At 32.5% G+C, this 120,205-nt stretch overlaps 1 protein-coding gene across 4 annotated transcripts; it reads left to right on the top strand.

Annotated features, from left to right (window-relative positions):
* The first annotated feature begins 20,638 nt into the window (after nucleotides 1–20,638).
* Nucleotides 20,639–101,164, top strand: LOC106721671. Of its 4 annotated transcripts, none has more exons than XM_045681758.1 (27): nucleotides 20,639–20,818; nucleotides 50,974–51,037; nucleotides 74,051–74,112; nucleotides 86,738–87,095; nucleotides 87,955–88,154; nucleotides 88,386–88,490; nucleotides 88,660–88,742; nucleotides 89,600–89,677; nucleotides 89,784–89,860; nucleotides 90,266–90,330; nucleotides 90,606–90,783; nucleotides 91,061–91,197; nucleotides 92,390–92,594; nucleotides 92,840–93,004; nucleotides 93,146–93,339; nucleotides 93,413–93,509; nucleotides 93,653–93,901; nucleotides 94,326–94,597; nucleotides 95,065–95,210; nucleotides 95,483–95,637; nucleotides 95,903–96,103; nucleotides 96,224–96,368; nucleotides 96,890–97,091; nucleotides 97,187–97,322; nucleotides 98,979–99,105; nucleotides 99,439–99,571; nucleotides 100,323–101,164. In XM_045681758.1, the coding sequence occupies exons 3-27, from the start codon at nucleotides 74,087–74,089 to the stop codon at nucleotides 100,915–100,917; spliced, it is 4,329 nt and encodes a 1,442-aa protein (XP_045537714.1). In that variant the 5' UTR covers nucleotides 20,639–20,818; nucleotides 50,974–51,037; nucleotides 74,051–74,086; the 3' UTR covers nucleotides 100,918–101,164. The 4 variants fall into 4 exon arrangements, with proteins under 4 accessions (XP_045537714.1, XP_045537716.1, XP_014372174.2 ...); XM_045681760.1 differs by having other exon boundaries at nucleotides 99,439–99,585; nucleotides 100,323–100,398; XM_014516688.2 differs by lacking the exon at nucleotides 50,974–51,037.
* The last annotated feature ends 19,041 nt before the right edge of the window (nucleotides 101,165–120,205 follow it).

Below are 120,205 nucleotides of genomic sequence, written 5' to 3'. Positions count from 1 at the left end.
ATTATCGCTGCCGCCAAGTGCGAAATTCAAAAGATTTTCAGACTTAACACATTATCTTTTATTAAAAGGATAAAAGCCGATACGAAGGCGCGTGGATAAGATTATAATGATATTAACGTGCATGTAACCGTGCGTTTCCATTGTTTAAACAAAACTTCAGAAACATATTGTAATCTCTCTTATTCACCTTAAATAAAAACATGTTTTTGTACTGTTAATACTGCAGTGAAAATTAGAAATGGTAATAATGAAACATTTATATAGCAACTAGTGGTCGCTTGTGATTTCGTTATCGCTGAATTAAAAAATAGCCTAAGTTACTCCCGCTCAAATAAGCTACCTTTCAATCCAATCCCCATCAAAATCGGTCCAGCTGTTTCGAAGAATACCCGGAACAAACGCGGATTTGTAGACAGTCACGTACTCAAAATTAAAAATTTTGAAAAAATATTTCTTTGGGAAGTTGAAATAAAATGGATTAAAGACGGTGTTATATACCGGATTGAATACGGATTTGCTGCTTATTATGTCATTTGACTCTGTAATATCTATATAAAATTTAAATAAAATTAAGTTATTAAAAACACCGCAATGGATTGCGTGACTAAAATTTTCCATACAAAAACAGGAAAAAATCCACTTTTTGTTGTCATTAATTTTATTTTGAGACTTGATTCATATATATGAATAGAATGTATAAAGGCATAGAAATCAACAAAGTTTTTGCTATCTTTTTTATGTACCGTAGTGTAAGAGATTTACAAAGCGTATGCCACACGCCACACAATGAATAAATGAAAAGTCGTTTCATTTTTCACGTGGTAGAGAGCAGTATATAAAAATATAATGGCACCAAAAGATCACATGTGCTTTCTTATTTCATGTCAAGTTATGAACAGAACAATACATAATCTTACTAATATCATAAATGCGAATGTTTAGATGGATGGATGAATGGATGGTTGTTAGAACGGAACGGATCTTGATGGTCTGGAAGATAGTCTGGAAAAACAAATAGTTTTTTTTTAATTCCACGCGAATGCAGTCACAGGCCACAGCTAGTACTTTACATTTAGCTAAAAATAACTGACTGTGGAATTTGCCCGTTGTTCTTAGAGTGTTTATGGGTGTTAAAAGTTTTAAGTATGCTCACTAGAGATGATTCAGATAATGTCTTTTGGTAACGACGCAATGAAAGTATCGTAAATAGAAAAAATCAAGATTTGTAATACCTTATTTCGAAAATCACTTGAAATTATAACGTTGACTCATGTAATGGATTTTTCCTGAAGTTCTTTATATATCTTTGTTATAAATTTAATAATATAGTTTTTATCTAGTAAAAGTTTCAATTAAAACTTATGATAGGCTGTAGATATTGCTATTTGTTGCAGACATGCGCTAAACGCTTGTTCAGTACTATAAATAGAGACATTTATGTTTTTTTTAATTATAAGGTGGCAAAAGAGCGTGCGGCCATTTGAATTCGTTATTTCAGCAGTATCTTGAATTAGAGTTGCCATACATCAAAACTTATTTAAAACACATTAAATATAAAAAGAAAACCAAATAGTAAAATGCCACATCCACAAAAAAATATATAAATTAAAATAACTGAAATAATCAATACGTGATAGGTCACATAAAAGTATCACGTGTTAAGTACACGTAGTCTACTACGTGATCTGTCTTCATCTGGTATTTGTATCATTTTCGGAGATTAATACTAATTACAGATTTAATGACAATAATAAGAGTGACTGTCATGTTAAGAACTATTGCTTTAACCTGTAAAAAATACGTACAAGATAGACTGGTTTTTATATATATTTTAAGGCTAGCTTTTGCTTATGAATAAAAAAAACTTTATAAGTAGCCTATGTGTTCTTCCGGAATATGTTCTACATCTGTGTCAGATTTCATCAAGATCCGTTGAGCCGTTCTGGAGATACTATCAAAAAATATCCATCCATTCATCTAAACATTTGCATTTATAACATTGAAGATTTTTGAGTAACATTGAAATAAAAATTATAAAGTGTGTAATTTTAACAGCAAAAATATTGGATGTAATTTAGAGTACTCCGACTGTTTAAAGGGTGGCTAAGATATTTTACGTCAAATGTCGACGTAATTAGCTCTTATAAAAGCTACAAAATCTGTTAAAATCTTTTATATCATACATTTATATGTAATTATATATTTTAGCAAAGATAAAAAAAATCGCTTTTGTAATCATGATTTTCACTTGCAATTTTGTAATTCTAATGATTCCATATAAATTGCTTAAATACAAGGTGTCCTCGATATTTATTTAAAGATCAGCAGAAACAGTAATTTTTATGTATAAATAAAAAAAACACAACATATTATTTTTGTACTGGTGACAACAATTATTAGTAGCAAAATGAAGCAATATAGTGTAACCTTGAATGATGATTCAATTGAGGAATTGCGAGCTATGAAATGTGTTGTCATTCACTTTAACATCAATTTGTATTAATCTCGCGGAATCAATTGCTAGCAATCAAATGTAATTTTGAAATAAAGGCGTCTGTCATTTTGTGGCAACCCTAACAACTGTCAAATCTTTACCGGCCAAAAGGACTAGTATCCAGGCCAGAAAATATTAATAAAAAAAATCAAATCTTTAACTGGCATCAAATTTTATGGTCTATGGTTAAGTATGATTTATTTGTTTAATATCCACAGCATATTCCAAAGATTAAAAATATTAATCCTGGACAGGTTCGGAGCCAAGCTTCTCAAAGAAAAAGTTGATTTGGGTTTTCCAAAGCACAAGGTCATGCGGTGTTGCCAAAAACATGATAAACACTTTGTTCTATTTATTTAACTAACTTGAGTGTTGGTACATTTGAAAGCCACTCAACAAATTGGATATAATTGTCCTTAAAGTAGCAACAGACAAGACTTTCAACCAATACTTAAGTAAGTAAAAGAAATTTAATTTTTGTTTCTTCGTTTTAATTACATTCTTACTGGAATAATAACAATAATATACTCGTAGAAAAAACATTTTGGTGACGATATTTTTTTAAATATTTATATTACAAATAGAATATTGGATCCGGTACACAATGTCCTGTCAAAAAATGCCTTCCATGTCCTTTGTCGTTTAGCCTCTGCTTTCAAAAAGGTAAGAAAAGTAAACCTTTTTCCTTAAAGCCGATTTTATGATATATATTATTTTATAAAATTTTATTTAAATTTCTGTATTTTATTTTAGTTTCCAATTAAAGAAAAATTCCATTTTTATAAATTAGTTTAACGGTTCTGTCTATCATAATAGGTACACTAGATTCGAAAAGATAATTTATTTCGAATTGTTTCTAGAAATATTTTTTAAGTCACAAATCATCATTTAATTGAGAGTGATGAAGCAGATAATCTGTTAAATCATTTATTCTTTAAATAGAGAAAAGATTATTTGCGAAAGCAGAGACAACACGAGCTGCAAAAAGTCCGAAGAATTGTAACTAACGAGCTGAGAACGTTTTGCGTTTGATGAGTTCGCATTACTTTTGTAGAAAATAGAAATGTGAATTGAATACGGTTACAAATCGGTTGTTTCGTCTACTGAATTTCGTAACCGCTTTTCCTCGCTGAAGGATAATAATTTACGTTGGTACTTATAAACATAGGGATGTACTAGACCGTTCTTTGTAACATGCTGTACTCAAAAAACTAAGTTTATCACAATGTCTTCATCATTGATAAATACGTAGAGTGCGTTAAAACGTCAAAAGATGTGGGTGCCTGCAAGAGTAGGGTGAATAGGCATTTAATAAGCGAGTGCGTACCATTCTTCGACCACATCACCACTTACCATCAGGTGGGTTTGTGAGAAAGAAAAAAAAGGAGATATTTTGTTTATGTTTATGTAAAATCAATTACACACATAATAGACATACATCAATACAAATCATTAAAACCTGTTAAAATAGTATAACATAAACCACAATTAATTACAATACAATAGCAGCATAATATGTCAATATGAATTAAGACGATAATCATTGAAGCATGAACAATAGCATCGTTTGTTAGCGATGTAAAGTTAATCAAATCGATACTATAATTATACTATTATAAATGAGCTTCAAAACGGGCTTTCAATATATTGACATCAGACTGTTTGCTGTTGACTCCCCATCCCACTAACACTGTCTGCGACCCGCGCTTGTGTGACTTTTTTATTTTTTCTCGTGATCCCTTGAAATGTGTAAATCGGTCTTTTATTCTTTATTTAAAAAAAATTACAATTTTATATTATATTGTTAGGACTGTTGAGGGTAGCCACACAAAAAAAAGGTTTTATAAGGAAGCGTGCGCTGCTGCTCGAGGCAGTCTCTCTCCATCCGTCATTGCGGAACGTCTGACATTCTTCTTACATTTTTGTTTACTTACGTTCGGTTAAAGTTTATACTACAGCGAGGATTATTATGAAGTAGAGTTAAATTCACTGTTTCGCTGTTAGTTTAATTCTTTTAAAATACTTTTGCATCAAATATCTTACATCAGAAGTGGGATAGGATCCACGTGATTCTATCCACTTTGTTCACTCTGTGTTTGTGTTTGCATTTTCGTGAAAATAAATGCAAAATGAAAAATGTCAGATCGTTACCGTGATAATTGTTGTAGTCGCAGTAAGTTGAGTCGATATCAAAATCGTACCAGTGTTCGCGAAACATGGGTAGCGTGGACCAAGCCGTGTATTCTGTATGGGAATATGTGAGTAGTGAGGCTCACGCGCTGTCTGTGTATTTCACAGCAGACAGGATTGTGGACACGATTTTTTCAATTTGTACTGCGGTAAGATCGAACCAATGTTTTTATATTTCAAGTTTTGATGCCAAATAAGTCAACAATAGACTTTTCAATTAATTTAAAGATGTGTTCTTTACTAAAGACTGAAATTGAATACCTCGATCAGTTTATTAGTGAGGGTCAGGTAAGGCCGAGTCGTGGCAAGATTTAACACGTTACATGCCAACATGATTTTTTTCATTTTAAAGTAAACTTGTAAGGCTAGTCGGTTGCGCTGAGCGTGTTAAGTCCTACCTGAGTCAGACGTATGTCATAATAGTCATTGATGCCCTTTATTAGTTCAGTTTGCTTTGTCCATGTATTTTCGGGATGGTCTGCGTTGCGTGGACTGCGGGATACCCAACTGCAGAAGTGAGATAGTAAACGAACTGTGAGAAGTTTTGTATCAGGAGATGATGCTTCTAGGGTATCTTCAGGACTGACAAACTGCGGGTTGCCATTAATATCATTTAGAGGACGGACTGCGGGACGCTCCTATCGGCAACGTACTGCGGGACGCTTGTCCTACATGGTGCCACGGTGAGGGGAGTGGACTCCCGAGGCATGCTCTGCTTTTTTTTTTTAACGGTGAGACATCTTATGTTCGTATGACACGCAAACGTCGTGCCTATGTTATACGAACGATTGTGTGATACTACTTGCGTATAATAAGCGAACGTCGTGCCTATGTTATACGAGTAGTTATGTATTTGACATGTGTGTAATAAGCGAACGTCGTGCCTATGTTATGCACATGTAGATGACACATGATATGCGAACGTCGTGCCTATGTCATGTGCTGAAGTCATTTGTGTAGATGAACTATGCAAACGTCGTGCCTATGGTTCACTATGTTGTTGTAAACGAACTATGCAAACGTCGTGCCTATGGTTCACTATGTTGTTGTAAACGAACTATGCAAACGTCGTGCCTATGGTTCACTATGTTGTTGTAAACGAACTATGCAAACGTCGTGCCTATGGTTCGCAAAGTTGCAAAGAAGTACAGGAGGACGAGGACGTCCTCCAGTCAGGAGAGGCCGTGTTAGGACTGTTGAGGGTAGCCACACAAAAAAAAGGTTTTATAAGGAAGCGTGCGCTGCTGCTCGAGGCAGTCTCTCTCCATCCGTCATTGCGGAACGTCTGACATTCTTCTTACATTTTTGTTTACTTACGTTCGGTTAAAGTTTATACTACAGCGAGGATTATTATGAAGTAGAGTTAAATTCACTGTTTCGCTGTTAGTTTAATTCTTTTAAAATACTTTTGCATCAAATATCTTACAATATATTGTATTTATATATAAATAGCTTTTACCCGCGACTCCGTCCGCGTGGAATAAAAAAAATGCACACAAGATAAAAAAAGTTACTATGTCCGTCTCCTAGTTCTAAGCTACCTCCCCATCAATTTTTAACTAAATCAGTTCGACCGATCTTGAGTTATAAATAGTGTAACTAACACGACTTTCTTTTATATATAGATAGATTTAATGCTATGTAATGGTGCCAGCAGTATGTCATAAACAAAGTGCGGCATTCTCTCTGTGTATGCTTTACACAGAAGGAAACCGCACAAAGGCATAGCCTATCGTAAATTATTAGCCACCGCGCTCGTCTGTTTAGCACCGTCTTACTCGCTTTAAATATCTTTGCACATATTATATTGTTCTTAAATTAAAATGGCAATTTATTTTCTTGAGGGTTAAATAAAGATACTAGTAACGAAAGCATAGGTATAGACTATAGACCGTCGATAGTATAGTGGGTTTAGCACTGGTGTATCGATAGGTTCTGGGTTCAATTGATTATCGATGTGTTTTACGGTGTTTGATTTTAATAAGTAAACTCATGTAACGTGTTTACGAAGAAATAAATCGTCGTGATGCAACCAGCATCACCATCTTCCTGGTTTAATCCCACTCACGTGGACTCGACGCAAGAGGTTTTGTAAGGTTTTGTTTTAACCTAATTTATAAGGCCGGCCGCATGTATTCTTACTTCAATCATTCTCACATCAATACTTAGAAATAAAAATTAAAAAAGTAAACAGCATTTTAAACTAAATAATTGTACCTAAACATGTACTTAATTATTACTTTTAAAAATACAACTACAACAAAAGTTCTTGCAGATATTTGCGAAGAAATTCAAAGTTGTGAACAAAACAAATCGGCAGGGCCAGTATGGTTGAATAAGACTTAGCCAACCCTAAAATACTTAGAGTAAGCTTTAGACCCTCGTGGGGATGTTTATGAGTGGACGACGATTGGAATAAGTCAGTAGTCTAAAGAGACACATTCTAACCATAAAGGTATAGTTGAAACCTAACTTAGAGTCTCGAATAACTTATAATCTAAAATCTAATTTAATATTTTTTTCCGCCAGAGAGCGCAGTGGTCCCTTCTCGTGTAATGCAGTCACGTTCCAAAGTTCTCAACTCATTAGTTATAACTTTTAGTTTGCGGTCGCGCTGTTAGTTGCAGGACTGAGTTATATATTTTTTATTAAAAATACACAAAATAAACATAAACACGTATACTTTTGATGTTTGGCCAACTATGAAAGAAATATAATTCATGTGTGTTCAATTTTGTTACGTTTCTTTGAAGATGTTAATTGTATTTGTGTTTCAATCGTATTTTAAAACGATGCAAAGTATGTAACAATCAAAGAATTAAATTCGCTAACCACTTATAATCGGATATCGAACAAAAAACTGTAACAGTAAAAGTTGTTTTTCAACACGTATCTATGTTGCTAAGTCAGCTCACTAGCTTTCTCTGTCAATGTCAAAAGATCCTTATTGTATTTTTTTATTAGTAGGTCTTTTTGCTAGTGAGAAGCGCCTCAGTCACCGGGTCAGATATCCTTGTTTGACTATACATTGTTTGCGTCATATGCCATTTCTTCGAAGTGGGTAGGTAGTAAACGTCCTCGACTGTGAAAATGCAAATCTTTGTCAAATGTTTTACAAGATAGCACCACATGACAAATCTTTCACTAAAATATCAAACTAATAATCTCTATTTATAAAAGCAACAGTTGTTAATCTAGGTGTAAATAAACTGTCATCCAAAAAGGCATAAAACAGGAAAAAAATATTGATTACTTGTACAGATTAAAAACGTTATTTTTATTGTTCAATTATATCAAAAACTTTGTGATTTATCCAGAAACTCGGTGACTGAACAAACGTCCCTTGTTAATTTTATGACATTAAAAAGCACTTCAACAGTAATGGAGTTGCCATTACTCAAAGGACTTTTTTAATTTTCGGGAAACGCGTAGGTAACAAAAATCAATCAAACGGTCCACAAAAACATAATGGCGGTTAGTGTCGCAATTCTATTTTTAAATTGTACAAAAGAGACACGTGGGAGACATACGCGGATAAATACCGTGGAATTCTACTGCTGTTACAATTGAGGAGCGTCGGAACAAAAAACGATAAATCAGATTGTAAAGTGAAAGTGTAAAAATATGGCCAAGTTCATGGTTCACAACCAATTAGCATCATAAATTAAATATCGAAATGTGATTTATCGCTTTTTGTTACAACGCTCCTCAATTGTATTTCTTTTTTTCAAAAGGAATCTTAGGAATGACAATATGTTTTTGATACGAAAGTTTCGGCAGTAGAATCCCATGGTTATACTAGCTAATATCGCCTTTAAAGACAACAGTCTATATTGATATGTTATTATAATTTAATAGTGTTTCAATTCAAGTATTATAAACGTGACCTTGACTTACTTTAGCACTGCGAGAATAAAGTGTCTCGCGTTGTAAAACAATAGGATTAGATAACGACAGACATTTTCAGACGGCAAACAATTTATCCATTGTCATTATTCTAAACACACTTACTTTGAGTATCAACTACTGAAACAGATGTGAAAAACATACTGTTACACAATGGATGTAAACTATAGATGTTTTTTAATATATACTGTTTGGTTTTGCTTGCAAATTTACAACCATCTAAACATGAAATGTTTGTTACCTTAATAATTTTGTTACCTTGTAATTTTTATCTTTTAACATTTTTATTAGTTTGATGTGTGTGTAAATATGCTTGTGGATTTATCTATCACTGTACGAAATCTTTTAAAATGAAACATATTTTATGACAGATGATTTATTTTTATATATTAATAAAATTTGAGTGTCTGTATGTCATATCGAAAAAAGTCATATCGTGTACACATTTTGCTTTTGTGTCGCTGATAACGAAAATGCAATTTTTTTAATTTTTGTCTGTTTGTCTGTCCGCGTTTATTCCGGGTAATCTCCGGAACAGCTGGATCAATTTTTACGGAAATTTGACGGGAAGTTAACTGATGCACGCAAGCATATTACGTGCTACTTTATAAACCTGCACTGACGAAGTCGCGGGCTATCGCTAGACCGAAAATATAATTTTAGTACCAAGAATTCAAACATGAATGAATTAACAAATTTATTTTAAAATTTAAAATAGCGCGATACAGTTTAAGTATTTATAGATTTTATAGATCTCGTTAGAAATAAAAAGATATGCGTGTTTGTACCACAGTTGTACCATTTGGCAGTAAAAGGTGTTTAAATGTCAGATTTAAATTACAGAAGGGTGAATGGCATCATTTGGATAGGTGCCCGTCACCTCGAACTGTTGAACATGTAATTACTGCAATATCTAATTGCACCTGCCAAGTATCTAAGCGGCCATCTTTAATTCAATACATTAACAAATATGTGATGGAAGAAATTATCACTTGTGTAAATTTACACAATTTGTGAACATGATTTACAATAGCTGGTTATTTGGCAGAATAGTGGCTCGTTAGAAATACCTGAATAGAAAATTTACACTATTTGTGGTAAAGATTTTTACATTTGTTCATCTATATTATCATATCACAGATTTTAATGTTTCTCGTAATAAATCTCTCGGCTAAACTTTCGAAGTCATTTGATATTCCGAGGGCCCATTATTATTAACGTATAAGAAACGATGAAAGAAGAAATATTGATCCCTTAAATAGTAAGTAATAAATCGTGAATTTAAGCAATGGATAAGTAAGAAAAAGTTTCGTCTATACTCATTCTTCTTCTTTAGGTGCCTCTTCCACTAGCGAAGGTTGGCGGTCAGTTCTCTATATTTCTGTTTATTCCTTGCGATTCGAAACAGTTGAGCGGCACTCGCAATTCCAGTTCACTCTCTAATTTTGCGCAACCACGATTTCTTCCAACGGCCAATACTCCTTTTCCCTTCAGGATGAGTTGGAGGAGATCATACTTATCCTCATCATCTATACTCATTACGACGAGCTATTTCTTTGTTATTTTACATAATGATGATATTATGTATTGTAAAGAATAATTTAAACGCAACAAACGAAAGAGTATTCTTACGTTATGTTCGAGTAATTTCCTCGAGACAATGTTTATTATGGCTCCCGTCGGTGGTATTTTAGGGCTCTTTTCATACTCTTAGCGTGTACTTGATATTAGTAAACAAAGCCAAGGCGCAGACTGTGGGGGATGGGAATAAGGGTGCGTCACATGTCGTATCATATGTATCTTCAACTACACTCTAGGTTTTTAACCAGAGTGTAGTCGTGTTGAAGACAATCGAAACTGAGAGGATTTTTCTCAATTACTTTTTAATTTAGATACCAATCTATACAAGCTGTCTTACTCTACTAATCACTATTCACAAACATAGTTATCAAGACCCTGTTGCCACTTATGTGGGGGCAGAGCATCAGATTTAATGTTTTGACTCAATTTTTACAGCTCAAAATAAATACGTGATTATAAATGCAATTATGCACTTAAATAACGACTGTCGAATATCTTTTAATTTGATAGCAAAGGTACTAGTTACTTGTGATGTTGCATTTCTTAACTAGCTGTCGCCCGCGACTCCGTCCGCGCGGAATTAAAAAAAATCTTAATAAGTATAATATGTGTTCTTCCAGACTATGTTCTACATCAGTGCAAAATTTCATAAAGATCCGTTGATCCGTTCCGGAGCTACCTTCAAACAAACATCCATTCATCCATCCATCCAAACATCCGCATTTATAATATTAGTAAGATGATAATAGAGTTGTCATTAGTCACGTTATTCATCATTCAAATATTCTTTCTATAGATCTTTTTATATGTTTTTTTTTCTTTGCTGTTAAAAATAATGTTCAATATTATTCAAAGTGCTGGTTGGTAGTTAATAATAGTTTTTTTTTAACTGATTATACCCTTTTTGAATATAATTTCATTTCTTTATTATTTCTTTCATTGCCTTCGATTTTATTAGAAAACAAACTTGTAATACCGGCCTGTATGTGTACAACTAACATGGCTTTCAATGTTAATAAAGTGAGCTTTCATGTCCGTGTAATGGTACGGTCGGAGCAATACGATTTCCAACAAAGCTTTTTAAGATCATAATATATATTTTATCAATCATAAAATGTCTCTTAATGGGTCAATTTAATTTTTATTGGTTAAATAATATTTAGTTACTGTAATAGTTTCTGAACAATGAATTTTTATAAAACGATTTTTTTAATACTATAATTTGCCAACGGAGCAAACTTAAATTCGCCGAAACAGCGAAGCGAACGCTGCCCATAGACATTTGCAATTGAAGATGCGTGGCTTACCTTTAATCAACGGAGGAGGGGATGCACATAAAGAGGATATTTCTTCTTCCTATGCGTCCCCTCCACTGACAAATCCACTTACCCCTCCCATCATTTCTTTGTGAGAAGAGGGTGGGAAGGGAACGTGGACTAAAATTAGGCCTCTGACACAAACTCATCAAATGAAACGCAGAATTGCTTTCATTTCACGCCTGTCTTCTGTGTGGTATGATATTTAATTTTAATATGTTTCACCATAATATAAGATTTTCTTTTGATGTTTTTTTTTTAATTTAATTTTTTCTTTTAATAACGGGTAGTTCACATATTAACTTTCATGTTATACTATAACTGTAGCGTATCACCACCTTTATCCAAAATTTATAACAAAAAAAAACGACAAGCCTACATGAATATTCTGCTCGCTAAGCTTAGCTCATCGTTGACACCCTGTCACTTCTGTCCCGCACGTGACCGTGATCCGTGCCGATAGTCACTGGCAGCGAGAAGAATTTACGTGACACCTTATGAATTACATAACACACATGACATGAAATCTGTAAAATCAGTATTAATTTTCCAATATCTAAATTATCCATCCATCAACGATCCATAAAAAGTTAGTAACATTTTAATCTAATAGCTGCGGGTCTTGATTAATATTTAAAGAAGTTTCCTTAAAAAGTTATAATTGAAGATTTAATAGCAATTAGGATTAAAAATGGAAAATTACATTTTAAATATGCCTAATGAAGGGTAGGGACATCAATTATTCTTTTTGATCCGATTAATGGATTTAACAAAGACTTTGGATAGAATCGACAGACCTCTCGATAAAGTAAAGAATGAGAGGAACGATTTATTTAAGGCTCACGGACTCGACAACGGAATTAAAAGACGAGATCTTATTTTTATAATTCTCTTCCTAAGAAAATGCAATAGGCCGTAATTAGTTTTTTAATAATTTTTTTGTGTTTTTCAAACTTTGCCAAAAAAGATTTATGTTCCTGTAATTAATTTATTAAGATTTAAACTAGATGTTTTAAATTTTCATGAAAAACTACTTACTACGTAGATATTCAAATTGGAATCTGCCCAAAAAATGCCATCACCGTGTCATGTAATGGTCTACGAATTCGAATAATTAACTTACAGAATTGCTAACAATCAATTAGATAGTTAATTTGGGCATAGAGAGAACCTTGTAGCGACTGTTGAACTGTATTAGAGAAAAAGCTTATTTAAAATTATATATTTTTTTATAGCTGCATTTCCAATTTTTGATGTGAAACATCTATAGGATCACTTGTAAACCGAATCGTTGGGTTGGCGACGCTTGCCGTGGCGACGGGTCGCCAAGCTATACTGAGGTATACATATATATATTTTATGTGTTAAGTTTAATAATATTGAATATTGAATATTATTTTTATTATTATTATTATTATCATTATTATCATTAATATCTAATATCATTATTATCATTAATATCATTAATATCTTTAATATAATTAATAACATTAACATAATTAATGTCATTATTATCATTAATTTCATTATTATCATTATTTTCATTAATATCATTAATGACATTTTTATCATTATTTTCACTATTTTCATTATTATAATTTTTATCACTATTATCATTTTTATCATTATTATCATTTTTATCATTAATGTCATTTTTATTATTTTTATCATTATTATAATTTTTATCATTAATGTCATTTTTATCATTTTTATCATTATTATAATTTTTATCATTAATGTCATTTTTATCATTTTTATCATTCATGTCATTTTTATCATTATTATCATTTTTATAATTTTTATCATTAATGTCATTTTTAACATTATTATCATTTTTATAATTTTTATCATTAATGTCATTTTTATCAATATTATCATTTTTATCATTAATGCCATTTTTATCATTATTATCATTTTTATCATTAATGTAATTTTTATCACTATTATCATTTTTATCATTATTTTCATTATTATCATTTTTATCATTACTGTAATTTTTATCATTATTATCATTTTTATCATTAATGTCATTATTTTCATTTTTATCATTGTCATTTTTATCATTATTATCATTTTTATCACTATTATCATTTTTATCATTATTATCATTTTTATCATTATTTTCATTATCATTTTTATCATTTTTACCATTATTATCATTTTTATCATTAATGTCATTTTTATCATTTTTATCATTAATGTCATTTTTATCATTATTATCATTTTTATCATTAATGTAATTTTTATCACTATTATAATTTTTATCATTAATGTCATTTTTATCATTTTTATCACTTATCATTTTTACCATTATTATCATTTTTATCATTAATGTAATTTTTATCATTATTATAATTTTTATCATTAATGTCATTTTTGTCATTATTATCATTTTTATCATTATTTTCAATATTATCATTATCATTTTTATCATTATTATCATTTTTACCATTATTGTCATTTTTATCATTATTTTCAATATTATCATTATCATTATTATCATTTTTATCATTAATGTCATTTTTATCATTTTTATCACTTATCATTTTTACCATTATTATCATTTTTATCATTAATGTAATTTTTATCATTATTATCATTTTTATCATTTTTATCATTATTATAATTTTTATCATTAATGTCATTTTTATCATTATTATCATTAACGTCATTTTTATCATTGTTTTCATTATTTTCATTATTATCATTTTTATCATTAATGTCATTTTTATAATTATTATCATTTTTTATTTTCTTATTCATTTATTATCTTATTATTTATATAATACATTTTATAAAAAAAAAAAAACGTGAGCCGTCACGGGACGCCTGGCAGATGTGAAACATCGTGTGTGTACAAGTAATATGCATAAAATATTAAATAAATAAATAAATTACAAATGAATGAATGAATGAAGGAATGAAGAAATAAATGAATGCAGGAATGAGTGAATGAATGAATGAATGAATGAATGAAGGAATGAAGGAATAAATGAATGCAGGAATGAGTGAATGAATGAATGAATGAATGAAGGAAGGAATGAAGGAATGAATGAATGCAGGAATGAATGAATGAATGAATGAATGAATAATAATAATAATAATTAATAATATTAAATATAAGGTATATATAGGTATATATATATATATATATATATATACCTATATATACCTATATATATATATAGGTATATATAGGTATATATATATATATATATATATACCTATATATACCTTCATTCATTCATGAATTATAAAAAATAATTAATTGAAGATAATATTAATATAATTTATATAATTATTAATCTTAATATAATTTATATAATTACTAATATGATTAATATGGATGTAATTAATTAATAAATATAATATAAAAATTTTCACATCAAAATTTAAATAAAACGCAGGTTATGTGTACCGTAGTAATCAACAACGTCGAACTGAGTGAGAAGCTACACCGTTCACTCAACTATTCATAAAATATATACATGTATACCTTAGTCACGGCCAGTACTTAAAATAATAAACATTAAACCAAAAAGTTGTATATATCACACATCAATATTTTCGAGGTTTTTACATGTGTAATTAAGGTTTTGATGCGTCTTGAGAAACGGAGATATGCTAAAAGGCAATTGCTACTCATTTTATAACCTTAATTAATTAAATATAATATCTGATTATAATCTGTGGAATGAGGTTGTGTGTAAAATAACAGGCCATTTAGAATTATAAAAAGTTGTATAGTTACAGTTGTAGAAAAAAACATCGTGTACAAGTAATATGCATAAAATATTAAATAAATAATAATAATAATATATTTATATAGTTTATATTTTACCATTATTTATTTACTTTATCTTTCATATAAAAACCAGCCAGGCGGAGACAGAATTAATATAAAAGAAATAATAATGATGATAATGATAATGATAACGATGACGATGATGATGACGATGACGATGACGATGACGATGACGATGAAGATGAGGATAATGATAATGATAATGATAATAACCTGCATAACCGCGAGGTGCACAATCTTAGGGAATATTTCCTTAAGGTGAACGTGGGAATGTATCAAGATGTTGTAGCAATGGACAAAGGAGTCACGCCGCTTTCCTTGGCTACCACGAATTGGCGAAGGTTACCGGTACTAAGTGTCTCAGACCGCATTAGTGTATGGAAGAGCAAGGAGTTACACGGTAGGTTCCATCGCGCCTTAACAGGGCCTGATGTGGACCAATTATCCTCCGTGGCTTGGCTGCGCTTCAGCAACCTCTTTGGGGAAACTGAAGGTTTTGTCTTTGCAATCATGGACGAAGTCATCGTAACGAACAACTACCGAAAACATATTCTAAAGGATGGTACGATTGACATTTGTCGGGCATGTCGTCGTCCCGGTGAGTCTATTAGACATATCGTTTCCGGTTGTTCTCGACTTGCGGACGGTGCATACTTGCATAGACACAACCAAGTGGCCAAGATTATCCATCAGCAACTTGCCCTTAAATATGCTCTTGTGGATACTGAGGTACCTTATTACCAATACCAACCTTCTCCTGTTCTGGAAAATAGCTATATCACGCTCTACTGGGATCGATCTATTATTACAGATAGGACTATTACTGCCAATAGACCCGATATAGTAATAATAGACCGGTCTGAGGGTTGTGTAATGTTAGTCGATGTCACTATTCCACATGACGAGAATCTCGTGAAAGCTGAAAAAGAAAAATTACTAAAATACTTAGACTTGGCTCACGAGATTACCGCCATGTGGCGTATGAAATCGACTACCATTATTCCGATAGTCGTATCGGTGAATGGACTGATAGCGAAGAGCTTCGACCAACATCTTAAGAAGCTCTCGCTAAACAGTTGGATTAAGGGCCTGATACAAAAGGCAGTTATTTTAGAAACCGCACGCATAGTTAGGAGGTTCCTGTCTCTGTAGCCCTGACCACTGGTTGTTTGAGTAATGGGATTCCGCAGCCGGTGGTATACTATTTTTTATATAATATATTTTGTTATTTTTTTTTTATAAAATGTATTATATAAATAATAAGATAATAAATGAATAAGAAAATAAAAAATGATAATAATTATAAAAATGACATTAATGATAAAAATGATAATAATGAAAATAATGAAAACAATGATAAAAATGACGTTAATGATAATAATGATAAAAATGACATTAATGATAAAAATTATAATAATGATAAAAATGATAAAAATGATAATAATGATAAAAATTACATTAATGATAAAAATGATAATAATGGTAAAAATGATAAGTGATAAAAATGATAAAAATGACATTAATGATAAAAATGATAATGATAATATTGAAAATAATGATAAAAATGACAATAATGGTAAAAATGATAATAATGATAAAAATGATAATGATAATATTGAAAATAATGATAAAAATGATAACAATGACAAAAATGACATTAATGATAAAAATTATAATAATGATAAAAATTACATTAATGATAAAAATGATAATAATGGTAAAAATGATAAGTGATAAAAATGATAAAAATGACATTAATGATAAAAATTATAATAGTGATAAAAATTACATTAATGATAAAAATGATAATAATGATAAAAATGACATTAATGATAAAAATGATAAAAATGACATTAATGATAAAAATGATAATAATGGTAAAAATGATAAAAATGATAATGAAAATAATGATAAAAATGATAATAATGATAAAAATGATAATAGTGATAAAAATGATAATAATGATAAAAATGACAATGATAAAAATGAAAATAATGACATTAATGATAAAAATGATAATAATGATAAAAATTACAGTAATGATAAAAATGATAATAATGAAAATAATGATAAAAATGATAATAGTGATAAAAATTACATTAATGATAAAAATGATAATAATGATAAAAATGGCATTAATGATAAAAATGATAATATTGATAAAAATGACATTAATGATAAAAATTATAAAAATGATAATAATGTTAAAAATGACATTAATGATAAAAATTATAAAAATGATAATAATGATAAAAATGACATGAATGATAAAAATGATAAAAATGACATTAATGATAAAAATTATAATAATGATAAAAATGATAAAAATGACATTAATGATAAAAATTATAATAATGATAAAAATAATAAAAATGACATTAATGATAAAAATGATAATAATGATAAAAATGATAATAGTGATAAAAATTATAATAATGAAAATAGTGAAAATAATGATAAAAATGACATTAATGATATTAATGAAAATAATGATAATAATGAAATTAATGATAATAATGACATTAATTATGTTAATGTTATTAATTATATTAAAGATATTAATGATATTAATGATAATAATGATATTAGATATTAATGATAATAATGATAATAATAATAATAATAAAAATAATATTCAATATTCAATATTATTAAACTTAACACATAAAATATATATATGTATACCTCAGTATAGCTTGGCGACCCGTCGCCACGGCAAGCGTCGCCAACCCAACGATTCGGTTTACAAGTGATCCTATAGATGTTTCACATCAAAAATAACAAAATATATTATATAAAAAATAGTATACCACCGGCTGCGGAATCCCATTACTCAAACAACCAGTGGTCAGGGCTACAGAGACAGGAACCTCCTAACTATGCGTGCGGTTTCTAAAATAACTGCCTTTTGTATCAGGCCCTTAATCCAACTGTTTAGCGAGAGCTTCTTAAGATGTTGGTCGAAGCTCTTCGCTATCAGTCCATTCACCGATACGACTATCGGAATAATGGTAGTCGATTTCATACGCCACATGGCGGTAATCTCGTGAGCCAAGTCTAAGTATTTTAGTAATTTTTCTTTTTCAGCTTTCACGAGATTCTCGTCATGTGGAATAGTGACATCGACTAACATTACACAACCCTCAGACCGGTCTATTATTACTATATCGGGTCTATTGGCAGTAATAGTCCTATCTGTAATAATAGATCGATCCCAGTAGAGCGTGATATAGCTATTTTCCAGAACAGGAGAAGGTTGGTATTGGTAATAAGGTACCTCAGTATCCACAAGAGCATATTTAAGGGCAAGTTGCTGATGGATAATCTTGGCCACTTGGTTGTGTCTATGCAAGTATGCACCGTCCGCAAGTCGAGAACAACCGGAAACGATATGTCTAATAGACTCACCGGGACGACGACATGCCCGACAAATGTCAATCGTACCATCCTTTAGAATATGTTTTCGGTAGTTGTTCGTTACGATGACTTCGTCCATGATTGCAAAGACAAAACCTTCAGTTTCCCCAAAGAGGTTGCTGAAGCGCAGCCAAGCCACGGAGGATAATTGGTCCACATCAGGCCCTGTTAAGGCGCGATGGAACCTACCGTGTAACTCCTTGCTCTTCCATACACTAATGCGGTCTGAGACACTTAGTACCGGTAACCTTCGCCAATTCGTGGTAGCCAAGGAAAGCGGCGTGACTCCTTTGTCCATTGCTACAACATCTTGATACATTCCCACGTTCACCTTAAGGAAATATTCCCTAAGATTGTGCACCTCGCGGTTATGCAGGTTATTATCATTATCATTATCATTATCCTCATCTTCATCGTCATCGTCATCGTCATCGTCATCGTCATCATCATCGTCATCGTTATCATTATCATTATCATCATTATTATTTCTTTTATATTAATTCTGTCTCCGCCTGGCTGGTTTTTATATGAAAGATAAAGTAAATAAATAATGGTAAAATATAAACTATATAAATATATTATTATTATTATTTATTTAATATTTTATGCATATTACTTGTACACGATGTTTTTTTCTACAACTGTAACTATACAACTTTTTATAATTCTAAATGGCCTGTTATTTTACACACAACCTCATTCCACAGATTATAATCAGATATTATATTTAATTAATTAAGGTTATAAAATGAGTAGCAATTGCCTTTTAGCATATCTCCGTTTCTCAAGACGCATCAAAACCTTAATTACACATGTAAAAACCTCGAAAATATTGATGTGTGATATATACAACTTTTTGGTTTAATGTTTATTATTTTAAGTACTGGCCGTGACTAAGGTATACATGTATATATTTTATGAATAGTTGAGTGAACGGTGTAGCTTCTCACTCAGTTCGACGTTGTTGATTACTACGGTACACATAACCTGCGTTTTATTTAAATTTTGATGTGAAAATTTTTATATTATATTTATTAATTAATTACATCCATATTAATCATATTAGTAATTATATAAATTATATTAAGATTAATAATTATATAAATTATATTAATATTATCTTCAATTAATTATTTTTTATAATTCATGAATGAATGAAGGTATATATAGGTATATATATATATATATATATATATATATATATATATATATATATATATATATATATATATATATATATATATACCTATATATACCTATATATATATATAGGTATATATAGGTATATATATATATATATATACCTATATATACCTTATATTTAATATTATTAATTATTATTATTATTATTCATTCATTCATTCATTCATTCATTCCTGCATTCATTCATTCCTTCATTCCTTCCTTCATTCATTCATTCATTCATTCACTCATTCCTGAATTCATTTATTCCTTCATTCCTTCATTCATTCATTCATTCATTCATTCACTCATTCCTGCATTCATTTATTTCTTCATTCCTTCATTCATTCATTCATTTGTAATTTATTTATTTATTTAATATTTTATGCATATTACTTGTACACACACGATGTTTCACATCTGCCAGGCGTCCCGTGACGGCTCACGTTTTTTTTTTTGTCTACATTTGTTTGTGTGTATGTGACCTTTTGTAAACTCCCAGGTCACAATCGAATGAAAATACTCTAAAACAATTCAGTTGGAGATCAGTTACGTGCTCAGTTAAAAATCAAAGTAAAAAAAACTTTCTTCGATTGCTACTGTGTCATCACGAATAGTAACGAAAAGTCTAAACGAGAAAAACGTGAAGATTGCTGTCCTTTGGTCTCTCGCATATACTTTATAGCTCTGTGGAATGGAATGAGTGTGGTGTAGCTCTTGCACAGCTTCAGTGCCCCGCCAACGGTCGTCGATGGTGGACGTATTGCGGTTTCCTGTATCTGTGTTTGCGAGTGAAGCGACATTACGATGTTCTGTGTCGTGATTAATTTTGTGATTGTTTTGTGAATTTTGAAACTAGTGTAACTAATTTAGTGTTGGAATCCAAGAATCTAATCCAGTCGGGTTTCTGGCGCTTCTCCAAATAACGTAAGGTTTGCTTTTTCTTTTATACTTTAGGAAATTGTTGTGCATTATCTGTGAACTTTGTTTCCATCCTTTTATAGGTGAATGAACAAACTCGTTCGAGAAGTGTTCGGATTGTTGGATTTATTTTGCTTGTTGCAGGTATTTAAAAAAAATGTCTTTTAAGAAAAGAAAAGTACCACTGAAAAAAGGGTAACGTTGTTTTATAGCAAGTCATTTTAAATCAGATTAATTCTTAGCAAAATAAAATAACTAAAGTTGTGTCTGACTAAAATGTGTTTTAGTATAATTAAGTATAGATAAATTTATTAATTTTTTTATTATATAAATATACTAGTTAAGATAACGGTGGTTTAATATTTTTTTAATTAACAGCTTAATCCAAAGTTTAATTATTTATGTCGATATTTAAAAGAAAATTAATGAAAATGTACGTCATTGAAACTGAACGGTAAATTGAAAATTGAAAACATAAATGATTTTGTGATTTATTTAATTTGATTTGAAATGTAATTAAAATAAAATTAATTAACTTTCTTTCCTTATTTATTTGTTGTACAGTTCCTAGGTCAGTGAATTAAATAAATACAAGAATTTATTTTTTGACATGTTTTACCTAACTTCATAGAATATTATATTTAATTAATAGTACCTAGATCGAGAGATTTAAAGAATGAACGTTACAAATAAAAATAAGAACTGTTAATTTGTTGTTGATCGGATGTGAAAAAAGTAAGGATTGTGGTATACGAAAATCCATTGCCACTGTCATAGACTTCACTTTTATTTGGTGTAAAGTTTTACTATCTTATGATTTATGCCTTTGTTTTTAATTTTAACTTGTTCATGGTAATCTGATATAGATTAAAAAGTGAACAACCTCCTATCGTTAGATCTGTTGTGTGCGTTTTAGTTGGTACTTAGTTGCACATATGCTTTTGTGACGTCAAATGCATTGTCAATATCGATAATAAATGTCGGTATACGTAAGTGGTTAGATATGCGCATTATTAAACAGTTACGTTTTAGAGTTTTTCCACTAGCGCGACTAGCTGTGCGAGACGATGTTTATTCTTTAGTGCGACCGTGACTTTAATGCCACTATTCTTTCTTTCCATCCGAAGCATTTATAATAACACATTTGCATGAGTGGAATTGTTTGGAACGATTCCTGCCGTCGAGTTTCGTTGTTGGACGACACGACAGACCGCCAGGAACGTGGCTGGTTCGTTCGGCTTGATGGCTGGCACAACAGTCCGGTTTTCCCGTAACTTTCTGCCACGGCTGTATTTCCAAACTAATTAGACTTAGGGTCCTTCTTATTCTTACCATCTGCTTAAAAAGCATAAATTAAGTAAAGAAAGGTCTTTTAATTCAAGGTGGCCATTACGGTATTAAATTTGTTAGGTATTTTTAATATTGTGAGATATATTAAAGTGACATTATAACATAAGAATAGCTAATGTTACATAGTTATGTGAGAAAAAGTGTTTCACAGAGTATGCAGTTTGGCTATGGTCGATTTGGAAGCCGATTTAGTCGCGCGCGGTCAGTCTCACGTTTGATCACGCTAGTGGAAAAGAGGTCTAAACATAACTGTTTAGAAATACGCAGTATCTTATTAAATGCGCTAATTGTTAAACGCATAACATTAAAAGGGATTAAACAATAAGTAACTAATCTATTGTAAAGCCTTGAGGCTACAATGTAACAATTATTAAATGTTGGTCAATTCCGACTTCCTTATTGGCTGTAGTCTACAATGCACGTTACGTTTTGACTAAAATACAACTGCAAACGAATATTATTATTCGTATGTATGTGTGTTTGGCACGCGTAAGTTGCAGCAACAAAATATGCAATAGTTTCATTTAAAAACAACGTATTGTGCAGTAACTGTGACTTATTTTGATACCCCCGTGGCGTATTAAAAATAAAACAAGGGACACAAGCGGAAGTTGCAATCGACTTTGATTAGGGCTGGCTGATTTTAATACTAATGTTATGTTGCAATTAATAAATCGAAACTCGTACACTCACTGCCTTATTTTTATTTAGAAGTGTATAATATATATATTTTTCATTAAAATAAATGAATTTTAGGAGGAATTTTATCGAGGATATTTTTTTATCACAATCTTAATGGTGGTACCACAACGAAGTAAATAGCCAGTTCTTAATATTCTTTTCTTCATTTTCTTAACCATGTACAAAACTGTTTTAAAATCAATACATTAGATGTTATTTTGGTTTTGATGATATTAAATCAATTATTTGATAAACATTTTGATGTCTGTAATTCGTAGTTTCATTATCTTTTTCCTTAAAAACCGACTTCAAAACCGGTTCCTAAGGAGCATAGTGTCGGTATAAAAAAATCGGAATTAAGCTAACCTAACCCAACCTTCTATTTGGAAGATGGTTAAGAACTGATTTGAGAGCAATTTAAACATTTGCCCTTTCGACTTTCGTAGTACTTTTTTAACGGTAATCGTGACAAAAAAGTCGCGCTGCTCCAGCCCGACATTCTCTCTTTGTGGATCTCTCGAATTCGAACAAAGCGATTTGCTTTTACAATTGAAGCGCGCAACAAAAGACTGTCATAATTAGTACGTTAGTGCTACTGTCCGATTACAATTTAAATGAGAAAAACTATTAGGTATTTTATTACTAAAATAAAATTTATATTTACTAATAAATAATAATTTCGACTCACCTACACAGATAGGAATATGTGAATACTAAATATATTATTTTTATTGGAACGAAGTTCCTTATCGCGCGTTGTAAAAGGGGGCTAGACGGAAAAAATTCTTACGAAAAGTTGTCACGACACTTTTTGCTATAGTAAGTATGTTAACGACGAATGAGCGCTACTTCACCATGGCAACGACGTGACAATATATAACGAAAATTCATAGAAATAAAATGTACTTCTTGTGAAGACTTAAGTTTTTTATTCATAGAATAAACATTGGTTCCTTCACTAATTAATCGAAAGGAACTTCGTTCCATCCGGGTGTCCCTTGACACCTCTCAAGTTTTTTTAAATTTTTATTTGTAATTTTTTGGTATATGCATGAATTTTATGCAAAACATTTTATTTCTATTGAAAAAAAGTACAACTAAAATATAATATCTATATTATATATATTTCTAAAACCATTATATTGCTAAATACAGAAGTAACATTCACTATTTCGATAATATACGATGTTTTATTCATCCAAGGATCAGAAATATAATTTTCCTGGGCGCAGCTGCTAGAGATAGCTAGTGTAGAATATATCAACATAACTACATATATTCCGATAGACAGGGTGCATAAATAAAACAAATCAGGTCATGTAAAGGTTCATGCTAATGTTAAATCTATTTACGCCTCTGAACTTTGTCGGTGTTCACGCTATTCTTGTTACATGTCTACTTTATTGCACAAACCGTTGATGTGCTATAAAACCTTTTTATATTGAAAACATGCTTGTCTAACACGTGTAAAAACGAAAATCATATATATAAAACTAGCTGTCGCCCGCGACTCCGTCCGCGCGCAATTGAAGAAAACTAAATGGGGGGGGGGGGTTTATGAAAAATAGATGTTGGCCGATTCTCAGACCTACTGAATATGCTCACAAAATTTCATGAGAATCGGTCAAGCCGTTTCGGAGGAGTACGGGAACGAAAACTGTGACACGAGAATTTTGTATATTAGATTCTCGTGTTCACAATGTTATTTACCATAGTCCTCCAAAACGGCTTGATCGATTTTTATGAAATTTTATATACATGTTCAGTAGATCTGAGAATCGGCTACTGTCTATTTTTCATATATTAAGTGTTTTTGACTATGCGCGGACAGATTCGCGGGCGACAGCTAGTATTGCTTGAAATAGTTTTTATTTCAAAATTAGTGCACTTGATGAATAATTCGATTGTTGGTTCCCAAGTATTGAGAGTTGGTAATAAAGAGACAAATTTAGTAATCTTTTTTCAATATTTACAATTTTTCTTATCTTACATCAACTCTACAGGTTCTTGTCTATATTTATAAAAGAGATAACTTTTATTTAACACCATAGATTGTTGAAGACATTAATTGGTTCATGATTAACATTTATGGTAAAAAGAATGTTGATTTTCGTTCCAATACTCAATACTGTTGTTGTCATTTCTGTACCTGATATTTAGCGAATCTTATTACAGTTCAAATAAGGCGTCGGATCGCGAACGTGTTTGTTATAGATGCCAACGCTTGAGATAATTAATAACGAATACTTTTGTAGCTATTTAAAACACTTTATGATTTTTGTATCTTTGTCATTTATCTTGAATATAACAAGGGTTCCCATACTTTCTTCTCACAGACTCTCTTACGTTAGGTTTGGTGAACTCCATGCTTCTATTCTACTTGTGAACCCCCAATTTCTTATCACGACATCATATACCACCGGATCTCCCCGGACTTCATATCTTGAAACTAATATCTTGAAATTATAACAATAATTTCATTAATGGGAAGATAAAATAATTTCACTGATATGTTACCGCGAATTTTTTTTGCCGAAACGCCTGTGCCTGTTCTTGTTCGTTTAATATTTTTTTACAATGTATGTATAATTTTAGTTGGTAAAAAAAACTTAGGCTACTTGATCAACCGTAAAAAAATGTTGATTTATTTCATTGATTTAATTCATCAATTAGAACATTTTAATCAAATATTTTATCTTTCGTGAAAATTGTTCCAAAATGTTTCTTTTTCCTTAAAAGGAACCAATTGTAATTAAGTTCCCACCTTACACAGGAATAATATTTTTTTATAGAACGAAATCCTCGAATCTTCTCGCCTTTATGAATAATTCCAATCTTCACATACCATCCAAAACAGGACTAATTTCATATTTTTACCCGACTGACAGCGGCGGGTTATTATTTCGTTTGTATATAAGTTCTTATGTACGTGGGTTTGTATGTACATACCCTCGGGAGAGTAAACGACTGAACCGATTTTGCTAAGTACATTTTATTTTTATTTTGAGTGTCAGTCGGTTTTTTTATTATTGACGAATAGCGTTATTTTGTCTTGCAATGTATCTTTTTCTAAATCATTTTGAAAAAGAGAAATTAACGCATTATAAATATCAATTTTGTTTTTTTAATAAATTGAAAAAGTACTAAACTGATCTTAAATCTATGTAGATAACTAATAGAACACTCTTTTATTACCGAGTAGTTGACTATCGTTTTTAATTTTAATAATTGTAACATACATTTCAACAGTGGTAGACGCCAACGCCAAATACCTGTTGTACGAATGGGAGTGCTCGCCCGGTGCAATACCACGACCACACAGAAAACAGACGTGAAATGGAAGGAATTTCGCTTTTCGTCTGATGATTGCTTGCCAGAGGTGTAATTTTAGTCTTCTTCCCCTTCCTACCCTTTTTTATAAAGGAAAGGACGGGGATTTGTGGGAGAAGGGGACGCATAGTAAGGGGAAATATTCCGTTTCTGTACGTCCCCCCAACCCCTCCGTGCATTAAAGGTACGCAGTGCATCTGCAATTGCGATCTATTGGCAGTGGTCGCTTCGCTATTTTAGCGAATCAAGTGTTCGTTTATACTTTTGAAACCTTATGATATAAAAAAAAATACAGATAAGGGATCAATTACTTAAATTGTTTTATTTGCTCTTGCGAAGTATCTTTAATGAGCTATTTATTAAACACTAGAATGTAGTTCCCTGGCTTGCAATCATTATTTATTAAATCATTGAGTGGCTTGTGTGGCTCGCCAAGTTGCATTAACCGCATACCCCACTATTAGTACGATAAATTTATCTGCCCCCGTGAGAGGCGCTGCTATGGCGGTTATCTCCTTCAAAAATATGTACTTAGGCATAGAAAATGACACAATACAAGATATGCCAAGACAGCTAAAGTCTGACAAGGTTCTTGTGATGCTTTCTTAACATTGACAGTAAAGCTTATGTAATTTAATGGTACTTTTGCCAACCGGGTCAGATAAGGTTGTCGATCTATACATTGTAAACTGGTTTTGGAGAGATCATTGACTAGTGTGTGGTATTATTTATAGGCTGGAGTTTCATCAATTGCGTCTCAAAGTTGTAAAGTGCGTCTTATTTATTTTGATACGACACGTGATTTGGAACGTTTGAATCATCAGACGCTTTTTTTCGTGATTATTTTGGCGCATCAAATTCATCGTGTGTGCAATGTTCGTTCGTCATGAAAAATAATTAAACATTTTTGTGCATCGAAAAAATGTAGTGTAAAACTTAAACAGCAACATCAGTGACGCTTCGGTATCAAACTCGACGCCGGCGCACACTGCGCCCCCCTCTCCCTCGAACCGTGCCCTGAGAGCGCAGGTGCAGGTGCTCCGCGAAATAATACCGGTCCCTCTCACGCTGATGAAGGGCCCCCGATGGGATCGAAACTAGTCGGAATAATTGCGTGAGTATTTAGCCGTTCATAATAATGTCTCATAAATGTTTAAATAATGAAATGTATTATTTTCCATCATTAGCATGGTATGGACATGTTATGAGGAGGGAAGAATCACATGTGGCAAGGAGAACGTTAAGTATGAGTGTGGAGGGGTTAGGTAGTGGTAGGCTTAGGAAGAGATAGATGGATTGCGTGAAAGGTGACATGATTAAGAAGAGGTTGACAATGGAGATGACGTCAGAGAGATTGATTTGAAGGACGGAAACCTGGTGCACTGACCCTACATAAGTGGAAGGTCAGGGAGATGATGAGTGCTTTTCATAATTGGCCAGTTAATAGAAAAGTAATCAATTTAATCTTTAGGTTTTACGTTGTTTAACATAATATTGGGATGCTGTACTTTTTGTTAATACTTCAATATTGATATAATTTTGCGCACAAATTGGCACGAATGTTGAATATCAGGTTGACAGTCTTTTTAGCCGACTTCAAAAAGAAGGAGGTTATCAATTCGACTGAATTTTTTTTTTTTTTTTTTATGTGTGTTACCGCGAATCTCCGTCCCTGGTGGTCCGATTTTGATAAAAATTATTTTAATCGAAAGGAAGTGCTTGCAGGTGGGTCCCATTTTTTTGTTTTTTTTTTAAATAACTAGAAGACTAGTAGATTTTGAATATAGCTTCAAAATTTGTTGCGAAAATTAGGGACATTTTTGCTTTCAGCGCTTACGTAGGCTAAACTATAAGACCTACATCAAAATGATGTATGGCGAATTGTAGCTCTTTAAATGTGCTAAATAAAAGTCCGCGATAGCATATATCTATCTTTTATAGTTTTCTCACAATAACCATTTTTTTCTTTACGAAACATTAATTCAATTCATGCCCTATTTCTGACGCTATTATTCAAGTTCAGTATTAACCCTTATGTAAATAAACATGTTCATTATCAAGAGAATTTAATGTAGATTATATTTGCAATTAAAACTATATCATTCTGTCTAATAGTTTAGGAGATATCGTAAGAATAAAATTACGCGGAAACGAAAAATGCTACATCGCGTTACAATGAATAGCACAAATTTGCTTTCTGGGCTTACGTAGGTCAAACTATATGACCTAATTAAAATGATGTATGGAGTAATTATAGATCCTTAAATTTGCTAAACAAAAGTCTTAGGTGGCATATATCTATCATCTATGGATGTCTCACAAAAACCATGTTATTGTGAACAAACTTCGATTAAAATGCACACGAAAAACAGCGTCGTAAGCTTACGGCGCTATTATATTATATTCGATATGAATCCTTATCCAAATAAATATGTTTGATGGCTAGAGTATTAAATGCAGATTACATTAGCCTTTAAACTATGTAATTCTGATCAATAGTTTGGAAGATATTAAATTATTAAAAACTACGCGCATTCGAAAAATTCTACGGCGGCGCGCGGCTGGACTAAATTAAAGGCACGCTACGATGTATTAGTTCGTTAATTTTCAATTTGTATACCGATTTTGATAATTATTTCACTGTTTAAAGGATAAGTGGTTATCTGCTGCATTCTAAATTAGTTTTTGAATTGAAGTACACACATATCAAATAGGATAGTCCTTTTCTTTATTTGTCTTATTTATGTCTTTATATGTATATAAAGAGAATCTTCAATTAAAAACGTATATGCGTTGCTGATAACAAAAAGAATTTATTTAAAACAATATTTACATTTGCATTATAAAATGAACGAAAAATTTCTACGTACCTGATAACAAAAAGAAACAACATAAAACGTTTTTACTTTAACTAAAAATCAAAAATTAAAAATACAATATTAATACAATGTCTTAAATTTATAAAATTAAATCTGTCATTCTGACAAGGCAAATCAAATCATAAAAAAGTATTTAATATGGACTTAAAGAAAAGAGGTCCTCTTTTCTTTACATCTCCCCCCCCCCCCTTTTGGAAGGAATCAATTACAAATATTATGATAATATAATGGTTCATCGGACAACAATCACCGGGGTTAGTTTTGTGATGTGATAGAAATTCGATTCCACTTTGTTGTGTCCTGTATCTACCTCATAAATTGTATTTGAAATCTTCTTTAAAATTTTGTACGGTCCAACTCTTAATTCATCTAATTTCTTTCTATTTAGACGATTTCCATTTTCGACGTAAACTGTGTCTCCAATTTCTAATTTATAATATTCTCTGTGGGAATCAAATATTCTCTTATTGTAATTATGAGATTTTAAAGTATTTTCCAATGCTAGTTTTCTATCGTTTTCCAGATGCTGTTCCGTAAATTTTGATTTTAGTTCTATTGGTAGAATACTCACATTTTCTCCCTCTAATAAATATTTCGGAGCAAATTTAGTTACAGTGTGTTCAGTTTCATTATACTTATCTACACATATTCGTGCTATGGTAGTCCATGCTGTTTTTCTCTCTTTCTCATTTATTTTGCATCTTATCTTATTTACTAAAGTTTGATTTAGCCTCTCATTAAGCCCATTTGAAAATGGGGAATCTACAGCTGTAAAAATCAAACTTATATTTTCCTTCTTCAGAAATTCTTTAAATTCTTTAGAGTTTATCCCAGGATACTGATCCGTCAGTACTATATCAATCTTATAATTATCTGTGACATTTCTTAGCAATTTTATAAAATCAGTAGAACATTGATTCCTAGAGGTTAAAATATAAGCATATCTTGTAAAATGATCTACTAAAAGATGTAAATATTTTTTTGTTGATCGAGATCCTCCGAAACCTCCAATAGTGTCGATGGATACTATTTCAAATGGTCGGGTTGCTGGACCTAAATGTGACATCAAACCGTACTTCGGTTTTCTTCTGGATTTGTTTTTAATACAAACTTCACATTCATTACAAATTTGTTTAATGTTTGCTATAATGTTCTTTGCTGTGTAAAATGGTGTTATTTTATTCATTAATTGAGTTCTTCCGATATGGCAATAAATATTGTGGACATCTTTTATTAGAGTCTTGCTAAGTTCTTCCGATAGTATAATTTTTTTCTTTCCTTTAGATTTCTTGTAGTAAATCTCCTTTTCCAATATATGTTTTTCATTTTTTAAATCTAAATTTGTATATTGATCATTCTTAATATCTTCTAATGTGATTATATTTACTACTTTTAAGAAATCTTCGGAATTTTCATCAGGTTCTAGAACCGGATTCCTGCTTAAACAATCTGCTTCTTGATTCAAATTTCCTGGGTTATATTTAATTTTGAAATTATATTGCGACAAATAATAAGTTAGATCACCTAGTTCCTCATCAGTTCTAGCCTTTATGTTCATATTTTCTAACGGCTTGTGATCCGTGAACACTGTGAATTCTTTTCCCATAAGCCAGTGCTGCCAATATTTCACCGCTTCCTTTATTGCTAAACATTCTAAATATACTGCCTTTTTCTTCTTTTGAGCTTCTGTTAATTTTTTTGAAAAGTAAGCAATTGTTTTATTAACTCCATTTTCATCTGTCTGCTTCAATACCGCTCCAATTCCTTTGGCAGAAGCATCCGTGTAAATGATTATAGGTAGTTCCGAGTCAAAAATATTTAGAATTGGTTTCGAACATAGTAATCTTTTGATTCTATCAAATGATTCTTGACATTTTTCAGACCATATAAACTTCACATCTTTCCGCAGTAAATTATGCAACGGATCTAGAATAATTGCACTGTATGGTATAAATTTATGGTGAAAGTTAACTTTTCCAAGAAATTGTCGCACCTGTTTTCTTGTTTCTGGTATAGGAAAATCTCTTACTGCTGTTAAATAATCTTTCAGTGGTCTCACTGTATTGTTCTCAATAATATGACCTAAATACTTAGCTTGATTATTTGCAAAGGTACATTTAGAAAATTTCAGTCTAAAGCCTTCCGCTAATATTGCTTCGAGTAGTCTTGATACATGCAATATGTGTTCTTCAAAAGTTTTAGAGAAAACTAAAATATCATCTATGAAATTAACTGCAAAATTAGACAGTCCGTGTTTTCTAATAATGTTGCTTAATATTCTTTGGAAAATAGCTGGAGCTGTTTTTAATCCAAATGGAAGACAGGTCCATTGATAATGGCCTTCTTGTGTGACAAATGCAGTTTTATATCTATCTTGAATTTTTAAAGGAATTGACCAAAACGCTGAATTTACATCAAAAGTAGAAAAATACTTACAGTTTACTGTTTTTACCACTAAATCCTCTATCAAGGGAAAAGGTTGTGATTGAGGGACTACAATTTTGTTTAGTTCCCGAAAGTCTATGCATAGCCTAGTTTTCCTCCCATCTTCTTTTTTATACGCTAAAGTTACTGGTGCAGCAAAAGGGCTATAGGATTCTTCAATCAAGTTCTTTTCTAGGAGTTTCGATATTTGGTTTTCTATTTCACTCCTATCTTCATTTGTACATCTATATGGTCGTTTGCTGCAATATTTATCTGACATCAAATCAATGTGAGCTTCATATTCCCTCACAGTACCAATGTCATATTTATCCTTTGCAAAAACTGCTTTGTATTTTTCTATCAATTTGTGAATTTCTGATTGTTGATCTATGTTTAGATGGTTCATGAATATTTTAAATTCATCTGTTTTTATATGTTCGTTGAAATTAATTTCATGTTTTATCTTAATTTCTTCTTCTGTTACTCTTTTTTTATTAATGTCGTTGGTTGGATCGATATATTGTAAGATCTCTAATTCTTCATTTTGAACTAGTCTAAAACTCTTTATACAATCCAAACCAATGAGAAAATCATAATTGAAGTTTATATTATCTACTACAAAAACATTCATATTTTTTTCAATATCCATGATCTTTATTTTTAATGTTACCATTCCTTTTGTTTTTTTCTCACCATTAATAGTCTTCAAGTTCACCGTGTGTATATCATGTCTAGTTTTATTTTTCCGTATTTTTAATAATTTTGCATTTATCAACGAGACATTTGAACCTGAATCATAAATTCCGGTAACTTCTAAGATATCATTCAACAGTAACTTTACTTTTATTAATGGTGACACTTCTAGTTTTTTGGATTGTTTTCGTTTAGTTCGATTTCGAGTTCAGAGTTGTTAACAGTTTTTACAACTTTATAATTGTGTTCTTTAAACCAGCATTTTTCTTCTGGATGGTATCTTTTTCCTCTTTTATCATTGAAACAAATTTGACACGGCCTTTTTTCATCATAAGTTTTTGATCTGTTACTAGGGTATATTACTTTTTTAGCATAGTTATTTCTTTGAACAAGATGTTCTAATTTTCCAATTTCTCTGTATAGGTTATGTGTTTCCTTTACTGCTTCTCTATCAATATTATCTGCTATAAAAGTAGGTAAACCATGTACGATAAGATCTACAAGTGTTCCAGTATCTATTGATTTCCTTACTTCAAGTAACAATCTCTCTTTTTTTAATGCATATTCAAGTAAAGAACCTGTTTGATATCTAAAAGCGAGAGCATATCTTATAGGCGACCATCCTTTGTTAACAAATGTTTCACAAAAATGTTTCTCCCATTTGTCCCAGTCCGAGTCCACAGTAAGATTGATCAAGGTATTGTTGTACCAATCAAGACTGGCGGATTCCAGAAAGTTTTTCAACATCTCAATTTTCTGTTTGTCCTGAATTATTTGAAATCGGTGACATTCTTTAGTAAAATCTTGAATCCACTGACATGCGTTGGAATTTCTGCCAGTAAATTTATCGATTAAAAAATTTTTTGCCAAATTAACTAAATTCTGACTTTCCTGAGTTTTTTGTTTTTCTTCGAAAAAATTTTCTAGCAATCTATGTACTGTTTGGTCTGAGCTATTGCTACATAAAGTCCGGCCATCGTTGGTATTTTCTAATATCTCTTCCAAATAAAAATCATTAAATTGTAAATTTTGTTCTTCATCTAAATATATTTTTGCTATTTTATCTGTTAATGTTATCCAAATTCTTCTCGATTGATGTCGTTTAGTTAATGATTTTTTTACCTTAGCATAATTTGAAGTTTCCATTATCTGTTTGTGTAATTGAATAGGCTGATGTTCTAGAGGTATTTCAAATATATGCCCATCGGTTGTTGTAATAGAAGTTATACAAATAATATTTGATTTTTCATCTTCCGCTGGCTTCACGGTGAATTCAAATTTTAATTTTTCCATCATTAAGTTGAATCGAAGTAAAAAGTTATGTTGTTTTATAAAGAGAATCTTCAATTAAAAACGTATATGCGTTGCTGATAACAAAAAGAATTTATTTAAAACAATATTTACATTTGCATTATAAAATGAACGAAAAATTTCTACGTACCTGATAACAAAAAGAAACAACATAAAACGTTTTTACTTTAACTAAAAATCAAAAATTAAAAATACAATATTAATACAATGTCTTAAATTTATAAAATTAAATCTGTCATTCTGACAAGGCAAATCAAATCATAAAAAAGTATTTAATATGGACTTAAAGAAAAGAGGTCCTCTTTTCTTTACATGTATTAAGGAAATTTGTAATTGAACTTCAAATTCACTAAAAATTGTGAAATAAAACAAAAATTTTAAGAAAAAAAAATAGCCGACTTCAAAAAAAACAATATCAAACAAAATGCACTCAAAAGTAACATAAAAAAACAATTTCAAACAAAATGCATTCAAAAGTACCATAAAAAAACAATCTCAAACAAAATGCACTCAAAAGTAACATAAAAAAACAATTTCAAACAAAATGCATTCAAAAGTACCATAAAAAACAATCTCAAACAAAATACACTAAAAAGAAACAAAATAATGTCATGAAAACTTCTTTCTTTCTTTCTTCTCTCTTTCAAAAACCCTCTAAACTCTAAAGAAAGTTCTCTTCTTTCTTGTAACATGTCTATATTGTATAATTATTGTTATTTTGGAGTCGGTTTCGGCCTAAGTAGGGACATAAACGTAAGTATGTCTCATACATCTCAAATATAAAATGTATAATATTATATTTACTTTGGCCGACACCGACTGCGAAATAACAATAATTATACAATATAGACATGTTACAAGAAAGAAGAGAACTTTCTTTAGAGTTTAGAGGGTTTTTGAAAGAGAGAAGAAAGAAAGAAAGAAGTTTTCATGACATTATTTTGTTTCTTTTTAGTGTATTTTGTTTGAGATTGTTTTTTATAGTACTTTTGAATGCATTTTGTTTGAAATTGTTTTTTTATGTTACTTTTGAGTGCATTTTGTTTGAGATTGTTTTTTTATGGTACTTTTGAATGCATTTTGTTTGAAATTGTTTTTTTATGTTACTTTTGAGTGCATTTTGTTTGATATTGTTTTTTTTGAAGTCGGCTATTTTTTTGTTAAATTAGTAACTCAGGTATTTTAATGTATTGTTTTAAATTACGTCGAATCAATTATGATTCACTTTGCTGTGATTACACTTTGCTGACGGTTTTGGAATTAGTAGATTAAAGCTCATTTCCACTAGTTACCTTGATGCATAAGACGGTACGTCCTACTAACCTACTAATTTAATTAGACAGCGCCCTTCAGATCAGAATAATGTTTGATGGATCTAGTTAGTAGACGTTACGATACTTTTAGAATGGAACAATCCGAGCGGTATTTATCATTGATTTTCATTTTATATAAACTTTTGGGTTAGTACACTAAATTGTCTTGAAGAAATAGCGAAAAAGTTGAAGTACTTTTTGGCTATTGAATTGCCTAAATATGTATTAGCTTTCACTAAATTGAAAGGTAAGTAGTTGTGGGTAAGGTTTGTTCAGAATTCTAATGCGACGAGATCCTTTTGATATAAAGTAAATGCCGGTGGTCATTATCACCGCCTACGGCATCTACCGGCTCAATACATAAGCTCTATGTATCACATGGGCTTTATGTATAAAGTACGTGGGATACATGCATTAGGTGATTCGTCAACGTCTGAAGGTGGTCGTGTGTGAACATGAAGACACATTTTCTTAATAATGGGTATGTTATTTAAGGATAATATTATTTTGAGTTTTATGTTTCCTTGTTCATCTGCTTATTGTTAATCGACCTTGTAACTTGTAATCTGGTAATTCTTTGAGAAAAAATTTGCTTAATACTTATTTTTTGTTACTAATCGCTTCGACGACTTGAATATTCAAAATGACTGTGTGTGATGTTTGTGAGTGTTCTTTAAGTTTACTTTTAATAAATCCATATGGAAATGATTTAAGTGTTTGTTTCCAATAAACTTATAATCAATATCAAAATAAACCTTTATCTTCAGACCGTAGTTTTGTAGAATAAAAACTTTTTGGAATCTTTTAAGCATCAATCTACCCTTGCATCAGCGTGCATCAGCACATGGAACTTTAGTCGATGCACGATCTAAAACATGTTTTGGCTGCATATAACAAACATTCACAAAGGTAAAGGTATAAAATGGTAGATATATTTTCTGACTGAAGCAATGGGTCAGAAAAGTTTGTCGCACTATTACAGCTGTCAAAATGCACCGTTGACAGTTTGAACATACCTATTAATATTGAATGTGACGATCTGACGATAATAAGAAGTATTACAAAGTGAGGAGCACGTGTTTTGTTGACCTTGAGCTCCTTATCGTTAAATACAATTTAGCTGTGAGTGCGGATTTACCACGTGCCAGACGCTGACAATGAACATTCTTAGAAACAGCCAAGACTCGATTCGTAGTTTCAAGTTTATTTTTGATTAATATTATACTATTAATAAGTTCTGGATGAAGGCTTTTGTTGTTTCAAAGTAATTTCGTGCATGACTCAAAGGAACTTACAACTTGACATTTAGTTAAATTTTATCCACAATCCTAGAGGTGATGCTGCCTATAACTGCTTTTAAGATTCCTCCTACAAGTAAGTATATTCATAAACTTTATTTTTTAAACAGCTAAGAGATGACGCTACCTTGGTCCTATTTGAGCAGTGTTGCATTCGCTATTAAATCAAAGCGGAGAAACATCGGCCATTGCCCTCTTTGTAGATCGGTGACTCACTACTTTCCCAAGCAGCCGCTGTATCGGTTAGTTCTATAGGTTTTATAGACACCTGTAGGGGTTTGTGCATCTTAGATAAATGCCGCACGGACAGTGCGGCGACGCGACGGTACCAAGGATTTGCAGCGATTATTTGAATTTTCACCTACTCGTATGATGAGTGGCAGAAAATGTAACAAGTATTTTGTTTCTCGTTCATCTTTCTTCATAAAAGGTAATTATTTAAATAAACACAAATTGTAAAGTGATAGTATCACGTTGTAATTTGGCGTTAATTTAGAATACAAGATTTCAAACCGAAGCATAGCTTTTGGTATATTTTTTTAACGCGTCAATAAAATGAGAGTGGCTAGCCTCTTGGTTTTGTATAGGTTGCACTTTGGCAAGTGTGTGCAGGAATTACACCAACTTCTTTCCCCATCCCATTTTTACCATCGGAAGTTTACACGTATGCTGCTGCTTTCCATCCTTTCATAGTTGATGTACCGCGGGTTCTATAACAAAGCGATTTGAGTCATAGTTCCTCGTGCGCACAGCAAAGGGTTGGAATAAGTCGCCGGCGTCAGTGTTTCCGTCATCTATAATGTGGGTGACTTTAAGAATAGGGTGAGTTGGCACTTACCACCTCACAACATCACCACTTACCATAAAAATAAAATAATATTTAAACAATTGATAACTAAAACACAAAGTAAAAAACTTTTCTAATTTAATTTTAATTTAGTTATAACGAGTAATATAAGGTCAAAAACAAATATAGGTACAATACCAAATTCTACGAAACACTTGTAAAGACCACGTTGAAAATAAATTAAATGGCGAATTTTAATAAATCAAATCAAATACTATCGAATTCAATTAAAACTAAAACATTGACCCCACTTTATTTAGTTCTGAACAAACATAATTATCACTCTTTTATGTTAATTAGCATATTAAGTAAAATGACGACATTTTTAAATCGTACAGGGTTGTAAAACGTTATTAAAATTTAAAAAAAATGCGAAACATTTATCATGTCAAGTTAGAGGCTGTGAGATCTTCCCAATCTTTTTATAACGTTAAAATTTTTCCAATAAGTTTTTCTTTGTAATGCAAATTTCCTCAATGTTTGGCTCATTTTTAGTATGTTACAATATTAAATAGCGCTTGCTACGTAGATAAGTTTAACAGTAGCGAGTTTTAGTAAAATGAAGGCGGCTTTTCGACAAAGTTTTCGCTCGTACTTCCTATAATTCTACGTTATCTATGAACAGTAGCGTACTATGCCAACCGACGGAGCGGCGACTTGCTGCCATAAACTGGCGAAAGCAATTCCTTTATGTGTCACCGCGGTCCTCGACGAAAATTTATTAGTCGCAACAACAGAAAAAAGACAGCTGCAGTGACCATGAGTAATACAACTTTTGGGATTTTCTTCTAAAAGTTTATACACACACGACATTTCGCCGTTGTTCTTCGACTAACCGATAAGGCTATCTAACCAACCGTTGGTTTTCGAGACCAAAATCCCTGTATGAAATAAATCGTCACCCATCGTCTTTGACAAAGAGAGATAACAATACTCGTATGTTTTAAACTGGGATTTTGGTCTAAAAAGCACGAATTGTGGATATCTATATATATAAAAGAAAGTCGTGTTAGTTACACTATTTATAACTCAAGAACGGCTGAATCGATTTGACTGAAAATTGGTGGGCAGATAGCTTAGAACCAGGAAACGGACATAGGATAATTTTTACCCCGTTTTATATTTTTTATTCCGCGCGGACGGAGTCGCGGGTAAAAGCTAGTAAGTCAATATAATTATGATAGCACACTAGCGCCCCCATGTCAACGTCAAAAAAGTGTCACAAGATTCTTTTCGGACTGTAGTTGTCATGTCATATTTTTTCTTTTATGCCATTTTCTATGCCTTTGTAAATTTTACATTTTTTGTGACAGAGCTAACCCCGACAACTGTGCCTCTTTCACCGGCTCAGATATCCTTGTTTCACTATAATTAAGCGTGAGTTCACTGAAACATCACATAAAGAATATAATGGAATATTAGTTCAGAGATTTACAAAAAATTTAAAAATATTTGCTGAATACTTATGCAATGCGATATGTATTTCTTTATAGATGCGAATGTCTATCCATATGGAGAGATGGATGTTTGTTAGAAGGTATCTCCAGAACGGCGTAATGGATTTCTATGAAATTTAGTATAGATATAGAAAAAAGTCTAATAAAACACATAGGCTACCAATTAGTTTTTTTTTAATTCCGCGTAGACGAAGTCGCGGGCGACAGCTAGTACTCTATATTTTAATGTTTTCGACCTTCGTTACTCACTAAGTTAATGCAATTTACGTAATTGTAGTGTGCTCATTTAAGCATTATACTAATGTAATGAGGTTAACCTACATATTTCGCGTTACTTCAAAATAACAATGAAGGCCACACGATCTTTTTACATGTTTCTCATTCGAACTCGTTTTTTTTTTTCTCAATAATTAATGCATTTGCTTAAACAGCTAGTAAACATCGTCAAAAAATTTATATAATTTACCTCCGTAATGTTGTTGATGAAAAAAATTCCTAAAGTCCTTTTATTTGTGCTTGTTTATAAATGTGAAAGAGGTAATTAGAAGTTTAAACAGTGGTAGACGTCAACAACAACAACATCTGTTGCACGAATTGGCCAGCTGGGCCGATGAAATACCACGATTACACAGATGATAAGTGTGGAGTGGAAGTAATTCCGTAAGTTTTGTCAGGTGAGTGTGCGTGCCGGATGCTTAATTATAGTATTTTTCCTTTCCCATCCTTATAAGAGATAAGACTAGGATGGGAGGCGAACTGGAAAGAGGGTTTGACGGACGAGGGGACGCGAAGGAAAGGGAAATATTGTCTTTCTGTGAATATTTTCCCTTCCGCGGCGGTACGCAGCGGTTCCTTCGCTATCACGGCAAATTCAGATGTCCACTTGCTCTTAACACCTAATAAAAAAGATAAGAAATTTTTGAAATACCTTAGGATCCAACTAAGTAAAAAAAGGCTATTATTGTTTTTGTCATCGTTATTAAACATATGCTAAAGTGGGTTGGCCGATTATAAAATGTATAACCTTTTAAAGACCATTAATGAATGTGATTATTTGTTTTTCATTTCAAAGTTACTCAAATGTAGTTTTTATTGCTTCTTTTTTTTGTATCGTGTCCGTTAAAAGTCAATAATATGGTTGCCGCAGAGGCGTAATGTTTTTCGGAGGACATTTTGGTATTTACGGTGTTGACAACATCAAAATTGTTTACTTTGAACTTAGGATTTTTGTTTTTATTTATCAAAATTGATTTGTGTCCTTGTCAGGTTATAACAATGTTCAAGAATTGAACTTTTAAATTGCAATTAAAAACATTCAACTGCCTAAAAACAGTAAAAATGAACTTACATTTTAATTACATATAATTAGATTGGAGTGTCTGTATATGGGTGAAAAAGTTTCATATTTACTCATGATGTATTTGGACTACTGATAACGTAAAAATATTTTTTTTTTTAATTTTTGTCTGTCTGTAACATCGCATTTATTCCGGTTGGATCGATTTTGAAGAAATTTTGACGGGAATATTTGGACGGCTGCTGTTTTTTTTTTATTTTTTTATTCTGTGCTGACGAAGTTGCTGTTGACCGCAAGTTGATAATAATTTTACAGCAACGACAATTCGGTATCCAGATCTATTAAAAAATATATACATTTGTTATGACCACATTGGCGTACTGTGCTAGTGTAACTGCTATCTACTCGTATAATAATCGCAACAGGACATATCTTGCTACCCTACGCTACTCTTAATAACAAATTGTTATTTTATACAATGAAATACTTTTTTTATAAAAGAAGGGGGCAAACGAGCGGGATCACCAAGGTGTTCATCCACTACCATGGACATCTGCAATACCAGAGGAATCGCAGATGCGTTGCCGGCCTTATTTTAGATATGGAAATAAAAAAGGCTTTGTTATTGCAGTGAACTAGCACAGTAAATACAAGAGAACGAAATGAAGTAAACTAACAAAATTTATTTTAATCACTTCTTAAATATATTCAGTTATTACAAATAGCCGTTACGATGTATTGTTTTCGCATTTGAGTATGCAAGTAACATTTGTTGTACCGTGTGTAAGTTGTATGCAAATTGTTGCACGTCTCGGTAAACATAAAATATATGACTCATATACAAAGTAGTTTTTATTTTTGTTGCTCGTAATAATTGAAAGAAACTGTTGTTGTTTGTTAATATTTTATTGAGAGACATCTGTCTATATAAATATCAATGTTTGTCCTTTTGTCATCTATGTGTTTAATATTATTGCTGGTAAGTTATGTGAAAGGCAGTATAATAATATTACATACGAAATTGAATGTATATTTACTCATAAAGTAAATAATTAACTTCTTACTATGAGATTCTTTATTGCTTACTTTGCTTTGATGTGAAAATATGATGCCAAGCTGATGCCAAGTGTCTCGACCTCCCACTAGACAGATATATTAAGATTTGCGGGAGGTCGATGGAAGTGAATGACTTATATTTATGCTAATTAATATACCATTAGTGACAATAAATATCTACACACTTATATTTCTGACTTTAACTAATGAATGTCTCCCGACTTATCTTACTATATGTTTCCAGTGTCAAATTACTCCAGAACGTTTAATGATCTCTGTCATTTACTTTGAAAAAAAAACCAGAATTATTACTAATTCTGTTTTTTTTTTTGTCCTGAACCGGTTTTACGACAGAGAAAACCCATGTTAAATCTAAATCATGTTAGTGAATACAATTAGGAACGAAGATTTATTTAGTTAAATATATACAGATTTAAACTGACGTCTGGTCTTAAAACTTGTCTTTACTTGCTAAAATTTTTCCAAGATAGATCAATTTGAAGTGATAATAGTTTTTTTTTTATGAAAGTGGTATACTTTTTATAACCTTTTCAAGTCTCAACAGCGTAATAAGTTACACTTGAAAAATTACAAAGGCCTGGAACGCTTATTGTGGCGCTGTAAAAAGGTTGTGTGTTGCAAATATTCCTCGTTTCTGCGAAGGGGTTGTAAAAGAATATAAAAGGGTATACATTTCTTTTATATTCGAAACGTTGCTTTGGCGGCTCGGCGGCGAAAGTAGAATGTTCTATGTTAAAAAAGATACGCAACGATTTAAATAAAAAGAAAATTCTTATATTAATGGCTCTTTTAAATAAATGTTTCCTACATTTTAGACGATTAAATTACTCACTTTTGTGACTGAAAAGTGTGCATTTGGAGAATTAAATTTGATTCTAGAATCTAACACAGGTACTAATGCAATAATTTGAATTTAAAAATGTACTTAACATACTTGACTATAATTTATAATCATAACGCAATAGAACCATTTGCGAAAGTGGTGTTGTTTACTTGTCAGGAATCCAAGTGTGTCACATTGCTATGGACATGTGCTCATGTAAACAAAGTCAATAAAGCAACCGTATTCATTGGTTATTCTACAATAACCAAGCATTTTAGGTACACAGGAAATGAGGGCAACAACGATTCCTACTAAGACTACTATTGTACAGCAAATTGTCACTATAAGATTTTCGACCTAATTGTGTTTTGAGTGCTAAATCACATTTTGTCGAATAGGTAGGAAATAAACGTTCTCGACTGTACGCAGATGTTTCCATAGCTTCAGCTAATATAATATCGAATATTAACTAATAATCTTAAGGAGGTGATCACGCGATATGTCCGATGTCACACGAATTCGCTTATGTGAAGGCATCCTTATGTTCCCGAGACAACACTTGATAAAACATAGACAATGATCAACTTTTTTTTACTTATGGTAGACAGATGACATTATTTAATAATTATTTGCGTGTCTGTAAATTTATCTGACAAATTTTTAATGTAACATTTTATTCAATGTTGTCGTTAACATAGTTATTATTCATCGCTTTAAAACTGTCCGAATAATTGCCTTTTTTGACGCTAACTAATAGTCTTTAAAAAATACCAGTTTCTTTCGATTAGTATTAAATCATTAATAGTATTTTAATGAAGAGCACGAATATAAAACGAAATTTATTTATGGAATACTATATCCTGGCGAGCGTTGAATGCCAAAGACAAAAGCAAAAATTAAAATGTCAAAAATGTTTAAGTGTGAGCAAAAAGTTTCATTGAAAATCAAAAATAAAATGCTTTTAGGCTAAAGACCTTTGGTGTTCTTAGAACTAGGTATCAAAGTTTCATCAAAATGTTATATTTATAAAGTTATACCATCTAATATTAATGTGCAGTATTATAAATTTCACGACATTTTTTAATCTTTTTTTTTCCCGACGATATAAAGTTAACATAACACACAAAATTTATGTGCTTTGATAAAACGTGTTTAAGAATAATTTTTCTCTAAACCATTCCTAGGTTTAATATTTAGTTCCACTTACTTAATCAAATATATTAACTCATCCGTGATGTTATCAAGTCCTTTTTAAATCCTTTACTATATTGATAAGTGATCTTAGTTTTTTTTTTCATTGTACGTGTACAACGTGTACAAAAAACGTTTTAACATATTCAAAATGGCAACCAACTTATTGAATTGTACGCCTTCCGCTTAGATTGATTATTATCTGTTTACGTAACAACCGCCAGGTTTTTCGAGTCTTGTGACATACAAATGCTATTGCGGTCTTAATAAACAGCTTGTCATTGCCCTTTGTGTTACGAATACATTATGCAAAATAGTATAAGTACTTATAACATTTTAGTTGTTAATTTTTAATATACAAGCGCAGAAAGACAAGAAAAGCTAATTTTCGTGAATATTTTCCAATTGAAGGACTTAAATCCAAAAAATGTAAGGTCTTTAAGGTCTGTTCATTATAATACTTTTGTATTGTAGTTTTTTTTTTAATTTTTAGACAACAGTTTTGTTTTTTTTTAATAAGACTTACCATAACACCTTAATAACTATAACAACTAAAGAGATTCAAATATAATATTAAATGTAGAGCGGACATTACGAACAGTTTTCTTCAATTATTTTAAGCATAGTCATCGGTGCCGCTATCTATTACAAGTATCAAACTAGCTGTTTTGAGTATGTTTTGGTACGTTCCTGTCTACTCGTATATGTATACATATATGTATAATTTAAATATCTATTATATAAACCATCTACTTATTGTTCCTATAATTGCCAACCTTTCAATTAATTACCTGACTGACTCTGGAGGGTAATTTTTTATAATTTTGTTTGTAAATTACTGAGGTAGTAGTTATTATGTAAATAAACGAGGAAATAATAACAATAGGCAGCCATGCGTGAAATGTATTTGCGTGTTTAACATATTATCAGAGTACTTACTAGAAGTATGCGTCAGTAGGTTTTTATTCACATGTTTTAGTGCATACAACCTATGTTATTAAATTAAACATGTTTGCTTATTTGATATGACCTCTTCGTCACTTATAGTGGAATATTAAAAGTCTGTTTCGATATACCGATAAACAAAATGACACCCGCGTGCACTAGGTTTTTTTGTCGTGAAAATTTATTGTGAATTTTTGGGATTGGGCTAATGGTACAAAAAAATTCTACATTTTAATATTATACAATAAATAGTGCGTTTTACTCCTTAACCTATAAAATCAACGCTACTAAACTACACTATTAATATAAACAAAAACGTTTCAAGCAGTTAAACGTTAACTGTTTATGTCGAAATTGTGAATTCGTAAATCATTGTTATCTTCCCTCGATCACGAATTTCAAATCGTAGAGAATACAGTATGAGAATACAAATTAACCATTACATTAGTTCACACGAAATTAACACAACGTTGGAAATGTTTTGTTTTACAAATTTTGTTTAACGACAAGTTTAATTGTAAATTCAGCTATATTCTATTAAATTTTGTTTAGAGATATTACTTCACAAATAAAGAAATATAGATTAAATAAAAAAATACCTGATTAACACAAGAGGGTTATGTTTTTTACGCTTGTATGCTATCGATAATATTAATAACGGAATTAATTTACAAAAGTTTTTAACGTGGTTAATAAGGAAAGCGTGTAGAGTTAAAAAAGCTAGTTTTTACACTCGATGTTAAAAATAATTGCTACAATATGATTGTGTTTTTTTCAACTATAGATGAGGTCGTTAAACGGCGTTATCGGTATACGTGAACACGTTATTTGATTTCGTTGTGTAATAAATAACCTTACTGGCACGTGTTGCAAGTAAGGCCTTCAGTTGAAAAAATGTACCACACGCTGTAATAGATAAGATAAAAGTATTTATGGTAGTACATAAGACTAAAATTGTATAATTCCTGTCACTTCAGGATACGAAACATAATGACGCATCACTCTCCAAAATAGGTCGAGACATTTAGGCTATTGGAGGTTATGAAAAGGCCGGCAACGCATCTGCGGTTCCTCTGGTGTTGCGGATGTCTATTAACGTCGCTGACTTTTTTCTATTAAGGATCCCACTGCTCATTTTCCCTCTATCCATAAAAAAGACTTATGAATTTGATGTTAAGGAAAAATACTTTTTATACTTTGTAACAATAACAGTTTTCTATTTATATTACGTGTTATCGTCATGCAGAAGTAGGTACTTTATTTTCCTGTTATTTTTTCTAAGAATGCAACTCTGGATGGGTTAAACGTTTGAGTGTTTATTTATTTATAGTATTGTTATTTAATCTGTACTGATACCGATACGATACGAGTATATTAGTTTAGATCACTGACCCCTATAGATGTCTTCTGGACAGGTAATGAAAAACAATGTTCCGACTTTAAGTTACTGTCGGATAATTATATTTCAATTATTAATTCGTGTTTCCAAAACCGCTACCAACAGCTAACTTCAAAGCCAAAATAGCGAAATTCAAATAGGCACAAAATACCACGGCTTATAGCCTGTCTGCTGAAATATAGAGGTCAGTGGTTTCGACGTATTTTATTTGTTTACATTGACATTACTGTTTCGTGTTTATAGACGCGTTACGCACACCACACTGTGTAATCGCATTTTGAAATGGCCGCAACGCAATATGATTTATTTATAAGCTGGGAACTACCACTACTACTCAATCTATTTTCTGCACATTAGTTCGCCGGGAACATCAATGCAAAGATTATTTCGAGTCTTTGTTTAAAAAAAGAAATGTTTAAAATTTAGATTAGTTAATGTTGAAGTAAATGGAATAGTCGTAGAATGTTAATTTAAAAATTCCTGGGATATATATGATTCGAGATTGAATATTGATTTCGGCCTATGTCTGTCACTGGGGTAATAACAATCTTTGATTAAATTATCGAGAAGCTCTTAAGCTGTATAGTTTACCTCAACTTTGAAGTACACTTAATCAATCTAGATGAACAGAAGTGTTTGAAATAGTATGCATCGTAGAATTTCTACGAAGTTTGCGGAACCTGTTGATTAAGCTATTGCAAACTGCATCGCTTAAATAACATAGTTAAGATTTTGCTTTGTAAATAATTGAAAGTATGTATAACAATTATTCTTTACAAAGTTAATAAAAGAAGTGAGATTAATGTGCATTAAGAAATGGTGTAAAGTAATGTTTGACACACGCCTTTTAATTTAATTTGAGCGAATAAAGTACTATAATCGAATATTTTTACTGATCACCATCGGCTAACTATACGTCCCCCCTGAGGGGCTCGGAGTCTATCCTAAGTTTGGGGTGACTAGGCCATAGTCAACGCTGGCCCAATGCGGGTTGGTTGACATCACACATTTCTTTCTTCACAATTATGTACAGGTTGCATTACAATGTTTTCCTTTACCGTAAGAACGTTGGATAATTGAACATATGTAAATCAAATTTGAAAAACACATTGGTAAATGATTCGAACCCAGGACCCGAAGAATACAAATCAAAAGCTTTATCCCCGAGCCACCAACGCTCTGATTTTTTCTGATATTTTTGATATTTAAACTTGAATAATATTCTCCGAATAGATACCAACACCGAATCATAACAACAAAACGCATCATAACAATATAAATATCTTCCAATTCTGAGAACGTCAGATTTGTATCACCTTCAATGAGCCGGACGGAACTTTCTGAAACGGCCCGTCTGGATGGCTCAGTAGCTACTTAATGTATTTTTAGAAAGGTACTATGATCTTATTAAACGTAATAATTAGATGCAGTTTGTATCAAATTATTAATGCATTCAAATAATCAACAAGCAACTTGAAGCGTACTCACTGTACCTGTACGCTTCAAGTGGCTGGCATGATCAAATTTATTGACTATTTGATCGATCAAACATTTTAAATTGGGTCAAAATCGTCAAATTTAGTCGCAAATTATTAAATTATAATACAAAGAGATACAAGCTTCAGATAATCCACAGAATAACACACCGACACAGATTGACACCTTTAAATTCGGTCAAGCCCTTTTATGTTATAGGCCGTTCGCTAAAACAGTGTCACACGTGTATTGGTTAGTCATTCGTCTGTTAGCAGCGAGTAGAGCATCTAACAAGTTTGTTAGCTAATATTGGTAAATATAGGAAGCTTTTCTTATGCGTAACAATATTACAATACATTTAAACAAAAACATTTGGAAGTTAGCGCTATAGGAAATTCGTTTCGACGTTGTAAAAGCCCTTTACTTCACAAAATGTGTTTCGCCTTTTTTAATTACGTCGTTTTTACATTTTTTCGAGTTTTTTTCTGTTCGGTTTAACTGCTGGCGAAATGAATGCTTTTACTTCTTTTACTTTCGTTGAATTCAAAATACCGCTCGTTTAAAATAATATTTTTAGAGAAATGTTTTCAGAATATTGTAGAAGTAAAGTTTTATTCCAATAGTTTTATTTCGTGTTTTCATTACGTTTAATTACTTATAAATCGCTTGTTAAATTCTTTACTTGTATTTTCGTGGAGGGTTTTTTATAGAATATTTATTCTTTTGATCATGTCTCCTTTTAAACTGTTGTTATGTAAATGTTCTCTAAAAGAATAGAAGATAATTTATTAACAATAATATTATTAGTACTATTATAATTATAATGTTTTGTTCATATTTTTATTACGATAAATAACATCTTTAAAACATGAAAAGCTCGTTGGCGTAGAAGCGGTTCGTTCGTTCGAAAAAGTATTTTGATTCGAATCGTTAATTGAATGAAGCTCGGTTAGAGTTATAATTTATTATAATTATAAATTTTATAACCAGAACTTTTTTTCAGTTACATTTGAAAATTTATTTTTATGTTTTTAGACTTTTTCGTATTTATTTTCAATTACATTCTGAGTCAGATTTTTGGATGCGATTTGGATCAAATTGGACTAAAATATAACAACAACATAATAACTCACGCTTTTAGTCCAAAGGGTTATGTAGAGACCACGGGCCTCCATTTTGCGCGGTCCTGACACATCTCTCGCTTTCTTCTACATCCATACATTTACGTATAATGTACTCGTACGTCAGTTTCAAGTGACTGCCTCTTGAATATTTCATTAACCAGGACGGTAAAAAATTTCTGCCAAATTTTACGTGTTTGTTGATTTATTCGATAGCGTGCGATTTTGTCGCTTTTGTCCTTAGTTCAAATGTTTGATGAAAAATCTAACCGTGGGTTTCTGAGATCCAAATCTCCGTTAAAGCATATTGATATCTCTGTTTTGTCAAAGATAATGATAGGGATGAAGATATGTTTTATATAGAGTTTCTCAGAAACCCACGGTAGATCAAATAAATTTGATAATTTGCCGCCTGTCGTAAATACCGCGTGTCTCTCAAATATGTTTAACCTAGATGTCGAATAAAAATTACCTGTCACTAAATTCTCTTTCAAATAGTTTTTAGTTTCCAAATTCAATCTATCACTGCTAAGACTCCGGACCGACAAAGTGTTCTCACTGTCCAGATAACGCCGGTTGAGTAATATTTCACCGCCGCGCCGTTTACATTGGAAGCATGTCGCTTAGAAATATTACAAAATTTCTTGGCAACAGCCCATATGAGTGACTACTTTTCTGTTTCAGTAAGCATATGAGATATCTAATACCAGCCAAAAGTAATATCTGAATATAAATTGCCTTCAATTTCGTTACATTTATGATGTAAAATGACTTATCGTAAAAGTAATTTTTCATTTATTTTGCATAAGAGAGAAAAAAGAAAATGATTTTAAACGGAAGTAAGTATAAAATATTAAAATAATCATTAATATTTTATTTATTTATTTCATGTTATTTTATTTAATTTATATTATTATTTATTATTAATCATTATTAATTAGCCTTTATTGTAATGACACGATACATTAATTGTTTACGTTAAAGATAATAAATGTGCCTTCTCCATTTCTTCGTATCTGCTTTTAACCAGGCTTTTCCCGCTATTTTTATTAGTATCAAAACAATAAAGTATTCTAATAAATATTAAACTTAAAAATTTGAGTGAGATAATTAGATAAAGATATATGAAGCCATACTATAAATATTTTTCGGTAAAACCTTGAGAAACAAGGAAGCGTGTAGCTAAGCCTCCGCTAATCCAAATACCTTTATGACGCAACCTTCTATATAGTTCATTCTAACCTAAAAACAAAAAATAGTAAAAACAAACGTCACTTACTACGTCCATCGTAATTTCTTTACAGCATAAAATGCTTTTCCCTAAATGTACGACTAACATCTTTGTATGCCCGAATTATTATTTAGTTGACTTGAGTTTTCTCGTTGGATAGTCATAGTTGTACAAGAATATCATATGTAGGAACTGAGTCGAATGTATTGTGAGCTATCTACAAGCTTATACTTAGACTTATATAAGTAGATGTAGGTTATTTGGTATACTTATGACGGGTTAATATATCATACTATCAAAAGTTACAATCAATCTTGATATATTTACAAAAAAAAAAAACTTGAGAGGTGTCAAGGGACACCCGGATGGAACGAAGTTCCTTTCGATTAATTAGTGAAGGAATTGTAATAAAATTTTATTTTTTTTAAGTTATAATAATATTTTTTTTATTATTAATAATCGTCGCGACACCACATTGTTCAATGCGAAATAGAAATGAAAATATCTGGCTTGCTTTCTATACGAGAGAGAGAGAGAGAGACAGACAGAGAAACATGCGACGCCCTTACTATAGCAAAAAGTGTCGTGACAACTTTTCGTAAGAATTTTTTCTGTCTAGCCCCCTTTCACAACGCGCGATAAGGAACTTCGTTCCAAAAACTAGAATAATATTTATTAGATGGGAATGTAGACAAAATTAACAACGTAAAGTATAGTTAAAAGTGAACATGAATAAATCATATAAGTTAGCATTTCCTTAATCAAACTAGCGGTCGAACGCGACATCGTCAGCGCAGAAAAAAAGTAGCCTTGTGCTCGTATGCATTAGCTACCTTCACGTCAAATTCCTGTCACAATCGGTCAAGTCGTTCCGAAGATTTCCTAGTATGAAAACGAACTTGCGGACAGACAAACAAACAAAAATTTCAAAAATTGGTCTTTCGTTACAAGCAACCAAATTCATTATATTCGCGATACGTACAGACACTACAATTTTATTTTTTGAATATATAAATAGATATAAATAAATGCCTAAATTATGTAAACAGAGGAACGCCATAATGCTATTTGTTAAGTGGTTAAGTAATATGCATATAATTCATGAGTTTAAGCGGAATATGTCAAAGGTAAAACTATTTAGGTCTTGGATTGTAACAAGATATATCAGGTTAAAGAATTTTAAATTGAATATAGTATACATTTCTTTTCAATAGAAGGATTAAATTTCAAGATAAATACAATTGGTAGTAATACAAGAGCGAGAAGCACGTCTGTGTCATTATTGTTCTAGGCAAGTTTTAATGAAATTCTCACGTAGCTCGCAACATAGCTTCAGGTCTGCGAAGACACTTACAAACTATTGCCATTGTTTTAAATTTAATTGATTTGAAACTGTTTATAATTTTGGAAAATGAGTTCACTTTTTTACCTTTAATGAGTATTGTTTTTACAGGTTTTATTAATAGTTTTTTTTATGTGAGTCAAAGTGAGGAAGCAACGATTTTAAATGTTTTTACATAGACTAATGGTTATAAAATTTTAAACGGTATCTCCGGAAGTGTTATTAAGCCATTGATTTCTGTGGCCAAAATCTCTGTATAAAACATATTATTATCCCTGTCATTATCTTTGACAAAACAGAGATAACAATATAATTTTTTGGTTTCAGAAACCAACGGTTGTTTAGGAATCATGAAAATAATAATTGTGAAACTGAAAGGTATAAAATAACAAATTTTCTATGTCACAGCATGTCCTAAACAATAAATTTAATTAAAACTTAAATGGTCTAACTGCATGTCTTAATGTATCCAAAGTTCCAAGCTGTATCCATCCAAGTTTTAATGAATTCTTAACAAAGTTTATGAAGTATCATGGCGTCCATAATTTGATTAAATTTTGGATTCAGTATGTTTTTCTTTCGAAATGTCACTTGGATTAGAAAAGTCGTTTAAGTATTAAGTGTATTTTTTTTTGTTAATGTTTCTTTATTTATAAATTGTTTTTTTTTTTCAAAGGTATTCGTCACCTGTACGGCTTGTACGGTAACGTGGGACGTTGTTGGTCTTCATTTTGATAGTGGTAAGTTAAAATAAATTTCAAATCTTCATCCCCTTTGTGATGATATATCCTTCGTTATTAGGAAAAAATCTTTTAATTGAGAACCTTAAAAGTTTATCCCATATAAGTACGAAACTTTACATAAATACGAACCAGTTGTGTTCAAAGTTGAGAACTGATTGCCATAAATAATTTATTGCGATGTAAACTCTACGCCCACTTAACCACTAGACTTGAACAGACCTTTATGATTTATGAACAAACAAAATGTTTGTTATAGGTTACGCCAACTCTTTTAAATTGAAACCTGAATATTTCTGCGAAAATAGACAACCAGTAATGTTGAAAGACATGGCAATATTATTTGACAGCGCTAAAATGCTATGTAAATTATCAAACTTTTCCTAAAATGTTGTTTGTCTATGGCTTTGTTTGACGCGAACTGCTTGATTAAACAGATTTGTCGAGCAGGTTGGATTACACCAAGAGAATTGAAAGAGCTTACAATTTGGAATGATGTAACTGAGCATCTTTTTTGGCATTTTCATAGTCGTAGTCCTCCAATCTTATGGGTTGCCTAATTTACAACTTATTAACGGTCCGCGACCGAATTCGTCAGCGCAGAATAAAAAAAAGAATAAAGTAGTAGTAACTATAATATGCCCGCGTGCATCAGCTACCTTCCTGCCCAAGTCTCGTCAAAATCGGTCCAGCCGTTCCCGAGATTACCCAGAACAAACGCGGCATTGCGAACAGACTTACAGAATTTTAAAACTTGGTTATTCGTAACAGCTACGCAAATACATCATGTGTACGAAATATATTTTTTTCGATATTATATACGGACGGACAAACGAGATATATTGTACTATTTAGATGAGATTACATCTGCGAAATATTTCGAATATAATATGCATTCGTAAGTATAAAGGCCATCACTGAGTCACTTACTCGTCTTCGCTCCCTGAATCCGGTATAACTTCATCACGATAAGATCGGGCTTCGGGAATCGGGCAATCATTTCTCACGAACGTTGGCAACATTTCATCGCTGAATTGTACGCTTAATGTTATTTATAGATTGCAAGCCAAATGTCTATATTCTTTTGATTTCTTTTGTAAAAATTGCATTTAGCGCCTAATCTATAAGAATAAATTTAATCTTAAGCGTCAGATAAACGATCAAATTCGTTTAAACAAACTATTCGTCAAAAATCTCAAATATGAAGCGTCGACAAAAGTAAGTATACTATCCAGGAATTTGACAAACGCGTAAATTTTACCAGGCGACCAACATATACATACCCCCTGTTCCTCAACCGATCTCATAAAAATCTCAAATAAAAAAGTAAAAAAGCGAGTCGGCTACTACCAAAGTATAGGAGAGAAGAGGCAGTTGTTACTACGTCTTAAATCCGGAATGATGAAATATTCATGTTCTCCTTAAGCCCTACCGGCTGCTTCGGATAGTATTAAATAATGCATGCCCGCTTCTTACAACGGACCTACGTTGATTGGTAACTTGCTGGCAGCTTATTCAAATTAGATACCTTCAAAGACGTAATTACAATTGCGCGACTTGGCATTTATATGTTGGTATGAATTCTTTCGTGAGTGCCGGTGGCTCAGGGGTTGAGCATTTGACTTGTAGGCTGTCCCGCCATGTGTTTTTAGATTTTCGATTTAGAATTCAAAGACATCTGTGAAGTCAAACAATACGCACTGGGCCAGCGTGGTTGACTATGGCCTAGTTACCCCTAACTTAGGGTAGGCTTCGAGCCCTTCGGTTGGGACGTAGGATGCAATAAATTCGGCTTTAAGTCATTTACGTAAGACTATTACCTAGTCTTACGTAAATGACTTAATGGTAGATGTTCCATATTTAATATTTGTCTTTGATATATAGCAAGTTAACTGGAAAATTGAGCGATCTAACTTGCAATAACCATAATTTCTAATTACTAATTCCTAACTTTTCATCTTATGAACGTAAAGTTTGCGTTCGAGCTTTGCCTGAAAGGATACTTTGGCTGAGTCTCTGTCGAATTTCTAATTTTAAGTTATTTCCTTTGGTGAGTAAAATGTATTAGGTCATATATATGTTCAGTCTTATCTGTTATCGAACGTTGAAGCGAAATATTTCTATTGGTTTATATTCAATTCAATATGCTACTAACTGAACTGACTCGGTAGGTAAAAGTTAAATACAAAGTCACATATCCCTGACAATGAAGCGTCTCCTAGTCTGACTGTATCTGTCTCGTCGTGATACATTGTCGTACACATTGGGTGTAATTTTTTTTTTCCTAAGGAGGTTTTATATAGTTTCTAACAAAACTTACCGATATACTACAACAATATTTTAGTTTTCTTCAGACAAAGTGTAAATACTAAATTTATAAATACAAGACCGAAATAACCATCTATGGCATTCAATAATATAAGTCATAAATAGAACGACCGCCTAACTACTCATGACAATGATTTAATATATAGTTTTTCAACATTTAATAAACATACTATTTTTAATGGAATTCGAACTCTAAATTTAGAGATAGCGGTTATTCACACTAGGGATGTCATTATTTAATGTACGGTAACCTCGTTATTTACGAGAATTTCTTTTTTAGATTAGACATTCATTCATATTATTTATCAAGTAAAACGCTGGCGGGCATCCAATAATTTATTTTATGCAATTCAATTGCACGTCACATTTTGTTACATGAGAGAGAAGACAGATAAAACACAGAACTGAGGTAGAAAGAGAGGGAAAGACATTTCTGTCTTTCCTGGTTATGTTCTTAACGGGTATCTATAACCATGATATTCTATTGAAACCCCTGTATAAAAAAAATAGTATCTCTAGTTTTTCAAAGTGACTGGAAGTAACAGCCCCAGCCCAGGTTTCTGGGGACCTCGAGCCTAGTTCCTCTTAAATGAGGTTTAGGCTAAGCGCCATCTTCTCCCGGTCACCTTAAGCTGTAAATAAGAGGCAGTGATAACTCAGTAACAAAAAACTCAAACTGACTATGAGATTTGTGTTTCTTAACATGAGTTTCGGCAATGGAGCGCACGGTATAGCCGTCTCATTATAACCTTCTGTAGCCTAACAGCTTGTAGACATTTTGAGATTGAGGTGTTATTCGTTATTCTTCCCCGGTGTGTCGAAGGGTACAGTAAGAATGGTTTATTATTTAAGTAGTTGTCGTCATTGTATATCCTATATATATAGTAGAATTGCTGAAATAATGTATTTTATTCTCTCTTTTAAATATTTCTATTGTTTTTATTTTTATTTCTTGTTCGTGCGTTTTTGTTTTTTTTACCGGTTGGTATTTTGGTTTACCGATTTGGTTTACTTAGCTTATTTTATACCCAAAGGTTGTCTGGCAGAGATCGCTGCTTAGATGCCTTTTTTGAAAATCCTGTTGTACTTTCTTTTTTGGTAACTCCATGATAGTGCAGAATAAAGTATATTTGTATTTGTAGTTACCTTAATATGGTTTAAGTGCTCACGGCACAAATAGAGCCAATTTAAGTTGGTTACTTCAGCACTATACGGTAAGCTCTTAGTCGTAAGTGACGCAGAGCATTGACATAACCAATTATCTGGAGGACAAAGCTCTTTAGGATTACGTCCGAGAAAATGGGATAGAAATTAATAAACTATTGCATTCGACGTATAAATAATAAATCTTTGACATTTCTGAAAAAGGTTATGTTTTTCTAAACTGACTTATGACTTATTTTTCATTATTTTTACTTAATTTATCTCATATATTTCTATAATTAACGTATGTTTGTGTTTTATGAAAAATAAATGTAACAAACAAATTTAACTTCAAAACGGGAGTTGTAAGCATTAGAGTCAGGTTACGAAAATTCACGGTAACTTAACAGAGAAATTTATTTCAATTTCAAAACTTTTTTTACTCCAGTAGTTGACTAACCGATTTGTCCGAAAGATATATGGACGTGCTTCGAGACTCGCGAAACTGTCGTCTTAATATATGTTCCCTGGGGTGCACGTTTGCATTTCGTAGCTTACTTAAATTGATAAAATTGGAATGTATAACATGTGCTCATGACCTAATTAGTGTGTTTTTAGTATAAGTTAGCAAATGAGTAAGCGAGTAAGCTAGAATTCACTAAAAATAATGAAATGACCGCTACCCATAGACATCTGCATTTGCAGATGTGTCGCCTACCTTTAAAGAGAGAAATATATTTCCCCTTAGTAGTTAATCGGTCCTTCCACCGCCAAATCCACTTCTTCGTCCCATTCTTCATAAGAAACGTCTCTATAAAATCACTAAATATTTTTTTAAACTAACCACCGCACTACCTGTTACATTCGTAGATTTTAAGTGTCTTCTAAGAGAGTCGTTTAGTGTAGATTCAGTGTTAGAAGTCAAGTCGCTAATCGACTGTTATCGTAGCCAGTAACTGAGAGCGGCATTAATAGTTGATAAAAGTTCTTTCATATAAGAAGATCCTCTGTATATACTTGTATAGGTATATCTGGTACTAAATGGCTAAGCGCCATCTGCGCCCGGCCAGCTCAAGCCCGGTGAAACTGTAAATGCCTCCTCAAGACAAACAGTGACTACTCAGTCAAAAAAAATCTGGTACTAAATATACTCTGGTGAGTATCCCTTAGCACTCAATTAACTCTGAGCGTGGCAGAGTGTTATTTTATTACAGAAATTTGAACCATTTTGTATTTCTGTCTGTTTACTCTTCTGGGACACGAACGAATACCTTAATCCCTATCAAAATGTTTTTTAACCAACTTAAAAATAACTTAGTTAACCGTTTTAGGATAATATTAAATTTATATTCTGATGAAAAAATACTCATGGAGCTTATTTGGCTTTCAAGTTTTCTTTACTTCGAAAGTTTATTTGTTCAAACTTTTTGTATATTACGCTAATAGAACTTGTTCAATGTGCTTTTATTATATAGAGTTGTATACGGTTTCGGCTAAACTAATGTGAAAAGTTATTAACTATGTAAGTTTCTTGGTTTACGTACTTCTTTATAGATTATCTAAGCTTTATTTACCTGCTAGCCTTCACGAAGACATGTTTATCGTTTATGAACGAGTTACAAACATACGAAGGTCTAAGTAAAGATTTTTTTAAGTTCGTATAATTCTTCACACGTCACATACACCCATTGGTCAAAATTCGACTGTAATTCATGATCAAAGATTTTTTTTTAAATAGCGTTATGCACTTTTCAAACACGTTCACCCATTCCAGTACATACGTAAAACCTATATCAAATGTCAGCTACAGTACGAAAAGAATTTTGTGACACTTTTTGACACTAACAAGGATGCACTAGTGAGCTGTCATAATTAAGTTTGACTCGTCAGATTTTTTTTTGTGACTGAGTAGTCACTGTTTGCCTTGAAGAGGCATTAACAGCTTCACCGGGCTTGAGGTGGCCGGACGCAGATTGCGCTTAACCTAAACCTCGTTTAAGAGCAACTGGGCTCGAGGGCTCCCTCAGGAGCCTCGGCTCGGGCTGTTACTTCGTTATTATTACTTGATTGGGGACTTGTCAGATCGGTTTCTATGATTCGAACCGATTTGACGTAGCGATTTTTTATTTGGACTATAGTTAATACTTGTGATATAATTATTTAAATGGACTTTTTAACAAATAATTCTACATTCATGACTTTAAGTGGAATTTTCATGAAAAGCGCATTAAAGTCGATGTCGAGGAAAATTTGTGACATCGCTTTATAAAGCAGTTGTGTCATATCTAATTACGTCCTTTGTCAACTTTATGACAATGTTTTTGCTTTTTCATTTTAATGGAACGAAAATTATGTGGCGAATTTTTAGTAGCTTCACTGAATTTGAGTTTTTTAATTTACTTATTCAAATATTAACTTCTCGAGCTTCAGTTTAGTTTGATTAAATCAAGATTTTTTTACTCATAATTGATCTTTTAATTTTTTACAATTACGAATCAAAAATTTTCAGCTTTCAATTAATGTTTTTATTTTGTTTTCGTTTCTTTTTCTGTACAGTTTATCAAGCGCCTGGTACGTTTGATTGAAAAATGTATCAAAGATTTAAAAGGTGAACAAAAGTCTTAAATGGAGTCATATATCATTAAGAAAACGTATACTGAATCAGTAAAATAGTAGTGATGTATGTGAAGATTTTTATTGTTGCTATCAATATTTTGAAAAATATACAAAAAAATTGCTATCGTTTTTATCAGTTAACGTAGAATTCCATTACCGTGACACGTGATTTGATATATGTTGTCATGCAAAGAAATTTAAATATTATATCTGGTTACAGAGAACAAAAGTCCTACTTTCTCACAGAAAGTCGTCATAAGCATGTATCAACATAATTAGTTTCAATTAATGTTCCATAAATGTTCTAAACTAATATAAATGGGAACTTAAAAGTTTTATGGGATCTGTAATACATTATTTGGATAGACTATGACATTTTATAAAGACACTAGCTGTGGCCCGCGACTCCGTCCGCGCTGAATTAAAAAAAAAACTTGATAAATACACTATGTGTACTTCCACTACTATGTTCTACATTTGTGCCAAATTTCATCAAGATCCTTTCAGCCGTTCCGGAGATACCTTCAAACAAACATCCATCCATCCATCCATCCATCTAAACATTCGTATTTATTAGTAAGATAGATAACATCGATTACCATTCCTATTAGTGGATTGTATATGGTACATAATATATATGTTATTTTAATGTTTTTTACAATTTTGTGGAATGTTTTATGACAAGTCAATATAGTAACACCTGTCGGCGTAACAAACTTGAAAACTGAAATAGAACCAATGGTAATGTAGTTCACAATGTCCGGTCTTTACATATTTTAACGTCTAAGTAGTCACGCGTTGCATTATATTATAAAACAGAGACTACAATATATTTTTATAAAAGTGTCACGGCAGTGGAACTCTACTTTTATCTTTACAATAATTTAAAATGAACGCCTGTATATTGAAGTCGACAGGCAATATCTGAACAACGGCTGACACAATCTGTTATATAAAATCACAAATTCAATTTTCTACGTTAGCTCCCGATTCAAAGGTGGAGCGGATACGAAATTTATCTGGACATATATTGTTCAGAAGGAAAATAATATTTTGTTTATAGCCAAGTTCAATCGAGATAGCTTCATTCTTGTGACGGTTTCAAAGAGAATGTCGATACTTGCGTGTGAGTTTATTTCCATAGAAACCTTTGGAAAACTATCATAGAAATTAAATTAATATATGTGTTTTTTGTAGATTATATTTGTTGTTAATCAGCTAATATTTATCAACAAAACAGAGAACCCATATATGTCATAATCTTATATATAAAATTCTCGTGTCACAGTTTTCGTTCCCGTACTCCTCCGAAACGGCTTGACCGATTCTCATGAAATTTTGTGAGCATATTCAGTAGGTCTGAGAATCGGCCAACACCTATTTTTCATACCCCCCCCCCCATTTAGTTTTTTTTAAATGCGCGCGGACGGAGTCGCGGGCGACAGCTAGTAATATTATAAATACGAAAGTTGATAGATGGATAGATCTTTGTTAGATGGTATTTCCGGTACGGCTCAACGGATCTTGATGAAATTTAGCACAGATCTATAGTCTGGAAAAACACATAGGCTACCAATTAAGTTTTATTTCAATTCCGCGCGGACGATGTCGCGGGCGACAGCTAGTATATTATAAAGTTAAATTAAGTTTTTAAATCATTTATCGTTGGTTTCTGAGACCAAAATATCTGTTTTAAACGTATCTTCGTCCCTGTCTATATGTTTAACGGGGATTTTGGTTTCTGAATACCACGGAGAATTATCTCATTATTTTGAACACGTACGTTACCTTCATAAACATTTCAATTATTATCATCGTACTTAATAATGTGCAATGTAATTGAATTTAATGAGGTTCACCTTCATCGTACTTACAGACCTTTACTTTTCTGTGTAGGTTTGGAGCCTACGCATTAGAACATGTTGCTTTCAAGGTTACTTGGAATTCTATTGGGATTTTTGATGTGAGCAATTTATAACACGATAAGAAAAAATTATTCAGATATATGTATCAGTAAAAAATTTAATTGAATGCGGTACCTAATTTCCGTATGTACCTATTTTGAATAACGAGTTTTATTTTATTTAAATTTTCCAAATGGTCGCTACAGTATTTCTTAATGTATTTTTTTCACATTAAAGCTACAGAAAGGAAAAAGTTTAATGAACAATTAACGACTGTAAGTTAGATTAAAAAGCAAAGTCATGAATTAAAAAAAATACATACACTAAAACAACTTTTAATTTCTGTTCCCTTTCAATAAATAAAATTACTCTTATCATTTTTTATTGTTTAATTAATATTTAGAAGGATTTCCTATTTTAAGCATATATAAAATAATACTTAAAGAGTTGATAAATAGAGAGAAGCGATGAAATGCAAAAAATAGAAAGAACTATTTAGTTTTCCCAATGGTACAGTAAGCAAACACAAAACTGCAGCCACAACAAAAAGAAAATGCGACAAAAAAAGTGATACTAGCTCGTGGGGCTTAAGCAGATAGTGTTCATGGCAATAAATTATGTTTTTGCTCTGTTCTGTACAATGTATGTACATTTATACTCTTAGTAACCGTTAACTCATGATAGTACAGTTTAGTGTAAAGTACATTTATTTTTGTATGCATCTACAAAATTAAAATAATTGAAGTGTTTTATGTAATATCAAAACAAAAAACATATTAGTGCACATTAATGTATTTTTTAAATTGGTGTCTGTTTTTCTGTCTATCCGCAAGACAGCATTTGTTCATAGTAATCTCCGAATGGTCGGATTAATTATGGCGGGACTCTTACTGGAAAATATATGATGTATGCCAGAGTAACTTATTTTAATTCCTCGCTGTCGTAGTCGAAGGCGACCGCTAATTTATATCTATATATATAAAAGAAAGTCGTGTTAGTTACACTATTTATAACTCAAGAACGGCTGAATCGATTTGACTGAAAATTGGTGGGCAGGTAGCTTAGAACCAGGAAAAGGACATAGGATAATTTTTACCCCGTTTTCTATTTTTTATTCCGCGCGGACGGAGTCGCGGGTAAAAGCTAGTTTTCAATAGAAATTGGCGCGTCAGTAACTTTAACTAAAAATTTTACCCAATCAAATGTTTTGCATAAATAAATATTTATCTTTTAATTTTTAATTATATTTTATGTGAAATGTTGCAAATTGTTTTCAATACATCTGCGACTTTGGTTTATGTTGATGATTCTTGCTGCAGTTTTTCAAACACGATATTGGGTTATTGTGTTGTTTTGAAAACAAAGAAATGAAATCGGATACGTGCACTGTTTAATATACAGTGCCACAATTTGATTCCTTTAACTGATTTTTTTAAGTTATTTGTGTTGAATACGATATCGTCATAGCAACGTTAACTTCTGGGTACAACCCTTCCTCAATACCTACCACAGTGTGCGGTCTTCCGCTTTCCACATCTATTGAATTCTTGCCACCCGCACTTTTTTATTGCTCCATCTGGAATGAGTGAGCCCCACGCTTTAGATCCACATCTTGAGAAGATATTGACTTAAAAAAACTAACATTTTATTTCAATTTACCCTTGAATGTAATCTTAAATGTAGACGGAAATAATAATAAATAAGTAGAAATAATGGATAGATAAATGGAAATAAAACACTTAAAACAGTTTAGTCGGAAAGTATCGTAGCTAATTTATTTTCAGGAAGTTTAAGCTCACTAATGCGGCATTCACTGAAGTTACTCGTACTTAATGAATTTTTATTACTTAATGCGCGAGTTTGTCTAAAATTTTAAGATAATTAGTAATTACTTTTAAGTTAATTCTTAACTTTGTCTTTGACTTTTTTTATCTGTTACTTCATTTTCATATTATAAACGTAAGTCTTCTTGAAAAGTCAAACATTTGTGTCTCTAAATTATTGTAGTAAAAGTTTTTTATCTCAAAGTATTAATGTTATTAAGAGAAAAGATATGATGTTTGTTTGTTTGCATTGAATAAGATCCGAAACTAGTAAACCGATTTGACAAAATCTTTCATTTTTGCGAAGCTATGTTATCCCCGGATGACAGGCTATTATTATTACTAGATTTTTTTAATTCCGCGCTAACGAAGTTGCGGTAAACTGTCAGTGTTAATATAATATGAAGTAATATTTAAAAAATATCGTCTAAATTTTCGCATTTCATCAATGATATCTTATAGATAAATTATATATAATATCTACGATTTTTGCCAATTTCTCAAAGAAAAACATCCTTGACAATTATTTGTAAGAAGAAAGTTAAATTCCTCAATAACGAAATCCAATTATTTTATGCCTCATGGCGCTTAAATACAGAAAAAAAAACACAAAGGAAAAGTTGTAAAAAACGGTGATTACGATTTAAACAGTATCCTAATATCTACATTAACATATATTCAAGCTTATATTTATCTTTCTTAAAATATATAAATCTCGTGTCACAATGTTTGTCCTCAATGGACTCCTAAACCACTTAACCGATTATAATAAAATTCGCACACCATGTGCAGTTCGATCCAACTTGAGAGATAGGATAGTTTAAATCTCAAATTATAGTCGCAATTTTAATTTATTGCTAATTATCTGTCTGTTATTATTTGACAGTCACAATTATCTGTTAACTCCAAATGATTCTAACAAATATCGATACCTTTCGACTGGGTTGAGTAAGTAATCAATAGATGGCGCTGCTATGGTAAACTACGAACGTGTCATATAAGCTTATTAACTGCGCGCGGACGGAGTCGCGGGCGACAGCTAGTAAGCTTATATTTCTAACTATTATTACTATACTACTTTATTATCTTATACATAAAATTGTCTTGTCACAATGTTAGTTACCTTATTTCTCCGAAATGTCTTGACAGATTTTTTATGAAATGTTATATGCATAATCAGTAGATCTGATAATTGGCTACTATCTATTTTTCATACCCCAATTAAGTTTTTTTAACCGCGCACGGACGGAGTCGCGGGCTGTACAGCTAGTTGTTGTTCTAACACGGTTCATAAAGTAAACCGGCAAACCATGAAAGACAACAAAAAGGAACTAATAATTTATCCCCGTCATCTTTTCCTCATCATTATTAATACGTTATTTGTGTAGTTATACGTATAAAAAAATATAGTGAAATACGGAATACTATAATGTTCGTTTTTGTATGTACCTATTTAACAATTATGATTAATGATAAAAGTTAAAAATTTTCATTACAACTGAAAATCATTTTGCTTTATTCTTAGGGCAAAAATCTTCATGGTGTCCAGTTCTTTAGAAACGCATAGCGGACAAAAATACAAACATTAACTTTTATTTATATACAACAATAATTATTACTCAAGAACTTAACCCAGAGGGATAAGCAGACACTACGGATTTCCATTTGGCGACGTCCTGGCACACATGTATCTCTCTATCTCTCTCTATTTTTAATAATATACTAGGAGTCGCCAGCGACTTCGTCAGTACGGGATTAAAAAAAACCCCAAGTTACTTCCGCATACATCAGTTACTTTTCAGTCCAAGTCTCGTGAAAATCGGTCCAGTCGTTCCAGGGATTACCCGGAACAAAGGCATAGCCTAACAGAGACAGCTAAATAGACAGGAAAAAACCCGGCTAAGTGCGAGTCGGTCTCGTACACCGAGCATTCCGTACAAACCTGTAGGTATGTAAATATAACTAAAAACGTCAAGACGTTGCTTTGCATCGAATTTGAAGATTTTGAGTTCACGAGACGTACCATCTAGGTTTTGATTCTGTTGCGAGTGTCGACAATTTGCGGAAATTTGCGGTATAGAAATTTGTATTTTTTGCAGCTCCAAGGGACAGTAGACTTGAGTATTTACTATAAATTCCAGCTTGATACCTTCGAGCGTTCCTGAAAAAAAAGGGATCTTGATAGACAGACGGATGGACAACAAAGAGATCCTATAAAGATTCCGTCTTTTCCTTTCGAGGTACGGAGTCCTAAGATTTAAAGCTTTCCCGAAATACAATATATTTCCTCCATATTACAGACACTTCAGTTTTATTAATTGTATAGAGTATAATGTATATAAAAATAGTATTTATTTTAGATCAGACTAGTTTTTTAAGATTTAAATTTTCTCTGACTCGTTGGCACAGATGCGAATTTAAAATTCAACCGAATGAATTTTCACTTAGCAAGAATAAAATGATTTAAATAAATGTGAAAGATCTGGTGAATTAAAAACAGATGTGGGATTACCCTTAGTTCTACCACACCATTGTAAAACTTTATAAATTACTTCATTTTAATTAAACTTCAACAAAAGGGATTTAATGCAACGACGTTCAATGATTTATCTTATAATATTTTCAAATTTCAACGTGAGAAAGTTTAGTCCTTTGTCCTTTTGATATTTTCTACGTTACCTTTTTAAATAACAACTATTACAATTGTTTTACATTCTGTTATTCCATTTGAATTTGAAACACATGTAAGCAGTAGTTACTTATCGTTTGTTTTCACAAATTCCTGTTCATATGGTTATTCCTTTCAATTACTGTTAAAAGAGGAATAACTCATGTGTCTTGTTATCATCTCAAGAAGGCACAAAGGTTTGTGTGAAGATATGGTTCACAATATTCGAATGAAAAGAACTGAACCCTCGACCGTTCGCCATTAGGTTATTAGCGCTTAAGAAATGTTTTTTTTATCTTCATTCCTACATTAAATCCATGTCCTAATTCCGTTATATTCCAGTATTTGACTTGCTTATGTTATAATTTATTTCTGATATATAAAATCAGTATTGCATTAGAATGCTCTCGAGAATCAAATCTGGTCGTACGTGTTTGTTTTGGGTCGACCTCATTCAAACGCTGGTTGTTGTCGATTGGTAACCAAACAGATTGTTATTGTAATGTTAAACGTTTCGAATAATTATTTAACATTTTCTGTATAAGTAATGTTACGTACAGTAACAATTGTTTTATTATTTTAATATTTTACACACACACAGAAATAGTTGTTTGTTGTTTTTTTGTTTGATTGAGCTCAAAATTTGATATTTACAGGGCGTTTATACTACATACTGATAAACGAATATTTGGATATAATTGGCATGTAACTAAAAATTATTTCTATAAAATCAACTAATAGCATACTTTTTAGAGAGGTTTGGCATCATAAACATAAAAAAAACAGAAGAAAACGAACAACAAAAATAAACCTTAACGGAACTAAAGAACGATAATCTCCGCATTTATTGCAAATAGAAACATTATAAAGTAGAAACTAAAGAGCCGTGAGTAATAAACAGTTTAGTTAATTTCGAAGTATCAAAATAAATCTCTATAAAGTGATTTAACTTCAAACTGATGTTAGTAGCAAGAAGAATTTACTTTGTTCGCCCGCACATCAGTCACGGTACTTGCCTACGCTTTTATGCCTACATCGTAATAAACAACATTTTGTTACTCGATTGTGTTAAAAGATAATTGAATAAGATGTTTTAATTGCATTCTTCTTCGTCGCTGCAGTCTTTTCAGACTGGTCGTGGTCATCATGTATCGGTGACCCGCTGTACTAAGCGCCGCCACTCCTCCCTACTCTCTGCCTTTTTTGTGCATTCGTGCAGGGGGACAGCTACAGCCGCTCTAATCTGGTCGGCCCATCTCATGGGCGACCTTCCCCGTGGTCTGGTGCCCTCTAATTTCCCCTGCACCACCAAGCGCTCGATAGACTCGTCATTACGTCTGCAGACGTGACCGAAAAAAGTGAGTATCCGAGTACGAACAATGGATGACAGACGCTGCTTGATGCCAAGTTCCTCGAGGATTGACTTATTAGTCCGGAATGCGGTCCAAGGTATCCTCAGCATTCTTCTCCAGCACCACATCTCGAGCGCGTCTATCTTCTGTTTCTCACTCTCTCGTAGGGTCCACGTTTCGGATGCATAAAGGAATATGGAGAACACTAGCGATCGTACAAGCCGGGTTTTAGTCGCTTTGGTAATGTCGCGGTTCTTCCATATTCTTTGTAACTTGTCCATTGCTGACCTAGTGATCGCCATTCGTCGCTTAATCTCATCGATACAACCGCCGTTGTTCGAGATCAACGCGCCTAGGTAAATACATGATTGGACAACTGAACAGTTCGCGACCTGTGTGACTTCTGGTGCGTTATTATTCATTCGGTCAACAATCATAATTTTTGTCTTGCTGCGGTTGATCTTTAAGCCAAACTCGAGACTGACTTTCTCCATTTTCTTGAGAAGTTGTTCCATATAGCTAGCACTAGATGCAAAAAGGGTCGTATCATCCGCATAGCGCAGGTTTGATAGCTTGTGTCCTCCAATTGTAATTCCGTCGGTCCAAGTCTCAAGAGTGCGTCTCATTATCATCTCTGTGTATACATTAAAAAGTAGCGGAGATATAATGCATCCTTGACGAACGCCTGCACCAAGGTTAAATTGACTCGATAATTTATCGTCTATTCTTACCGACGCGGTACCGTCCTCATACAGACGCCTAAGCAGATGAACAAGGTGTTTAGGAGCGCCCATTTCTAGAAGGGTTGTCCAGAGCTTAGGCCATTTCACAGAGTCAAAGGCCTTTGAGAAGTCTACAAAGCAGATATAAGTTGCTTTATTAAACTCGCGTGATTTCTCAATAATTTGACGTACTATAAGTATTTGCTCCCGTGTGCCCTTACCCTTTACAAAGCCGGCTTGTTCAGGAGCAACTTCTTTTGATAAAAACGCTTTTAATCGCTCGTTTAGTACGTGCAGTAAAATTTTGCTGGCATGTGAGATAAGTGCAATGAGCCGATAATTACTACATAATTTTGTTGAACCCTTTTTGTGTAGCGGGACGAAGATAGAGTGCGTCCATTCTTGTGGCCAATGTCCCGTTTTCCAGATCCTGTTACAAAGGGCATGAAAGATTTCCACTCCGTACTCGCCAGAGGCTTTCACAATCTCGATAGGCACAGAGTCTGACCCCGTAGCCTTCCCTTTTTTTAGATGTTTTATTGCAGCTCTGATTTCGTCTTTAAGAATGTCCGGCTCCATTTCTTCCTCTGTGGGTTCCGTTGGTTCAAAGCACCGTGACTGTGGATCTTCAAACAGTGACTGACAGTAACTTCTCCAGGTATCCGAGATCTTCTCTATCTCAGTGACTGTTTGGCCTTGACTATTTTCTATAGCCCATGTCTTTGCGGAAAGCGATTTGGTTATAAGCCGGATTTTATGATGAAGATCCTTTGTCTCATGTTTATCTGCATGGGCTTCTATTTCTTCACATATGTTCTGCAGTTGATACTTAATTGCATACTTAATCAAAAATAAAATATTCTCAGAAACCGCTGTTTTTTGTTTGAGTGTGATTAACTGTTACCTAATGGTAAGAAGAATGGTTTACAGTTAGATTCGTGATGTCTTGTCTTTTGTACTATTTTACTTAAACGTTTTTACGTATATATTGACTTCTAGAAAATCAGTACCGGTCTTAGCGCTACCAGTTTACCGGCCAAGATTTCTACGTCGCCCCTTTCTGTCCAGCGCTCTGGGCGGTCGTCCATCCGAGCATTACTCTAATTCCGGCATTAGACAGAACAAACCGCGACAACAGCACATCTCACCGGGCCAAATAAGATTGGCGGACTTTACCTTGGTAATTTCATTAATAGTCGACAGTTGGTTAATCGAATGTTGACTTTAATAGACCATAACATCACAATCGAGAGCACAGAGAGCAATAAATCGGGGACGTATTTGAAAAGGGTCAAATGAAATATTCGTGAATCGAAGTGTATGTATGAAGCCGTGCAATAAATCTGTAGAAAGCCGAAACCGCAGGCTTTTGCCCGACACTATTCGACTAGCAAACATAATAAATGTTTGCATTTCGTGTTTTAATGGCACCTATCGGAGGGAATGTATTTCAATCGTATTTTTTTCTATCACATATGGATGTATAAATATAAAATAATAAATGACCGTCGAAGGGTCCGAAACTAGTCGGTGCCGTCACCGGACCTTACGTGAGTTAAGCCGTTCTTAATTAATTTATTATAAAATATTAGCTATGAAGTCGCCCGCGACTGAAAAGAAAACTTAATTTGTAGCCTATGTATTCTTCCAGGCTATGTTCTACATGTATACCAAATTTCAAGATCCATGTAGCCGTTCTGGAGATATCTTGTTACAAGCATCCATCCATCTATCAAGTATCTTACAATATTAGTAAGATATGACAGAAAAAAATTAAATACACATAGCTATTTAAGCTGCAACTTCCGAATTTTTTTTAAACGAAAGAATAGTTTTAGTATAGAGGCCGCCGATCCATTTCATGCATTTTTATTAAATTTGAATTGAATTTTTAAATATTGTTCATAACATTTTTATTCTGGGATAATGACCGGTAACTCGGAACGGCTTTAAAGCTAAATAAGATTGTAGATCGTAAGTAAGTCAGTTTATTATACGAAAATAGGAGCAAAAACAACCGTTACCTTGTTGTTTAGAAATTCACTAGAGTTCAACCGTTATCTTAACAGTACTTTTTTCTCTTAATTCTCAGAGGTTAGATTACCTACAGTTAATATTAAAACAGTTAGAATTTGCATCAAACATTGTTAATAGTAAGTAGGTTTATAATCAATGTAGATGGCTACAAGGGTAGAAGAAGACCGAAGTCCGAAGATGAACTGTATAAAAGAGCATAGGTGTAACAAGAGAGTTGATAGAGATGTATGGAAGAATAGTACATACTGAGCCTATGTCCTATAGGGAAAGGGTAAGAAGATCATCATCATCATCATCAATCTATCCTTGTCTCTACGCAGGGTCAGCACAGTATGTAATATTCTGTCATGCATTTCATTAGCCGTATTATCTGATTTCACTCATTTCTTACGCATATCGTCTTTCAAACAATCTATACATTATTCGGTCTACCTCTACCTATGTAGGTGTCCAGAAGCGATCTCATTACTTTCTTTAGGTTATAATCATTCCTCCGTATATGTCATGCTAACCTTTTGTTTCTCAAAATTTCCATAACTGGCGCTATTTTCAAACTTCCTCTAATATGCAAATTCTTAACTTTATCACTTCTTATCATACCACACATCAATCTATATATACGCATGTCAGCCACATGCAATCTTTGATGACACTGATGTTCCAACATCCATATGTTACGACAGGTCTCACGATCAACTAGTAGAATGCTTGCCCCTTAAGCTTAAGTGGTCCTTAAGGGAAGGGCAGGCGGATGATAAATATTAATAGTATATTTAGAACAAGGGTGGAAACCAATAACTTTGGTATATGTTAACATAAAATTAATTATCTGATAAAGGACAGAAGCAATAAAAGGATTCCTTTGAAGTGAAAGCTATGACCAAAGAACGTCGTATTTTGCTAACGACTCTTTCTTTATCTTGGTCATGAAATTTGACGTGACTCTTACTGTTGGGGAGATTTATAAGAGAATTCTCTCTTTGTGTCCGAATTGAATTAATTAAAATTCCTTGAAAACAACTTTGTTAACTTAATCGTTCTAATATAGACGAACGGGTTTATATTCTATCGGAATGTCCACTGTTTAGAAGTAAGAAATCATTTTGTTAATCAGGCGATTTATGATGATTTTAGAACTAAATTATGTAAAATGTTTCTTGAGGATCGTCGGTAGCTCAGGGGTTAAGCACTTGACCTGTAATGAGCAGGTCCTGGTTTTGAATCCAGCCATGTACGAATGTGTTTTTTGATTTACGTATGTACATTTACCCGACGTTCTAACAGTGATACAACCTGCACATATCTGCGAAAAAATTCAAAGATATGTGTGAAGTCGACCAATCCGCTGGTTCACAGCGTGGTTGACTATGGCCTAGTCACCCTTAACTCAGGGTAGGCTCAGAACTCCTCAGTGGGGATACATCCCCACATCGATACATCGATGATGATCTTGGTTTTTGTTAAGTTACGCTTACGTTACGTTGACTTACTGAAGTGAAACTTCTTTATAGATTCTTTATAGATTCTTTATAGAGGGGGTCGTAGGGTTTTTAATCTATAATGTCAATTTTGTTTCATAAACTTTTATTTTAGTTGAAACTTTTCTCAACGAAACAAATGTAATAGTTTTAAATATTATGTAACTTGCTTTATTGGCAGAGAAAAAAACACAAAGGCACTTTGTCATAAGATGCAATATTGTTTCCGCTAAGTCGTTCTTGAGGAAGTGCATTGAAGATAAAGCATCGTCCGCTTCATTTCATGTCAGACATATTGACTAAGACGTTTGAAAGGACTTCGTGAGAATAATACAAAATTTACACATTCATGATTTTTTTAAGACTTCATACTCACCCTAGCGTTTAAACGAAATATTTTTTTAGGATTTTTCCGCATTTAGTCTTTTTAGTAACGTACTGTTTTTACAGTATAATTATGAGTTTTTATTCCCGGAATACACGTAGAAAAACATATGTGAGGGATGACCCCCATATTCTTTTGAAAAACAAAGATCATTTTTTTGTGCTTCGGCTGTGGAAAGTCCATGCATTATTTTTGTTTCAGCTTGCGGGTGATATTTTGTTTTGACTGTAAACAGCTGCTGATGGATAAAAAAAAATATCAAATCAAACTTTATCAACGTTTACAATGCGAATTAATTGGACTTCATGTTTCGGTGTCAGTGAACACGGGCACGAATGGAGATGCGCTAATGAATTTTACACGTACGAGTGAAAACAATTCATTTCGCAAGAGTTTTTGAATGTTACCAGTTTGTTTTTATTAACCGTTGATCGTAGTTAACAGTGTGTTAATTACAGTGTACCGTCTTCAAAATATAATGCACATAAAACATTTTTGCATCGTATGCAGAAACATTTTTTTGGTGTTTAAATGTGAACATGAAGAATGTGTTTAAAATATTTATCTGAAGCTTAAAGCTATAAATATTAATAAGAGTTTTTATACTTCATTCAACGGAAAGAACAACATGTTTTGAAGGGGGATTTTGGTCTTAGAAACTCACGGTTAGAGTTTGAAAATACAATATTTTAACAAACCGAAAAAAAATATATATCGTTCTTAATATTTAATTTGAAATTACTTAATAAATATTTCATTAAAAATATGATTCCTAGTAAAATGTAAATTTCATTAAAATATCGTATAATTAATTCTCTTTGAATACACAAAAATAATGGAATAGACGTAAAAAATTAACGTAATTTTTTTTTAAATAATCTTTCACCTATTTTTTCTGTATGTTTTCAATGTCAAAGAATCAATTATATTATAATTAATTTAACAACAAGTATTGAATTGTATCAACTTAGGGAGAAAATAATGTTTTTTTTTTAATTTGCCATATATAATGAATTCTGTAGTACCAAAAGAAAAGTACTAGAGTTTCTTAAAATAAATGATCTTTTATGTTAACCCTTAACTCACTTAAACTTTAAATGACAGGACCTGTTAAACGGCTGAATTTCTCTTTATCAAAAAAAAAAACAACCACTAAGTTCTAAAATAGCTTACTTGTGTTATTTTTTTCTGTAATTTTTTAAGCTACCTGCCATATAAACATTTCAATTTTACATAAAAGTCAGCCATTTGTAATCTTTACTTGACCCCTTGCGAATAGTGACAGAATTTATTTAATACAATGGCGGCTCTATGCCTAGTTAATTTCTATTAGTCAAGGAATGATCCATACAACCACAATTCACTTGTCCTTGGTCTGCTAACGTCGAAGTATGAAAAAATGTAAAACCTTTATCTATGGTCATTACCTCCCAATGACCATTGTTACAATGACATTGTAACCTTTGTCCGGTTGTTACATTTTACTCGCTTTAACCTTGGGACTTTATAAATATTTCAATCAACATGTTTTTTTAAAACCTCTCACGAATACGAGCATTTTTGTAAACAATACAAACAATAAGATAATGTGAAGGACATAATTGTATCTGGAAATATGATGGATGTGTTTACAAACAGAACACTTCAAATAAACTGAGGTGTCGGCTGAACTTTAGATTACGTACCATCAAATTGGCGGTTGCAATTTTTATGGCGAACACAGTTGTATCTAAAGACTTACTAGCTAAAGTTAAAAGTTGCGGAAACTCGTAGATTTTTAGTTATTGAATAAATAAAATCGTATTTTAGGTTAGTTTTTTCCACTACTTTTGACGTAACTTTTTTTTGTGAGTGGTGTGTTGTTAAGTATCCTTTATACTATGAGTTTCCACTACCGAAACATACATACAAATGTAATTATTTTTGGTAGACAAATCTATTTTCTTGTCCTAAGAATATCCTACAAATATTTCATCAAATTATGTAATAATACTTTATCGACGTATAGACAAACAAACAGACATTGGTTCTTTTTATATTTAGAACAGATACAGATTCAATATTATTTTAGGTTTCAACTGCACTAAACACCGATAAGGATATCTGTCCCGGTGGCCATGTGTTACAAGCACAAGGACCGATTTTGACGAGACTTTGACGGGAAGGTAGCTGATGAACACGGGCATGTTATACTTTTTTTAAATTCTCCACTGACAGTTACGGGCGACTGCTAGTTAAAAACATTATACGATAGATGTAAGTTTCTATGAGTACGCTTTGACATTGTATTCTATCTCATTGCTTATGCATTACCTTGAAGGAAAATTTGTTACTGTGACATTGTTTTGAGTTCAATTGACATTCGTGTTTTTGTTTGCGAATAGGTAATCTACTGCGCAGTTAAAATTGATCATGCTGTTTGTCATACAACGAAATGCCAGTTTAATATTATCAAGCTTTAAAACAGATTACTAAACAGATAAGAAAACAGTTTTTTCCTGTATTTGCGGATATGATTTTATCAAAACAATTTTTTTGAGTAATAATTACAAGGACAATAATATCTCAAATATTGTTTATTTACAATAAAAATACTCGTATACAAGTTGTGTGTGTACAAAATTATGTTTTTGAACCTCCATGGGTGATATACTGCTATAGCAAATAGTTTTAAATTTTTGGATGGATAGGTTGTTGGATGTTTGAAGGTATCTCCGGGATCGCCCAACGGATCTTGATGAAATTTGGCACAGATGTAGAAGAAATAAACGAACAATAATACTAGGTACTTATTAAGTGTTTTTTTTAATTCCTTTGTAGTCAAAGAAAAACGAAAAATTCGATCGTCAGCAATAGATCATGTTTATCTACGAGTTACTACTATTGCGTTTTAAGATCGGTTAAATATGAACTAGATTAAAAATATTAATTAAAAATAAGTTCGTTTTTTTTTAATTCTACGCGGTCGCGAAGTCGTGAACAACACTATATATGTTATTTTTGTAAAATTGCCACTTTTTTCCGCCGCGGCGACTCTTCACTCACTTGTGTACAAAGTTAATATTTTAAAAACATCGTATTTTTGCTACTTTTAACGCTGGAGCAGATTTTTAAAAGTGAAAAAATATTTTTGACGTGGTTAAGCATTCGACCTCGAAATCAACAGGCGGGATTATTAAAGGTAATGAAGTGTACAGGTTAAATAAATGTTTTTAATTGCTACGTTATGCTCATTGATTCATTTAAAAATTTGCCGCTTTTCAGATCTCGATTCCGACTCCACGAATGATATATTTTATACCAATTAATTACATCTTCCATGTTTTAAAATAGGCGGTCCGGCCCGGCTTCTTACCAGTGGATTTAAGTTAAAATAAATTCAAATTGGTGAAATCATTTTGAGTGAAACAAACATAAAAAAATATTAATGTTTCGTCTTAACAATGTTATCTACATTTTATTATTTTACAAATACTTTTCTTTACTTATTATCGATATAAAAAGTTAACAAAATAAATTACATAAAAAATAGTATATACCACAGGCTGCGGAGTTCCATGACTCAAGTATCGAGTGATCAGGATTGCAGAGAGAGGATCCTCCTCACTACGCGTACGTTTTATAAAATAACCGCCTTTTCTCCAACCGCCCTTAATCCAACTGTTTAGTGAGAACTTCTTAAGATGTAAGTCGAAGTTCTTTGCTATACAGACACAGTTGGGTATATGGTTTTGAAACAAAGACAGCATCTTAGATCGATATAAGGTTGATTCCACCCTCTATGGCCTCGAAGGTAGGCTTTCATTTCATAAATGCCAACTCATACGACGCAATGCACCACTGGTACGGCAACCACAGGCGGGGAATTAATCCATGTAGATTCTAAGAGAGCCGGTGGTGGCGAACGCTCCTCGTTGGTGTTGAAATCATAAAGTATGAAATAGTAAAAAATTATAAAGGTGAAAAATCGGCATTTAAATGTCTATTCGCAGTGATCTTGTGTCACGATGTTGTTTTTTCTCATCGCCATTTGGTCGCATGATATTCAAAAAATAAAAGTAATCCGAACAAAGAGATACAACGAATACAACTAGTATTGATTGACAGTTCGATAATAATAAAATAGTTTTAGAATGTAAATACTTTAAGTGCAATAACCTTTGATCTTATTAGTTTTTATTTATTTGTCAAGTTGCCAGAACGTTCTAAGACCTTTTTACACAAGGCAACGTAAATCTTCGGAACTAATATGTTAAGAATAAAAAATATTATCATAGTAAATATAACGCCATGTTAAAGATATGTCGGCTATTGAATCTTTTGAGGGCAAAACGAACCATGAAAAAATTCTGGTGAATGGAACTGACTTAAGATCCATACACAAAAATACCTGCCACTTATCTCTTCTGCCAGTAAGACAAAAAAGCTTAACATAGATATTTTGAAGAAGTCGCGAGCAAAACGGTGCCGATCAAAATTGTTTTATTATAACATTAAAATGATCACGAATTTTTATGCAATGATTACTATCGATTAATTACCAATCTTTTGTTTCAGATATCTACAAAAGCTGTCCGGATGACTTGGCAATAGATGATACCCATAAGATTAGCTGCAAGGTACTTTTTATTCAATTCCTATTTAGCACGGTTTCGATTTTTGTTTACTTAACACTTTTTAACTCGTTATTTTTAATGAGATTTTAATCCTAATGCCATCTTACTCGATAGAATGTATCTAAAGCAGACCGCAAAATAAATTAAAGATCTTTGTCAGCTCATATAAGTTCCATCAAGTGGTCCGAGCCTACCTTAAATTAATGATGAATAGGCCTTAATCAACAACGCAAGCCCAATGCTGATTGGTTGACTTCACATACAACCTTGATTTCTTCCTCTAAGGACATGTTTTGTCTTTGGTTTCCCTTATCATAGAAACGACGGATAAATGTATATTTGAGATTCGTGAATCGACAAATATTACATGGCGAATATCGAATCCCAACCTACGGTACCTTTTTACATTCAACATATAAAGATTAAAAGACAGTTGTGTGCAAAATAGCGTTTCGTCTGATGAGTGTGGTACCGGAGGCCTAATTTTAATCCCCTTTCCCTTCCCACCCTTTTCTTATTAGGAAAGGATGGGAAGGAGAAGTGGATTTGGCGAAAGAGGGGACGCATAGGAAGGAGAAATATCCTCTTTCTGTGCGTCCCCTTCTCCGTTGATTAAAGGCAACGCATCTGCATATGCGGATGTCTATGGGCAACGGTCGCCTCGCTATTGCGGCGAATCCAGGTGACCGTTTGCTCGTTTGCCACCTTATGATATAAAAAAGGTACATTTTGATTTTTTTAGCTAAACAGTTTTTTTTTACCCAAGCATGTAATTAACACCGATAGTTATTGCAGCTGTAATTTAAAACATTACACCGTAGAGAGTAAAGTTGTTAAAAGTAGAACGCGGAGGGTAAACACTGAAAGGCTTATTGTAGTGGCCGGTAACGTGGAAACTGAGGTACCCAACGTTTGTTTAAGCCTAACAGCCCATCCTTGGGTAATTTTCATTATAACCTACGATGATTTTATAGTGCAGTAAATATTTACACGGAAAGCCTTCGCATAGTATGTTAGTAATTGCCAGTTCGTGACTTACCGTACTTCATTTAGTACATAGACTCTTCTCAACTGTACGTATATACAATAATTATATCTTAAGTGAGAATTATTGCTAATACTTCAAAGTATGAAAAGGTAAATTAATCTTAATTGTTGTCATTAGTTTGTATGTAAACATTTAAGTCTTTCAGTTAGCTAGTCGTTGAACAGAACACTTCACTTATTGTGGGTTTCTGAAACCAACATTTTCGTGTCAAACATATTGTTACCTCTATTTTGTCACAGATAATGTCAGGGTTGACGATGAGTTTTATGCAGAGGCTTTGGTCACAGCCACTCACGGTTAGCCACAGATGATAATGAAAATATTTGCATATAACCAGAGAAACATTACCCTCCTGTCATTCGAGCAAAAAAAGCGTTATATGACAAAAATTTAGCTTTAAAAATGAGAATGACAAATTACGGTACGTCAGACTTGGTGAAATAAAAAAAAATTGTTTATGTTAGACTTTTTGGCAGATTAAAAGTAAACAAAGTCGGCTTTTTTGTGCGCCAAGTCGAAAAGTTTTGGGTAATGAATGCAAATACTCGCTTTGAGGTCGATGTGGGTTTAGGAAAGGAAGTTTTATGATGTATTTTTATAAATACGTTCATAATAGTAAGATTTCATCTTAAATAAATATATATTTGTATATACAAAACATAAATTGCTAGAACATTGACTACATCACCATTCGTAAATAAGTCAGATTTTTCACCGATCACTTTTCTTTCCCAAAACACTATACAAAAACACATACTCCGTTGATTAAATATAACTCATCCTGTAAATGCAGATGTCTGGGCAATGGTCGCTTCACTATTTGGCGAATTCGATTGCTCGTTGGCTATATTTGCTGTTAAAAAATATAACAATAATTTTTTGTACCAATATTTGTGTAGTTTAATCCCACAGTTCAACATTTGTAAATATGTATTGATATGTACGTATTGAGTGACAAAGGAAAAGCCATTAAACACGTGCGGCCAGTGTTTATAAATAAACGTTTACTCTTGTGTAGAACTTGCGTCACCGCGTTTTACTCGTGAATAGCGTGTGCCCTGGTTAGCCACTTATCTACGATATCACGTTACCTACTTATCACGACTAATTGAATAATTAAAAATGCCAAGTTTACAATAATATTTCAGTCATACAGACATATGCGTAGCGTCTCTGTTTTTAATACACGCCATGTAATTTTACACACCCCTTATTTACAACTGAATTATGTTGGCTACTTTTTAGTGGGTTGTTAAGTAAATCATTTTATTTTTTACGACTGCTTGATACCTTAAAAACATTTATTTGATCCTTCCATGGTGGAGGCTTGGACAGTACCTAACAACGTTAATAGGTATGCGTATAAAGTAGGCACAAAAGCATCACAGGTTTAACAACAATTTTCATACATATTTAATTTAGTTATTTTATATCACCATCTCATTGAGTCTTAATACAGAATGATTTACAAAAGGTAGTTCACAAACCACGTGAATGAAACAATTCAAAACAGATCGAAATAGTGTGTAGTTTACGTTTCTGCGTCGCATTATTATTTTACGACGCAAAAAATTTATTGCTTCTCCGGGCTGCGTAATTGGGAAATACAATTTTCCATTTCATGACTGCATAGATGCACAGATTAAATAAATTAAGAAAATAATAAAAATCTGACAAACATTATAAATACGAAAGTTTAAATGGATGTTTGTTTGAAAGTATCTTAGGAACGGCTCAACGGACCTTGATGAAATTCGTCACAGATGTAGTCTGGAAAAAGACAAAGGCGACAGCGCTTGATGTTTATAAGTACATCTAAAAGTGTTCTATGCTATGTTTCCGCAACTTCAAGACTGACGTGTATTTTGCGTATACACTTACACATACAAAAATATCTTTGATCATCTTAGTCGTAATCACTAGATATAAAAATATATAGATTTTGGAATTTTTAATGAAAACATTTCGAAAAGATATTTCAAAACAATCTCTTTAATCAAACACTTCAATCATTGAACAGGAAAATGTATTAGCTTAAGACGGCTCCAGATCCAGTTTCTTAAAACTTGATTTATAGATTTCCCAATGAGTTGGATAAGTTTTATTAGTTCGGACATTATGCAAATTGAGGAAAACTGCTGAATCTGTAAATGAAGACAATCATTTGACGAAAATATATCTGTATTTTCGTCAAATTATTTTAAAATAAAAAGGTAAACAAAATAAAGTAATAAATTAAGTTAAATGAAAACCACTAAGGATTTAAGCGGAAGTCACGGAACTAATTATAAAACAAAAATAATATTTACATCCTGAATTCAACAAACAATGTTTATATTATGAACCTTTTGTTGTTATCAATGCAGTAAACAGTACATCCTCTGATTGGAACTCATTTGTTTATTTAAACTAGCTGTCGCCTGCGACTCCGTTCGGTCAGAAATAATAAAAAAACTTAATTAGTAGCCCATGTGTTCTTCCAGACTATGTTCTATATCCATGTCAAATTTCATCCAGATCCGTTGAGCAGTTCTGAAGATACCTTCTAACATCCATCCAAACAGTCTCATTTATAATATTAGTAAGATAGTGACGCAATTTGTATTGTTCACGAGGTTCATCGAAGGAATTGTTCGAATTAATTTATTGATTTGCTATACAAACAACGTGATGTATTCATTTTTTTTTACTAATGCCCACTAATTAATATCTTTACATGGATAAAAACGAGAAGTGCAATATAAATGAAATTAATAACACTATTTGTTATTTAAAAAAACACACTGCGGGATTATACACCAATGACACGCAGGGAAAGTATACGAATCCAATCATTTACGCTATCATCATCATCAGCTCACTATACGTCCCCACCGAGGGGCTCGGAGCCTACCCCAAGTTAGGGGTGATTAGGCCATAGTCAACCACGCTGGCCCAATGCGGGTTGGTTGACACATTTACGCTATGGAAGGTCACAATGGAATTTGACATACATAAAAACATTAGCCAACTGACTCAGTCGGGTAAAAACATGTTTCTCATGTATTCTCATCACGATTATAATTATATGAATGTACAGGTGTTATATGCTTTTAGTTGTTTACTGTACGCCAAAATCTCATATATAAACAATATAGGGATACCTCTCAGTTGCGTTGCATACGTCCTCACGCGAATGTACGTCGTGGTACTTCTAATATGGTTGCGAAGGGCAATGGCTGCACCATGCGTCATACTTGTTTACGTCTGGTGTATTATTCATCTTAATAATATAGTCCCTCTTACTCTCGCAAATCACGTTAGAAAGAGACAGTTATTCACCTTGACTTTACTGAGAAGAGTAATATTCAATTGTTATGCACTTATACACCTATAACTAATGTCGTGCCATCTGTTGTCTGAACCAATTCCATTGTCAGATTGCGTAATATTTATGCATCTGGCAACATAATTGTCAAAGACGTTAGCCGATTTTATTTATTGAAAAACGGGCAGAAATTATAATTTATATCTTATGTAAAATTTACTTTTAACTAGCTGTCGCCTGCGACCTAAATTTCAAACTACGCGTTTACATCTACGACAAATTTCATTGAGATTCCTTTAGCCGATCTGGAGATACCTTCTAACAAACATTCATCTAAACATTAGTAAGATTTCTACTTAATTTTTATTTGTATGATTATTACTATTTGTTTCTCGGGTTTTGTTTATTTCTTAAGAGCAAACACATAACCATTTTATTAAAAATGGTCTTCCGTCCTTACATTATCGCTTCAAGACCTTCGCTAAGATCTAAAGATAGAAATCAGTTTCAAAGGAACGAAGCAATTACGAGACCCGTCTCTTTAATATATACCAAATCCACAAATCATTTGCATCTTATCTAAGACTCGGTTTAATGTAAACCGAAGCTAGATTCTTTGAATGCGTTTTTAGTATAGAAGATTTGGAATTTCTTTTCATGGCTGGAAAAATACTCTGTTAATTGCTAGCCAGCCAGCTTTAAGGATAATGGCAAAACAATATTATAAAGCCGTGATTTTGAACTTCAATGACAATTCAAAGGCAAAACAAGATCATGAATATAGTTTAATGTGTTTCGTAACTTAGTATCTATTATTATATTAATACGTAGAGCGAACATTCTGTAACCCTTTTTAAGGAAATTGCGCGAACAATTAAACGTGTAATTGAACAGTTAAAGTTATTGTGAACAAGAAGTGCATAAAGCTTTTTTTAATCAAAAATTAAACAACTTTGAATGTGAATTTCTAATATTGCGCGACCACTAGTTTAAACAGATTGGCTAATAATTCCAGATTAAGCGGCAGAGCAGCTGTTGCGACATGTTTCTGACACGACAGCTAACTATTAGGAAGCTCTTAACCGGTAAAACAATAAGATTTATTAGAAGAGTCGATTTCTGGGTTTATAAATACATATATCGATTCCATCTTGTAGTCTAAACGGCAGAACTGATTTTTTTTATAAGAGAAGGGGGCAAACGAGCTTCGAGAACACTAAGGTGTTCATCGACGCCCGTGGACATCTGCAATACCAGAGGAATCGCAGATGCGTTGCCGGCCTTTGAGATGGTGATACGCTCGCTGATTTTGGCGAATGCGATGCCATTCGATTGGTTTTCTTTCAAGGGCTGTCATCATTAATAAATAATGTTTTCTAACACTTTTGTGAAGTAGAAATAGAGTTTTCTTATTTCATTTCAATCTCTTTCTAAGATAAAGTAAATAAAAATGAGAATTTATTTTATGTACATTTTATTTACATAAATAAGTAAAATACGATAGAATGTCATCGATTCTCACTGAATACAAAATGAGTTGTTTTTGCGTTGAACGGATACGGCCCTTAAGTGTGGAATTTTTAACCTCAACCAAACCAGTTTGTTAGTTCGTATGCGGTGCAAGGGAGTCGAGATATTCTATGGGCTAAAATAAGAAATAATATGTACACTTCAAACGTACTATCATAAGTTTTATATCTTTACTTTTCTTTTCTGTAATACCTCGCTTTATACCTTCATTAATTATTCTAAAAGAAATATCAACTAACATAACCGCTGTCTACCAGAGGATCTTTGCAAGCGATTAAAACATCATGTTAACGATTTTGTGTGGGACAGTATACAAAAGTGGACCGATTAAGATCTAAACGTTTCAGGTTTCTCCATTTTTATTGCATTAGATGAATTAAATTTTAAGAAAATTGTTTAAAAAAGGGTTAATTAAAATACCTTAAATAATCAAAAGGATTTTCGGTAATTTATTTCGTTTTCTGTTATACGTTCCAAATTTCGTTTTTTGTTCGAGCGTCATTTTATTGTAGTGTTCGCTACTATTCACAGACGATGCGACCGAGCCGACAACAGAATTTTGTTTTCACAGTTGCTATTTTTGCCTAATATAATTACCGTAGTAAACTCGATGCGGCGGTCGATATGTTAGTGTGCAAGTGCACACAAGTCTATACATGTGTTTACAATTTCAAATAACGTTCCATCTCTGTTTTTCTCAAAGAGAATGACAGGGATGGCAATTTTGTCGTAATTCACCAGAGAATCATTGTAATGCTAACGTTGTACACGTGATTATTGTATTCTTTGTTTGAACCATCAACTCACAACTCAACTTCATTGTGAAATTTTGCGAACATTGGCAATTGTTATATATTTTTTCCATCAAGGAAAAAAACATAACCTTCCTTTACTATATCGTATTCAATGTATATAACCTCAAAATGTATGCGAAATTATTTCACAAATATTTTAACAAGGAAAGTTAGAAACAAATGTGGACGGAGTCCTTCTTTGCTGCACCTTGTTTAAAATATTTAAAACCGTAAACATTTTACATTAAACGACTGCATCTTAATTGACTACATTATATATTGTTTTCCTTCAGTATACATTGTCAAGCATAAATAAATCACGAAGCCACATGACCAAGTATTTTCCTTTTTTTATACTTTCCTTAAGTCTTTGCTCCTTGGCAGGCACGCATTATAAACTGATATTTTTGTTATGTTGTTATTGATGGTATGCAGTTATCACAGGCAAATTATGTACTCCGCCCTTTGGTAATTTGCCCCGACAAATCGTAAATAGACGGTAAATTACATCTCAAATAAAATCATTCGCAAAATGTCGTGTCATATTTTGAGTATCAGTATAAATATTTATACACTTTGTGAACTTTAATTACGTGAACGGTGTGCTCTCATGTCCGCAATGTACGAGGATTTTTATAAACAAAATTGGCTACATAAGCCACATGCGAGCACATCAACGTCAAAACCGGAGTTAAAGACAGTCGCCGTGGCCGATATCGGCCGGGATTACATCATCACACTTTGTGAAGGTGACACTTCATTGTTAATGATGAAGGGCTCGAAGCCTACCCTCAGTAGGTGAGCAGTGCAACTATCAATGTAATATCACCTCTACAAATCGCCGCAACATCACATGTCAATTTGTTAATGAAATTAATCGATATGCAATTTGTCAAATCCATAAGATTTTTCATGGCAAATTACAAACGGTCGGCTTATACTATTTGACGATTTAATTGTGACAATTCTTTTGAAAGATCAAACCACAAATTCATATAAAATAAACACAGTAATAGTTAATTAAAAAAATAATGTATTAACTGTATTATATTACATAGAGCTGTTAATTTCCGTAGTGATACCACAGTGTTGACATTGAGGTCGCGAGTTTAATGGGGTCAATTTAAATTGTTCTATTTTAAAAAAAAACTTTTCAAACTACGTCGAAAAAGACCAATGTTTTATTTTTTGATGACTAACAAATGTTTTTGCGAACAGAAAAGTGGGTGGCCCCATCGATGCGGGTCGTATGACATCGTGTTTACTACCTTACTTATATCTATCTATACATATAAAAAATTGGAATGTCCGTGTGTGATATTGAAAAAAAAATGTGACTCATAAAAAAAAAAAATTAAATTTCTGTGTGGCCAAGTATGTTCCAAGTAATCTCCGGAACGGCAGGACTTTGACTGCAAATTACCTGATGCAGGAATATTATTGGCTACTATCTTTTTTCCTGCGTTGATGAAGACGCGGGTGACCACTAGATTATAATGATAATGTTATCTGTGCATTTGCACTATCGAAATACATATTGTATCATAAACTTATTGTATCTTTCAACAAGAATGACAATATGTTTTACCTTATGTTCAAACCTTTCACTGCTGGTTATTAAGCCTAATTTTGTTACATAGTTCTATGATAAGGCATAGTAGAGTAATCTACGAAACGAAGCATAGTTAAGAAATACTGATGCCGTTTTTCTAATAATTAAAGTTGAGTTCGCGAACACGGGTTCACAGACCCCAGAACCGTAACTACTACCGAAACAAATGTACAAAAATGTAGTCATTCCATTCAAGTTGTAGAAAACAAAGGTAACAATATAGATTTTTTTGCTGGTGTTTCGGCAATCGTAGCCCATAGTGCGTATATTAGATAGATCAGGGATGGCGAACAAATGGCGCTAGATACAATATTTTGGGAACATACACACACTAAAAAACGTGAAGTAGGAATTATATGTAGGTATTATGCGGAGTAAACGCGAGTTCTCCCTTCGCTATGGAATGGTCCTAATAATCACAAATAGTAATAAACTTCTATGATTTGATGGCACGTGTATGTCTTTATTAAAAAAATGGCTCGTTGTTACAAAAAGTTCACCATCATGCTTCTGATTAAATAATCTGACCTTGAGTACACTGTGTTTTCGATCGCGGTCATTGTACGATGCGCTTCGTTCAATTAACTGGTTTATGATTCAATCTTTTAAGCGAAATAAGACCGATCTCATTTTATTTTTTAACATTAACACAACGTTTTCAAGAGGTTATATACCCTGAATTGAGCACTAAAGAGGCACTGTTAAAATGAATTGAGTTCGAAATGTCTTTTTTTATAGATCGCATATCGGAACACCTAATTTTGTATTAATATCAGTATTTTAAGTGCCCGTAAAACAGCATCATCTTACTAATATTATAAATGCGAATGGATGGATGGATGTTTGTTTGAAGGTATCTCCAGAACGGCTCAACGGATCTTGATGAAATTTGGCATAGAGGTAGATCATAGTCTGGAAGAACTAGAACACGTAACTACTAAATGTTTCTTTTTAAATTCCGCGCGGACGGAGTCGCGGGTGAAAGCAAGTCGTAAATAAATATAAACAAAAACAATAACATTGTTTAAACTTTCACGAAATATTATTATAAACTTATAACAGCCTACACTAACGTATAAGGGCACCGGCGTGTTCATGATTATATTTGAGTTTTTTTTTGTACATCAAAAGGTGGCAAACGAGCAAACGGCCACCAGGATTCGCCGCAATAGCGAGGCGACCGTTGCCCATAGACATCCGCAAATGCAGATGCGTTGCCTAACTTTAATCAACGGAGAAGGGGACGCACAGAGTGTGTGTGTGTAGTAGTAGTAGTGTGTGTTGAGTGTAGCCGTTGTTAATTAGTTTGTGAACGTTAAGCAGAGCTCCTAACTATCCACTTGATTTGTCAAATACATAAAAGTTGACTAAAAATTTGATAGTTTACCAGGTTATTTTGTAAATAATAGTTTATTTTATTAACTTAGCGTTTTTCTCAGTCGTAAATGCGGCATACACTTATATAATACCCAGGAAAACCTCTTCCTCTCAATAGAATAAATGAAAATTATTAGTATTCATAACCGTACAATAACGTAAACTTACCCTTTTTACCTTCATTCGCATACATAAACTAACTGATATACGAATAATAGTATTTTGGTTTATTTATAAAATGTGTGTAAATATATCTGATATTGTTTTAATAATCTATTGGTGAGCCGCATGCGGTTGTTTTATAATTTAACGATAAATTTGCAAGCATTTCCGGCATTCAATGTGTTGACTTTTTATAAAGCTTCGTTTGAATACAAAACCATGCTTACATACATCGAAACATGACAATAACAACGTTGTTGCAATTACACAAATGTTTCGGCAGACATACATACATATTAGGGTGGGTCAAAAAAATCAACTATTTTTTTTTTTACAATTAATACGGAAAAATGGGTTACTAGGCACCTTAAAAAAATTCTCACCAAATATGAACTCTTAATTTTAATAGGAAGATCCTCCGCGTCGCAGTTTTTCATTTTTTTCTCAGTCCAATAGAAAAAAATTCATTCCTCATCATTAATTGGTCGTACAGAATTTTTTTTTTAAGAATTTTGTAGGAAATTTAATGCTCTACAAAAAAGGTATCTTATGTTTTTTCCGTAAACCTCACCATTTCACTAATATTGAAGATTTAAGATTGATTATTTTAAGTCAAATGTCACTTTTGTTTATGAATTTTATAACTCGACAAGAAATGGCTATTTTTGAATGCGCAATAGAAATTTTTGTAGCAAATTAACTGCTCTATAAAAATGGTATCATATGTTTTGGCGATTAAATTAAGCGTTCAAAAGATATTCATCATCAAACTTTCATGTATACCGATTTTAAGAGTTTTTGATCAAATAATCGAAAAAAAAAATATAGACTCGCGAAGGTACAGATTCTAAAGCAAGAAGATTTATTATTGATAGAAAAAATTTACATTTAATTCTGCAAAAAAATATAAGTGACTTTGTTTCTAAGAAGTCATTAAAACTTTTTGAGATCTTTGATCTGCCGTATGATTTTCTTGACAAAAATATTGATTTATGGTCTACTGATGAGAGTTATAATGAAAATAAAGAATTTTCGCACAATTGAAAGTTGTTAATGATGTGGCAGAGCGAGGTGTCGCATTAGTAAGTGAATATAACCAATGCTTAACGAAAGACGAAGAGCAATTTCAATTTTTATTGCAAGTTGTGAAAGAGCATCGAAAAAACTACCCTACTTGCAACAAAAAATTGTTTGAAAATAAATAGCTCAGTTGAAAATTGAAATAAAAAACTTTCTTATAACTAATTGGACATTTTTTTCTCTAAAACTGAAATCATAATATATTTATAATGAAAACTTTGCTTTTTTTATTGATAAATGATTAACTAAGCGATAAATAATGTACAATTTATTTTTTTAAATGTAGATAAAAATACTTACACATAAAAAAAAGCTTGAAAAACATTTTGAAGTTTCTCAGTTGATAAAAAAAAAATTTTTTCGTGTAAATTTTCTCAAAACTGATAGATTAAATTGAATTTTTCGATTATTTAATCAAAAACTCTTAAAATCGGTATACATGAAAGTTGGATGATGAATATCTTTTGAACGCTTAATTTAATCGCCAAAACATATGATACCATTTTTATAGAGCAGTTAATTTGCTACAAAAATTTCTATTGCGCATTCAATAATAGCCATTTCTTGTCGAGTTATAAAATTCATAAACAAAAGTGACATTTGACTTAAAATAATCAATCTTAAATCTTCAATATTAGTGAAATGGTGAGGTTTACGGAAAAAACATAAGATACCTTTTTTGTAGAGCATTAAATTTCCTACAAAATTCTTTAAAAAAATTTTTCTGTACGACCAATTAATGATGAGGAATGAATTTTTTTCTATTGGACTGAGAAAAAAATGAAAAACTGCGACGCGGAGGATCTTCCTATTAAAATTAAGAGTTCATATTTGGTGAGAATTTTTTTAAGGTGCCTAGTAACCCATTTTTCCGTATTAATTGTAAAAAAAAAATAGTTGATTTTTTTGACCCACCCTAATACATATGTATCATGTATCAATAGATAGGACAACACCAACAAAACAGTAATAAAAGACAGATATTTGGATATCTTTAGATGGAAAGAATTTTTGTAATATAAAACTCACGTATTAAACATTCTACCACTGACACAGAAACAAAGAACAATTTTGTTTTCATCCTTTACGTTAATTTTTTATTTATGAAAGATTTAATTTCATGAAATGCTTTTAAAAAATTTATATTTAACGGACTCCAGTGAACAGATTTTTATCCCCATTTTTCAACGTAGATTTAAGCTTCCGTGAATTACAAACAAGCTGAATGTTCATGCTTTCAAAACTGAGGTACCTTTTAGTAAGAATATGAAATTATAAAATAAATTTACTTTGAACTCGACGTACATGCTGAATGAGTTAAAATTAAAGTTAATAACAAAAAAAAAAATCATAAACCCCGCGGCCAAAAGGTTACTTTGTGGCTAGAACTTCATTGTTATGATAAAAGTCAAGAAAGTGAAAATATATTAAGAAAAGTTCAGGAATAACTTTTTCTAATTTATCGTGATTTTATGGCTCTTATGACTTTATTATGCATATTCATATTCATGAATCAACTACATCAAAGTATAGTCATCATTGTTATATTAATGTAATGATAGACGGGGTGGATGGCACAAATTATATTTTTGTGCCTTTTGTTAAGTTAAACATATAAAAAAATACCATGCGTTGAAGTGTCTTTGATTCAATAGCGTCTTATGGGTCGATAGGACCATCACACTATTACAATATGCTAATATTTTACTTTGTTGCAGGTCGATAATGCGTAATTTACTAAGCATTACACTTGTAACAATCGCATTCGACTACGTGTACACCCAAGAGAATAGAGAGCATCAAGGTCCACAGCCATGTGGTGGTTATTTGAGGGGTCACGTAGGTACAATACAGACCCCCAATTTCCCGAATCCATTTCCAGTGCCGATCAAATGTCGATGGATTATTGAACATGATGTGGTCAATGGCACGATATCAATATATTTTACACAACAGTACACCACTAGTGGACTCACGTTCACTGAGTATATGTACTATGATGAATCATATAAGCTTGGTGAACGAAGAGCTTTGACAGTTACTGAAGAGAACATCACTAAGATAAAATGGTTGCAGGTAAGGGATTAAAACTTTTTCTGGGCTTATTTAATTTCAGAGAAGACCATACCATGATTTAATGTCTTTTAATGTTGTTATTTAAGATTTATATTTTCATTTTTTCTCGGTACGTTCAATGCTATGAAGTCAATTTTATACCTAATTCTTGAATTTAACTTTGCAACATTCAAGGTTCCGGGAACTGTGAAGTTTAACGATCCAAAGTCAACGTTGCCGACCTTTTTGTAAATAATTACTTTTGCTCCGATAAATGCGAAATGTGTCTAATATTTTGACAGATTTGAGTTGTATGTTTGGTTTTGTAGATCAAAGCGATAAAATGTCTTCTTTTTTCAAACTTCTCTTTAAAGTTACGGCAGTTGGTATTTTAAAAATTAAAACAGTGAACAATACAGTCGAATTGATGATCTTTTTTAAGTCTGCTAAAAAGGGATCCAAGACAATACATGACATGCCATAAAAACGCTTCAGCCATATCTGATTTCATAAACTGAAAAAATGGCGTATTTATTCCTAATAGTTTTGCAATTCAATTGAACTATATCCGGCCACAATAGTCGTGGAAAAATATTTGTTTCAATACATGTTACCTTTAATTTAAATTTCAAATCTTATAGAATATAGTAAAATTTACTTTCCATTACGTCAGACATGTCAACAAAACACGCTTTGTAATAAATTGTAATAATTAAGTTAGACATTATTAAATTTATTCTAGTTTTCTAAATCATTTCATCTTCTAAATAGTCAATTTCTGCAGATTTTGGAGTTTGTTGTATCATTAACATTCATTATATTGTCTGATACCAAATGTTTCTGTTCTAAATTGTTATTGTATCATAATATTTCTTTTAAGGTCCAAAGCCCCGTCCTTGTAGTGGAATTAACATTAGATAGGTTAGAAGGAACACAATTGAGAGCGCTCGGTCTACTCTCTGTCTTCGGCTTCAATGTGACATACGTCGTACAGAAACCTCAGGAGCCGCCAGGACCACCGTCTTGCAGCGCTATCGAATGTCGACTCTTAGGACATTGCTATGCCAGACATGATTATAAGTAAGTAAAACTTTTAGGCGAGCTTCCACTGGGCTTACTGTCCATGGAACGGCGATATTTTTCTTGCTTATTGAGGTCGCTCAATTTGGTGCCGGACCATGATTCTCACTTATGGAGGCTGTTTCGCTTATCCAAGTTTGACTGTATTTGTTGCAGCAGTGGAAATACTCTGTACAGTAGAGAAACAAACATGTTATGAAACTTTACCAAGTCTCTGTTTTATTATTGTAGGGAATTCTTCTGCTCGTGTTTCGAGGGGTACTCAGGAGTCGACTGTGGCGTGGGTCCATTGTGTCCGAAAACATCTAATATGTGCAAAAATGGTGGAACCTGCAGGTAAAATATTTCACAATTTACTTTTTTCTTCTGCTATCTACTTATTATTATTATTGACTAGCTTCATCTAAGATATATTATGCATGTAAACATATTAATCATAAAAAAACTCAGGTTTCTAAATAGTAAAATTTAATTTTACATTTCCTTAAAATCCGATGCTATGCAGACAGATGGGCCCTGCGGCTGTGAGCTGCATCTGCGCACACGGCTACACGGGTGATCTCTGCGAGTCCAAAATTGCCGCACCAGGTATCAATACATAGTAACTTGTCTTTTGGTATAGCATGATTGGGTCGATCGACGCTCCGATGGATCGGCTTAGTGGAAAACACCCTGACAAATGAGTAAACTGCCATATCATCATCAGCTCACTATACGTCCCCACCGAGGGGCTTGGAGCCTACCCCAAGTTAGGGGTGACTAGGCCGTAGTCAACCACGCTGGCCAAGAGCGGGTTGGTTGACTTCACATATATCATTGAATTTCTTCTCGGATATGTGCAGGTTGCATCACGATGTTTTCCTTCACCGTAAGAACGTCGGATAAATGTACATATGTAAATCGAAAATCGAAAAACACATTGGTACATGGCGGGATTCGAACCCAGGACCTGCAGATTGCAAGTCAAGTGCTCAACCCCTGAGCCACCGACGCTCTTTACTGCCATATGAATTCGCTAAATTAGCGAATTGACCGTTCCACGTGTAAAAGCATCAAAATGATAACATCATTTACATTCTTTTGGAATGGGTTTGAATATTAGTTTGTTTTGTTGGAATCTGCAACTAATTTAAGTCATAAATGTAACGAAAAGAAGACCCTTATTCTTGGAAACTCTGCAGTTAAACAAAAGGCTCGTCAAATGGAATGGAAGTTAAGACGACCTTAATGACTTGACTACGTGAAGTCACAATTTATTCATGACATACCAATGAAATAGTAAATTATTTACTAATACAAATAAAAAAAATATTGGAACACAAAATTAATAACAGCTAAAAAAAAAATAGCGGATGGCATCACATCTCGGATCTGAAGAAAGTATTCTATTAGATTATTTTAGGCGACTTTAAAAATTATCTTTCTCAAAGTTTCTTTTCTTTTAGAATGTGGAATAGAAGAATGTTACGAGGGTTGTACGAAAAAAAAAGGTTGCGATTGTAATCCAAGAGAAAACGACTTCAGTAAGTATTGAAATGTAAAAATAATATTTTTAAATATCAATTGAAATGTTTCAATTATTATTTGAATAGGCTTGATTAATACAGCTCCAGGCTTATTCATTTCTAGCGTCAGCGAGGTTCGAAACAAGATTGCAGGTTGTAGATCAAGGAAGCAGTAATATAACGCAAGAAATTAGTAGACAGGTATGACTTATTAATGTTATTTTTTTATTATACTTAATACTCTTTTGCATAAATGATTACTTTGATAATCCTTTTACCTCGTCCTCCTCTTATCTGTTGAGTGTGCGTTCTGAGGCCTAGTTTGTGTGTGAAGTGATGGGTGAAATATCCTCTTTCTGTGCGTGTAAGGTACACTGTACTCTTTCTAATATAGGTAGGCAATACATCTGCAAATGCGGATGTTTACGGGCAGCTATCATGTCGCAAGTTCTAGCCGCTTGCTCGTTTGCCACCTTATACTATCAAAAAAATGGAATCAGTTGAAATGGTTACATATTAACAGTTGACTGTACGATTTTTGTCATGTTGTGATATTTTATAATAAATTCGAAATATTTGTGTTATGTCTTATAATTTTTATTTTAGGTTACCAGTTATTTAAAGGCATCGAATATAACCTTAGATGATGAGATTGAAATATTAAATGTTAGGTAAGTTACCTTTCTTTACTTTTCTTGTATCTTTTAAATGTCGACCTGATAGAAAGGTAAAGTCTTTTTTACCTTTATACTCTGGTTTGTCTTTCTATTGTAGTAACATATGAACTACTTGGATAATGCCTTTTTCTACTAAGTTGAGCCCTCATTTTGCATAGCATTCGCGGTTACGCATCTCACCTACAAAGGACTACTCCACGCATGTTTCTGATTAATGGAAAGTAGGTCTATTATTAATTAATCGGTCGGTTTGGTCGGTTCTTGTATAGTGATGTGGACACGAACGGTGGTCGATCAGTGTGGTTGCGCGTTTGGAGCGCGCGGCGAGAGGCAGGCGCGCTGCGAGCCGCGCTGTCTCGCCTGGCGGCAACGCGTGCTCGTACCGACCGCCTCCGATTACTACCAGCGACACTACACTTCGATATGCAACCTGCGCTCAGTCTCCATGTGTGTAAATATTGGTTTTTATTAAATTATCGGCACGTAATGTGAAGGCAAAAAAAGGCCACCGTACACGGACAGCTTCCACGGATACCTGTGATCAGTTCTGCTATTAATCTTCCGTAGCGAAATACCATTTAAAGTTTTAATATATTCGCTTTTATGATTTATTATGTTAGTTTTTAAAGCCAAATCATATAGATATATTCATTAGGTATTTTTTTAGTTTAGGAATTTTACTATTTGGATAAAGGTAGATACTAATAGTAATGTTGTATTGTAGGCATTAATAGTTAACCAACGTCCAGAGGTTTGGGAAGGCTCCGAGTTCATTCTCAGCTGCATGGCTTACGGTTCACCCGACATTAACTTCACTTGGTACAAAGATGGTGTGAAGATCAACTTTAACGGAACGACTAGGTATGTTTATTTATTATATTTAACTAACTATTAGAATTGATAGGATACCTTAAAAAGATAATGAAGAAAGATTGACAATGAACACTTATTATATATATTATAATAGGTTACTAAAAATCTAATTAAAATCCAGATTGTTTGTTCAGGTTTAGGAAATAAGAAAAAATTGACAGTTCAAGTAATTCCGTGAAAATACAAAACAAAAATAGGCAACTAAACGATATGTTTACCGAAATAAAATAAAGTGTTAAATTTGTCGCGTTTTTATCCAATTAATTAGCAAAGTTAACACGTCGCTCGAGGTCAGAAGCCACGGCCTTGCTCCACTCTTCACTTGATGACCGTTTATAAAGTACTAGAAATCAGGTCCCTCTCTAAAGTTGTCAACTAGTTTCTATCTAGGTCTATTATAACTTTCTTATAATAAGAAGTAACGTAGAAGAATGACACAGACTATATAGACTTTAAACTAAATTCCATAGTAAACTTGGATAGATTAAAAATAATGTCTGAATTATCTGGTTTATTGATCTCTGGATTTCACCTAGCCATCAGGCAGTGCTTTTAGAACAAAAGGTGTATATTCTTTTATATTATAAGGTTGCAAACCAGCGTGCGGATATTTGAATTCGCCGAAATAACGAAGCGACCGCTGCCCATGGACATCTGCAATTACAGATGCGTGGCCTTAATTGATGAGGGAGAGGACGCACAGAAATAGGAAATTTCCCCATTCTATGCCTCCCCTCCTCCGTTAATCATGCAATCGTTATTGGTTAAGAAATAATTATTCACCTCTTCATCAAATAATCGTTCTTCAGACAACAGTTCGATGGACAATTGCTAGTTATGTAACAGACTTATAAAAATCCAGTAAATATCGTTACATTTTCTACATACTTCGAAATCTCGATTCGCATCCCATTGCACGCGTACTTTACCCCGGGAAATAAACATTCTTTATTCATGCCATGTCTTGCCTCAGGCAATGCAAGCCGTTTCTCCTCGGTATACTCGTAATTACATGTGTCATGACTTTATTATAACATTTTATAAAATGATGTTTTATTATAATCAAGTTATTATAATCAAATATAAAATGAGGTAAAAATTACCTTGCGAAGTCCAGTCTGATGCAAAACCTTTGATTTTATTTCAAGAAGTTGATAAAAAAAAAAAACATTTCATTTAGAGACATATGGACACGTACGGTAGCAGAAGACGCGCTGGGAAGACGGATGTCAGTTCTCGGGGTATCAGAAGCTCGAACTCTCGATAGCGGACGATGGTCATGTTCAGCTGATGACGCGGGCAGACGGCGCTGCAGAGCTTTGCGACTGTTAGTTCTACGTCCACCTGATATACGTCTCGTACCTTCTGCTTTAACGGTCAATAAGGTAAGAGTTAAAGAATACATAAAAGACAGTACAATAATTCACCTATCTGGTCAAAAAAGACAAATTTAATACTTTGAGATCCTCTGTAGTCTGAGTATATGAAATATTTTTTTATTACCGTCACCTGTCTTGACTTGTTGAAATCTGTAAGACTCTCATCTTAAATGTGTGAATGATTACAATTTGCTAATTTGCCAACTTTCTGAAGCTTAACAAAATTTACGACAAAACACTTTTTTATACAGGGTGATAACGTAAGCATAACATGCTTGGCCGGTGCTGGCAGAATACACGGTGCCCTTGGATTCAGTTGGGCTAGAGAGCGGACCCTCTTAAAACTTGCTCCTGGAAGAGAAGTCTGGGAAGACTTATATCCTGCTGGAAGCGTGTTAAAATTATATAATGTTCAAGTAAGATCAATTAAATTATTGAGTAGTTTTTATTTAAAAATTAAATAGAATTGTTATTAAAAACTAAACGAAATAGTTTTTATTTTTACCTGGTTTTGTGTCCAAAATGTTTTTCATCTATGTAGTTTGAAATCTACACAGAAATCTAGCGAGTTTCGCTGCCAAGTCTCATCAGTAGCGGGAACTAATTCGAAAGGTGTTACGATGTGGGCCCTTGGAGAGAAGGATGAAGCTTGTCATTCTGAAGCATCGCACGGACTTCGCTGGCCGAAGACTGCACCAGGGGCTCATGCTACCGCGACGTGCCCACCTGGACATACTGGAGAATCTACAAGGTACAATTATGAACAAAACTTTTGGCTCTTAGCAGATAAATATGTATTATAAAGTTATTATTACTCTTTCTAGATTCTGTGAGCCGAAAACAACACAACATGGAGTGAAATGGATGCTACCAGATTTTTCTGGTTGTATAGCTGATTCATTGCGAGATATTTATGAGCAGGTACATTGAAATTGTATTTCGATTGGTGATAATTTTGTTCCTTTTTGTGTATAAATGAAATTTATTTTACTGTATGCTTCATAAAATGTTCCATTCACTTCAATAGTTGCATAACAATTAGTAAAGTTCTCTGTATATTTCAGTTTACACGTGTCTCCTACGGTTACTCTTGGTCCAACGTGTCAGATATTGCACATCAGTACGGCGCCATACTTCGTTCTTTACCAGCTCATCCTGGTGAAGGTGCGATACCGCTGCGTCATTCCCGGAATATGGTCCAGTACTTACTCTCTGCAGCTGGTAGTCCAAGAGACAGAGTCGAAAGTACAGAACATTTGCTAAAGATTTATGATACCCTGCTGAAACATCCTGACGCATTTCTAGATGAAGAGGTGAGTAATTAGGGTTTCTAAGAAGAGTATTTTGGATATCCTCGATCTTGTTTTACTATAATTGTCTTGAAATTTAATTAAAACATTACTGATACATTGTTGAACAACAATTTAATCTCGTTTATGAGCAAAGAATATATTTAGAGAAAAGACACTAAGTAAAGTCGTTAAAATTTTATTATCTTTATAAAATTTCCAGAATGTTCGTTTTCTTAATGTTAATGTAATTAAAGTTTAGTCTACGAGTTGAAGCCACTCCCTTAATAAATGTTAATTGCAAAGGTTTATTATTTTTACCTGAGTTCTGAGATCTTATTTCAGTTTTATTCATTGTCTTTGAGGGAATGGAAAAATAAAGTGATAAAGATTATTCTAAATGGCTTCGTAAATCCAAATGTAGAAGTGATGATGACTTTGTTTTTAGAAAATTTACGAGCTACAAAACGCAGTAGTCGAAACTGCTGGGATGAAAGAGAATTTGGATATTATAAATCAAGAATTTACAGTACAAACTAAATCTGTAAGAGACGATAATGCCGCCCACTTCAATTTTGCACCCACATCTGGTCACGAATGGATCCTTACATCTGCCGGTGTTGAGTTAATAGCCCGGGCTGGGAACGCTTCGGTGGTATTGGTGCAATATAATGACTTAAGTTCCAGACTACCTTCTCTAAGAAGATCAATTGAGCTTAAGTAAGTTACAAATAATAAAATTATAAATCAGTCTAAAATAATCTCACAATATTTTTTACTACCAAACTCATCGTTGTTGAGTCGTAGTCATTAAAATTGAAATAAAATAAGAAATAATATTTATTTATATGTAGTAAAAATGTTTTAAAACGTTTAGTTAAACATAACTAATTTTACAAATGGCCATTGCGAAAAAACAATTCATAAATATCTACGAGTACTTTACTTAGTTCTTGTCATAAAATAAATTCAACGAAGTGGTAAATTATATTAAAATACATTGTATGTGAAGTTACAAGGTTTTGTGTTTTTTTTGAATACCGTGGAATTGGCCATAGCTTTGGGCTGCTATAATATATTTTGTATAGTAAAACTATTTTGCGAATTCAAAATAAAAAAAAAACTATCCAGAAAATCAAAGCTTTTCCTTGATTAACGTTCCAATATGTATTTAACCGATGTTCCAGCCACTCATTTTCAAGAAATGGACGTGAACTGGAATATATTCCTGCATCGCAGCAAATACAAGTCTCTGCTTACGGAGGCGTGGATCAATCTTTGCAGCATTCAGTTTCCTTATTATTTACACATTCAAAAAACTATAGTGCAATAGGTAAGAAATAAGTTACTATATTTACATGTACACGGTTAGGGTTTGCTTAACGCTCTATATTAATTATGCACTTTAGTATTTTACTTTCAACCTTACCATCAACATTTGCGTCTTCAACATCCATGTATCACCGATCATTTCAATCTTCAATCCCTTTTTAATTGTGTTACCTCCCAAATAAACGTTACATAACCCATTAACTTAACTTAATAACGTAAGTAATTTAACTTGACTAATTTTTCGGTAATATTCTGCTCTCCCGATCAAACTAGCATCAAAATTGGCGTGCGGTTTACGAACACCATCAGAACCTCGAGCGTGGAATATCAAGGCGTGTGAAGTTCGTATTCCAGAATCAACGTTCGTGTCGTGTCGATGTCGAGGTTTCGGTACATATGCGCTCTTCACTATAGCTAGATCCAAACTGGTGAGTCACTAAACCAACACATATGTAATTAGTAATTAAACTATGGCTTCCAATAGAGACCTCATTATTTAAATATTTAGGGTGAAAATAATCTTACCATATAAATATTTCATCTTACAATTTTCCACTAGCTTCAAGCTAAATAATCGGTTAGCTAAATGTGAAACAGCAAGCAGGTTATAAAATGTTGTGAAACGTTTTCATTTTGCAAAATTTGAAAAACTGAATCCGTGTTTTCAATCAATATAAATAATTGTCCTACCAGACTGATGTTGAAAAGGATCTACGGGGCGTGGTCAAGGTGACGGTCGGTCTGGGAGGAGCAATGTGCCTGACCGCAGCGGCTCTTCAGCTGCTAGCACTGGTGCCCGGCAGGAAGCCTCGACTGCCGGTGCTGCTGAAAGCTGCCACAGCGGGCACACATTCCGCAGCGATACTCACCTTGTTGGAGTGTGATACTAGACAGGTGACGATACTGTAGTTGGTAACATTTGTGCGAAATGAGGTTATATGCTGAACAATTTCCACCTGTTTGGCGGTTTTTGAGTTAATAGTGAACAATACATCAGTTCTTGTGTAACTATAGGAGGAGGCGTGTCCGGGCGCGCTGGGCTGGGTGTGCGCGGCGTGCTGGTGCGCCGGTTGCGCCGCGCTCTGCGCTCAACCACTTATACTACAAGCAGAGCTGGCTGGCAGAGGTCAGCGCGCACCCTCCGTAGGCCTGGTCGCAGGTAAAGTAAAAACATTACTAATTTGATAATTTCATTTATATTTTATCTAAGCACTATACTGGATATTTGGTTACCAATATATTTGGAAAAAATCTTTTCACTGTGCAAGTTCAAAGACTAAAAATATAAAGTAATATCTACGTTTTAAAAGTTAACTTACATAGTTTGCTAAAATATGCAATAATAAACACTGTAAACGATAAAAGACCTTGATGAAATTTGTGTCAATATGTTACCTTACCAGTATCGGAATTGTGTGAGCTGCATATTTTATCATATATTTTATGACTGGTTCTTGTTCCATATAAGCTATTTTGACGAAATATATTTGTCAAGGTGAAGTGTATTTACAAAATGTATACGTTGATGCTTAAGAAGACTTTCCTGCGTAATTTCTCTTCATTAAATGTGTTAATTATTTTACAAACTATATCAGTTTTTAATTTGAGCACAAATAATTAGCTAGTTAACTATTTTATAATAAAAATCACATATTGAGTAAATAGAACTTTTGTTGTCAGGTGTATGCACGCTCGCGTGGCTGACAGCGCGGCTGTGGGGCGGGGCGCCGCTGCAAATAGGCTCGGCAGCGCAACTTGTGTGCGCGGCGGGCTGCATTCTGCTAGCAATACTGTGTTTTACTCTAGCTTTATGTGTATCGTTACGATTGAGGACTATAACGCATAAAATACCAGCAGAACGAAGAACATATCTTAAAGATCGGTAAGTTATTGATTTTACATGATTTTTAGAAGTAACTTACTTGTTTGAATCTATCTGATTGAACTTCACTATAGATTGCAATTTGTTTCATTTAGTCGTCGCGTGGTGCGTCACACGCTGGCGCTGCTGTTCACGACGTCTGCGGCGCAGGCGACGGGTGTGCTTTACGTGCAGCCGGGCACACACCACATCGCGCAGGTCGCCGCCTTCTCTGCTGCGGTACTCGCTAACGTAAGTTTACAATAAATTGTTCTCTACCAGGTTACATTACATTTACACAGGTTCAGGTTTGCACCAATTTTTCGTCCTTCTGATCGATATTATTTGAAAATTCAGGCGTCACTCCCTTCTTTATCATGAAACCTTTATTTAAAAACAAGTGCCCCCGCGACTTCGTTAGTGTAGTAAAAAGTAGCCTATGATATGCCTGCTTGCATCAGCTACCTTCTCGTCTAAGTCCCGTCAAAATTGGTCCAGTAGTTCCGGACATTACACTGAACAAACGTGGCCTTGCGGACAGATGTACAGACAGACAGCAATTTTAAAAATTTGGTTTTTCGTTACAAATACATTATATGTATGAAATAGTTTTTTTTCTATATTGAATACTTATTGACACTCTAATTTTATTATAAATTATAGATTCGTGAGACATCCCAATATTAAAAAAAATATTTAAGACAAATCTAACAAGGTTACCGCTATGTGGCGTTTGAAAACGACTCCCATTATTCCCATAGTAGTATCGGTGAATGGACTGATAGCGAAAATGTTCGACCAAAATCTTGTTAAGAAACTCTCTCTTAAAAGTTGGGTTAAGGGTCCGATACAAAAGGCAGTTATTTTAGAAACCGCGCGCATTCTGAGGAGGTTCCTTTCTCTGCAGTTCTAGTTGCTTGAATCATGGAATTCCTCTGCCGGTGGTGCACAATTTTATAAAATAAATTTTACATTATTGTTTTTTTTTTATTTTTTTAAATATATCATGTATAAATAAGTAAAATAAATGGATTAGGATTAAAAATAGTTACACTTACGTAAAGTCGGTTATAGTCGGTACCTACATCTGACTTGTACGTGAGCGTAGCTGTTTTCTAATAACTGTGTTGGTTTTTAGTAGGTAACTAGCTGTCGCCCGCGACTCCGTCCGCGCGCAGTTAAAAAAAAATGAAAAATAGATGTTGGTCGATTCTCAGACCTACTGAATATGCTCACAAAATTTGTTGAGAATCTTTCAAGCCGTTTCGGAGGAGTACGGTGACGAAAACTGTGACACGAGAATTTTATATATTAGAAGATTAGTCAAATTAATGAACGATCGAATGACGATGATGACCGAACTATTGGATGAATGTAAGCGAACGAGTTGAATTTGATTCCGGAACATTGTATAATTTATTGCAGTTATGCAAAAGCTCTGCTTCAACAAATTACTGGAGTCTTCCAGTAAAATTGAATTATTACGTACAATCTTGTTCACAAGATTTACAAGAATCTTTATAATAAATATAGCAAGGCGTAGTTTGCGTGAAGTATAAGAGAGAATGCGCGTTTGAAATTCTAATGCCATTCTCAGTGTGTTGGATTAAATCAATATTCCGTTTGTTAAATGTTTGTTCGAGATTTACGTTTAATGATTTTTACTAAATAAGACACGGGTTTACTAAGTTATTCAAAAACGTTTCTTAACTGTTACTATAGTTAATAACGAGTACAATATTTGTACATAAGTGAAATATTTTTATGTAAAACATTGCTTATTTTAGTCGAAAAGAATGATGGAGATGGAACTTGACTTATATACAGGTTTTTCATTATTGGGAACCTACAGTTAGGGTGTGGTTATGTTAAAGTTATTCGTAATACGTTTGTGCTTTGATACCATAGGGTGTGGCCATGCTGGTGTGCTACGTGATACATGACGACGAGTGCCTGCAATCGGCCAAGCGAGTGTTGTCGCTGCCCTCGCACCGCGACTGGGAGGAATCGCGCGCTGGTGACACTTCACTCAGCTGTCAGTAATCTCAAATTTACTAACTTATAGATTTACCATGGATTTCTCACACCAAAATCGCCGAACACATATTGTTATATCTGGTTTGTCGAGGTTAATAACAGGGGTGACGATATTATGTTTTATGCCGAGATTTAGGTCTCAAAAATCAAGGGTTAATGTATAAAAATCATGTAAGTTCTAGATTAAAGGGATTTGTAAAATATAACGCATAGTAGTAGTAATTTCTATAACGTTTTCTTTTTATTGATCTGGATTTTTTAATGTTTTTATGACTCGTCTTCGAAAGTTCAAAACTCTTTTCTAGATATTAAATAATAAAAACAATTGTAGTATACATTAAGCAAGGCGGCGAGGTGGAGAGTCGCGGCGGTGTCGGTATTCTGGAGTCGACATCCTCACCTGTATCCCCCGTCGCCTCCTACTGGCGCGCGCCCGGCTTGGAGAGTCCCGCGGGAATGCATAGGTAATATATTGAAGGTAAAAATATTTGTACACAGGATTACTGCTTTACCCTGGTGTTGGGTCACCTTTATTAACTAAAATCTTTTAATAGCTAAAATTGCTGATTTATGTTTAGAATTTTATATGACTTACAGACTAATCGCATCGAGACTGGTTTTTGGACACTAACTTGATTTTGCAATAGTACAGTAACTTACACTTTAGGTGTTCCATCTGTAACACGATATTTGTTTCAACGTTTATTGTTTAAAATGAAAATTAGAAATAAGACAATAAGATGACACTTGTAAATGTGTTCTCGGAAAAAAACTGTTAATGTTAACAGTAGTTAGTTCAGCATTATTAAAACTTCCATAACGCTCTTATTGTCATTGGTAAGAAGGAAGCGAAGTTTAAGGAAACTGGGATACCGCGAAAGAAGGCGACTGTACATGACTATTATGTCGTTATGTAAATCCTTTTTCGAAGGATATTTTATCGCACAACTCTATCGATTGCCCCATAATATAACAATAACTTAACAATATAAGTATATCTGAATAAGTGAGCTGGTTGGTATTACTTAATAATTTCAACCTTGAAAATATTTGAAAGTAGCTTAAGTTTATATTTGAAGTCGAAACTTCAACTCAAAAATATTTTAAACTTTAATTGAACAATAAAGATTTCTTTTAATTTGTTTTTTGTACTATACGCATATAATTTTTTAGCAGCTTTTTAGGCAAAACATTTGATATCAATTTTGTTTACAGACGACAATCTACACCGGACAGTCGAGCAGACATAGTGCGTTGTGTAGAATTTAAAGACTCAGTACTGACACCGCATCGGTATGAAACACGGCATATAACCACGACGCATGCGGTATGTGATCTTATACCGCAATCACCACCTCAGAGAGACTATATAGCGCGAGTTTGTCTCGAACTGGGAGTTGTTAATAGTCCCCCACCTAGAGAATCTCCTGTACCACTCCTCGGTTGCTCCGTAGACTTCGAACCGTATGAAAAAAGATTCGATACATCAAAAGAATCTTGCTCAATATGTGTACAATCAAATCCCGATGTCTCCAGGATACCATCACCTCCAATTAAGAGCTGTTTAAAAAAGAATAAGAATCAAGAATTCACTTCGAGCATATCTCTGCCGTCCATGGACGTAGTGAGTGACGAACCTAAAGTGAAATCAGATATCGATCAAGTAAATAAACAGTGGAATATAGCGTACGATTCTCCTGAAACAAATAAAATGTTAAGTAAAATATCAAATGATTTAGATTTCTTATTAAACAGAACACGATTGACCAAAAACAATTTGAACGATCATATAGAAAAAGCCCCAACTTAGTTTATGGTCTAATGTATAATTTAAGAAATAATTGATATTAAAATGGATACAGGGGTGATTTAGATAAACACAGATTTTAAATTATGTAAATAATTTTTTATCTATAATCTAGATGTTAAAATGAGTTTTAAACTTTGACGTTAAACGAGGCGATGCCGATTTGATACTCATATTAACGTGGTTAATTTTGTCAAAAGTTTGTTCAAGCATTGTTAGTTCTAAGCAAAGTAAATATTAGAAATTGTACAAAACATGATTCTGAAATTGTTTCTTTATGAAGAATTTTTACATGATGTTTGATTTCATCGATTATGTTAATTTTGTATATATTATTTTAATAAATCTATACTGGTTTTCACAATCATTTGGATGAAACATTTTGTCATCCCTTTTTTTTCATACTTGTTACGGCAGGGAAATTTCATGATAGGATAGATTTGTGTACCTAGCAGGAATATATGTGACAATTGCCTTTGTATCGTCTTCATTAATTATGATAAAGTTAGTATGAATTTTTTGGTGTACTTTACGACCGATAGTAGTAGCCGCACAAATGTCAATACAAATTTTCTCGATCACGATACGATGATGATTGTCACAAATATTCGTGTTAGGCCCACTGAACATAAACGTCATTTTGAATCGTTTTTTACCATAAATATCATGGATATATAACCAATAGATACATATTTAATTAATCACATACAAGTTAGGCTAGTTAAAGGCATCCGGATACTTTTTTGTGGTAAATTTCCATAGTTGAAAATTAAATCGTATTCAACCTCTTTACTTCAGTTTATTTTAATTAGTCGTGACATTTTTTTAAACAAAAATTTACAACAACAGCAACAAACATAATTTCGCGTTTGTTAAATATGTTTTGTGTTCAAATTTCTATTTGATAAAAGTAACAATAATTAACATTTTAACAAATTTTATATAGTTTAATATCATTTTAAATTTTATTCACATAATTTTCCCGCATTCAGGGAAATTTCATATTACACTAATATAAGTTTACGTCACGCACATTATTGACATTTCGGAAATCGTCTTAAAACGTATTCCTATTAAACGTCAAACTTGTATGAAACACACTTCATCTATAGGTATATATCTATGTTATATAAAATGATCCGCCTTTTAAAATATTATGTTTGTATATTAAAGCAGATGAGAATTATTTGCATTAATGAGTATTTTTAATCATATATCCTAAGTACTTAAAAGTGATTCTTAATTTGTAAAAGTGATTTTAGTATTTTTTTATTTCTTAATAACTATAACTTCGTGACTAGTGTGACTAGTATTACTAATTTGCGTAAAAATTATTTATACTAACACATAATTCTTTTCTTTTATCTATATTTCCCATTTATTATTCCTTTAAAATTATATAACATTTTAAACTGTACCGATTACATTTTAAGTTTTTTTATTCAATATCTTTAATTAAAAGTTAACTTCACTGGAATTCTGGTTAACTGTCTATTATTATTGAGATCCATAATTTGCATTTAAAAAAATATTTTTATTAAAATAAAAATGTGACACATTCAACTGCCCTTTTTCGTATCCTTATATTATTTTTCTTTCATTATAGAAAGTGTGATAGAGTAGTAATGAAAGAAAGAGCGAGATGACAACTTATATTATGTTTCGGCTGCAGCCTTAATGATTACCCTGAAACGATTCATGTTTTAAGACCAATTAGTTTGCATTAATTTAGTATTTTTAACATCACATCATTTTTTATTTTATCTAGTCAAAGTTAATATCACTTAAAGTCGTACGTAGTACAAAGTTTCTATACTGAAAAATGATAGTATTAATATATTAAGTTTATTTTAGTGAAGTGGAAAAGACCCTTTAATGTTAAAAATGTTCATTTAAAATTTACACAGTATTACATTTTCATTTACATGTAAATATCATTACCATTTTCATGAATGTAGTTTAAGTTCTTTCATTAAATATTAATATTACAGATTAATATAAATTCTACATGGAAGCTTAAATTACAAAAAAACAGAATTACTTTATTCTTAAATATCGTACATGTCATGCAATTTTTTAATTTTATTTTTAAATACTAATCGCGCGTTGGTACAAAGACATTCTATTATCCTGTCTATAACTTTTTAATTTTAATGTAATTTTAATACAAAGAAACTTGTAAACATTGATCCAACTGTTAAAAAAATATTTTGGACCATAATAAAACTGTAATTACTGTAGATAGTATAAGTTAAGGTTGATCTGTACGAATAGTAATTTACGTTAAAATGGATACAATATATTTTTGTTTATAAATAAATTTTTTACCGTTTAAATTTTGTTTTATTTAATTTCATCGTGCAGGACCGGTATTAGTGAAGGGCGCGTTTGGGCGACCGCTTAGGGTGCACAGAAAAGAGTGCCACAGGACTTCGAATAACACAGTCTCATATAATCTTATTTATTAAAACCCCCCCCCCCCTTCCCAAGACATAGTAAAATAAGGCGCTGTTGAAATCTCACCCTGGACAAATAGTACAGCTAAAATCGTTATTATTATCGTAACTATTTTCTGAAAAACAAGATCTCTTCTTTATGAATCCGTTCAAGCAACAAACATACGTATATAATTTCAGTCTTACAATAACAGTCGCTCATCAAAGCATTGCATCAAAGCTTCACCGTACCGTGATTAGTTCTAAAGCTATTGATCTAAATTGTAAACAGTACTGTCCAGCATCAGTTCAGTAGTAAGCGGTCAGGAAGTTATGAGGAAATCTGAATTATATGTTGTGGCTTTAATGTTCCTTCAAACCTGCTATGTAAACTAATATTATAGCCTAGACGAGAATGTAAAATTCTGGCATGGGGGCGCTACAATCGACTTCTTCGTTCCCTCGCTTTTTAATGTGCGTAAAGAAATTACTTTATTTTTTTCCGTAATTTGGGATATTCCTAATTTAGATAGAAAAAATAACTTTATTTGATACTTTTAAATATAAGGCGTCGAATTTATAGGAGATATTTTGTAAATTGTGAAAAAAAAATTTTTTACCAGAAATGTTTTGGAATTTAATCTAAGATCAAAATATTTTAGGAATTTAACGGGAACAAGAATAACATTAAATAGTACTCTTATGGAGTACTTTGTTGATTTGCCAATTTTTTCTCTACGCACATTGTGCCAAGCACTGAAAGTTATGCAGCGTTTCTTTACGCTAAAAGTAATAAAGTACGCGTGTGAAGATACATAAAAAGCTTTACGGCATCATTTATTACGTAGTGACGACATTATTTCAACGGTATATAAATCGAGAGGAAATCTCTTATGAGTAAATATACAAGTAGCAATATTATTACGATGTGCAAGATTTACAATTTTGTTGAATGCACATATTTTTAATATATTCTGCATTATATCGCGAGGTTGCCGGCGATCTGTGCTAGGGCTCTTTTTCCACTTAGCGATCAATCGTGCGCGACTACCGTCAATACTTTTTATTGTATTACAAGTGCACATATACATATTCAGGCTTCACTATGTTTTCTTTCAACGTAAGAACGTTGGATAAATGTATGTACATACTTAAGTAAATCGAAAACCGAAAAACATATTGGTACATGACGGGATTAGAATTCAGGACCTCCAGATTACAAGACATGTTCTTAACCTCTCAGCCACCGACGCTCTACATGATGATTAATTTGTTTGTGTCCAGGTCCTCCCAGGGGCCACCAAAGACCTAAGGCATGTACGATAGCGGCGTATATACCCTCAACAGCTGACAAATTATAGAAAAAATATAGCACTGAAAGGTAAAAAAAAAACACAGTCGAATTGATAATCTCCTTCTTTTTGAAGTCGGCTAATAAAAGCTGTAAAATTAGGAACGAAAAATTTGGAAATCTCTGGTTTAAAGTAATTAAAACTATTCATAGATTTTTAAAACGTTCCAAAGTTTAAAATTTGTGCGCAGTTGACATGGATCCGTGGCAGTGGTTTTAACGTCCTTCGCCATTTTATGACGTTCGTATTAACTGGTTTAAATACGATCCCGAAGCGAACAATGCGGGCGATTGCAAATCGTACACTATACTATACTAACATTATAAATACGAAAGTTTGAATGTTAGTTACTATGTATCCAAAACGATTTTACGGATTTCGATGAAATTTTGCACAGATGCAGAATATAGTCAGAACGGAAACATACGATTCTTAGAAAGTTTTTTTTTAATTCCGCACAGACGAAGTCGCGGGCAAAAGCTAGTGAACAATAAAGGCTTATATGTGAACATTAAACGGTTTTTTAAGTGTGTTTGTTTTACAAATGTTAAATACCTCATTTCTAGTGTTCGATAATTCCCTTTTAGATATTATTCCTTGAATAAACAAAGCGAGGAAAATACCGCAATTTTACAAAGCACTTTAATAAAATATATTTCGCGAATAAATTAGTTTGGCGCAATAAATAAAGGCGGCGCCATTTACTGCCGACGTGAACTAAATTGTCGTTATTGTTCGGAATTATTCTAACAATAGAACTTCACTGACGTAACACTTTTATTAAAAAAACATTGTCATACCTTTCATAATCTTTAAAAATAGAGATAAGAATATGTCAATAATTTTAATTCCTCGTAAACAATAATTTATGTTTACACTAATCATGAGATATATTATCTACTAGTTGTCATCCGCGACTCCGGCCGCGGAATTTAAAAAAAAAAACTTAATTAGCCTATGCGTTCTTCCAGACTATGTTCTACATTTAAACCAAATTCAATCAAGAACCGTTGAGTCGTTCTGGAGATACCTTCAAACAAACATCCATCCATCAAACATTCGCATTTATAATGAGACATTGATAGGAATATTTTTGATTCCAAGATTTGTTTGGGATATAATTTAAATAAATTCCGCTATTTTTTCGTTGGAATTAAATTAAAAATTATGTCTTAAGAAATTCTCTGGTTAACCGCTTCAAGGATTTAGAACTTGAAGTTTGTAAAGTACGTATATTTTTAAAAAGTTTATAACTAGTTCTTAATTGAGCTTGGCGCTGTTAGACCGAAATGCCTCTAGCGTTTTATTACTAACGGGAAATGAGATCCAACAAAACAAGACCTTTAGTTAGGGGTTTACAATGTTCTTTCAATAAAGAAAATATTTTATAAATATAAACTTCTTGTTCTTTGTAATAACAAAGTACAGCTCTTTACATTATAACATCGCTAAGGAACGGACTTAGACGGACTGGATCAGCAGTTGACGTTCGCAATACAATGACCGCAGTTTACAGACGTCCTTAAAATACTGACGCACGCCTACCTTTTTAATCTGTCTATATTAACTACAGAATACCTTAATAATGTATATATGTCTTTTTCTTAATGTTTTACATTATAATTTACAAATTCCCGCCCTTTTTGCTATGAAAGGTCTGTACAGTATGTACTGCTCTTCCATATTGATTTATTCCCTCTACAGGAACCGTCAGATCTAAATTCCCTCCCTTCTTACGCATATCCGCTTTCATTTTTTTACCTTTGCAGTCGTCCATCACTTATTACTTTCTTGTTTATGTGTCATTATGTCCCTGCATAATATATTTATGTTTTAACATTTTAAACACTTTAAATGTAACACCAGTACGTTCTTGATGCAGTCTCGAGTATACAAATAGATTTGATGATCACGACCGGTCAACGACTGATTAATACTGGAATTGTATAAATACATTCAGCTGTATTTTGCAATGTAAGATTCCATGAGTAAACATCTGCAATTTACTTTTACATGAGTCACGAATGCAATTTGATTGATGAGTTCTTATTACTTTTTATTTAATAGCAATTCTCTTGAATTTTATGATATTGACCACTAAAGGTCCTATTTTTATTTGTCTATATTTAGTAGCTAAAATTGGCGTATATGGTTATGTGTTTTAAAAGTTTATTATTTAATTTCCGTAAGGTTAGAAAATTTATCTAATATATAAAATTCTCGTGTCACAGTTTTCGTTGCCATACTCCTCCGAAACGGCTTGACCGATTCTCATGAAATTTTGTGAGCATATTCAGTAGGTCTGAGAATCGGCCAACATCTATTTTTCATAACCCACCCCCCCATTTTTTAACTGCGCGCAAGTTTTAAGAGTCGCGGGCGACAGCTAGTAATTAGTAAATTTCAAAAACTTCAAGAGCTTTTTCTACGCCTTAAATATTTTGTATGTATTATTTGCTCATACAAAAATTCAAGGCGCTTTTCATTTTGATTTGTATTAGAGAGCAACTGTTGTCTGTTAATATTGTAGACCTGTCCCTGTGACGTGGGTCTTAATGACCTTGTATCGTTAAGCTGTCAAGGACAAACATAATATATATCCTACAACTGTACTCTTACAAGTCGCAATTAACGTGAGAGATGTTGATAATTGTATTGTTTTTAGCACGACCTATTTCGTTTTTACAATCTTTTATTATTAATACGGTATGGGTTGGAATACAAAATCAAAATGACGTCGTAGTTAAGTAAGCAAAAGGTTTTATTATTAAATACATAAACAGGTCTTGATGAACAAAGAATCACCTATCGAATAAAAAAGGAATCATCAAATGCAGCAGAAAAGTTCTAAAGTATCATCAATAAATGAAGAACATAGATGAAGTGAGAGCATTCTTTCTTTTTAATCGGTCTAAAATAATAGCCAATACGTAGTCAATATCCAATACTGGCCGACATAATACCAAAGAGTAGGCAATTTATCAAAGCCTCCTCTAGTAATAGAAACAAATAGTACTTTGTTTCTGAGAAATGTTTGGCAATATCGGCTGTCCTGGATAAAATGTTATGTTCATATAAATTGAGTGAAACAGACTCCCATTGTTCATATTCCAGTTGTTTGAGGTAATAAGAAATTATTTTGAATGATAAATTAAATTTAACTAGATAAATCTATTATAATAAATCTACACTAAGCGGCGTCTTATAAGCATAAAACGTTTCTAGGTGTGCCAGTGGAACATTAATGAAATGAAATAATACTACGCTAACTAGTGAACTTATCCCTCGTGTATTGAAAACAACGCCTATAGAAATATAATAGCCAAATTAAGTAAAATCCCCATTCAATGTATTGCTATGATAGTTCAGAAAAACTGTGAAGCTTTCTTTAGGTTTTGAAATAATTCATTTAACTGCTAAAGATAAATAAGCCAAACATTTTCACATGTAAGCCATAACCTCATTAGTTATTTATTACAGGATCAGACGCTCGATTTGTCCATTGCTACCAAGATTATAAGGTGTTGTATGACTCACAATGATTTCCAATGGACCTAAGAAATTCCTGTACCTAGTTCCTCCGACATAAAGGATGTCCCTCAATCGCTATAACGTTACAGCGGTGTACCAAAAAGGTAGAATAAATCTTTTAGGTGTTAAGTGATGCTCGACGCAGTTATGTCTTTACATACCTATGGAAATGAATACCGACTATATTGGTCAATCATGGTTAGGAGTTGGGAGGTACCTCTTCGGTCTCGGCAGTGATCTTTGCTTTTAATTTGATTGAAATCCATGATTATAAGACAAAACAAAATAAGAAGCGTCAGTTTTAACATTAAAAATATCATCGTCCTTTATATCAACAACAGAAGATTCTTATAGTTTTGTTTACATTTTTTCGTAAGCTTCTTTAGCTACTTTACTAAGAGGAAAACGTAACGTAACCACGAGTGGTCGTATTTTAGTATAAAAATTTACCACCCATTTTGCACGATGAACAAATAAATCTAGTTCTCGTATCATCTCCTGCCGTCTGGTAATTTTATTAAAATAATTCTAGTGGTAATTCTTTTGGTAATTCTATTAAAGCATTGAGTTAAATGACAGTTTTGTTACGCAATGGAATTCGTATAGCAAACTATTATAGAAATTACAAACAATAATTTAATATTTTTTTTCGTTATTCGAAATTATTTTTCAATGAACATTGAAAAGTTGTCAAAGGAAGTTCAACGAATCTGTGAATATTGGATTTCGTGACAGAGATAGTGATGGAACCAATTTACATCCAGTTTGACTTTCGGCTTTTGAATTGACTTACGTAAAAAAGGGTACAGATTCAGACTGACCTTTACTCAATATTAGATTTAAACTTTGATTTTATTGTTTGAAATTGCCGTCTGTTCCTCTCTTATTTAATTTCTATAATTACTTACTGAGAACTTAGGTAGACATTCGCTTTGCTATTTCGACGAATTAAGGTCGTCAAAACAGCTGTTAGCACCGTATCTCGCTGAAATGGCTGAATATGGCTTATGTATAACATAGTCTGGTAGGCTACTGATTATTATTTTTTTAATTCCGCGCGGACGTAGTCGCGGGTGGCAGCTAGTAAACAATAATATAGGATTTAAATAAATTCGCACTCGAGAGCTGACCCACTGTCTAGTTAATGTAAATGAAAAAAGTTGATGTACGTACAAATGGTTTTACAAAGCATTTTAATTAGAAAAGTTATCTCACATAATAAAAGCCTCATCGCTTTCGTTGTAGTATTTTAAACAGTCGCACTTGATAATATTTTAGAGCACTTAGTACTAATAAAAAAAAACGTAGTAAATTTGTCATCAATGCGGTGCTAAACCAAGGTACAGATAATATCATAAGATGACAACGGACTAAAAAAAAAATAATAGTGTTGATTAGATTTGACGAAACTTTTTGCTTGTACTAATACAATTCATATATTTTGAAATTGTCTTTTGTTTTAGTACCTGTAGTACTAAAAATAAACTTTCAGCACACATGACACATTTCAACAGCAACAAGATAACTCACACTAGTATACCAAAGAGGTAGGTAGAGACCATGGACTTCCATTTAGCGCGGTACTGACATACCTATCTTTCCACATGACATATCCATCTTCATATCCATACATGTACGCAACCATAATCATCATCAGCTCACTATATACGTCCCCACTGAGGGGCTCGGAGCCTACCCCAAGTTAGGGGTGACTAGGCCATAGTCAACCACGTTTGCCCAGTGCGGGTTGGTTGACTTCACACATATGATTGAAATTCTTCTCAGATATGTGCAGGTTGCATCACGATGTTTTCCTTCACCGTAAGAACGTCGGATAAATGTACATATGTAAATCGAGAATCGAAAAACACATTGGTACATGGCGGGATTCGAACTCAGGACCTGCAGATTGCAAGTCGAGTGCTTAACCCCTGAGCCACCGGCGCTCTAAGACCTAACTTCATAGGATCATTTCTATAATAAGTTCTTCACGAGTACGCAACCATTTTAGATTATATCTAGAGGTTTTTGAACAACAATTAATTAATCAAGATTCACACATTTCCTTTCAAAATTAATTAAGTATCTTTTAATAACGTACCCTAAGTTAATAGGGGTGTAATATCAATATTACTTAAGTCAATCTTGTGGCTGACATCTAATCTTAGTAGCAGTTAAGTAATTAAAGACAGATTACACATTACTTAAGAATAATTGAATTAAACGATGAAGTTTATTAGTAAGTTTACGAGTAATTTTATTTAATCAATACGAGGACTTCTTACGATTTACTTCTTGAAAATTTTGCAGTTTCGTTTGTTTATGTAACCAGAAAGAATCAACTAAAAGAATGGAAGATTATTTTTTTCATATAATAATTGAAGCGAGGCGCGATGGGTAAGATGTATGATCCAATTTTATGTGTTTATGTCCTGAACTACACAGTGGATATATGAAAATACTTATCTGTTAAACCTGCTACACACCTTCAGCTTTAACCAATCGGACCGAACAGTTAAAACGTATGTGTGTAGCCACCATTATAACTGTCCGACTATTCAAGAAACACTAAAGGTGTAGTCGACTCAAGTTTCGAATGCAGAAGCCCTCTTTTTTAATCTTGAAAAAACAGAGAAAATAAAGCCCACGGTTATTGAATGGATTCACATTACAAATATTTTCAGTGTGGAAAATTAGTAATGCGTACGAAACTGCGAGCTCCGGTTAGTTTTATATAACACGGAAGTTTATTCTTAAGCTTAAATAAGTAAAACTGGACGGTTACAGTGTCTTGTTGTATGCCAAATAGCTTTTGGCTTTGCAAACACTACTTCGGTAAGATATGCGTGGACTTTTGATATTATAAACTATATTAAAATAGGGATATATTGAGGATTATTAAAAATAAATGTTCCGAAAAAAAATAACACATGCAAACATAGAATACGCACAAAGAAATTGTTAAATTGAAGAAATTGAGTGCGCTGGTATCTAAATCAATTTCTCTTACATGTATAAAGATTCTTTATTAATTCATCTTCATTAATGATGTCACGGATTCAGTTTATTTTTCCTGAAAACCTATTCGATTCGTGATTTTAAATCCAGTGCCATTTTTGATTTTTCGATGCTAGTCTCGATTCGTGTTTGGATTCGTATTCGAATATGAGATTGCTGCTCGAAAATGAAGTTTTTCGATTTAGGGTTAAAGCAATTTTTTTACGAATACTTTTAACAAAAAGCTTTTTGGTAGCAAACTCAAATAATTAGGGTATATTTGCTATCCAAATCTTCATCCTTCACCATCAGCATCAGCCTTTATGTGTCTACAGCTGTATATAGTACTTTCCCAATATCTTCTATAACATGCGGCCATCCGCATCCAACTACTTCTAAGTCACTAAGTTGTTTGTCTACCTGAAGAGAGGGCGCCCTACGCTTCTGATCTCCCTTTTAGGGCCTCCGTTCCTGGATTTTCCTCCTCCCCCTGGAGTCGCTGGCCTGACAGGTGTGACCGACCCATTGAGACATCAGCCTAATGATTTTGAGAACTATCTTCTCTACTTTGGTTCTTTGGATTTTGTTCCTTAGAGAATAACCCATTAAGTTTTCTCCGTCATGATTATTTCGGCTGTGGACAAACATACTAACGTATTTAATATAAAGGAGGCCTATTTACTCATACAAATATATATAAGTCAAACAAATATTCAACATCTATTAAAAGTTTGTAATTCAGCTATTCTATTCGTATTGCGAGGCTCATGCTCGCCGCAAACCAATTTCTAACTAGAAAACTTTTCATTGACTTTATTAAAATTGTTTTCAGTAGATTCCACACGTCGCTGCTACCAAATTATCATAAGTAAATGTTACAAGATTATTTGAATAAAGTACAGCAATAGGTTATATGTAAATTTCATATAATTTAAATGAAATTAACAACTTATTATAGTTATTATGCAATATGTTTTAACTAAGTTATATTTGCCTTTGAAAATGTTGATATAATCTACATCTTACTAATATTATAAATGCGAATTTTTAAATGGATGAATGGTTGTTTGTTAGAAGTTATTTCAAGAACGGCTCAACGGATATCGATGAAAATTGGTATGGAAGAGCAGAGTCTAGAAGGTCACATAGGCTATATTAAGTTTTTTAGTCCGCGAGGACGAAGTCGCGTGTGACAGCTAATTATAATTATAAAGAGGAAAGATTTGAATTTTTGTAACGAAAAAACTCAAAAACTACTAGTTCGATTTCAAAAACTCTCTCAGCACTAGAAAACCACTTTATCTCTGAGTAACATAGGCTAAATTTAATAATGGTTAAAATAAAATGTCCACTTGTACGAAGCTGGCGCTAGTCTATGTTTAAAAATTACATTTTACGGTCGTAAGAAAATATATTTAGAAATGTTGTCTTAAAACTTCAGTCTTGAGTTGAATTCTAATTCAGCAGAATAAAAATGATTGAATTTTTTACGCAGAAAATTGCGCAGAAGATACGAGAAAAATCACATATTTCATATTTAGACCGAAGTTTTTTTCAATGTCTTTTAATAAATAATATTTAATAATCACATATTTTGATCAACAAACTAATTACAATTTACGTTTCATGTTACATTTTCACAAGAAATATGCAAATGACAACATTTCACATTTCACAAAATAGCACGCGTATTCTTGGTGGCAAGATCTCGAGCTTGTCTGTAATTAACTCAGCTCCGCAGCCGCGGGAGTTATTTCAATTAGGGAACGTTACTCCTGCGGCACTTTGCCGTCGTTATGCATCTCAATTATATGAAAATTACAACATTATTTCATAATTTCAGTAATAATTATTCATCATTATAAAAATTAAAAGTCATATATATCTTCGTGTATTTGTGGTGACAGTAGAAAGTTATTAATGTGTTAAATTCCAAGGTAAATGTAACAGGTCAAATATTTTTGAAATCAATTAATTTAACACTCCTGGGAAGAATATAAATTGAAAAATACTCACTCCTTAAAATAGATCCAGTCTTTAAGGCTCTAAGCTTCAAGGCTTCTTCTATTTAAAGCACAAACGAACGAACATAACACGTAAAATACATTTACCCTAATGTAAGTTAAATTAGAATCTTTTTTATAAAAAATCTCTGTTCAATTTCAAACCACTTTTAACTATTTCCAAACAAACTATTTCATTAAATGCTAACAAATTAGAGCTTTAATATAACAGAGTTGTTACTATACTCATATGGATTTTATGTTTTGAAAGTAATAACATGTAAAGTAAAATAAACAAAGTTAGTAGGCATGACGCACAATGAGTGTTCCGATTTGTTGTTTACTTTATTTGGCTCACCCTCATAATGTGAATTTGTGTTCAAAAGTTTTGTTCCTTGTTCCGTTTAGGAGGGCCTGTGCGTGTTTTGTACGTGTCTAGTGTATGAATGGGATTGCTTTTACAGGTCTTTGGTTGGCAACTTAAAATATTAAAGACATTCTTCAAATATTATATAAATTTGGAACACTCAACTCTACCTAACCTACCTGTAAAGTTGATGCATTTGGGTACGACCTGGGCCGTACCGACCGAGGGCCTGGAATTAACATGCGACACTGTTCAGGTAGATAACGAAAAAAAAATAATATAAAAATTATTAACAGGATATAAACTTTACTGAAATCTAATATATAAAATTCTCGTGTCACAGTTTTCGTTGCCATACTCCTCCGAAACGGCTTGACCGATTCTCATGAAATTTTGTGAGCATATTCAGTAGGTCTGAGAATCGGCCAACATCTATTTTCAACATTTTTTTTTAAACTGCGCGCGGACGGAGTCGCGGGCGACAGCTAGTTAATTATAAAATCATTTCAATGGTTAATGAAAAACCAAACATGAAAATCTTTTCTGGTCATACTATATTATTTTGGATATCTAATATTGAATACGTATACAAACGTATACAAACGTAGTTATAGCTAAATATTTATTATTTTTGTTAACAAAGCATTTTTTAATATTATTCATTTTTATTCGTATAATTGCGTACTGAAATAACGATAGTTGTATTTTCCTTGTTATATTTGTTATCGCAATAAAGCGAATGTCACGAGATCTGATCCAATTAGAAGAGCGTGTGAAGTTACTTATACAGGATGTTTAATATCGTTATTCACTGGCAACGTTTCAGATTATGATATATATATATTAAATGTTACATTGTGATATTGACCAATTATGACAAAGAAGAATAAAATTGTTCAGATATGTAGAGAAATAAATCCTAACTAGCGGTTGCCCTCGACTTCGTCAGCTCAGAATAATTAAAAAGAAAAAGTAGTAGCCTAAGTTACTTCCGCATGCTTCCTCTTCACCCTTCTCATGCTACTTTCCAATAAAAGTCCCGTCCTAATCAGTTTAGCGATTTCGAAGATTATTTATTCTTATTATATATTATTATTTCGAAACAAATGCGAATTTGCAGACTGATTTTTTTGTAATTGTATTAATAAGCAACGCAAAACATAATGTTCGCAAAATATGATATTTTTTTGACTATTGCATAGAGACTATCCAATTTTATTAACAGTATAGATATAAATAAGTAAAATATTTTAACTTCCAAAGTTAATAAACGTGAAGTCTTTACCTAGAAAACAATAAACAGTACTTAACCATTATTTAACCATTCAACAATTGTACGTCAGATACAGAATACTGAAAACGTTTTTCAATTTGAAAGAGTAGCTACGGTTCTCTCTTATTACATTTCAATGACTAAGCCGTTAATATTATCTTTGTAATGAAACAAGCCTGTTGTAAATTCGTTGTTTTGTAAATAATTTAATACGAATTAGTTTATCTAATCTTATCCTTGTCTGTTTGTACTTATTTATGTAAGTATTTAAAAAAGGGACTATGCGACGGGCCGTGTCCGCGAAACAATACCAGTCCCACTCACCCTGATGAAGGGCTCGAAACTAGTCGGCGACGACACCGGATATATATACGTGAGTATTTTAGCCGTTTCTATATAAGTTAATGATAATGTCTCACGAAAGTTTGAATAATTTAATAGGTACTTCTTCTTTAAAGGTTGACAACACATCTGCGGTTTTTTTGGTGTTGCGGATGTCTGAGAACATAGACTGGAAATGCAGTACAGGCTACTTGAGTTTTTTTTTTTAATTACGTGCGGACGGAGTCGTGACTTCTTCCTAGGAAGTAGGAAGAAGTCGTGGCTGAGGAACATCAGGGAGTGGACCAACATTGCCAGCGTTGAAGACCTGTTTCGCTTGGCGCAAGATAGGAAGAATTTCGCTAAGCTGACGGCCAACCTCCAATAGTGGAGAGGCACAAGAAGAAGAAGAAGAAGGAGTCGTGAGCCACAGCTAGTATTAATAAAAAAGGTAGTAGTCTATAGCAAACGATGTTTTCCTACATTGATACGATGTTGATTATCAGTAAATTTACCAAACTTATCTTACTTAACTTAACTCTACTAAATTACGTCGACATTGAAACGATATTTTCTATCATTTATATAACAGCGGCTTCAACATTTAACAAAGTACGATCTTCCGATGCCTTGACATTTCAGGTGCTAAAAGGAAAAATTCTGAGCCGGCCGAAATAACTATCATTCCTTGAATACGCCCATCACAAAAAGGAAATGCCCATTACTTATGGTCTAGGTATTTTTCCTATACATTCTTGAATATTTACGTTAGTTTATTTTCTGATAATTAATAAAAGATTTTATTATTTTATCAATTGAAACTGATCGTAGCAAATATAAATTAATCTCATATTCAAAAACTGGGAAGTACTTCTGTAACAAAAAATATTTCTAAATTTACTCGCTGGCATGTGTTGGTAAAAGAATCATAAATTCCGATAAAGCGTAACTGATTGTGACAGATGACGGATAGCGCTTTGACATTTAAAGCTATAAATCTGACTTAGAGAATTGAAACAATTTTATGTTTATTAATTTCAGCAAAAAGAAAAAAATTAAGTATTTAATAGAAGTCAACTAACTGACTGATAGATCAACTACTACTGGGCCTAGGATCTTGAAATTATGCACAGAAATTTATGCTACTATAGAGGCAAGGACTATTAATGATTTGGTTTTAATTCTTGGTCTACATGGTCTAAGTTGACTGAAGTTTGTACGGAGAAAAATTTTCCTTCAACAGAATTACTTGGAAATTGACAAAAACAATTATCCATATTTAGAAGAAACTTAACTCATTAGTGATTTTGATCATCATCATAATCAGACTGGGTTCGTCCACTGCTAAACGCAGGCTTCTCCATCGATTGCCACAGTTCCCGGTCCTGTGCCACCCGCACCCAGTGCACAACCTCAAACTTGATCAGGTCATTATGATAAAGTAATATTATATCTTTTGTAAAGTAACGAATTTTATTTTGAATTTTTATACACGACATTTTACCACTACAAATTTACCCGTACAAAAGCTTAGCCGAGCGCCTCTCTGCCAATTTTTACATTTTGCTTTGGATCGGATTGTTGCTCACTGCAATTTCAGAGCACAGAATGGTTTGTTAGCTTAACGTGGATTTAAAATCGTAGCTAACGTTTAAAATCCAAAATCTAAGGCTTTTTTCAAAGTACAAACAAAATGGGAAAAGTAAAATTAAGTTAGGAGATATTAATTTATTTAACAGGAGCTAAAAAAATAAATAAATTATGATTATTAAAAAGGACGTTTATGGTTTTAGACTGTTACGAGTAGAAATTTTTTTCTGGTTGTATTTTTTAAAATTATTAATAAAAGAGTAGTAGAGTCAAGTATGTTGAGAATAGGCACTATAAACTGGCGCTTACCATCTTTCGGCCACGTCAGCACATAAAACAAGATGGGATCGAGGTCAAGCTCTAGTTATACATAAAAAAAACAATTATTATATAATAGTAGTTGTTTAATTTCGCATTCTTAAGGTTTCGTCTTACCGGAAATTGGTTTTTGCTAACGATGGAAAAATTGAAGAAAAACATCTGGTCTAAATAACAGGCTATTAGGTTGTTTCCTTACATTGCTTGGAAATTTCCTTTCTACAATTCACAGATATTTATTTTCCCTACGGTTGACTATCGTAGCTCAGCCAGAGCGGTATTTTTTTCCTATGTGATTCATCAAGATTGGTTACGTGACAAGGCTTAGATTTATATTGTAATAGTATGTTCTTCTGTAAACTAATTCCGAAAAATATTTTTATGATTTTGTACTAGATGTACATACAGTAATTGCGACGTCATCAAATAAAAAAAACATTCAATTTCTAATGGTAGTTCTGAGCGTTAAAATTTTTTCTTCAAAGTGTATAATCAGACAAAGGAGCGTGGAGCCTACCCTAAGTTAAGGGTGACTAGGCCATAGTCAACTACGCTGGACCAGTGCTTGTTGTATAAATGTAAATTTAAAATCGCAATACGGATTGGTACATGGCGGGATTCGAACCCAGGACCTGCAGTTTGCAAGTCAATTGCTTAACCCCTCAGCCTCCGAAGCTCTTAATTACAAAAAAAAATTAAACGCGTAAACGTAACGAAACATCAAATATAAAAAACTGTAAATAGGTTTTAATAAAAACCTCAAAAGATTTGTAAAGAGTACTTAATTAATAAATAAAAAATACTTATGCTTTCAGATTAAAATAAATGCAAAGTTGTAAAGGTATCTCATTAGTATTACTTTTATGCGATTTTTTTCTTTAAACATGAAGCGAAGCGTCCTCAAATAAGTAAACTAAAATTCCCAGGGCGTTTTGTAATGTGAAAAGATTTCAGATTATTTAATAATAAAAAAAATATATACTTTAACGTAATGTTTAATTGGACGAACAAATGTATTCGCAATATTTGAAGGTATGTAATATTTTTCATCAATTTGAAAGTTCTTTTGCACCCAAACTAAAGAACTTAGAAGAGAAGAGCGAAGTTGTCTTAAATTACTTTTATCTTTTTAAGATGATTTTTCTTTTATACTGGGGAAATTATATTAACTTTTCAAAGTTTTCTGTCGGCGGCTATCTTCATAATCCCAATATTTTTAAATACAAAAAAAAAAAAGAAATATAATTTTAAAAGATGATTACAATTTAAATTTTTTACCTTAAAATAGTAGAAGAGAAGTAATTAACTTCAAAAAAAAAAAGATAAGTAAAATGAAACAATCACAGTAATGACATTTTAAGAATCTTCAACATGTTTTAAAAATGCTTCTAGCTATTTATTCTCATTTAAAATGTTAATATTATTTTTGAAACGACTCCGAGTCTTGAATATATTAAATAACCAACACACGAAATGTACATAATAATTACGAGTAGAAGAAAAATTGGAATTTGAAAATGAATTTAAAATTTTAAAGAACATGTTTTAGAGTTCTAGTAAAATTGTAAGAGTAATAAATACTTTTCAAATTCTTGGATTCGTAAAATTAGCGTTCCAAATAAGAATGATCTTTATCTGTCAAAAATTGTCAAAAAGATACAGATTTAAATCAGAAAAACATATAAAAAATCGTCATTTATATAGTCAGTAGTCCAAAAATATAAAACATTGTGATAGTTTTTATCTATTAAACATTTTACCACGGATAATAATAAATATATAAAACAAAAAATACTACAGGAAGACATTGGATTAACTATGTATTGGCGATAACAATTTTTATAGCAATTTATTTTTTATTACACTGATATGATGACTCGTAACTTTGTGTTGTTGCCTAAGAATCAGCCACACAATAACAGACTCTGTCACAATTTTATTAGTTCATAATTTATTAATTTATGACAAATTTGTTTTGTTTGGGATACAAAAACAAAGTTATTACATTTAGGGTACCTAAATTAAAAACTGTACATTGTTGCTAAATAAATTAATAGAATTTGTACATTTTGAATTGCATATATTAATAACTTTATGTAAAATGATAATATAAATATAACCAACAAAATTAATAAAATAAGAGTCTAAATCTGTATCTACAAATACATAATCTTTCATTGCTCCCGATATTATCCAAAATTCCTAAGTAAACATCAATTTCGTACTTTCATTGTAGTATTGGGTACATAAATCCGATACGAATGCAAATATTTTAACAGAATCCTTTCATATTATAAGCATTAAAATTTCAATAGAGAATTTATAAATCTCATTTACAATGTTTGTTTCAGGTAGAGTCGTGTTTGCAAAATTTACTCGAGATTTCTTGCCCCTTGGGAAATTCTATTCTGGCAATATTTGAGCATTAGTACTAGAGCAAATGCTTTGAATCTACAATATTACTCTAGGAATTGAAAACAAGCAAACGGAAAGCCACGACCTGTGTCCGACATAACTAAACATTATTAAGAATTTAGAAAATGTTTAGGAAAATTGTAATTTTAAACATGTACTCTTAGTTATGACGTTGAGTATATGTTTAACAAATTATCGTATATTTAATAATGCTAGGAATAACACCATTGATGATCTGTGAGTTTCACTACCATCTAAAACCTGTACAGAAATATATTGTCATCCTTTTATCCTGTTTGTAAGAAACAAATACAACAAATGTGTTTCAGCTGTGGAAGATTACCATTAAAATAACATGTTTTACATTCACATTATTAATACAAAGTTCGCACTCTGAATAATACGTAGGCAAGTCGTAAATACTAAGAGATTTAAGTTAAAATCAAAGAGTTCTTCAAATATATTTTGCTTAACCTATACTTGGAATTACTTCAGACTGTAAATCGTAGTTAAATATTAAACAGTACAAATCCGATTAAGAACTAAGTGCTCACTAAGCTTTTTAGCATTTGTCATTAATTACTGATTATGTCTCGTAAGGCGCTACATTTTACTTAGCATAAATTATATCGTCTAAAAATTCTCTTTGCCTCATTTATATTTTTTATTTATTTATTTTATGAGAAAAA

Source organism: Papilio machaon, chromosome 17 (assembly GCF_912999745.1).
Source record: "Papilio machaon chromosome 17, ilPapMach1.1, whole genome shotgun sequence".
In the NCBI taxonomy this organism is placed as follows: Eukaryota; Metazoa; Arthropoda; class Insecta; order Lepidoptera; family Papilionidae; genus Papilio; species Papilio machaon.
The sequence above is the reverse complement of the archived record's forward strand: the minus strand, read 5'-3'. Positions and strand labels throughout refer to the sequence as shown.

Excerpts from the sequence above, each read along its gene's own strand:
- LOC106721671 (XM_014516688.2), top strand. The coding sequence starts at position 74,087 with ATGATACCCATAAGATTAGCTGCAAG. Across the intron at positions 96,104-96,223 it reads TGGAGTGTGATACTAGACAG|GAGGAGGCGTGTCCGGGCGC; the intron begins GTGACGATACTG and ends GTGTAACTATAG. Across the intron at positions 97,323-98,978 it reads CTGCTGCGGTACTCGCTAAC|GGTGTGGCCATGCTGGTGTG; the intron begins GTAAGTTTACAA and ends TTGATACCATAG.